We start from the raw sequence: 104,152 nt of genomic DNA, 5'->3' as shown, positions 1-104,152 counted from the left end.
TGGCGGGGGACCTGGAGGTGGACTGCTACCGTGCCCCCTGCTCCGAGAGCCAGGAGGAGCTGGCCCTGCAGCACTTCCTGAAGGAGAAGCTGCTGGCCGAGCTGGAGGAGAAGCTGCGTGTGTTCGAGAACATCGTTGCCGTCCTCAACAAGGAGGTGGAGGCCTCGCACCTGGCCCTGGCCGCCTCCCTCCACCAGAGCCAGCTGGACCGTGAGCACATCCTGAGCCTGGAGCAGAGGGTGAGCATGAGAGGCCCTCGGGGTCAGCTCAGGGAGGCCCCTGCCACCCATCACCAGAGCAGCAGGCCGGCCTCCCCCTAACATTCACAGAGCAGAGGCGCCCCGTCTCCTGGGCCCCAGGACCTTCCAGGCAGAGCCCGGGGTCAGAAGCCCCAGTCAAGGTCAACCCCGACCCCATCCAATGCTTCAGTTCCTTTGCGGGGCTGCTCCTGGGATAGGGTGCTCCCTCCGGCTCCGGGCAGCTCATTCTGTTGCTAGACACTTTTCACTAAGAGAAAGTTCTTCTTTCTACTAAGCTCATGTCTCTGTGTCTCCCCTGCACTGTTCCTAGCCCTTCCCCCTACCCTGGGTCCACAAAACAAGTTCAGCTTCAAGTCCCTTCAGAGATGGATAGTCAGTGACTATGTCCTAACCAGCCTTTCCTTCCTGAGGCCAAATGCCCAGGGTCTCTCCTGTCCTTCAGAGCCTACTGTTTCCTGTGGTCTTCATATGCATGGGCTCAGTCTCTAAAGGATCATATTTGCTTGGAGCCAATATAATGGTCCCAGGTCCCAAATATAGTGGTCCCAGGCCCCAGACTGACTCCAGATAATCCACCCATCTGTCTCCTCCTTTATTCCAGAGCTTATACTTTTCCTGTCATATCCAGTCACTATGCTAATGTTGCTTTTTATTTTGTAGCAACACTGCATCATTGTCTCTACTGAGGGAGGCCTGGATTTTAGTTTTGGCTCCACTACTAACTTGCAGAGTAGCTCTAAGCAAGTCACTTTCTCAGAACCTCAGCTTCCCCATCAGTAAATCAGGGGTTGAATTTTCCTTAAGGGCCCTCACTTCAATTCCTGGCTCCCTCACCTGAGGATAGTTTTGTTCTTTCAGATTTCGTTGGGCAATCGCACTAGCAAGGCTGGGCACTGCTTAGAGTGGCCAAACAAAGCCTTTATTTATGGAACTTGCCGCAGGGAAAAGGTACATCTCCTGAGGACCTTGTCTTCTCCCCAGCAAACTTCCTGGCTGCCCTTTTACAGGCTGGCCCCTGCCACATAGGAACACGGATGAAGTGAGCCTAGGCCCAGCTGGTCGGAAAGGCAGGCAGTCAGGCCTCCCAGACCACGGTCAGAGCCTTCTGAGAAAGTGGAGGAGAGGCCAGCTGAGCGAGGGCCAGGGGCGAAGGCCTCCCCAGGAGGGGCCAGGGGAGCTGCTTCCTGATGGATGACTAAGAGTCGGCCCCTCGCAAAGGAAGGGAAAGGGACTCCTGGCAGGAGACGTGCCAATGCAGATGTGTGTGCCCCGGGGGGTGGGGAGCAGGACAGCAGGTCAGGGGCATGTCCGCTCCACATCCCCATGCCGGGCTCCGGTGTCCCTGCCTGACTGGGCTTCCTGCAGGTGGTGGAGCTGCAGCAGACCCTGGCCCAGAAAGACCAGGCTCTGGGCAAGCTGGAGCAGAGCCTGCGCCTCATGGAGGAGGCCTCCTACGACGGCACCTTCCTGTGGAAGATCACCAACGTCGCCAGGCGGTGCCATGAGTCCGCGTGTGGCAGGACCATCAGCCTCTTCTCCCCAGGTAACAGGGCACAGTGACCAGGTGGGCAGGAGCCAGTGCTGAGACAGTCCACGGGGCCCAATAGGCCAGGGCCCAGGATCATGCTGGGACCAGGGACAGTGGGCATGCTGTGCCCTGACCTCTGGCCCTCAGCCACACACAGCAGTCAGTGGTTCTGAAAATAGGAATAAAAATCGTTAACCCGGAGGCTTTCTGTGTGAAAGAAAGGGCAACGTGAGCCACAGCCCGTGCAAATGAGGGGGATACTGTGGGACACCCCCCCCCACCGCCATGGAGAGCCCTGGTCTGCAATTAGACAAGGAGGGAACTGGGTCAGACCCGCTCGCGCTGGTGTCCGGTTGGTCTGACTGTGGGCAGCTCTTGCGGGTGGGTGGTGTGAGGGGAGCCATTCTTGCTCACTGCTGGGCCCTGGGTTTCCTTAACTCACTGACGTCTGTCGCTGTAACAGTACATGTCCTGTGCATGTAACGCTCCCATTCCTGTATACGTGGCTTCGGCCCCATCTGCACTGCACCGTGTGCTGGGGACTGGGCCACCACTGAGAACCTCCGTCACCTGGTGCCCGTTTCCTCGACATCATTCCGTAGTTGGACAAACTGAAGCCCAGGAAGGCTAGATCCCACCAAGGCTGTGCAGAAGCCAGATGTGGAGCGTGTGCTTCCCCCTCCCCACCCCACCCCCCGCCATGTCACTCCTGTGTGTCCAAGTGATCAGGGAGGGGCCAGGAAGGAGGAGGAGTCCCACCAGTCACCTGCGAAGCTGCTTCCCCCAGGAGACTGGGACAATGGCGAGGCAGCAGAGTGCTACCCCCCAGAGCAGGACCAGGTCCCAAAGCCGTTTCTTCTGCAGGGTGGACCTCTTCATGGGGTAGCCTCCTGCCCCCATGTGAGGCTAGACCTTTCCTCCTCCATCTTTCCACAGAGGGGACAAGCCAGCCTGCCTCTGGCTTCCTGCTCCACCAACACCCGGTGATGAGTCAGACCGTCAGCCCGCCCCTCCTCCACCACTTCCCGCCTGCCCCACACCCTGCCTCTGCCCAGGGAGGTGCCACCAAGCTGCCAGCTGTGGGAACTGGTTCCGATGGGATGGCCTTTAGAGCTGCCCAGAGCGAGAGCCCAGCCATTGGCCTAGGACAGCAGAAGGGACCAGTGTTGGGAGGTGGGGTCCTGCTCTGCCCCCAGCACCCAGTAGTCACGGCAGCCATTCTCCTTCGCGGGCTGGTCTCCTGGATCACACGCGGGCTGGTGAGAGCAGGGTTCTCCAAGAGGGTCCTAGAGCCAGAGCTTATTCTCTGGTATCCTTGGAGAGTTTATCAGAGTGCAGTTTCTCCGTCCTCACCAACACCACAGAGCCAGAGCTCAGGGCGGCCCTGCGTCTGTGATACAGAAGGCCAGCTGACAGCCATTAGGCTGCCCCACCTCGGGGAGCCCATCCCTCTTTGACTCGCTCATTGAGAAGGCGGCCGGGCTCCCAAGGAGCTTGCCTGGTTCTGAGCTGCTGACCCTGGGTGCACCTAACCGCAGTGCCCGGGTCTCCTCCTCTCCACCTCCGGGCTCTGCTGACCCCTGCTCTGCCTTGCAGCCTTCTACACTGCCAAGTATGGCTACAAGCTATGCCTGCGGCTGTACCTAAATGGGGACGGCACCGGGAAGAGGACCCACCTGTCACTCTTCATCGTGATCATGAGGGGGGAGTACGATGCTCTGCTGTCCTGGCCTTTTCGGAACAAGGTATGGGCCTGGGCGAATGTGGGGGGAAGGGCAGACGACCTGTTTAGCCATGAACTGGCCGAGTGACCTGGGCACGTCCCCCCCCCCCGCCCCGTGTTTCCAGTTCCCCCTATTTTAAAACAAGAAGCTGAGTTTGGATCTAGTCAAGGCTCCCTCCAGCTCCTGAGCCCAGCAGCTAAAATGTCCAGAACAGTGAGCTCCCCAAGGGCAGGCGTGAGCGAGTGGAATTCACAGGGTGGTCTGATAAGGAAAACGTCCAGGAGGAGGTGCTCTGAGGCTAGGACGGAGGTGGATTCGCCGCCACGGTTAAGATGACCAAAATCCAGAACACTGACACCACCACATGCAGGGGAGCCCATGCCATGCTGGTGGGAATACAGAATGGCGCGGCCACTTTGGAAGACACGATCCCCCCAGTCATGCTCCTCGGTGTCTGCCCAGGGGAGGTGAAAACATGTCCCGGATGTTCATAGCACCTTTATACCTTACTGCTGACACTTAGAAACAAGCAGGGCATCCTTCAGCAGGAGAACGGGCCAGTGCCTATCCAGACAACGAAGCATTGCTCCGTGTGCATGCGCTGTCCAGCCACGGAAGGACGTGGAAGCCTAAGTGTGTGTTGCTGTTCAAAGAAGCCAGTCTTGAAAAGCCAGTCGTACTGTCTGATCCCCACTGTGGGTCATGAAGACAGGAAAAAAGATCAGTGGTTTCCGGTCGGTAGGGGAGAAAAAGGAAGGAAGAGACAGAGCCCAGAGGATTTTTGAGGCCCACAAAACTATTCCATATGATACTGTGATGATGGACACACGTCCTCTACACTTCTCAAAACCCACAGAATGCACCACACCAAGAGTGAACCCTAATGTGAACCACGGGCTCTGGTGGCCAACAGGTGCTCGAGCAGGTTCATCTTTGGTAGCGGGTGCACCTCTCTGGGGCAGGGTCTTGATAGCAGGAGAGGTGCCAGTATAGTGCTGGGGATGAAAAATCTCTGCACTTTCCACTCAGTTTTGCTGGGAACTTAAAACTGCTCTAAATAATAGTCTATTAAAAATGTTTAGGGCTGGGATTGTGGCTCAGCGGTAGAGCACTCGCCTAGCATGGGCGGGACCCGGGTTCAATCCTCAGCACCACATAAAAATAAAGGCATTGTGTTGTATCCATCTTCACCTAAAAAAATAAATTTAAAAAAAAATGTTTAAAGGAGGGTCAGGAGAGGCTGGGTATCCCGGCAGGTGAACAGCAGCATCTAGTGAGGGGAGGTGTCAAGGCTGCAGAGCTCAGCTGAGGGAGGGAGCCAGCCAGGTGGGTCTGGGTACGGTCAGTAGGCAGTGGTTCCCAAAGCTACTTTGGACGCTTTTTAAAAACACCAGCACTGAGACTCGCTCCAGCAAGTGGTAAGTGCTGAGCATCAGGACGGTTAACCCGCCCCGAAGGGATTCTAACCTGCAGCCAAGGTAAAGAACTACTTCAGTAGGAGAAGCAGCTTCAGTTCCCGACAGACATTTCAGGGACATGTGCCAGGGAGAGGGGTTCATCTGCTTCTTAGGAGAGCACACATCTGCTCTGTGAATACCAGAATTTGGGTCAGTGTCACTGGGCTTTGGTTGACAGCCCTGTCTGTTCCTGCCTCTCTGCTTGGACCCAGAGGTTCCAGCTGTGGTTGATGAGTCAGAAGTTTCTGAGCCATAGGGCACATTTAGGATACTGAGTCCAGCCTCCTGCCCCACCTTCAGCCCCCAACGGCCCAGTAAACCTGACTGTGGCATTGGGACATCCTCCAGCCTGCCTGCTGGGTGGGACAGCTGATCCGAATCCTAGGACAACCCCTGAATCTCCCCAGAATACCAGGTGCTTCTGTTTACAGGGGTCATGCTGTACCCTGAGAGTGTCCTTACATGGTTTCTTTGACTCTAGTCAGACCCAGCTAAGTGTCCCTGGGGCCACACAGGCAACCGGCACAGACCCCCACCTGGGCCTCCAAGCCCCAAGGCTGCCCAGGCCTGATCTCTCACCTGTCCCTGCCCTGCAGGTCACCTTCATGCTGCTGGACCAGAACAACCGGGAACATGCCATTGACGCCTTCCGGCCTGACCTGAGCTCAGCGTCCTTCCAGCGGCCTCAGAGTGAAACCAACGTGGCCAGCGGCTGCCCGCTCTTCTTCCCCCTCAACAGGCTGCATTCGCCCAAGCACGCCTACGTGAAGGACGACACCATGTTCCTCAAGTGCATCGTGGAGACCAGTGCTTAGGGCAGGCGGGGCCCCTGAGGGAGGACCAGCTGAGACTGGGGGCCTGGCACCCACCACCCTGGGACACAGGATGATCCAAGACTGACATGATCTGTGCAGGACCGGCAGGTTCACCGTGGCCGCTGTCAGGATGGGCTGGGCCGTACAGGCAGAGGACTAAAGGAGGCGGGCGGGGTGCTCCCGTCCTTGCAGCCCGTGCAACACTGGTAGGCCCAGGAGCGGCTGCACCCTGAATGTTGATGTACCCCGAGGGGCGCCCAGTGAGCCTGAGCAGAGAAGCTTGCAGGATAGGAGGGTCTCTGCAGGGCCCCAGTGGAGAACTGGCCACATGCTGTCTCCCTGCTCAGGGCCAGAACAAGGACCAGGGGAAGGGGCAGGAGCCAAAGTGGGTTCAGTCTGTCCAGACCTGGACTGAAGCCCTCGTCACCAGAGGACCACGTGAGGGAAAGGGCATCAGCCTGGAGGCTGCATTTGCGGACCTTTAATGTTTCTTAGAACCAAGGAAGCCCCATTCCACACCTGCTGGCCCAGGGCAGCCGAGTGCCGCAGAGACTCCTGGGAACATTCAGGAGCCTCCCGCCCTTGGGTCCCTCCGTCACCTTCAATGCCACCAGGCTGGCTGAGCTGGCCCACACCTCCCCCTCCCCTGGGGCCTGGAAGCTCGGTTTCCCCTGTGAGCAGACACAGCCCCTGTGCCTGGTGTCTCCACCAGCCAGAGCCCCCCTTCCCTTCATAAGACCAGGTCACTGCAGGCCCCGGGGAGCAGCCGTTGAATGTGGAGAAGGGCAGGGGGCAGAGACCGCTTTCCACTTCCCCCGCCTGGAGGCCCTCACTATCCAAGTTACTCACTTCTCAGGTTTGACTAATCAGGACCGCTGGGCACCGGGCAGAGGTTGACCTTTTAAATGTGTATAACAACCAAAGAAAGAATGTTTTTTCAAATCTCTTTGAGGTTTTCATCCAGTATACGGTCGTGGTCATCCCAAGCCACACATGAGAAGGCCGTCACTGAGCTGGAGGTGGTACGGCCAGTTTTGCGGGTGGCATCAGAGGCCGCTGTGCCACAGGCACATGCCCCCTCGGCCTCAGTCTTCTCCTTTCTGTAATGGGGAGACCCTCCCCAGCCTGCCTCCCGTGGTGGGTTCTGTGATAATGCTCCAGGCAGGTGACACACAGGAGGGGCTGGAGAGAGGAGCCCCTGCAGCTTCCTGCCTGTCACAGTGGGTTGGTGGCCCTGGCTTGTCTTCTCGCCTCCCAGGGGCCCTGAGACTTCCCATGCCACTTAGGGCATCAGGTCAGGCCCTGACCCCTCACCCCTGCAGCCTCCCCGACGGCTTACTGGGGCTGCAGTTGACTTCAATCCTCAGGGCTTTGGGTTCTCATCTGTGAGATGGGTCATTTGCCTGCCTGTTTCCCCTAGCGCAGGGTCGGGGAGTCAAAAGACCTGACAAGAGCAATTTTAGGGGAGGAAAAGCGCATTTGGTGCTGTTGGTTTCAGAGGTCTCAGCTCCGTCCCTCTGCCCGAGGTGATGCAGAGCATCATGGTGGAGGAGAGCAGCTCAGGACATGGCAGCAGGAAGCAGAGAGAGACTACTCTGTTCACCAGGGACAAAATATATACGCCAAGGGCATGTCCCCAGTGCCCCACCTCCTCCATCCACACCCCCCCTGCCTAAGTGACCACCCAGTTAACCCATTCAGGTGGATTAACACACTGATTAGCTTAAGGCTCTCCTATCCCAATCCCTTCACCTCTGAATGCCTCACTGTTGTCTATCACATGAGCTTTGGGGGACCACCTCATAGCTGAGCCGAGGCACGGACATCCGGGACGGTAAGGTAAAAGCTCCTCTCTTGCTTGTCCTCCCTGGGGAGTTACCTGTCTGTCCCCATGCACATCTGGTGGGGGTGAGGGCAGCCTCATGGCCATCAGAGTGTTCAGTGTCCAGAGACTCCATCCTCTCTGCTATGGACTTGGCCAGTCACCTGCCATCTCTGGACTCCACTGTGGACGGTGGGCGGTGGCAGATGCAGGCCAGCTGCACTGACCTCGCCGGAGTCTGGGCACTGACTGCTGGACTGAGGGAGGCTTCTTGCCACTGGGAGTGTTGGTGGGGTCTTTGCTCTGCCGAGGCCCCTGCATCTTGGGGAGCTTAGGATCTGGCCCTGCCTGCCCTCACAGGGCCACTGGTCAACATCCTCACAGCCCATGGCTCTGTTCCTGGGGTCAGGATGTGCAGATCACTTGAGACCTTATCCCCAGCCTCAGCCTGGCGTCTGGTCGAGATTGAATGCGTTGGAGTCCAATAGATCCAACAGTCCAGTTCTGGTCCTGGCTCTGTTACTTAGCGTCCTCAGGCAAGTTATGTAATTTCTCTAGGCCTCAGTTCCCCATCTATAAAATGGTGCTAGTAACTTCCACCCTTTCAGGGGTGAGGAGTTGAAGTCAGGCAGTGCACGGCAAGAATTGGTAGAGGTAGCTTGGTGAGCTTTCTAAATGGCATCGACTGTTACTTCCACGGCCACTGTTACCAGTTCAACCCTTGGCCCTCAGCCCACTGATGGGAGCCAGAAATCAAGACCATAACACCCCCCTTCCCAATGGTCTGGCTCTGCCTCCCAATCCCTGCTGACCTCAGGCTGGTCCTTCCCCTTGCAGGGCCTTGGCCACCCGCCTAGATGTAAGAGGGTAGGAACCACAACCTCTTCACCCCAGGCCACAAGAAATGGCCCAGAGCCAGACATTCAGGAAGCAGTGACTAAGGGCTATTCCACAGGCTGGGCACCCAGTCCCTCAGAAGTTGATTCTGCAAAGCCCTGATCTGCAGCTGGCCAAGAGGGAGTAGATGCCCCACCCCTAGGCTGATGCTGCCTAATGGTGAGCTGGGTGGGCAATGTGCCCAGCGCTCCTTTTGGATTGCAGTCAGGTGTTTTCAAAGCCCGCGTGGCCCTGGACCCTGTCCTTCTGCCCAAGGTCTCTTTGCAGGTCAGCCTAGGATGGGGTGGAGCAGGAATGCAGGGTGGGGGTTGGGGGGAAGGAAGGACCTGACAGAGACAGAGCTCCCCTCCTGCTCCTGTCTGGCTTCTGCCCGTGGCTGGCACTGTTCATTAGTGTGGATGACACTTTGGCTCAGCAGTAGTCTGTCTGGGGGCACCTGTGGAGACTGTGAAGTGAGCACCCAGAATCTCAGGCCTGAGGGAGCCTGCAGAGAGTCTCTCACTCCAGCCACCTGCCCACTGGGAGCTGGGCACAGGGAAGGTGCACGAGGAGCTCAGGGGAGCCAGCACCAGGCCCCAGGCTCAGTCTTCTCCCAAGTCTCAAAAGGCTCTGGCCTGATCCTGTGCCCCCGTCAGACCACCTCACTGCCCCACAGGAAGAGCAGAGCTGGGGGAGGGCTGAGCTTTGGGCAGGACGTTTGCCAGGAGGGAAAGCCTGCTAGCTGCTGTCCCCAAGGCTTTCTAGAAGAAGGCAGAGGACCAAAAGGCTCTGTGGGCTTTGCAGGCACCTAAGGTTCTCCAACCTGTCCAGGGCACTGCAGGCCAGGCAGCCGGGGTGCAGTAGTTCTCGCCCCTAAAGGCAGATCAGCCTTGGCCACAGCTAAGCCATAGCTCCAGTGTCGGGTGTCTCTGTGACCCTTTTACACAGCGCTCCATTTCTGGCCCTGTTCGCCTTTTTGCCATGGGGCAGGGAGCCAAAGCTCAGAGAGGGCACGGGGAATGTGGCATGGTGGGACCGGCTGGACTGTCAACTCACTGGGAACCTCTGGCAAGCTCTTCTTTACTCTGGGCCTCAGTTTTCCCATCTGTAAAATGAAGCAGGTGAACCATATGGTCCCTGGGGCCCCTCCTTGAACTGAGGTCTTTTGCACGGGGCAGCAGCACCCCTAACCTGCCACTAGACCTCCTTTATAGATAAATAGGTACCTACACACTGGTGGCTCGATGCAGATTAGCCTAGGCAGGGAACACTCTCCCTGGAGCCTCCAGATGAAGCGCAGCCCTGCAACACCTTGACTTGGGCCCCATAAGTCTCATGTCAGATTTCTGACCTCTCGAACTATGAGAATAGATTGTTACAGGTTTAAGCCCTTAAGTTTGTGGTCCTGTTACAGCAGCCACGGAACACTGATGCCCATGGCGAACTGTGGCTACATCAAATTGAGATGGCGTAAGTCTAAAACACATAAAAGATTTGGAGAACTCCATAGAAAAGAGAATTTAACTTATTGCTTATTTTTTATATTGACATGCTGAAATGATAAAAATTTTGACAGATTAAATATATTATTGACATTAACTTCACCTGTTTTTTTTTTTTTTTAACTTGCCTTCTAGAAAACTTAGATTTACATCTGTAGCCACTGGACAGCCTTAAGGGTCTTTCTCATTGCCTCAGCCAGGAGGAGCAGTGTTCTGCAGCCAGCTCTGTTGGAGCTGGGGATAGGGACCTTCCCTAGGAAAGGAATCCCCCCATCCCTACACCCACTGCAGGTGAGGAGTCCTGCTCCCTACCCCCTCTCCTTCACTCCCATCTGCGTCTGGATCAGGCCATGTCCTTCCAAGATGTGACAGCTATTTTTAGTGCTCACAGCCTCAGCACAGCTGGTTTTGAAGCTTGCTGGATGTGCGCCAGCTCTGGGATTTCCATCTGCCTGCTAATGGGGGTCTTGAGAGAACCTGATTCCATGGCCTGGAGCCTTCCAGGGCCTGTGAGCAAGCTCCCAACACCCTGGCAGGTATAGATGATCTTAAGCCCCAGGTTTTCAGATGATAGAATCAAACCAGGAGGTGGCCAAGCTGGGCTTGGAAGCAAGGTGTTCTAGACTGAGGCTTCCTCCAACATTTCCCAGCGACTGGGGCTGTGGGTGCTGCCCACTTAACTCAGAATGATGACCAGTCTCACGTAGGCTTTCTAAGGGGGTGTTCTATGCCTTGGAAAGTATTCTTCATGTGTGCATGATGCTGGAGATTGAACCCAGGGCCTCGCACAAGCTAAGCATGCGCTCTGCCACCGAGCTACACCCCAGCCTTAGGAAAGCATTCTAAGTGGGACAAGAGCAAGCAATTGATTTGGTGGGTGGGTAGATGAGACTTGGCTTCAGGTTGTACAACCCAACATCTCCAGTTGAAGTGAGTCAGAATAATAAAACGGATCCATACAAACATAATAACTACCCAAAAGCCAGGGTTGCCTGGTTGTGGTTCAGAACCCGAGCCCTGGCACTGGGAAGACCTGGGTTCCCATTCCTGTCTCATCTCCAGCACTCCCTGGCTTGGCTCCTCTAAGCCTCTGTCTCCTCCACTCCACCACTGGCTTGACAGTGGTTAGAGGAGGAAATGAGATCTTGGACAGAAGCGCTTAGCACTGCATCTGTGCTAGAGAGTTCTCAGTAAATACGAGCTATCGTGGGGCCAAGGGTGCAATAAGTGCAAACCACTTGCCCAGCAAATGCAAGGCTCTGGGGTTGATCCCGGTACCACAGGAAAAATCAACTCACAAAACAACTCACGGGGGAGTTGCTGATATTAATGAATTTCACAGACAGAGAAACTGAGGCTGAAGGAAGTGAGGCCACTCTTCAAGGACACACGGCTGGGGAGTTTGGGGGTAACAACTTTAGGAACATGTAACCCCATACACCATGTGATTCACTCACCTACAGTGTGCATTCAGAGGCACAAGGTGTGTTCATAGAGTTCTACACCCAACGCCGCACAATCAATTTAGCTCCAGGGTATGCAGCCAACATTTCCAAATGAAGTGGGTCCAAATAATAAAAAAAGATTCATACAAACACAGAAACTAGATTAAAACCAGGATTGCCTCGTGGTTAAGACCCAAGTGCTAGTATCAGGAAGACCTGGCTTCCCATCCCTGACTCATCATTCAGAGCCAAATGATTTTATACCCAGAGAAACCCTGTACCCTTACCAGAACCCCCCACCCCCCACACACACAGCCCAGCCCCAGCCCCAGGCAACCACCAAGCTATTCTGTGGCTCTATAGATTTGCCTATTCTGCACATTCTTTCACTTTTCAGGATGTTCTCAAAGGTTCATCCATGCTGTGGTGTGTATCTGTACATGATTCCTTTTATTGCTGAATAAAATCCACTGGGGGATAGGCCACATTCACCCTTTCATTCATATATTCTTTATTTATTCAATTTGGCCATTCATGGACATATAGATTGCTTCCATCTCTTGCTTGATATAAATACTGCTACTGTGAATATCAGTGTTCAAGTTCACATGCACACCTGTGTTTTCAGTGCTCTTGGGCACGTACCTAGGAACGGAATTGTTGATTAGCTAGAAACTCCATGTTGAGCCCTTTGAGCTACTGCCACACTGCTCTCCAAGGCGGCTGCACCATTCCTTATTGCCACCACCGGTAGCCTGGGTTTGAAATTCAGTGCTACCCACTGGGTTAAAGTTCTCTCTCTTTTTCTCTTCCTGCCTCTCTCGCTCCCTCTTTCCCTGGTATGAGAAGGAGCTGTGAGCTGGGCATGGTGGTGCATGTCTATAAGCCCATCTACTTGGGAGGCTAAGACAGGAGAATCCCAAGTTCAAGGCCAGCCTCAGAAACTTAGTGAGACCCTATCTCAAAATAAAAAAATAAAATAAAAAGGACTGGGATTGAAGCTCTGTGGTAAAGCTCCGCTAGGTTTAATTCCCAGTACTATGCGCGAGTGCGCACACACACACACACACACACACACACACACACACGCACACACGAGCTGTAAGATGGGACACAAAGAAATGCTGATGTGAACCCTGCCTCCTGCTCCCTTAAAAGAAGGAAGGAGATGGACGTTCTGTTCATGTTTTTTAAGGGACAAATATGTGCAGAGGATTACATGTCTGTAGAGTGGGTACAGCTATGCCCCCTTATAGGGTTGGTACAGGATTTGATGAATTAATCCACATAAAGCACTTCAAACCTGCCTGACTCAGTGAACGCTTGCCAGATCTTAATCACTCTGTTACGCCCTTGGACCCTCCTAAGCACCCAGGCTCCTGAAGTAATGGAACATTTAAGCCAAATAAATGTGTTTGTTTGGTTCTTGGGGACAGAACCCAGGGCCTCACAGGCTAACGCCCTGCCCGAGCTGCACCCCCAGCCCTCAGGACGGTGGATGTGATAACACTGATCGTGAGTGGCACTGCCAGGCTCCCGTCCACAGCCCTGTTTTTAAAGCCTGGAAAGGGATGCCCAGAGAGCTGAGGGGACACGCTCAGAGTTAAGCTGTCACATCAAGAGGCTGTGAAAGAAATCCAGGTTCCCTGATTTAAAAGTGTGTCTTGCTGGGCCTGGGGTACACCTGGCTAGCCCCTTACTGACTCCTCCCTCAGGATGGTACCGCCCACTCCCAGACCAAGCCTGAGCCCCGATCCTGGTCCCCTCCTGGGCTCAAGCTGCCTCCCTCAGTCCCTTGTGCATCACGGTGGCCTGAGGAGATAGAACCTTCGTCCACATGATGGTTAATTTTGTGTGTCAGCTTTTGTAGATGCAATTAATGTTTGTAATTAGTCGACTTTCAGTAAAGGAGATTCCTGGTTGGTCTGGGTGGGCCTGATTCAGTTAGTTGACAGGCATTGTGAATGGAACTGAGGTTTCCCTAGAGAAGAAAGTCCCCTGTGGGCAGGGTGTCAGCTCCTGCCTGAGAGTACCCCCTTCCCTGCCGATGCCTGCCCTGGGTGTGTCCCAATGATCTGGCCAGGCCCCTCCATCACATCAATAAATCAATCCAATAGAGAGTGTGCAAGTCTTATTTGTAGTTTCAAACAAGATGCTGTTTTCAAAATTTCAGTTTATTTTTAAATGGACAAAATAGGGACTAATTTAAAATAAGGTAAAGCAAGGTACATTTCATGGGAAGTAAATGGTACTTCAACAAAGTCATCCAAATAATTACATACTAAAGTGCCATTGTATCTGTCACATAAAAGCAACACTGGAAATCACTGGCTCCTCTGTGAGGCCACGGTGCTCCCTTGAACTTGAAGCTCAGTGCCCTCTAAGAAGGTGGCAGGGAGAGTTTACTGGAGGTTTCTTTGCTTTGTTTCTCTAAGGGAACAGTTCCTGGCTTTGTGAGTCTTAGCGACCCTGGGATTCCAGGGAGGAAATCACCCAGGAGGCCAGGGTGGATTCCAGCTTGGGCAGGGGCCCCCTCCTTTTGGGACTTGCACACAAGGAGCCCTGGACCTGGAGTCCTTGGCCCTGGATTCAGATGCTGACCTGCTCCTTGGATCTGAGCCCCACTCTCATCTTGGGCAAGTTTGGAGAGAAAAGTCCCCACCCAGCAGGGCGCTAAGGGAGGCGATTTGGGTATGCCCTTGGGCCCTCCTAAGTATCCATGCCGGCAACTGTAGACATCAGATAAATGTGTTTGCTTGTTTGGTTCTTGGGGACAGAACCCAGGGCCTCACAGGCTGAGAGAGACCCAGAGAGCTGAGGGGACTCCTATAAGGAAAGTCCTGGCTTTGGGAGTGTTGACTGAGGCTGAGCCTCTGCCTGTGCCTGGTATGTTCAGGGGCAGAATCCCACTAACCCTTCCACCAGCAGGGCATCCATTCCGCCTTCACCCTTCGGGTCCTCCGGGGCCTCCCGCAGGCCCAGTGCTGCGCTCCTGGAGGGCTCAGCTGGTGAGGAGGTGGAATTGGGAGTGGACGGCACAGCGCATCTCCGCAGCCCAGCCGGGATAAGGGGCCCCGCAGGAGCTCCCTGCACCCAGCTGGGCCACCCCCGCCTCCCTGGGCCCGGGGCGTTGGGAAGCGCCTATCCTGTGCACCGGCCCTCAGTAGCTCCTCCACCAGCCCTCTGGGGACTGGGAAGTGACCTGGAGAGAAGGGGCCAGGTCACCCCGGGGTGGGGGTGGGGGCTGAATGCCTAGGATCCCGTTGTGATGCTGAAGAAAAGAAATGGAACATTTAAGCCTCCGTGGCAGGCAGGGCCCCACTCTCAGTTTCAGGTCTGGCCTCCCTAACCTTTGTGCATCTTCTGCCCTTTTCTTGGGATCTGTGACTGTGAACAGAATAGCATCAGGTGGTAACTGGTCCTCAATAGTCAGAGGAGTGACTGGCAGCACTTGCTCCTGGCACCAACCTGTGCCCAGGCGGGGATTCCCACTTTACCTCATTTCCCTTAAGGAATGCTCACTGCCACAAATAGTGGCCCCAGGCTCAAGCTGAAGTCCCCTCCAGTGCTGGGTGGTCCCGGAACTGGCTGTGCATCCATCACCCAAGCGCTGGGCCTTCCTCCGGGTTGTCTGATTAAAACCCAGGGGGGATAGAAATTTTCCATTTACCACAGATTTCCAGTTGCCGCTGATGCTCTGGTCGGGGATCATCCTTTGGGAACCAGCCCTCTTCTGAATGTATTTTGGCATCAGGCAGATCCTGAATTCACCGTAGACCACCACCCAGGCCGAGCTCTCTGGTGAGGGGCCTTCCCTTGAAGGATATTAGAAAGGTGCCTCCTCTGGTTTCCAGCTGGTTTCCTACCCTCCCAGTGCTCTGGCCCCCCAGCCCCAAAGAAATTGCTCCAGAAATATTCCTGGTCAAATTGATAGGAAAATAGTTTTTATTCAAAATCAGCTTTGAAGGAAGGAAGACAGAAGAAGCTCATATGTTTCAAAGATTCTTTCTCTGAAATTCCTGAAGTTGAGCAGAACTTTTTTAAAGAGGCAGTCAGGGAACCCAAAGCAGGGAGATATACCTGCGTAGATTCCCTCTGCCTGGGGTGGACAGGCCTGGGGGTGGCAATCTTGCTCCCAGTCTTGGTGCCTGTCAGGGTGTGGGGTGGCAGTCCCTTTAGCTTCTTCTCTCAGCAGAAGGAAGTTTCTCCCTTGAAAAGGGAGCTTCCAAATTGTCTGTCTCAAAGAAGTGACCCCCAGACGCCGCACTTAATCATTTCTGCCAGTTCCCCCTGTACCACGTGGCACACGCTTTCTGAAGTATAAGTGCATCGGTGAAGCCAGCTCTCTTCAAAATGAATTGTCCCACTTCAGGGCTGGGGAAGGGACAGGGAAGCTTGCCCAAAAAAAAAAAAAAAAAAAAAAAAAAAAAAAAAAAAAAACTGCCAGAGGCTTCCAGAAAAGGGAGTAGGTGGCAAGGTCCAGCAAGTTCAGTGGTGAGTCAGTCAAGAAGAGCCTTCACACTGGAGCTTGCTGGGGGGAGACTGAGAGTGACACTCTGTTCCGGCCACCTCCTGTCACTGCCATGTCCTGGGTGTGGTAAGCAGAGACCCGGGACAAGGAGTAGTGGGAACCAGGCTTTCTTGCAGGCTCCTACCAGTTTGAGCAGAGCTAGAGTGTCCTCCCTCGGGGGGCACACCTCACTTACTAGGTTATCAAATGGTGACATTCATATATCAAGGTGTACTTGGATTAAAATGGCCACAGCTGCCGCTTATGAAGCGCCTATTATAAACAGATGTAGAATCTCTTCCAAACTTCCCAACAACTCCCACTAAGTGGGCACTGAGACCACCCCCATTCTGTGGACAAGGAAACTGAGGCTAAGAAAAGTTAGACCATGTGGCTGGGGTCCGGGTCTCTAGGAAATGGCAGGGCTATTATCTCCCTATCTCTAAACTGCCAGGGAAAGCCACCATCGTCCTGCCCCTCATTTCCTGAACACCTGCTCTGTGCAAAGTCCCGGGTGGAACCGCAAAATGAATCATTCAAGTAGTCACTTATTGAATCATCTTTCTTCTTTTCTTTTCTTTTTTTTTGAGCACTTACTATTTTTATGGGTTTATTTATTTATAGCAAGACTTATTCCAGAAAGCACATAATTTCTTTAGTTGATCTACAAGAGAATAAAATTTTACAGGAGTGGCCATGTGACAAGAGACAAATGGAAAACAGAAGTTGGAAAGATCAGAAGAACCCAGGAAGGAGACAGGTATGCATAATGCATTCCCTATGGTCCTACATGTTATGGGGACAGGTCACAAACTGCTCTTTGAGCAGCTGAAACTTGATCCCATACAGTTGACAGTGTGCATAAACCACAGATGCACCAGTTGCCGAGGCAAAATAAAACTTTCAGAGGCCCTGACACCAAAGAGGTCTTTTTCTGGTGAGTTGGCATGAAGAGAACGCTGTTGAATGTAAAAAGTAATATCCCCAAACAGCTTTCTAATTGTAGGTGCAGCTCAAGTCTGGGGGCTATTTCCTGAGCCCCTCTCATGCTGGCCCACATCCCATAGAGGAAGGCTGCTCTGAGGAGAGGCTCTATGCCTGCCCTGCCTGAAACGAGCATGTCTCCTCAGCTAAGCCTCAGGACTATTCCTAGCCACACACTCGTAGCAAATGCTACTGCTAAATGCAGTTTGGCCTGGGTTTTCAATGATCCGAATGAGTTGTCAACTTGAAGCAGTGGGTTTTTTTTTTGTTGTTGTTGTTGTTTGTTTGTTTTTTAACGCACAAATAAAATACATATTTTTGTCAGTCTCTTAAAAAAAAAACGGAGGGGGGGTCCAAATTCTCAAAGGACAAGAATTAGCTGGAGCAGGCCATTTCCTCCCTCCATAGCTCCCTGAAGGTCCTTCTTTGCCTTCATGATCCCTACCTGGCTCTGCATGTCATAGGGAGTTGAGCTGGGGCACACCAGAGGGCATCAGAGTCACCAGTTCAGGTCCTATGTCATGGTCCTTGGATTTGGGTGTGTGTGTGGGGGGGGGGGGACGATACCACACAGGCCTCTTCCTTGCAGGTGACTGATATGAGTGGTCTCTCCTAAGGGGCACGGAGGGCCAGGTGGGCTTGCACACAATTATATCACCACCATGGACCCAGACAAATAGATGCATAGTTTTCTTGCAGCATGACTTTTGGTGAATACAATGAGGCTGGAGTTCAATGTCATGTTCCCCAACAGGTGGGTGCCCAGAGTGCAGCTCCTCTAAGCGGCTGGGACAGTCCTGAATCACATGCTATAAATCAGTGCCTTCCACCTGGCTGCACAAGAGAACCACTTGGGAGTCTCTGACGCCAGATGATCCCAGTGCACAACTGAATGTGGGGAGCAGGGCTTAACACTGAGCGTCCTCTTCAGGCCCAGGTCTAGTTTTGACTGTGGATGAGCAAGAACCCCCAGGGGAGGGGAGAGGTGCAGGCAGGTGGACCGTGGAGCTGTTAAAGAGTGATGAGCGGGAACATGGGGGCACTCTGGGGGCCCCAAGCAGGGACACCTAACCCACCTGTGAGACCCTGACCCCCCACCCCCAGAAGAGGCTTGGGCTGAGTTTAGGAATGATACCATCCAGCCACACAAAGAAAAGCAAATCCCAGCCAAGGCAAGAATACCGTCCAAGGCTCTGAGGCCCAGATAGAGGGGGCCGGGGGAGCCAGAGGCCGTCAGGCACAGCTGGGTCAAGGTGTGGGGGTGGGACGTATGAGAAGAGGCCACGGAGGCAGGAAAAGGCCCCATCACAAGGGCCTTTAGTGTGCCAAGCTAAGGAGACCGAACTTGACCTCAAAGCTAGGAAGACCACCCCCACCCCAGGGCTTTGGACCTAGGAGTCATAGGGATGAACAAACCCATGACGGGCAGGGGTTCCCCAGGAGGGCTTCCGGAAGGGGCCTGGGCTTGAGGTGACCCAGGGAGAAGTCAAGGAAAGTGGGGGTTCTGATCAGCCGCTTCAGTTAAAGCTGCGGAAACCCTCCCCCCACCCCATGCCCTTTGAAACAGTTTGAATCACAGGCGGCCTGCGCTGGAGATGGGTTTGTCTGTTATTTGAAAACTGTGGTTTCTCTTTAACAGATTCTGGGCCCCATCCTTTGACTAGGAACCAGGAAGGAATGAAGGCTGCACCCTCTTGCCCAGAGCTAATTACTGAAATGCAGCAGGGCCTCACGGGGTTCTCTGTCGTCACTGTCCCCTCCTCCAACCGTTCCTAATTTCTGACTGGTCAAAGTTTTCAGTACATTTTTACGGCCTCTCCAAAGCCAGCTGGAAGCTCTTTTTCCATAAACGCTCCCTGAGACAAGTAGCCAGGTTTCACATATTAAAATGAAAATGTCAAAGTTGCTAAGAAGGAAAAAAAAAAAGAAAAAAAGCTCACTGTGAGGCCTCAGCTCACCAAGCCAGGATCAGGGTCCAGGGGCTCCAGGGGCTTCTGCCCATCTGGTTGGGTTCTCTCTCTCTCTCTCTCTCTCTCTCTCTCTCTCTCTCTCTCTCTCTCTCTCTCTCTCTCTCTCTCTCTCTCTCTCTTCCTCTTTGTTCTGTTTAGTTTTTGCAAAAGCTGATGGTCAGGTTAAACCCATGATAATAATCACTTGTTTATTGATTCACTCAGAAAACGCCTCCTGGCTGCACACTGACTGGCTGCCAGGTCTTGAATGAGGCTATCTCAGGCACGATGGTCCCTCCTCTCGGCCCTCCAGGCTGAAAATACTTGATCATTTGCAGTGTTTTCATAGGCCAATATTTCCAGCTGTAGGTGCAGTTATTACCTCATTTTTCAGGAGAGGAAATTGAGGCCTTAGAGATTAGATATGTGGCCCAGAGGCCTGATGTGAAAGTGGTAGAACCTGACCTTGGGTCATCCAAGTCCGTATCTGAGGTTTTTCTTCTTTTCTTTTCTTGGTACTGGGGATTGAATCCAGGGATGCTTTGCCTCTGAGCCATATCCCAGCCCTGTTTATTTTTATTTAGAGACAGGGTCTTGCTGAGTTGCTTAGGGCCTCACTAAATTGCTGAGGCTGGCTTTGAACTTGTGATCCTCTGGCTTCAGCCTCCTCAGTTGCTGGGATTACAGGCATGCGCCACCATGCCTGGCCTCTTATTCCTCCTGAACACCATCTGTTATTAGTTTTTAAGTTGGGTCACAGCTCCAAGAGGTTTAACTATCACTTATAATCTGCCCAGCATCTAGGTCCACCTGAAATCTCTGGTTTCCCTTTTGCAGAATCCCCATTTTGAAGAAGGAAGAACTAGCACCCACCTTCACTATAAGAGCCTAGTGGATCCAGATGATTCCCCAGCATGTCTTCCTGCCTGGAGACTGGACAGGCATGTGTGAAACATGACCTCAGCCAACCAGACACGCATTCTAAGAGCTGATTCTTGAGTGAATAGTGAAGGGACCCTTGGAGAAGACCCTGGATCGGGTTGTGCCTGCAGCCTTCCTTTGGATGGAGTTCCTGAATCAACCTGGGGCTCTGCCCTTTGTCCAAGACTGTTCTCCAGCCTCTAGTGGGTCCTCGAATGGCTCCTCATGATCCTACAGTAAAATTCACCTCTTTGATCAAGATGGATGGAGATGCTGATGGCCAAGAATCTCGACAGACAGAAGGTCATCGCTCTCCATCCTGTTTACAGAGCTGGCAGCAAATAGCCACCTCCCAGGTGCTGGGGGCACTTGGGGATGCTGTGACATGTTGGCCGCTCTGTCTTGCCAAGGCCTGGGCACTGGAGCAGAGAGGCCTGGCGTGCAGACCGCGGTGTCCTGGAAGCCAGGCCGACTCTCCTCCTCCCGTCTTGTCCTGGGCTCCACACCTGGCGGTCCTTCCCGCTGCCCTCAGGTTTGCTCTCCTTGACACTCCATTCCCATCTGGGCCCTTCTGGCCTTTAGGGGCCTGTGTATAAAAGGAAATTTGATATAAAGGCCTTGGTTGGGACCTGCTGGGGGTGGGAGGGCTCTGATTAGAGACACCTGCGTGGGTGGCAGGAGATGCGCAGGAGGGACTTGAGCATCTGTCCTCGAGACTCTGAGAGAGGATATTTTAGTCAGTCTCCAGAGAAATAGAACCAACTGGACATATATGATTCATAAGACATATTTATTTTAAGGAATTGGCTCATGTGAGATCATGGGGAGTGGCAAGTCTGGAATTTGTGGGGCAGTCAAAAGGCTGGAAACTCAGGCAGGAATTAACAGTCTTGAAGCAGGATTTTTCTCCAGGAAGACCCAGTTTTTGCTCTTGAGGCCTTCAACTGATTGGTTGTGGCCCACCTATACCATGGCAGGTAATTTCCTTAAAGTCCGTTGATGGTCAATCTGAGCTACATCGTAAGATTCCTTCTCAGGGACACCCAGACTGCTATTTGATTCCAGGTGTTTGAAACCATAGCTCAGCCAAGTCAATGCAAAATATTGACCCACACTGAGAAGTTGGTCCAGATGATGGTTCCTGTGACGATCAGAAAATGTGGCTGCAGCCATGATGGACCAGCGGACATGGGGTCATGAGGAGGACCTGTCTCCAAAGTCATGCCAAGAGTGCATTGTGAAACCCTGGGGCTGGCGTGGAGGGGGTGGAGTACACGACTCCTGGTTTGAATCTGTGCTTCTCTTTGCTTTCCCTGTGACCTGCGCAGATAAAGCCTCTTGCAGATAAAGCCTGTCTCTTGCAGTCCCCCTCCCCCCATTTTTTTTTTTTTTTTTTTTTTGCCTATGACTTTGGTAGCTATTTTGGTTTGATGTCTATTCAAATGTTGCTTCCCCTACACACCCCCTTAGAGCCTCCCTGGCTCGCTGACTGCTCCAGATCCCCCGCCCTTATCTTCTAGCCACCACACATGCACCCTGGCCCTTTGAAGCCTCACAGTGGTCTGAACCCCATCTGGAATGAAGCTTCTACCCCCAGGGCGTCTTCACGCAAGCCGGGCTCCCTGCATGCAGCTCCAGCCCAGATGTTTCTTCCCTCTGCAGAGGGAGGCACACAGAACCTGAATTATGACCTTCAAAGAAGCGACTCTCAGGCAGGTGTATGGGTCGCAGCTAAACCTTGTGGAGCTATTGCCCCAACCTGGGCCCAAAACCTGGGAGTGGAACAGGCAAGGATAGAGAGGAGACCTCAGAGTTTCCTCTGAGAGCCACAAGAGGGAAGTTGATCTTTGAAGAGCCGTGGAATTCTGGCGACAGCGTCACAGCCTCTCCAAGAAGAAAGAGATCCTGAAGGGGACTTGGTGTTCCCTCTCACCCAGGAGGGATCTCCTCTGAAACTCATGAGAATGCGACGCGTCGCAGAACACTCAGCACAAGGGTTTTTAAATAAGTTTGGCAACAGAAAAACTCAGAGGAGATCTGACAGTCGACACACCACACAGCTCTGGCAGGAGAGAGACCGTGACCAAATTTTGTCTCATCCTCTGATTTCCTGCTTGACCTTGAAGAAGCCTCTTCTGTCTGTCCTCTAGACACCAGCTCCCCATCTGAAAACAAGGATTTGGGTGACCCTCGGAAGGTCCTCTTCAGGTGACCACTGACCCGAGTCTGGTGTCTTAACACTTCCCAGCTGTGTGACCTTGGCACATCCCTTAGCCCCCTTAGGCCTTGATTTCCTCATCTACAAAGTTAGGGGGTCATATCCCCTGTGTCGCTCAATCTGCAAAATTGCGGTGGGGGCAGGATGGGAAAGGAAAAAGCTATTCAGATCCAAAGTATGATTATAAAACAAAGTATCATCGCATGCCGTCTAGAATGTTTAAAGGACCTTTAAGACCAAACAGTGTTCACAGGGCCAGAGAGATGTGGTGGCTAGAGGCTAGGGAGTGAGACCACTGGGTTCTGGCTCAGTTCTGCCACATTTATCCATTTCCTCATCCGTAAAATGGGATCATAACAGCACATGTGGGACCCAGGGCGGTGCCTGGCATGTGGTTTGCTGGGGATGTCCACACCAGGGATCACCATAATCATCAGTAATGGCACGTGGGGGCCAGAGAGGACGTTGGGGTGAGCACTGGCTTTTGAACACTTAGGGCCCAAGTTCATTACCAGCTGAATCCTTTGAAAGACCATGTTGTGCCCACTCTTGTTTGTTCTCCCCCAATTATTTCTTGACCATTTGCACATATACCTTGCCTCCTTCTCTGGGGCCCGTTCTCCTGCATTAACCCTGCCTGCTTTATGTCCACCTTGGGGCTGGGAGCTTGGCCACCACAACTTGATTGATTCATGGACTGCTCGTCCAGAAAAGATCCCTTGTAAAATATTGGAGTTCATTAATAAAATGGCTCCTCTGTATTTTAATGTGGGGACAACTTGAAAGATATTTTCAACCCTCTCTGGAAGCATCTGCTATAAAAGAACATGAACGAATTACCCAATATCCTAGGTTAGAAATCTATCTATCATCTGTTTTTGTTACACCAACTAAAAGCTCTGATTGAATCTCTAGGTCAACCTAATTCATAAAATCAAGACACAAATTTACAATGCAATGTTTTGGCTGGTCAAATCTTGAGGTAAGACTCTTCATGAAGATTGGTCAGGAACTCATTTGTCCTAAACTTTATAGTGTCTTATTGAAGGTTACCCAGAAACCTTGAACTAAGTTCACAGGATCAAATAATTTTGTCATCGGGGCCACCTTAGAGGTCCTTGGGATGTGCTCAGAGCTGACACTCCTTGTCTGATCCCATCTCTTAACAGTGACCTATTGATGTGTCTGTCCCCAACCCCACACACCAGCTCCGGACCAGGAGGCTCTGGTGTTGGGGAGCTGGTTCTTCCGCAGCCTCGTGGCACACCCCAGCTCCCAGCAGAGTGCCTACCCGCAGGACAGTTCCCTAAATAGCTACTGAATGTAGAGAGTATGAATAAAGGACCACTTTTCTTTTTGAACAGGTGGAGAGACTGAAATTCGGAGAAGGGAAGGGACCTACCCTGGTTTCACCGCAAGGCGGTGGGGTGACCAAGAGGATGTCCTGGCCCCTGGTGAAGGTTCTCTACTAAACCTCTCGGGCTCCCACCCAGTATAGACACTTCTCTCATTTCCCCCAAAAGCCACAGGTACAGGTGTTTATGGTTTGACCACTATCACCAGAGCCACAGGCACTTCAGTAGGTCACAGTGTGACCCCATCAGCCCACTTTTAAAAAAAAATATTTATTTTTTAGTTTTAGGTGGAACAATATCTTTATTTTATTTCCATGTGGTGCCGAGAATCAAACCCAGTGCCTCACACATGCTAGGCAAGCATGCTACCACTTGAGCCACATCCCCAGCCCCTGCCCACTTTTTTAAACAGTGTTGACGATCAGGCTTTCTAATATAATTGGAAAAACTCTCAGCACCTGCATGCCAAGGACATTGTAAACTGAGCCCAAGTTCAGGCAATGAAACGCAGACCCTTCTAACTGTCACCTGTGCTGTAGTATTTCCAAAGACTGTACTCAATAATAAATTTTTCATGTTTGTGCAAAGCGTGTTCTTGCTTGGTAGAGCATTTTCATAGACGCTCAGATGCTTGAACAAATGCTTCCAAAACAACATTATGTTCTTTCAGAATAAGTTAGTGGCTGTACCGCTAAAATAGGTGAATTTATCATGTGTGAACTACACTTCAGTAAAGCTGATAGAGTGGACTACAGGGAGACCTTCCATGGGGTTCCCTGGCCTTTGTGTGGTCTCCTTTGACAGCTAGGTTTTGAGATACAGCTGAGGAGAGGTCAACAGGGTGTCCTGATACGCTGTTGAGTGTGACCCTGGGAAATCACTCCAGCACCCTGAGAATTGGCTCCCAGCACTCTGAGAATTGTGACAAGACTCAGGAGGGTCACCAATGCCAGACATGAGAGGACATTGTGACCCCTGTATCCAAAACATCCTCTGCACCACACTGTCATTGTCTCCCAGCTTCTCTCAACTTTAAGAAGACCAAACAGTTCAAACACACAGAAAATAGATGAAAAGTTGGAGAGTAGGGAAGGAAAAGGGTCAGGGGGAACAACTACGGACCAGCCACACACCTGGGTCAAATCTTTTTTTTTTAGTTTTCGGCGCACCCGGGCCGCACGCATGCCAGGCGAGCGTGCTACCGCTTGAGCCACATCCCCAGCCCCTGGGTCAAATCTTGACACTCTGTTCTATTTACTTCAGACCTCTCTTTTTCTCTCTCCTAAGGAATAAAACATTACAGATAACATTAGATTCTCTATGTGCTTCTTCCTCATCTCATTCCCATTCCTCCCTTCTAAACTTGGTGTCTTTCATTTCCCTTGCAAGTTTCAGTACTTCTACATGCTACCTGACTGTATCATAAAACACAGGCAACATAGTTGCACATGTTTAAAAAGACTTTTTTGAACCACACTGTACCTACTACAACTCGATGTTCCTTTTCCCCTAAGTGTATCTATGTTAAGGTTTGTAACCTTGGTTAAACAATATACCAGGAGCCTTAGTTTTGTTCCCAGTATATAATTCTATTGTATGAATTTATTCATCTGGACTGCCACTGATAAGACACCCAGTTTCTAAATTTTTACTGTTATATGCTGAGTGAAGCCATTCTGTTGTAGATGTGAGCATCTTCAACTTTTTTAGATGTTGCCAAAATGTTGTCTAAAGTCATTGTGCCAATTACATCTCCACCACAGGAGTATGAGGGTCCAGACGTCCCACATCCACCCCCATGCCCCCAAATTGACAAACTTTACTCTTTTCCAGTCTGATGGATGTGAAGTGGTGTAACATGGTTCTTTTCATTTGCATCTCTTACAAGATCAATGAGGTTGAACATCTTTTCTTATTTTTGGCTACTCAGGCCATTGAGACTTCCTCTTTTGTGAATTACCTGTTGGTGCCCTTCACCCAATTAAAAAAAAAAAAAGTTGGACATTTTGTCAGCTCATTAAACTTCCTCCACCTGGAATATCCACCTCCCTATTTCTACATCCTATCTTCTAAATGTCACCTCCATAAAATAACCTCTAAACGACCACAAATGACAATCTACCTTTCTTGTGGCATTGTAATTTCCTGTCTTGTAGTTGTAACAACTTCTCATTTTACAGACAGCTTTGTAGTTTACCAAAGCACCTGCTCCTTCATTATCCTATTTTAACTTTTATCTAGACAATGGCCCTGGGAGATGAGGTAGTATTGTTACCACCTTAGAACAGATAAGGAACCCGTGTCAACAAGGACTAAGTCTCCCAAGACCTTATACTGGCTCAGAAGCAGAGGCGGGCTCAGAGCTGAGACTCCCCCAGTTTCATGTTCGGGTCACTGCACACATCCCTTTTAATTATATACATGTGTTGATGCCACCTGCTTGTTCACTGACTCACTCATGAGACTGTGGGCCTCTTGTCTGCTGTTCCCTCGTAAGCCCCCAGCCCCTAGTTCTAGCTCCACACAGGGAGCATCAGTGAGTACAGAATTCTTGAGAAAGTACAATGTTCACCTTCTGTACACCCACGAGGTGCCCCCAGCTCTGCATGCATAAACTAACTTTCCCAACAACTCTGAAAACAGGTTTACCAGTTGAAGGGACAATCAGGGCTCCACAGCCAGTATAGGCGGAGCTGTTCTATGAACCTCAGAGGGACACACTTCCCCGACAGTCCTAGAGGCAGACCTGGCCAATTCAGAAGCTGATGGAAGTGTCCTACTTGAATCTTTAGTCCTGCCCCAGTTGGACACATGTTCTCTCTGTAGAATGTGGGTAACAAGCACATTCCTACGGGCCCCTTTGGGACTTGCAGACTTACTCTCCAGGACGGGAGACCCAGGCTTCAGCAGAAGGGAGGCAGGTTCTGTGTTGGCCCAAGGAGCCAGAATGGGGTAGTAAGACAGAAGGGCAGCAAGCCCCCCGGAGTGGAAAAAGTGAGGGAGTGCCCCAGAGGACTCGGGATGAAGAAGTGGGTGGGGGCGGAGGCGATAGGCCTGCAGGCTGTACTGACCACACCCCAAAGAGGCAGAGGACAAGGGTGAACATGAGCAGGGAAGGGGCTCTTCGGGGAAGGTGCTGTCCACCGGCCACACCCATGAAGGCGCACACTCCCCCAGCCTCCTGATGGTGTCTGCAGAATGTGATGGCAGCAGGTGAGATGGGCAAGGGGAGCTAATGGCGGGGATGCAGGTGAGGATTTGTTGCCCAGGGTTCTTTCCAGTCCTGCCCCTAAGAGTGAGTCTGGTTGGGGACATGTCTGACTTTTCCCCAGAGGACTGGGTCCTTATCTGTTGCAGCTTTGCCCATTGCCTCAATCTGCTGTCCCGAGACTGTGTTGTCTTTCATTGTGTGTCATTTTATTACAGGTCCCATTTGTGTATGCGGCATGTGCCATTGTATCTGTGATCGTGTCTGTGCACGTGTGTGCGCAGTTTGCTGTGTCTGCCTTCTCACTGTGCTGAGGCTGGGTGCCTGCTAGGCTTGCCTCACGTGCACGTTCTTCTGGGTCTAGGCTGGGCCCTGCACCTCTCCTGTGTGTCTGTGTCTATGCACCGAGTGTACAGTAATCCGCTTCACTGTGTGTGTCGTGTAAACGGTGAGCTGGCTGGGCTGTGCACTGCTGCGGGTCTGTCTGGGCGAATCTCTGGGCTGTAAAGTGCAAGGTGCTGGGCGACCGGTTCGGGTTGTTCTGGGGCTGAGCTCCACCCGGCGTCCGCGCTGCCTGCCGCGTGTCTCCTAAGCTGCGCGCCGGCTCTGAGCCCGGAGCGGTGTTTCCTGCACTGGGAGCCGGCTGCGCCCCGCGCGGCTCCTGGGGTGTGCGGCGGGTGACCCGCCTCCGCCGTGGGACCGAGTCCGGAGCGGGCTCTGCGCGTCTGCGCCCGCGCGGGCGGCGGCCCGGGGGCGGGGGCGGGGGCGGGCGGCGCTGCGGGGCCCCGCGGCCGCGGGCTCCAATAGCGAGGCCCGCGCGGCCACTGCTAATTACATAAGCGGGACGTCAATAATTCGCGGGAAAACGCGAAAAAGATGGCGCCCCGCGCCCGGGGGGCCCCTTCCTGAGCGCCCGGGCCCCTCCCTCCCCCGCCTCCCCTCCTCCCCGCGGCGCCCCCGCCCCGCCCCGCCCCCGCCGAGACCCCGACCCCGGCCCCACGGGCGGACACTCGGCCAGGCAGCCGCGGGCCGAGCGCAGCCGCCTCCGCCGCCGATGCGCCTGGTGGCCAGACTCCAAGTGGGACCGGCGGACACGCAGCCTCCCGGTAAGTTCGGGCAGCCGGCCCCGGCCGGGGACTCCCCGCGACTCGCTCCTCTCCCTGCCCACGTCCCTCTCTTTCCGAAACCTCTCTGAACTTTGGCGGGTCGAACGCCCTCAGGGGGTTGGAGTCCCGCGGAGCCGCGCAACTGGGGGATGGGATAGGGAGTGAGTGGAGCTCGCAGGGCAGCGGGAAGCCCATCCAGGTCTCGGAGCCGTGGGGGGCGTGGGTGACAGGTCGCTGTTCCTTGTCCCCAAACTTCTCCTTTCCTGTTAGTGAGGGTGGAGGGAGGACCGACAGGGCATTTGGGATTTTGCTCACGTCCGAAGTCAGGTTGCGGCGGGTGGGGACGGGGGAGGTTTGGCGTCGGAGCCAAGGAGGAGAGGAGCTCTCGCGCCCGAAGGGGGCACTTCTGCAAGTTTCCCCTCCTGAACACCCTTTTAAAAAAGCCAACGGCCGCCCTGGGAGAGGCCCCGGCGCATGAATCATCCTCGCTTCCTGCCCCCGCCCGGCCCCGCGCTCCGGGTGCCGCGGATTTGAACTGGACGCCGACGGGAACCCGCAAACAGGCATTTCTTTGCAGATGGGTTTGAATCAGCCAATCACAGACCGCGGGGGCCCACTCCGGGAGGATGGAGGCGGGGGTGGGGGCCGCCACCCGGGGGCCCCCGCCGGGTCGGGAGGGGGGCGCGGCCACCGGGCCAGCTCCCAAAGGCGCAGCGGGGAGGAAGTGTCAGTTTGTGAACCTGCTGCGGCCTGGCCCTGGCCGGCCACAAGCCAAGCTGGCGGGGACCTCGCAGCGCCCGGGGAGCCAGGTGGCAGGGAGAAGGCAGGGGTTCCGATGGCACCCTCGGCCCCGGTGCCTGTGTGCTCTGCCCTGAAAAAAAAAAAGAGGAACAGGCGCCGTGAATGGGGACGTGGCCACCCACCTCTGGGAAGCCAAGACCCCTGCAGTGCCCTTCCTGTCCCAGGGCTCCTCACATCACACACATGTATTTACTTTCACACACTTACGTGCACACTACAACGACATTATGGTACCAGTCTCACCGGAGTACATACACACACACACACACACACGCACATGGAAACTGGCACCGGACTCATCCTTGTCAGCCGAGAGTCATGACACCAGCTGCCTAGCAGTCGCAGGGGGAGGGGACCAGAGTAGGAGGTGCAGGGAACAGGCAAGGCTGTGTGTGGCTGTGGTGGGGAGTGTATGGAGGGGCATGGAGCCAGGGGAGGCTGGAGAGGGGAGGAGGGGGCAGTGAACACCAGTGAAGGCATTAGGGAGTCACAAGTTTTCTGGAAAAGTCTAGTGGAGAGGCAGGAAAGCAGGAGTGGGGACTCTTGGTGGTGCCATTGCCCATCCTGTGTGCCTAGCATAGGTGAGCCCCAGGCTCAGGTAACAGGTATCCAAAGGGTGATGAATGGCTCAAGAAAAGACCAGGCTTGAACTCAGACCAGGACAGAAGGATGGAAAAGAGAGCATAGATGCTAGAATTCATTGTGCCCAAAGTAGACCATGACCTGTGACAGTTCCTTGGTTTGGGGGCTTCTGGGTGGCCATGGTAGCACCATTAGCAGACAGAAAGAAGGCAAAGGGTAACAGCATGGTGATAGGCTGACACGGGGGTGACTTAACTCTTGGAGCGAAGGTACAACAAGGGTAAAAGCACTGGCAGGTTTAAATCTCACAGAATTGGTTTCCATTAAATCAGTCCATAATTGAGAACAGAAAAGCAGATTATAAGAGACATAGATGGCCAAGTCACAAGCGACCCATGAGTTTTCCTTCCTAGTTGTTTTCTCTGGATGGATCTCAAGGTAGACTTGGGAGGGGGTGTGTGTGAAAACTTCCCAGGTGCTCCCTTGGAAAAGGTCCTGGACCTGGAGAACATGGAGTACTTTTGCTTAAGGGATAATAAATGCCTTGCCTCCTAGGTCAGAGAGTGCAGGTCAGGCTCATTGGGGCTTTGCTCTGTGTTAATTGAGAGACTCATTTTCTTTTAAAACAGCATGGTATAGGCAAGTGAGCAGGACTTAGAATCAGCTCACTTGATTATAAACCAGAGTTCTGCCTCTGGCCATCACCCACTTCTTGTCACAATTCAGTTCCCTAACTGCAAAATGGGAGTAATAATGTCTCCCACCGTAGCTTCATCATGAGGATTCAGTGAGATCATAAACATGTCTGACACTTAAAGACTCCCCATACCAGACTCTTCCTTCCCCTGATGGGATTTGGGGAGCAGGGAAGCAAGAAGTAAAACTCAGTTCTCTCTGTTCCCCAGTGTCAGCAGAAGCTGATGGAAAATCGGGCTCTGGATCCAGGGACTCGGGATTCCTATGGTGCCACCAGCCACCTCCCCAACAAGGGCGCCCTGGCTAAGGCCAAGAACAACTTCAAAGACCTGATGTCCAAGCTGACAGAGGGCCAGTACGTGCTGTGCCGTTGGACAGATGGACTGTATTACCTCGGGAAGATCAAGAGGGTAGGCATCTCCTCTCTGGTCCCTATTCTCAGGCTTGGCATCTTTGCTGGTCCTCTGGCCTGACTTTCAGACCAGTGATGGAGGAACAGGAATTGCTGGCAAGTTCCCTTCTTGTCTCCCATGCCCAGAAGCTGAAAAGAGAAAGAGCCAGAGCCTGAGTTTGCAGGTACCTTCCTTGGAACAAACATCAGCCAGAACTTTAGAAAAGTGCTCTGAGTGCCTACAGAGCACACTGAACAAGGCTGGAGAGGAGCAGGGGTGACCCGCTGGCCTGTTCTGCCCTCAGTGTTCCTACCAAGTTGTCCCCCTGTCCCTGACTGTCCAGTTCCAGGGCCTCCAGGAGTTGCCACCCCCGCTCCTCTACTAGCCTAGCTCAGCTTTCTGAAGCCCAAGGAGACAGAAGTGGGAGGACGACTGGGCCCCGTCTGGCTGTCCCCCCAGCTCTTTCTCACATTGCTCCCCTCGTGCCTCAGGTCAGCAGTTCTAAGCAAAGCTGCCTTGTGACTTTCGAAGATAATTCCAAGTACTGGGTCCTGTGGAAGGACATACAGCATGGTGAGTATTCCTAAGATTTGGGGTACCCTCCCCTCCCCTGTTCTCCCTCCTCCAACACCATCAGTCCTTCCATCTCTTTTTCCTGGCATCTGCCCTGGTTCATGAACCCCCAAGCCCACCTGAGGTGATGATCAGATTACCAGTTGTGTGACATCTGTGTCCTCCCCTTGAGTGCTCATATTTATAAGGGAGACAAGGCAGATGGGGAAGTGGCTCACAGAGGTACCACGCAGGCTGGGACTAGATCTCAGGCATGTGTTTGTACTTTATCTCCTGCTTTTAAAGCTCTGGCTCTAGTGGACTAGGAATGAGGAGGAGGCCAAGCAATCAGAATTGTCACCTGTAGGTTTAATCAGTGCCCCAAATCTGCATGTGAAGAAAACTAGTGGAGGCAGCTCTAGCCCTGGGGCGAGGAGTCAGGAACCATGAAGAGCGCAGAGATGGGCCAGTCAGTGTGAAGGTGGACATGCCTGGGTGGAGCTGGGCCTCTTCCTGTCCCTGACTGCAGAGAGCTGACAGTGTCTTATGGAGATGGCAGATTAGGCATTCTGCTGCCATTCTCCCTTCCACATGACCCATGTCCGTGGTCAGTCACAACACTCAGATTTGGGGGAGGGGGCAGTACTGGTGATTGAACTCGGGGGCACTCAACCACTGAGCCACCTCCCCAGCCCTATTTTGTATTTTATTTAGAGACAGGGTCTCACTGAGTTGTTTAGCGCCTGGCTTTTGCTGAGGCTGACTTTGAACTCTTGATCTTCCTGCTTCAGCCTCCTGAGATGCTGGGATTACAGGCGTGGGCCACCATGCCCAGCTGCTTATAGATTTTTAACATGGAACTCCCATCAGCTACCACCCATCAGAGTTGTCGCAAGAGAAGAAATCTATTTGCTATTTATGCTTAAAAGGAGAATGGGGGGCAAAGGAGGTTTTGTTGGTCATATGGACTTTGAACCAAGTTCTAATTCTGCCATTACTAGATGCATAGCCTTGGGTTGTTAAGTCTGGTTTTCTTCATCTGAAAGAAGGAGAGTGAAGTCTTGGCTTCATAGGGTGGTCAGGAAGATTAAGTGAGATAGCCATGTAAAAAGCTATTGAGTCACAGGGAAGCAGTTTCAAAGAATATACGGTAACAAAGAATTTATAGTAACACTATAAAAGACGATTTAAATAGCCCTTTTCTGCAAGAAATTGTGGCCAAGACAGACTGAGACCTTTTCCCAGCCCCTCTTACCCTAGAATTACTATATAAAGATCCAAAGCCATGAAGATCTCCTCTCCTATTACCCTTTTACTGAAAGTGTAAGGAGTCAGCTAGAGAAGATGGTTAGTTTTAGCAGGGTTTGCATAGAAGGCTTACTGTGTGCCGGACACCATGGAGGTACCATCGTGCTCTCCTAGAACAGCTTGTCTCCCCAGCCGGAAGACTGTTCCTCCCAGGCAGAATGGTGGCCCCCTGGTGTTGCTGGACATGCTAAGCTATGATCCATCTCATTGCTTCATTAAGCCAGTGAGGACTTACTGAGACTCACTGTAGGTACCACACTCCTGGGGCATATTCAGGAAGAAACAGGTCCCTGCTTGACCATTTATTCAACAAACATGTCTTAAACACCTGTATGTATCCCATATGAGGTCCTGGGGATACCAAAATGAAATGACACCATTTCTACTATAACAAAAAAATGACACTGGGTGGTGGCACATGCCTATAATCCCATCAGCTCAGGAGACTGAGGCAGGAGGATCTCAGTTTCAAAGCCTCAACAACTTAATGAAGCTGTGAGCAACCTAGTAAGACCCTGTCTCAAAATAAAAAATAAAAGGTCTGGGAATGTGGCTCAGTAGTAAAAGGCTCCGGGTTCAATCCTGGTACAAAAATAAAACAAAACAAAACACCAAACCCTCAGATGATTGGAGAAATGAGACAGAAACACACATCAATATGTATTTAATGTATCCGTTCAAGCATTTCAGTTGTTAAAATGTAAAGAAAACAATAGAGAGGGAATCAATAGATGAAAAACAATTCTAAAATCCTATTAACTGGTCACCATGTATAAACTTTTTTGGATCTTGATTCAAAAGCAAAAAACAAATTGAGAATCATGACAACATTTTTTAAAAAACATTTTAGTTGTAAGAGGACAGAATACCTTTATTTTATTTATTTATGTGGTGCTGAGGATTGAACCCAGGACGTCAGATATGGTAGGCAAGCACTCTACCACTAAGCCACAACCCCAGCCCTGAGAATCATGACAACATTTTTATTGAGAGACAGTTGGGAATATGAACACTAACTGAATTTGTTGATATTAAGGCTCTGTGGCGATTTTTTTTGTTTTGTTTTGTTTTGTTTATGCTGGGAAGGACCTTATGCATGCTAGGCAAACCCAGGACCTTATGCATGCTAGGCAAACACTCTACCCCAGAGCTATGTCCCAACCCAGTAGTGACGATTTAAAAAAAAAAAAAAAAAAAGAAATCCTGATATTTCAGAGATACAACTGAAGTATTTATGGAAAAATGATTTGGTATCTGGATCTCAATTCAAAATAATGACAAGAGGGAGAAGTGGGTGGGAACCTAGTCAAAATAAGATTAGCTCTGAGTTCATGATTATTTATGAGAACATGGAGTTATAGTGTAACATACCATTATTATCCCATAATAATTTTTTTAAATGTTATTTAGCATAAAAATGTCAACCAAACAAGTTGAATTAGAAGAGAGCATGCTGTGGTCAAAAGAACAAAAGATTTGTTGAATAGCCATCAATTTGAATCCCACTTTTTATTAGCTTAGCAAGGAACTTAATCTCTTAAGCCTCAGTTTCCCCATCTTTAGAATGGGGTATTGGTAATACCCCATTGGACAGATGCAGTGGGGTGGCTTGGAGGCCTGGTGCTAGGTCCAGTGTGCACCAGAAAACCAGGACCTGGACTCTGATTTTAACTCTTCTAATTGCTGTGAGCCAGTTGTGACCTGGAAGGCCCTCTTTTTCAGCCGGTGTTCCAGGGGAGGAGCCCAAGTGTAACATCTGCCTGGGGAAGACCTCAGGACCCCTGAATGAGATCCTCATCTGTGGAAAGTGTGGCCTGGGTGAGTGGGGTGAGCAGGCATTAAAAAGCCCCCATCCTGTGAGTCTACCCCTGCATTGGCCTGACGGACACTCTTCCCCACTGCTGGGACCCCTGGTGGCTCCCTGTTTCTCTTGAGCTCCAGGATGAAAGGGGGCCAGTCTCTGTGAATGAGGGCCCAGGGAGGTGACCTTGGGGAGGTTGAGAAAATACAATGGAACATGCAGTTTGGTACCCACCTAGGTAGCGAGGAAGAGTGGGAAAGAACCGGTACAGGTGCTGAAGCCAGGCCTTGGTGCCTCCCCCTCTGGCCAGTGCTTTCTTTTTGTCCCCAGCCTGGATGCCAACTTGGCTGCCTGGGTGGGCATCACCAGCCAGCCCCCTAGCAGCTGGCAGGCAGAGCTCCCAGGGCTCTCCGCCACCTTCTCAGCCTTGCTGCCTTTGAGCTTCCTGGCCTTGAGCCACTGCTTTGTCCTGGGTACTCACTACCCCCTCCTCTGTCGTAGGTTACCACCAGCAGTGCCACATTCCCATAGCAGGCAGTGCTGACAGGCCCCTGCTCACACCCTGGTTCTGTCGACGCTGCATCTTTGCTTTGGCCGTTCGGGTGAGCCTCTGTCTTTGTCAGACCCTGCCTCTCCCTCCTTCAGTCCAGCAGCCCAGAGGACCCCTGGGCCCAGGCCGGACTCCCCATACCAGACTCTGAGCTCCAAGCAGAAGGACCCTACTTGGGCTTCAGAGATAGATGGTATCTCTGCCACTTAGGAGCTGTATGTCCTTGATCAAATTCCAGATCCTTACTGAGCCTCAGTTTCCCCAGTTGTAAAATAGACACGGTTTGGTGTTAGGAGTAGCAGGTCCCTGATAGATGATGCTTTGCTATTAAAAGAGAAAATCCCTGTAAATTCTTATGCTAATACATGTAGGTCATTATGACCTGTATTGTGCTTATTGCCTTTAATATTATTAATGAAGATCCTTCTGGGATAGAGATGGCTTGAGGATTGGTGAAGGAAAGTTCCTTGCCTTCCTGTCTTGGAACTTCTGAGGGTTCCCCCAAACCCTGGGCAGTATTTCCCTTGATAGTCGTGTAATGACGTGTGGCCCAACCAGTACAGCAGGTGAGTGGGGCCCTCGTCTTCCCCCAGAAAGGTGGCGCGTTGAAGAAGGGCGCCATCGCCAGGACGTTGCAGGCAGTGAAGATGGTGCTGTCCTACCAACCTGAGGAGCTCGAGTGGGACTCGCCACACCGCACCAATCAGCAGCAATGCTACTGCTACTGCGGCGGGCCCGGAGAGTAAGGCCACCGGGACAGGGCCGCCGGGGAGACGGCCGGCTGACTGCCGGCTGGGGCCTGACGGGGAGGGCTGGGAGTGTGAGCCTCGAGGGGCGGGGCTGCGGGCCCGAAGTGTCAGCCTCGGGCCGGGGCCTCAGGGGGCGGGGCTTCGGGAGGCGGGTCCGAAGTGTCAGCCTCGGGGGCGGGGCCTCCGGGGGCGGGGCCGTGGGAAGCGGGCCCAACTTGTCAGCCTCGGGGGCGGGGCCACGGGAGTCGGGGCCGAAGTGTCAGCCTCGGGCGCGGGGCCTCAGGGGGTGGGGCCGCGGGAGTCCGGGCCGAAGTGTCAGCCTCCGGCGCGGGGCCTCAGCGGGCGGGGCTTCGGGAGGTGGGCCCGTTGTGTCAGACTCGGGGGCGGGGCCGCAGGAGGAGGGCCCGAAGTGTCAGCCCCCGGAGTCCAACCCAGAGTGTCAGCCGCGGGGGCGGGGCCGCGGGGGCAGGCCCGGAGTGTGAGCCGCGCTGTGTGGGAGTGGGAGCGGGGTCCCCAGGGAGGCAGGATAGGTCGGGGTGCATTCTGCGACAGGGGTGAGTCAGGAGAGTCGCCAAGGGGCCTCCAGGAGCCCCTGAAGGTAAGGTTTCGGAGTGGGGTGCAAGGGGGCAGGACTTCAAGATGAGAACCTGAAGATTGGGCCTCTAGGTGGCGTCTGACACTTTCCGGCAGATGGGGGATCCGGGACGGGGGTGACAGGGGTGTTCGCTTGGAACCTGGAGGAAAGGAGGAAGTGTAAAAGAATAACTAAGAGCCTAGGCCTGATACTCGTTCAAGATCCTCCCCGGACGTCCAAATCCAGGCTCTGTCCCTGTGCAACCCCCAAGCTTCAGTTTGCTTACTGTTTTCACCATGTGGAAGTTGTGCACGATGTTAATTAGATAATTCCCGTAAAGGCATACACAGGTCTTGGTACTTGGCAAGCATTTTAAAAAAAGTGAGGTGGGCTGAAGTTGTGGCTCAGGGGTAGAGCGCTCGCCTAGCATGTTCAAGGCCCTGGGTTTGATCCTCAGCACCACATAAAAATAAATAAAGATATTGGGTCCAACTAAAAAATAAATATTAAAAAAAAGTGAGGTACTGGTGATGGTGCCATTACTGCATGGAAATTATGATTACTTATTCATCGTCAGAGCCAATGAAACAAGTGAGATACAAAGATTCTTTTCCCTAGAGAAGTGCAAGCAGAGCTGGCCTGATGCTAGGGATGGTGCAGAGGGCATTCTTGTCTTACTGTGCCAGTGTCTGATTGACTCTTCCTGGTTCCCCTTATAGCCATGGTTAGTTGATCCTGCTCCTTTGCACTGACTGCCCCAGGCATTGTGAAAGGAACCTCAGACTTAAGAGGTTGGGTTTCTGCCTCAGGAAACAGTCTGCAGGGCCCTCTGATGTCCTTAATCTCATACCCCATCCGATACAAGAACTAGAGGTCTGAAGACTGTGGTTAGAGCCCATTTGGGAACTCAGGCAAATCATTTGAACTACTTTAAAACTCTCTAAATGGCTTAGTTACCTTAATTACCTATAGATCCTGGGTTGTTGAGCAGCCTAACAATAGAAGATTGAGAAATGTTTACAGAAACCTTTATGGCTTTAAGGCAGTGTGTTTCAGTGTTTAATGGGTGATTGCTAAGGATGCATCTCCTGGAGGCTTCCCCAAAGATTGCAATGATCTGAAGTGGACCAAGGAACCTGCAGGTTATCCTGGACCACACCTGACAAAGTGCAGAATGTTGGCTGTTAAGGGAATATCTTTTTGGCCTTCATTCACAATCAGATACTAATTGTTGAATAGCCCTAATGCAGTAGTTACAGTACCAGGTGAGAAACAATAGGCCTGCCCCCATGTAGCTTTACAGGAACCATTATTCTTCCATGAGTTTCTCAGGATGTCTGTGATGTTTGGGGAACGAACACAGGCCAGAGGTGGGGGCTCTGATATGGCATGGCAGGAGGAACACGGGCTTTGACATTGAGGAAACCAGGATTTGAGTCACCATCTTCCATGTTCTGAGTGACCTTGAGCAAGCCATTTATCCTCTAACTCATCTGTAATATGGGGGCATATTCATCTCGGCCAGATGGTAAGGTCCAACGAAGTGGCATACGCCTGGCTCCCAGAACCTCCAGGCACAGTCTGAGTGCTTAGTTTCTGGGAGTTCCCTTCCTTCTCTTTGGGTGGAGGGCACAGCCGCTGTGCCTCATGCCTAATTGTGAACGTGGCTGACGGTGTTTCATCTTCCTCTCCAGATGGTATCTGCGGATGCTGCAGTGTTATCGATGCAGGCAGTGGTTCCACGAGGCCTGCACACAATGCCTCAATGAGCCTATGATGTTTGGAGACAGGTAAGTTAGTGCTATTTTGGTCCAGCTGGGCCTTCAGAGTGGCAGCTCCTTAGGATTGCCTGCTAGGCCCATACAGGGGGTCTATGATAGCATGTACCCATCCACAGGAGGCCACTCAGGGTAAAGGAGACACAGCTATGCTGTGCTGCATTTCTAATTGCCATGGAATTGTGAGCACTTCAGGCACATCTTTACCTTCCCTAAGCACCAGTCTCTTCAAGTGTCTGGGGAGGGAATGGTGACACAGTCCCTGCCCCAGTCCTGCCCAGAGAAGTTGTAGGAACCACCAAAAGAAATGGATGCCTTCTAAGCAATAGGGCTAAGCTAATGGAAGGTGCTACATGTCAAACCAGATATTATGTGTTTTTTGTGTCATTTGTCATTGTGTGTGTATTAGGGGAGGAGGGTAACCATGACAGTCCAGCATAGCTCAGGTCACTCTCTTATGAACCTCAAGGCACTCCAGGGCAGTGGTATTTGGGAAGGGGCCTGAACGTACAGGAGTATTCCTTGATCCTGTCCAGACTTGTCCTTAGCCCTCCAACCCCCCAGAGGCCACCTGTCCCAGGAATGAAAGTCTGACTATGAGGAGGCAGGTGGGGGGAGCTGGCCTAGGGTGGGATGTCAGAGCCCCACCCACCACAAATGCTTTCCCATATTCCTGAAGAATCTTCGTGAACCCACCACAGGTCCCCTTTCCACCCATCCACAGGTTCTACCTGTTCTTCTGCTCGGTGTGTAACCAGGGCCCAGAGTACATCGAGAGGCTGCCCCTGCGATGGTGAGAGGGTGGGGCTTGGTTCAAATTCACCCCTGCCAGCTCCTCCATTATCTCCTCCCTGGGGATTGCCCCGCCCCTTACCTGGCCCCACCCCTTGCCCTCTTGCTCAGGGTGGATGTGGTTCACCTGGCCCTCTACAACCTTGGGGTGCAGAGCAAGAAGAAGTACTTTGACTTTGAGGAGATTCTGGCTTTTGTCAACCACCACTGGGAGCTCCTGCAGCTTGGCAAGGTACTCAGGGCAGTGGGCTGTCAGAGTGGCAGAGACAGAGATGTCTCTATAGGGCTGTGCCTTGAGGACTAGGGTCTTGAGCTCTCACTTTGCATCCTGAGTCCAGGCCTCTGGTCTCTGATTTTGGCAGTGGGCATATGGGGACTCACCAACTCAGCCTCTGGGAGCTGGGGCCCTGGATCAAATCTGGCCAGAGCAGGTTCTCTGCTGAGGTGTCTGGCCCACTTCAGATTTCTTAGCTAAGATGAAAAGTAGAGTAGGCCTGTCCCTGCTCATGCTGTTCTGAACAGTGGGTCACCAGGGGCCTGGGCACCTCTGATCCATGAATTAGTTGAAATAACAAATGTAGACTTTAGAATGTCAGAGCTGGAGAACAGCCTGCCTAAGGTCAGCCACCTGAGCCAAGGCTGGGATCAGGACCTTCCTAGCCACTTCTGGAGTGGGGATGAGCCCCTTTGTCCCTAATGACACTCAGAATCCTTGCTACTACATGCAAGTGAGCCTGCTTCTTTACTGATTGCCCCAAGCTCTTCTTTGATGAGACAAGGATTTTTTTTTAATATTTTTTAGTTGTTAATGGACCTTTATTTCATTTATTTATATGCAGTGCTGAGAATCAAACCCAGTGCCTCAAGCATGCTAGGCAAGCACTGTACCACTGAGCCACAACCCCAGCCCCAATTTTTTTCTTAAGTAGCCTACATGCTTTGCAAAAAGAAAAAAGAAAAAAAAGAAAAAGAAAAAAAATTTTTTTTTGTACCAGGGATTGAATCCAGGGCTGCTTAACTACTGAGCCACATCCTCAGCCCCTGCAAAAAAATTTTTCACATGAAATCTTCATTTATAGTATTGGATAATTTATAAGATATACATATTATAAAGCCTTAAACTGTTTTTTTTTACTCTTTTTCCTGATTTACAAAAAAAAAATCATACTTATTACTGGTAGAAAATTTATAAGTTACCAAGAAACATAAGGAAGTGTACTTTTTAAAAAATCCACATTCGCATATCACACTACCCAGAAATAACTAGAAATAATGCATAGGTACATTTCCTTTGAGCCTCTCTTCTATGCTTGTTTTTTTATTTTTACGTGATTTGGATGATACAGTATGTATATATATAATTTATCTTTTTTCAGTTTGTCATAATTTAAATGCTTTCCCATATTCCTGAAGAATCTTCGTAAACATGTTTTTCTTTTTGTCATGAACATTTTTAATGGTGGCATTGGTTTCTACCATAGTTCACTGGTTTCCTTCCTGTTGGGCATGTGGTTTTTTTCCCTCCTCTCCACCATTAGAAACGTGCCATTGGGACCATTTTTGTAAGTGGAGTTTTATTTGAGTCCCGTGTCCTATCTGTACCATATATCCCCTGGGAGAGCATTACTGGGTCAAAGTATGTATCTTTTAAAGATCTTAATAGATTTAGGCCAGGAGTTTTTCTCTCCATTTTCCCCTGAGAGAGGGGAAAGGCTTGTCTGAGATTTCATGGATCAGTGTCCTCACCTGAAGGACTCAAAGGCATCAGGAAGGAGATGGACAGGCAGGGAACAGGGTGGGGCCTCCTAAGATGCCAGGTGCCTGAGTCTGACTGTCTCACTGGCCTGCTCCCCCAGCTCACCAGCACTCCTGTGACGGATCGAGGACCGCATCTCCTCAATGCTCTGAACAGTTACAAAAGCCGGTGCGTGCAGCGTGGGAGGGAGTACTGTGGGCCGCCCCAGCAGGTGGGATCTCAAGCTAAGGGCTCTTCCTACCTGTCTGGGTTTCCCTCTCCTTCTTAACCTATACCCTTCCCATCCTTCATGACCCAGGGAACAAAGGATCCTGGGACCTTCTTTTGCAAAGTTTCTCCTGAGCACCCAGCAGCCTTACTCAGTTTGGGACTGGGCGCAGCTCCATAGGGGGATGTGCTCCTGCTCTCTGAGAGTCCCCCCTGCCTGAGCCAGCTGGGGTTCTGGGTCCCTCAGTGAGGCATCAAGTCAGCATATTCCAGGTGTGTCATAACCTTCTAACCTGTCCCCAGCCAGTGTCTTCCCATTCTGAGTTGAGCACACATAGCTGGCCACCTTCACCACACAGGGGATGCCTGGGCTCCCCGTTCCAGCATTCAAGGACTCTTTTGATCAGGCCCTGCCTGCAAATCTTCTTCCACTGTCTCTTTGATTTTTTGCCTTGGTGCCAGCCCCACTGAGCCCTTGCTCCCCACCCAGGGTTTTTGCTCATCATCTTCCCTCAGCCTAGGATGCTCTTCCTTCCCTTCTATTCATTTGTTCCATCAGCAAGTATTTATCAGCTGCTGCTCTGTCAGGCCCTGTCTAGGTGCTGGGGGAAAAGACAAGTCCCTGCTTCTACAAAAGCTTCCAGATGCCTCTAGAAGGACTCACCTTCACATTCAATAGATTGGGACCCAGGCACAGTCTACTCCTCAGTACAAGGCCTTGTGCCTCCCAGTAGAGAGTCCCCAAGAACAGGCCTGGGTGTGAACTGCCTCTGCAGCTCAGGGCCACGCAGCCAGTGTTAGAAGGAAGGAAGTGCCTGGGGGTGCTTCCAGCTTCTGGGGGAGTTCAGATGACAGCATGGGTTGGAATCAGTGTCTTGACCATGGGAGTCCCACTGTGAGCTGAAGGTGGCCTTGCAGCTGGTGGAGGCAGAGAAGAAAAGGGAGAGGAACAGCAAGAAATCCCACATGTACTGGAGGAAGGATATGGAGGAGCCACAAGCCACATCCTCAGCTAGGACCCACTTAGTCCCTAGGGGCCACTCTGGATTTTAGGTCTGGGTCCAGAGAGGCAGACAACCTTGTTTAATGTCCACCAACACTCCCCAGGAGGATGGACTGAATCTGGGTCTTCTCCCCTGCCCATGCCCAGGTTCCTCTGCGGCAAAGAGATCAAGAAGAAGAAGTGCATCTTCCGCCTGCGCATCCGTGTCCCCCCCAACCCACCGGGGAAGCTGCTGCCTGACAAGGGTCTGGTGCCAAATGAAAACGGCGCCTCCTCTAGCTCCTCTGAGCTGCGTAAGAGAGGAAAGAGCAAGCCTGGGTCAGTGCTTGGGGACCTAGGGGTTAGGGCTGCAGCCCCAGTTGGTTTCTCTGCTCCCAGCTCCCAGGACAATGGGCCATGCCTGGGATCTGAGAGCATGGTGACATTTGTATAAACCAAGAGCCCCCACAGCTAGTCCAGCATAGGTTCCCCGAGAGAGCTAGTCAGTGGCTCCCAGGCTCCTTCTGCAGCCCCCTTATTGCCTCTCAGGAAAAGCCAGATCATAGGCCCCAGCCCTAAGGGGAAGAGAAGGGGAAATTGGGTGTGGACGGCGCCCTTGCCCTCTCGGCTGAGCTGAGCCCCCTCCTGAGTGTTGGGGGCAGGGTACCTGGACACACATGCCCAGAGAGGCACCTTTTCTTTTTCTACCCATGATAACCCTCCTGCATCTCCTGCCCCAAAGCAAGTGCACTCCTCCCCAGACTCCTTCTGAAGGTGCCGCCATCCACCCTCATTCAAGTCCATCCCTGCCCCAGCTACCGGCCCCTGCCCCTGTGCTCCTGAGGCTCCTTCCTCTGGGGCCCCCTCTGGCCCTCAGGCTCTGACTGAGCCACCCTCTCCCTTTTCTGTCTCCACAGTTTGTTGCCTCACGAATTCCAGCAGCAGAAAAGGCGAGTTTATAGAAGAAAAAGATCAAAGTTTTTGCTGGAAGATGCTATTCCCAGTGTTAGTTCCTTGTTTTCTCATCCTCCACTTTCACATGCAGGACCGCCACCAAATTAGGGATTCCTGTGCAGAAAATGAAGTCCCCCAAGCCCAGGGAACTCTCCCATGTCCCATTTCCTATTTAGCAAAACAAGGAAAAGTTAGGTGCTCCAGTACCTCTCCCTTGCCTCCCCAAGTTCTCCCAGGAACCCAGGGGCAGTAGTATCCTTGTCCCCTTTGTCAAGTGGGGAAACAAAGACAGGGTTGAGCAATAACTTTCCTGAGGTCACACATCAGCCTGGAACCAGGGCTCCAGGGCATTTGTTTTTCTTTGGCACCCTCACCGAAGCCCTCTCTGTGGGCAGTGATACTAACAATGCCTCATCTCCCCAGCACTTTACAGTTTACAGGCATTACTTAGTGCCTTTGATAGCCATTATTTAATTTTCTGGGCATCCTGACACCTTTTAAGAGGGAAACAGGGCAGGGTTTCTTGCCCCCATTTTGCAGTTGAGGTGACTAAGGCCAGAGGGGTCAGCATTATCCAGCTGGCTGGAGACAAAGCCAGGACTAGAATCAGGGTAACTTGGCTCTCTGGTCAGGACTTGGAATAAAGAGGAAGTGGCAGGCCTTACCCTAGGGAGGCCCAGCACTTGGCAGCTCTGGCTGGTGTGGCCCTCAGCTGGGGCAAAAGGTGCTTGGGGAAGGCGGATTTGATACCCGCTGACTGACCCATCCTCTCTTTTTCCTCTGTGTCCACAGAGTGACTTCACCTCGGCCTGGAGCACCAACCACCACCTGGCTAGCATATTTGACTTCACGCTGGATGAAATTCAGAGTTTAAAAAGGTATCAGTGAGGGGCCCAGCAGAAAGGTCTGCTCCGGAGGCTGGGACGGAAAAGGTGTGGAGGCTCCCTGCATCCGCACAGCCAGGCAGGAGGCTCTGGAAGGGGGAAGGGCAGAAAGTATTCTGAGGGAGGAGTGGGTACTTCTGAAACCCCAGGTTAAAGGGTCCCTGTGGCATGGGGCTGCCTGGAGGGCCTTTACCAGCTTTCAGCATGGCACCCCCATGGCACTGAGGCTGCCTCGCTGTGCCCCTCGCTCCCCAGCCTCTTCCTGCCCGCCACCTTACACCAATTTCTGTGGTTATCCCACACTGTGGTTTAACACCTCCTTGCCTTCACTCATGCTGCCCCCTCTGCCTGGGAGGCCCTTTGCCCTGCCCACCCCATCCCATCTGAAAACCCAGGACCTGGCTCCTTCCAAGGAGCCTACACAGATCCTCCCAGGCTGTGTTGGATACCTTTCTGTGTGTGCTTGGGTACACTCAAGGGGAGGGTCTACATCTTTTGTCATCTGATTTCCAAAATCACTAGAAGTCATTCAGTGTTTACCTAAAGCCATGGAGGAAAGAGTCGGGGATTGAGACAGGCTGAGCTCCAGACCCTGTTTACCAGTACTATGTGGCATCAGCTAAATTTCTTAACCTCTTTGAACCTCCTGATGTTTTCTTTCAACAAGATACTGAAAATGGAAACACTGACCTGTAAAGTCGCACAAGTGCCTCACGGTTCATTAAGTATCATTATCTGTGCTTCTGTCACATTTATTTATAAGCCTAGTGGAGGGGAAGGTGGTCAGGGAAGGCTCTCCTGCCTCCTGGACTTTGAAGGGGGATAGGCGGGAAATTGGCAGGTGTGGTGGTGGGAAGCTCAGCAATGGAAAGATGGGCCTCCACTGGGAATGAAGGATGCATGGCAGAGAGGCAGAGAAAAGCTGGAGAGATCCCAGGGGCCCCCAGGAGCCAGGTCAGCAGGACTTTGCTCGGCTGGACAATGGCAGGCTCACCCTTGCCCCTTCTCTCAGTGCCAGCTCAGGCCAGACCTTTTTCTCAGACGTGGACTCCACGGACGCTGCCAGCACCTCGGGCTCTGCATCTACCAGCCTCTCCTATGACTCCAGGTGAGCTCCCAGAGGTCAGCCCTGACCTCAAGCTTCACAAGAACCGTTGTTCTTCCCAGGCTGCCACCTCCCACTTCTACTTTTGTGGGGCTCAATTTGCATACCTGAGCCCCGGGCTGGAGGACCTGGCCTTCTGCAATTCTAAGAGTCTGGCCCTGGGACCCTCTAGTTCCGAGTCCCTGGGGTTCAGGTGGGATAAGGACAGGCATCCAGGATGCTGGGGCCACATCCCTTTGGAATGCTCTTCACCTGCTGCAGAACAATGTGACATCTCTGGCTGGCTGGTTCCAATCTGGGGTTGTCTTTTATTAGGGGTTCTTGGCCTCTGTGTGCTGTGATTTTGCAGGCCCGTGCTTCTCAGGCTGTGGGGTCCCTAACCCTGGTTTCTGGCTGAGTTCCAGGGCCTCTAAGGGAAGACCATGTGTAGGGAAGCCTGGTAGAGGGAGGATGGCATCCTGTGGACTGCAGGGTCTGGTGGAGGACAAATTCCAGGGGGCCCAAGCTGAAGGGCTGGCCTGCTTGGCAAGAGCCGGTGGTCAGCAGGGAGGGTGGTCTGCAAAGCAGAAGGATTTCTTCTGGACTCAGACTCCTTTATTTTAGGACATGTGAAGCCCTTGCAAAAGTAGAATTAAAAGCATAACGCTTGTAGACCTGTGTCCTGAAGTCTTAGTTTGCAGAAGTCTCTCATGTGTCTTTTTCTAATGTTGCCTCTGGTTTTTTGTTTGTTGGTTGGTTGGTTCTGGGGATGGAACCCAGGACCTCACACAAGCTAGGCAAGTGCTCTACCACTGAGCTACACCCAGCCCTATATTTTGTTTCTTCCTGTTTCTTTCGTTTTCACTAGTGCTTTGGGTCTTGGCTTCCATTTCTAAGCATCTGTGGATGTGAATCTGATCTTGTGTCCCTTCTCTAACACATCTGCCTGTGTAGTACAAGGTCTGTCCTTCAGTCCTTGACCCTGTCCTCATCCCTATTTGGCTCAGCTAGCTCCACATGTGTGCAGCGTACACAAGGCCTCTATGCTGCATGACCTCAGGGGGCACAGAGAACAGTTGTCTGTACTCTAGCAGTTCTGGTTCTGGCACCCAAAGAGCCCGGGCTTTAGAGCTGGACAGACCCAGGTTGGAACCCTGGCTCTGCCACTCCCCAGCTGGCTGCTTCTCCCCTGGAGCTTCAGTTTCCCTCTTATGGGGTTACTGTAAGGACCCGTGAGATAATCCATGCCCCGGGCCAGGCACAGTGCCTGGTTCCCAGGAGACTGCTGCGAGCAAGGGATTTGTCACGGTCATCCCATCTCATTCCCATCATCTTCCTCTCTCCACTCCTGCTGTAGACGGACAGTAGGCAGCCGCAAGAGGAAGCTGGCGGCCAAGGCATATATGCCGCTGCGGGCCAAGCGGCGGGCGGCTGAGCTGGGTGGACGCTGCCCCTCAGACAGCAGTGCGGAGGGGACTTTGGGCCCCGAGCGGCCAGACGAAGGCATCGATAGCCACACATTTGAGAGCATCAGTGAAGACGACTCATCCTTGTCACACCTCAAGTCATCTATCACCACCTACTTTGGAGCAGCAGGGCGGTTGGCCTGTGGGGAGAAGTACCAGGTGTTGGCTCGGAGGGTCACACCAGAGGGCAAGGTTCAGTACCTGGTGGAATGGGAAGGGACCACCCCTTACTGACTACCCCTCGGGGGCTGCAGGGAGCCCTGAAAACCAGAGGGACAGCCGAGGGCACAGGTTTCCCTGTTTCCTCCAGGCTGGGTGGGGGAGGAAGCAGCACAGTGGCAAGGGCCTGGAGAGGCCTTGCCCAGCTGCCCAGCAGGCCAACCTGAGCCTGCACCACTGCTGTGCCAGCTCTGCTCTGCTCTGCTCTTGGTCCATGGCCTCCCTAAGGTCCCACTGGCTCTTTTTTAGTGTCTTCACACTCCACACCCCTCACACTGTTTATTGGTTCTTCCTGAGTTTGTGTCCACCCCTATCCCACCCCCCACCCGGCTCTGTGACTCTAACTCCTGAGGCCCAAATCTTTCTGTCCCCATTACTTTGTCCCTTCACCTCTCACTGCTTTCTGGTGTGTGTTCACACATCCTCCATGTGCACATCTGTCCCTCCACTGGATATCCTTTACATCTGACCCATGGGGGCTGCTCCTCCCTAGGACCACATTGAGATCGGGAACCTCTGAAGGAGAACAGGCCAGCGGGGGCTTCTCTCCCCCGCCCCCTTTTCCTTCCACTTCTACCCCTGGAAAGGGGGTGGTGTGAAAGGACTCTGGGAAAGTCTGTGTGGCAGAGATGCTGGGATTCAGCACCTAGAGAGCAAAGAACCGGGTCTCCGCAGCAGAAGGCACTAGCCTCTGGGCCCCCTTATTAAGGCTGAGTGTGAAGGCTGCTGGCCTCAGTTCTGAAGGTCCAAGAAGTTTGTCTGTGCCAAGCCTCACACCACTTAGCTGCCACAGAGCTGGGCCTCGCCTTCCTAGAATGGAGACATCCACGAAAACCAGGGAGACTGGGGGAAGCAGTGGAAAGGGAGCCACCACCCACAGCCAAACCACACCCATGCTCTTGCCCAGAAGCTTCCATGTGTGTGCTTTTACACACCAGGCTCACACATCTCCCAGCATCCACACACAGCCACATGGCCTGTCGGGGCAGCCTGGCTCCTTCTTTTGGCTTCCTCTTTGTCCCTTCCAGGGGCACAGGCTGCAGGTGAATGTGAAGGTCCAGCTCCTGCCCACTTCCTCCAACATATGGACTAGCTTTGGCCCCATGAGGTCAAAGCACAGAAGGCTCCTACTCTCCCCCAGCTCCCCAGCCCTGCTCTAAAATTGATCGCCACTTTTGGAGTTAGGTCGGGATTTTTCAATGGCCTGTTTCATTAAGCCCCCTCAAAGGGATGTGTTTGTCATTTGGGCTTGAAATAGAATTCTTAGAACAGACATTCAGATTCAGCCCCACCTGGAGGGAAACCAAAATTGAGAGGGGGGCCAGGACCCCTCATTTTTGCTGCTTCCAGAGATATTAGAAACTGACTCACTTGATTGGAAATGGGAAGAAGTGCCTTGACTGATGGGGTTGGGCACCAGGTTGGGACCAGCCTTGGCTGGATTTGCAGGTCATCAGCTGGAAGGCGAAGATGGGAAGAATGAGGCAGCAGGCCCAAGGAGCCAGATTTCCCGAGATTATGCCAAACTCCTCCCCACCATGAGCACTCTGCCCTGGGATAGGCTAGATGGCCCTGCCTTAAACCTCAGCTCCTATAGTGCCTTTCAAAGGAACTTCACCTCAGCCCCTGCGCATAGCCTGCCCACTTCCCTCTCTTTCCCCTACATGGCCCAGGCAGGGACAAGCAGGTTCTGGGCCCAGTTCTTAGCCCCACAGCTGCTGCCACTGAGGCACCCAGGGAAGGGGAGTTGAGAAGCCAGCCCCAGCCCAGTAGGGGTGTGGGACCTGGGATTCAAACTGGCTTCCTGCCGGCCTCAGCACAGCAACCTCGAGGTCTGACTTCCAGGTTCTGAGAAAGCCAGGATGAGCAAGGCCTGTCCTTCCCACTTAGGCTGGGAGAGGCTCTGGGGCCTGAAGAGCAGGGCAAAAGAACCTTTCCCACTGGGAAGACAGCACAAGTGACCTAATGAGGTCACTGACCCTACACCCCAGCTTTTCATTCATACCACATAATAGCTGCATTACTGCCAACTCACCTTATAACCCTGTGCACCTTCTAAGAGATACATGGTTTTGAATTGCTGCTTTTAATAACATTTTGTTATATTAAATTTATAATTAATGTGTCTGGTTTACAATGTAAAAGTTCCCTTTGAGAATTATCTGTACTGAGTGGTGAACTGCCAGCTGCTGAACACAGAAGAACTGATTCTGGCTTCTGCAGTTGGCTTCCTGCAGCTTAGAGGAGGATGGCAGGACCCCATCCTGTGGCCACCTTACCACTCCCTATAACATTCAGTAATGTTCCCACCCTTATTGTCAGAGAAAATGTAGGGCCTTTTATCTGCTGAGTACATGACCCATAAGGATACAACCTAGCTGAAGGCTGCAGGTAAAAGATAAAACATGAACTTAGATATTGAACCTGCTAAAATGCCTAAGTGCAGACACTGCAAACATTGCTCAGCACACACAGGCATACACTTCTAGAAACTGAGTTCCAGAACCCAGCTCTGATGGTTTCAAACAGTAGCACTAGTCAGATTCCTTCCATTTTCTCACCCTTCAAATTCCAGCAATAATTGCCACAGCACCTGGCTCCCCAAGGTTGGGAAGGGACCCTTAACATATATGACAATATTATTTCAAAATAAATCTCTTTAGTATTGTTTAGACAGAGAAAAAATGTGAAGGTGTAGGGAGAAGGTTGGTTTCAGGGAGATGACACCCATAAATTCACCTGGTTCCAGGTGGAAGTGTGCCCTGTTAATCCTGAGCGGAGGGCTGCTTAGGTGTACTGATAACTCCTACCCTGTGTCTTTGGTACTGCTCCTTTGGCTTCCACCCTTTAGCTGTCCTAGAAATAAAGCCACAGTGGGAGCCAGGGGAGGGGGTGGTTTCTTCTGTGAGCAGCTATCTAGATGCACCTGAGACCTGTGGGCCTCTTGGGTTGGAGGGTACCTGCTTCTCTGTGGTCTAGGGCAGTGTTTCCCAATTCACAGCATTTACCTTTGGAATTCAGGAATGAGAGATTAGAATTTCTAGAAATTCCAAACCCCAAATGTTTTTAAGATACTTCACTCTTCATACTCCTCTCAGTATCTGACAAAATTTTGTCTAGTAGGCATATTAAGCTTAGTACTATTTACAAAGGACTAGCCTGTAGGGAAAATTAAATGCTGGAGCATCTGTTAGAAACTATCCAAATAATGTGACATTTGAATATCCTAGAAAGGTTAACAGCACTTAAAATCAATCACATGTCCAAATAACTAACTTAAGAATCTATTTTGCATCTAAAGTTTATTTTTTGGAGCACCACTCACAGGATTTGTATAATATATACTATGTGTACAAAATTATTTTATTTACAAGAAAAACTCCCTGATAGCAGCAGACAGGACCAGACATACACACTTCTAACATGGCAACAACCAAAAAGCAAGATCAACTAATTCGATGGCGACAGTTTCCCTCTCACAAGCCAGGCCTGGGCTCTCGCTTCAGCTCAGCATGTTAGTATTTCCTGCTCTTGTTTTTTGCTCAATTAAGGTGGATTCTTTCTTTCTTTCTTTCTTTTTTTTTTTTTTTTTTTAAAGAAAGAGTGAGAGAGAAAGAGAGAGAATTTTTAAAATATTTATTGTTTTTAGTTTTCGGCGGACACAACATCTTTGTTTGTATGTGGTGCTGAGGATCCAACCCGGGCTGCACGCATGCCAGGCGAGCGTGCTACCGCTTGAGCCACATCCCCAGCCCCAAGGTGTATTCTTTCAAATCAGTAATCTTTCCATACTAATAAGCTTTAGTATTCACAGGATAATTATGATACTTTCCCTCATTTCCTCAATTGATTTTTCTAGGGATTCTGGATTAAAAAAAAAAAAAAGCATGTTATCTAAGAAATTCTGGAAAGGAGTTCCCATACGGAGACTCTGGTCTAGGACCCAGCTCTGGCTTCTACAGCATCGTTCTGGGAGGGTGGTGTGGGATGGCAGCCACACCATGTAGACTGGAGTTACACAGACCCTAAACATCACTGGACACCTCTACCCCTTCATCTATGGAATGGGTCACGAGCCGCCAGATCTGTGGTAAGGAGTACACAGTGAAATACATGCCCAAAGGCCAGGCCAACTGGCTTCTATGTTTTAAGAACTAATAACTGCTGGGTGCGGTGGTGCATGCCTATGATCCAGCAACTTGGGGGACTGGGGCAAGAGGATCCCAAGCTCCAGGCAAGTCTCAGCAACTTAGTGAGACTGTCTCAAAAAATAAAAAGGGTTAGGGGTGTAGCTCAGTGGTAAAGTGCACCTGGGTTCAATCCCCAGTACCAAACCAAACAAAAATAACTCTTCCTTTAGAGCTGGCTACAGCAGGTTCTCTGAGCCTGTGACCTTCAAAGGGATCTATTCAGCCTCTTTCGATGTAAAGTAAAAGCTTTAAGTTTTGAATCAGAGATTGGGTTCACATGTAAGTGCTACTTTCTGATCTCAGATTTCATCTGCAAAATGAGGGTAACAAATAAGAACAACTGAAATATAGTATAAGAATATATATTATTTATATATTCTTATAAGATAATGTTAAGAAGCTAGGGCAGTACATAGTGGACAGAGCTGCTATTTAGTAAATGTCCCTCTCCCCTCCAGTGTACTACATAGTCAACTTTGGACACTGAGACAAAGGCAGGCTACCAAGCAAGTTTTCTGCAATATAATAACACAAAAGATGATTCAATAAAGACAACAGATAGAAAAATCTTCTTTGGAATTGTCCCACTTTAAGAAATTCAAAGAAAAGTTGAATTTTGCCAATTCAACAACTTAATAGTGAGTATGTACAGTAGAGAAAGCTTTGATCATTTAATTCCTTGGAACATCAGCCTCAGAAATATCTGCCAAACCCTGTGCAAGAGGTCAAGTAGATTTCAGTCGTGCCCCTGACCTCCAGCAACTCACAATCCTGCGATACAAGGCCAACTTTGATGCAGAAAGATAAAGGGAACACCAAGGCAGGATAGAGTCCTTACAGCTGGCAAGGCCTCAGAAAGGTCTTACAAAGGAGCAGTCACATGTCATAGGCATTGTCATAGGCATTTAGGCAGAGGGCATTCCAGACAGAGGGGACAGCATGAACACAGGAATAACATCAACAGCACAGTGAGCCATCTGTTAGCCAGAGTAGGAAAGGAGAGGTCAAGGGGGATGATGGAAAAGGTGAGTAAAGATTGTGAAGGGCTAGAAGGCCAGACCTAGAAATTGGACTTTATCCTAAAAGCAATAGAGTCAGTCCATTTGGGGTCCTCAGTACATTTTTAAGTAGGGTTTACTTTACACAAGATTTGCCTAAGTATCAGAAGCTGATCTGCTGTTAAAAAGAAAAGAAAAAATCAACAAGGGACATCATCATTAGCTCTATTCCTCTTTTCAGGCAGCCCCTGAAATTACCACTGGCATCCTCTGGACCTTTAGAAGTAAGCTAGAATAGGAGGGGGTCCAACACTCCCCAGAGGGTGTTATTCCATTTTTCTGTGCTTTTCTGTGTTTCTTTTAGGCATAAATTATTTTTGCAAATAGCCAGACCTAAAAGTCACCAAATTCCCTCAAAGCTCACTGAGGGGGTTTCCTGCAGCCTGTACAGGGCAGCAGTTGTGAGCACCTCTGCCACCTTTTGGGAGTCAAGAGCAAATGTACCCATTGCACAGGGGCACACAGCCACATCAAACGCAAACCTTGATGCTGAGAGCAGAAAACAGACAAGATGTGTGCTGAAGTCCTAAGCTGTGTGCAGTACCCACCAGGGCCCCCACACCAGCCACCAGAGACTATATTAGTCACTTCCACATGGTGCCATTCTGGAAACCCTGTCCCATGTGCTGTCTCCTTTGTGCTTGGGCATAAACTAATAAAACCTTGTTTAAGGGGCTGGGGTTGTGGCTCAGCAGTAGCGCACTTGCCTGGCATATGTGAGGCACTGGGTTTGATTCTCAGCACCACATATAAATAAATTAAAGGGCTACCAACAACTTAAACAATATTTTAAAAAAAAAGAAAGTGAAAACTACATGGTTCTTTGGAAATTTCTTTGTTCAATACAGAGTTAAGTATAGCTTCACTTTCATTAAAAAAAAAAAAAAACCAAACAAACAAAAAACTTGTTTCAGTGATGTTGCTTCCCTCATCAAGATTTGTATCTCAAATTGAGCTAAAGAACTTTGCAGTCTCAAAAAAAAAAAAAAAAAAAAAAGAACTTTGCAGTCTCTACAATGTCTTCATGGCTGGGCCTTTGAGATCCTCCCCATTTGATATCTGGAGGACTCTAGGGTAGAAGCAGCACAGCAGGTTTCAGAACGAGGGCCTGACACTACCCAGCTCACACACCCTCTTTCTAGGAGAGACCAGGATACCACATCTGTCTTTCAGTTCCCACCCAAACCACCCATGTTCTCCTCAGAATGGAGCTACTTTGTGACAGATTCATGAAGGAGGCTGGAGCCATCTCTCTGGAGCTCACCACCTAGGGCTCAGCATCCCCTGCTCTCTTCCACCAGAGACTCATGGAGCAGGCCCAGGAGAGTCCCAAACACAGCTGAGCAGTCATGGTTGTACTATGTGGAACTCAGCATACCACCCCTTTTCTGGATCTCCATGCAGTTCAGTTTTCTTGAGTAATCTATAAAATGGAGACTGGTTTAAAAGTAGTGATTTAAAATTTGTCAATAAGGAAAATTTTCAAAACACTCCAAATCTTACAAGGGAACTTACCCCAAAGTGAAGGCACAATTGCACTGGTAGGAGTATGGGTATGTGTGTGGGTTGGGGGGATGCCCTTACTACCAGTTTTATGCCCTTACTACCAGTCAGGAATCCAGGTTACTAAAGCTTTATACAGCAAAATATGAAAAATACTGGTCTAGAAGGTTCCCAGGTTTCTATTTCTATGCTTAGAACTTGTTATGATTTAGATATGAGGTATCCTCCAAAAGCTCATGTGTGAGACAGTGCAAGAAAGCTTAGAGGTGAAATATTGGGTTATGAGAGCCTTAACCTAATCAGTATATTAATCCACTTGAATGATTAACAACTGAGTTGTGACTAGAAGCGGGTAGGGTATAGTTGAAGGAGTTTATATTTTGTTCCTGGTGAGTGAGAGTCTCTCTCTGCTTCCTAGTGCTATGTCCTGAGCTGCCTTAATGTTCTACCTCACCTCAGGCCCAAGAGCAATGGAGTTGGTCATCTATGGACTGAGACCTCTGAAACTGTGAGTGCCAAATAAACTTTTCCTCCTCTAAAATTGTTCTTATAAGGTATTTTGATACAATGACAAAAAAGCTGACTGGAACAGAACCTCTTCACTGAGCAAGGCACAGAACCTTCTGATGTCTTCCACATTCAGCCTAGGAAGGAGTCAAAACTTACTGCAATCCATGAAGCAGTGTCTAAGCACTAATGTTCCCCTAGTCACACACATACTCCCAGACTCGCCTCTTCAAGACTCAGGAACAATAAAAATCTCTAACTAGGAGCAATAATCCTGCTGATCCCTGAAATTCCACCATTGTAATGCATCCTTTTGAACAAAGTACTTGAGTACTTTCCAGTTGCTCTAGAATGAGGCACATACTTCCAGTTGAACAAGGTCATTGGGTCCATTCTTCCACAGGAGAAGCTGGGGCATGATAATACCCTAGGCATTCAAGGTCACCCTAGGCACCCTAGGTCAGTCCAGTAACCAAAAACGACAAACCTCACTTTCACTGTTACTTTCCCTTGGCCTCTACACAGAACTATCCTCACCCTCCCACTCTCTGCCATCTTTAAACAAAGTAGTACTTCAAGACAAGGTCCACTGGGTTTTTACTGGTATGACTGGTCCATCCTTCTCCAGCCTTAGGAGCCTTGAACACCTTCAGCCCACAGAGCTGCTCCTCTTTGCTGACAGGAACTTGGAATTCACAGATGCTGGGAGGTAGAAAGAGGCCTGCTCTTACCCAGAGTTCAGCAGCTGAGGGATAGAGGCAGCCAGCAGCACGCACCAGAAGCTTCCCTACTCAGTCTTCCTCCATGCCCTCCTCAAGCCACTTTAAATAGTGCACATCTCCTTGGTCCATGGGAAGACTGAAGACCTCTGGGATTTCAAAAGGATGCACCAACCTTTGGAAAGAACGGAGAGCTCTGTGAATCAACCCATGTGATACGATCCGACTAGCCAGCCTCCTGAAAGGCCCTTTGAAATCTGCGACAGTCTACCTGGCTAGTGCCATAGCCCACCATTCCTGAGCCCATGTTTCTTAGCTGTCAACAAGCTAAGCTGGATCAGGTGGCTTTAGAGTCTCACAGACATGGTTCAAATTCTAAATTTCCTTACTAGCTGTAAGGACTATGGACAAGTCACTTCATTTTCTAGGGATAAAAATAATACCTATGTAATTAGATTGCTGGAGACTAAATAAGACAAGGTATATAAAGCACTTACCTAGTCCACCAACTGGCACTGCACACATTCTATTAGATGTTAGCCTCTGTTTTCATTAGTCTCCTATACACACTGTTCTAAATTCCCTCCCACAATTCCTCTGTATTCTTCCCCACATAGAAAGTTCTTCCTGCTCCTGCTGATCAATCAAAAGCCTTTCTCTCCCTCAAGGTCCAGCTCAACCACTAGCCTGTTCTAAGGGATCCTCACTGACCACTAGGCCACAGAAATCCCTCCCTTCTCTCCTGTTTGTTTCACCTGGCTCTTGTCACACAATACAAGTTCTCTTCACTTTCCGACTGAAGAAACATGAGAATTTGGTTTCAGTTTCCCATTTGTCAAACAGGATAATAATTCTCTATGTCCTTTCTGCTGCTGAAAGAATCAATTTAAAGTTCTCATGACGTAACTTGATTAACAAATCACAACATGGGTGTAGGTGCTTAAACATGTGGAGTAAGTTGGATAAATTTTATCCAGTTTCTGAGGATAATGAATTTTTTCATGGACATCTAGGTAACTGTTTTTATAAACAAACATAAAGAGGCCAAAGTGCATATTTTAATAAGCACTTTAGTAGTAAGAGCTGCTGATGACAAAGCATCATTTCATATGTATACCTCACATATTAATTCCAAAACACATGACTATGATCACTATTTCAAAGACAAGACAGCGGAGGCACAAAAAGTATTGATATTCTGCATGTACTTATGGTACAACTAGCCAGTGGGAAGCCACATTTCAACATTAGGAGGTTAAGTTCTGGAGTTCTCACTCTTAACCCTGAAGCTGTCCCTGATGCGTTAAGTTATTTCTTGACAGTGTAGGTTCTACCCAAGATGTCTTACTCCCTCAACTCTGTTGAGATGGTAACATAAGGGCCTTCTCTATAGCAACATTTGAGACTTAGCTATAGCCTTATAGCCACAGATTCCTAGTTCTCTAAAAAGTGAAGGGAAACAATTTTATCATCCGAATAGGTGGTTCACATCTTTGGCTGCACATTCGAGTCAACCTGGGGTGCTTTTTAACAGTACCATACTAGCTGGGTACAACAGCATGCACCTGTAGGACCAGTTGAGGCAGGAGGATCACTTGAGCCAGAAGTTCCAACACCAGCTTCGGCAACATAGCAAGACCCCGTCTCAAAACTAACAACAATAATAATATCATACTTTGTTCCCATCCTAAACAAATTTAAAGTGGTAGTTTGAAAAATACCACTGGTTTGGACTATGGGAATTCCTGGAGAATATTACTAAGATGTAGTTTGATTCAATAGGTCTGGGGTGACCATGAGATTCTGCATTTCTAGCAAGTGTCCAGTGATATCAATTCCAAAACTTATACTTTGAATGATATAGGGTTATACCACTGGTTCTAAAAGTGAGGTCCACTAACCTCTAGGGGTCTCCAAGACTCTTCCATGGGGTCTAAGAAGTCAAAACTATTTATATAATAACACTAATTTGTCATTCATCTTTTTACTATGTCAATGTTTGTGACAGTGGTGCAAAAGCAATGATGGGTAAAACTACCTGCATGTTTACATATATCAAGCAGTGGCACCAAACCACACTATCATTGTACTCTTCACACCTGCATTTTTAAAAAAAAATATTTATTTTTAAGTTTTAGGTTGACACAATATCTTTATTTTATATTTATGTGGTGCTGAGGATCGAACCCAGTGCCTCATGCATGCTAGGCATGCACTCTACCACTGAGCCACAACCCGAGCCCTCACACCCGCATTTTTAAAAAGTCAGACATTTTTGAAGTGGTAAAAATTACTTTTTTTGAATTATTTTTTGACCTCTGAATACATGTCTTTTTAATATTCTGAATGGCAAAACAGGAAGTACACATAGGCATTTCTGTTGTGTACCTAGGTTCAATAGTCATTGAAAACAATCTGAGTCACAAGCTAAACTAGACATGGTTTTTTGTGTTTTTTTTTTTTTGTACTGGGGATTGAACCCAGGGGCATTTAACTACTGAGCCACATCCCCAGCCCTTTTTTATTTTGAGACAGGGCATCGCGAAGTTGCCAAGTCTGGCTTTGAATTTGCAATCCTCCTGCCTCAGTTTCCTGAGCTGCTGGGATTTTAAGCATGTACCACCATGCCCAGCTAGACATGCTTTTTTTCTTTTTCTTTTTTTTGCATAACATTTTTGCTTTCAAACCTGAATAACTGTAATTTGTCTGTCATTTTTACAAACTATAACTGAAGTCTTGAGTATTAGGAAGACATTTCCTCAAATAGAAACAAAGTGAACCCAATACTCAAATGAAGACAATTTATATGACTTATTAACATTAATAAAATTATGTTCTAAGACAAAATTAGAATTTTGAAAAATTTGAATTCATTACTGTAAGCTTAAAATTGTCCCAATACTTAAAGGTGCTCCTTTTTTTTTTAATATTTATTTTTTAGTTGTACACAATACCTTTATTTTGTTTACTTATTTTTATGTGGTGCTGAGAATCAAACCCAGGGCCTCGCACATGCTAGGAAAGCACTCTACCGCTGAGCCACAACCCCAGCCCACTTAAAGCTGCTTCTTGAGGAGATCTAGCTATCTTACTAAACCAGATTTTGCAAAAATGTTAAAGGTTTTCACATGAGACTTTTTTTCTTTTTTAAATGCAGTCCTAGGGATCAAACCCAGGGCCTCAGGCATGCGGGCAACCTCTCTACCACTGAGCTACACCCCAGCCAGAAATGTTTTTTCTTGACACATGTTGACATCTGCCACCTCATTGTTTTCCCCAACTGGCTACATGAGGAACCACCCCAGGACAATTCTGTAGACACTTCTATATCTTTTCTCCTCCAAGTTCATCTTCAGTTCTTTTATTTTTCCCACTAGTTTTTGGCTTTGGAAACTATGATTGCTTTCTATAAAAATGCATGTATAGGACTAGGATGGGGGTGAAGTTCAGTGGTAGAGTGCTTGCCTAGCATGCAGGAGACCCTGGGTTCCAACTCTAGCACTAAAATAAATAGCACTATTTGTGTTAATATATAATGGTTTACTACTGTTATTTTTAATGACCTAAAACATTTTAAAAATTGCTCAGCTTTAATGTTTAAAACAGTTAACTTTTATTTTTTAAGAGAACAGACACAAAATTTATTAACATTCCGAAACATGAAAATCGAATACACCATGTCTGAAATTTAGAAGTGGAAGCTTCTAAACCTTTTCTCAGAGGGGGAAGGGAGATAGGCATGTGTATATATGATTATTAGGGAAATGAATGGACCCTGGAGACAGAAATTAGTTTGTAAAATGATGCTCTCAAAACAGTTAATTTTTTTTTATTAACCCACAACAAAGCTCTTTTTGGTCTAAGTAACTTTTAAAAGTGTGAAGGTTCTGAGACCAATATTTTGAGATCCACTGATTTAAACTATCTCATTCTAGCTCCCTATTTTATAGAAAATCTATGATTCAGAAAGAGACAGGGACTTGCTCAGAGTTATATGGGAGGTTGATGGCTAGGTTGCAGATTTCCTGCTTCTGAAGCTACTCATTTGGTCCCCAGAAGAAGAATTTGCCTGTCTGTCGTGAGAATGAGTGAAGAGATGTTAGTCTTACCTTATAAAGCCAGACAGCATGAGGACCTTGGAAGTTTTTGTCTTAATTAACTGTAAAGGAAGAAAAAAACCACTTCTTTAGGACTGAGCCCCAGCTTTGCCCTGCTCATTTACCTAGCCATTTAGCAGTTAGCATTCCTCCCAGGTCACCAGGTCATGTCAGGAGCTCACAAATGAACTTCATGCATCTGAAGTGAGCAAGACCTTCAGTCAATTGATTTATGTTAATTTTCACTGGAACCTGGGAAAAGGTCTTAGTCTTACTCATTCTCTTACCCAGACCACCTCTTCTCCTATCCTTACTTACCAATAAGACCTCAGTGGCTTCTTCTATTTCTCCCTTCCAAAAAAAACTAGAAAAGAAAGCAAAACCAAATTGTGAAGCTCATAAAAGGAGCCCAGGGAATTAAATGTCAAACCTGGCCAGAATAGGTGACTTACTAAGAAGGAAGCTAAAATCTTTCTAAGTCCATATCAAGAAGTCTAGAGTTGGTCAAAGCCCCACAAATCATCTAGTTCCATCATTCTAACACATGCATCTAGCAGCTTCCAGAACATTCCTGGAGGTGGGAGGTTCACCATCTCTTGAAGAAGTCCCTCAAACTTAAAGGTTTTCACATGAGACTTTTTTTTTTTTTCTTTTTTAAATGCAGTCCTAGGGATCAAACCCAGGGCTTCAGGCATGCGGGCAAGCTCTCTACCAGCCAGAAATGTTTTTTCTTGACACATGTTGACATCTGCCACCTCATTGTTTTCCCCAACTGATTACATGAGGAACCACCCCAGGACAATTCTGTAGATACTTCTATATCTTTTCTCCTCCAAGTTCATCTCCAGTTCTTTCTATGTTTATCCTATATTCATGGCTTCCAGTACCCTCCCCGACCCTTTGACTAGTGTTGCTATGATCACTGACTTTCAAAGCTGAGTGCCCATGAATGGATGAATGAAAAAATTCAGAAGGCTTCAGGAGAATTAAACCTTGTAAGATACACACACTTCTAGAAATGAAAAATAAAATCAGTGATGATGTTCAGAATAGAGTGTAAGAGCTGGGTACAGTGGCACACGCCTGTAATCCCAGCAGCTTGGGAGCTGAGGTAGGAGGATTGTGAGTTCAAAATCAGCCTCAGCAATTTAGTGAGACTCAGACATCACTTCATCACCTCCCTTATATAGAGACTCTGTCTCTATATAAAATATAAAAAAGGGCTGGGGTTGTGGCTTAGTGGATTCAATCCCTGGTACAAAAAAAAAAAAAAAAAAAAAAGGAGAGGAAAGAGAAGAAGAAAAGAGTTTAAGAACAGCATCATAGGGCTGGGATTGTGGCTCAGCGGTAGAGCGCTCACCTAGCACGGGTGGGGCCTGGGTTCGATCCTCAGCACCACATAAAAATAAAGGCATTGTGTTGTGTCCATATACACCTAAAAAAATAAATATTAAAAAAAAAGAACAGCATCATGGGAAAAGGGAGAGATTTAGCCTGAGATGTACATTGACCCAGGGTAAATCTAAGATGACCTAGGCCATGGGCCCTTCCCTGTCACAGCTTTGGTAAATATAAGAATTCTAAGCTGATATTCTATTCTGGTTACAAAATACTCATTTCCAGACTGGATGAATAGTGAATCACCTATAACATTTTTTTTTTTTAATGCTTAGAATTGAACCCAGGGCCTTGCACATGTAGGCAAATGCTCTACTACTGATCTACCTCCCTAACCCTTGTTCTGCTTTTTAAAGATTCAAAGGCCTGGGCCCACCCACTAACTGAACAGATCTAGTCTGGAGTTCAGGGAATTGACATTACAGCCAAATTTGGGAGCCACTGCCATAGATGATGTGAACAATAACAGAGTAACATTACTTTTTCCTTCTCTCTCTATAAACAGCATATTTTTGCTTTCCTTGGATGAGATAAACTACTTGATTGATCTCCTCTGAATATAAGTCAACTGTGAACCACTGACTAATTTAATACCTTTGAGTTATTCTTTGGTAATTCCCATTAGTTTAGTGCTCTTTCCACCAGCCAGGACCTGACCCTAAGACTCCCAATTCCCCTTTATTGGCCATAGCAAAACTCACAGTGAAGATGTCTTGGGCAAGATGTTCACAGAAGCAGCCAGTTTCTTATCTAGTATGCCCCTAAAGCAAAGAGAAAAGGTAGCATTCACTAGAGCAAGTCCCAGGATCTAAAGAGAAAGGATGGGAACAGGGGTTCTTGGGAATTACCTTGGAAATCTAAATCTAAGTAGAAAATAATTTAGGATGTCCCTCCCCTGCTTTGGTTTAGTCCCCAGATTTCATGTGTTAGAAATTTTATCCTGTTAACAGTATTTGTGAGGCTCTTGGGAATTAATAGCTGCGTGGAAATGTGGGGCTGAAGCTGCTGCAGGATCCACTAGGGCAATGCCTAGTAGAGCCACAGGGGTTGGACTGCCACAGAGACCCGGGATTATAGAGCTATATGGCGGGCAAGTAAGAGCTATCAGCTTACCCAAGTGAGCTGAAGCTGTACTGAGGTGGAGGCTGGGCTGCACAAGGCCTTGGGGGCATAACCCCTGTCCCAATATATCCAGGAAGGGGAACATGCAATTATGGAAGATGGTTCTAGGGCCTTTAGATTTAATGCTGTTCATCCTGTTGGGTTTTGGACCTCCATGGAGCTGGTGACTCCTTTCTTTTTGCCTGACTTTTCTGTTTAGAATGGGAACATCTGTCCTATGGCCTGTTTCACCACTGCGCTGTAGAAGTGTGTAGCTCCTTTGATTTTTCAGGCCACAGTAGATTAAATTTGCCTCAGGCATGCTTTCAGTCTCACCCGAATCTGATTCAGATGAGAAAATGCACTTTGGACTTTTGTATTATTTTTGGAACCAGTTAAAATTTGGGGGTTTATTGTATTTTGCATGTGAGGACATGGATATTGGTGGCTAGAGGCAGAAGTTATGGTTTCAGTGTGTCCCCAGAATTCCCTAAATCATGTTAGTGGATTTGGAGGTGGGGCTTTTAGGTGATTAGGATTACCTGAGGTCATGAGGATGGCACCACCATGAGGGCATAGGTGGCATTATAAGAAAAGGGAGAGAGACCAACCTAGCATACTTGCTCTGTATCACCATGTGATGTTCTCTGCCATATTATAAAGCAGGAAGTAGGCCCTCACTAGATATCAGCACCATACTCTTGGAGTTCCTAGCCTCCAGGACCTTAATCTAGATAAACCTTTATTGTTTATAAATGACCCAGCTTGTGGTATTCAGTTACTGCCACAGAAAACAGACTCAGACATCCCTTCATCACCTCCCTTCAGAACAGTCCATAAACAGCATGCATAGAACCTCTGAAGACAGAGCTGTTTCTATGTACTTTTCTGGGTGAGAAGTAAAAAAGCAGCTATGGGAAGGAAGTTTTAAGGAGAGGCCCAGTCTGTCTGGGGTCTGGGCAGTAATTAACATTGGACCTAAAGAAGATCCGAATTCCATTTCCAGCCCTGCTGTAAGATGGCTATGGGATCTTAAGTAAGTTCTTTCTTTCTGTCCCTCTCCTACTTTGGGGAAATAAGCAACCTGACCTGCTATACAACAAGACTGGTTTGGCCAGTGGTTTTCAACCTTTCCTATTCCCAATAATTTCTTTTATTATGCTACCTCTACCTTTAACCACCAAAGATAATCTAGCTGAGACACTAAATGCTTCTAACTGTATTATTTAGACACTAAATGCTTCTAATACCCATGTGACCACACAAAACTAATACAATTCCAAGCAAAAGCAAAAAGCAAAAAAAAAAAAAAAAAAAAAAAAAAAAAAAGCATCATGTTTTGGCAAATAGACCTTTTCATCTTTCTTTCTTTTTTTAAAGGAAACCAAGGGAACCTCACCTCTGTTCTCTGAAGTGCTTGGACCTAGCCAAACAAACCTTATCTGAGCCCTGCTCACTGATTCCTCTTTCCCTCAGCCGTTACCAAGAGAACTGACTTCTTTTCTTTTTCCTTGAGCCCCAAGCTGAAGAGTATTCTATTTAAGGCTCCATATTCACGTGACATTATCACCACTGTTACTCTCTTGGAAAATTATCAACTGTAAGAAGAGACCTGTCACACAAACTTGTTCAAGCAACTGCTGTGAGCCTTGTTCACTCAACCACTCACTGCGAAATTACATTTCATTGGTTCTCCCGGTGTTAAGCAAATGCAAGGAGCAAGTTACACACCCATGGAAGATAATCACATTGCCTCAGAAGCCCTTTCCCAAATATGAACTCCTCAGCAACTAATAATAGCAACCTGTCTTTAATATGGAGGGGTTTTATACAAAAAGTCCCTAAAGGGCTGGGTCTGTGGCTCAGTGGTACAGGGCTCGCCTAGCATGTGTGAGGCCCTGGGTTCGATCCTCCGAACCACTTAAAATAAATAAATAAATAAAATAAAAGTCCTATGTCAAACTACAACTAATATATATATATATATATATATATATATATATATATATATATATCCCTAGAGCATTATAAAAGAGAGTAGGGAAGAAGAGAGGCTGACTGAATTCAATTTTAAAACAGACACACAAACCCTCAAAACCAGTAGAGAACCACACATGGGGAGCTCAGGATTTAGGAAGCAGAAGGGAGAAGTGCAGAGGTCACACAGGGTAGTGGCTCAAAGAGCAGATACATGTTGGTCCTCATGACATTTTAAAAAATCTTGACATTGGCCAGGCGCAGTGGCACACGCCTGTAATCCCAGCAGCTTAGGAAGTTGAGATAAGATGATCGCAAGTTTCAAAGCCAGCCTCAGCAACTCAGTGAGCCCCTGTCTCTAAATAAAATACAAAATAGGGCTGGGGATGTGGCTCAGTGGTCAAGTGCCCCCGAGTTCAATCTTGGGTACCCCCCAAAAAAATCTTGGCTTTATTAACCAATATTTAATATAGAATGTATTTCACACCCCAAACAATACAGATTATCTAGCTTCTAGCAAAAAGAAAAAAGTGAATCTTCCAATATTGGGCCTGCAGGTCAAATTTAGCCACGCTAGAGCTGAGCAGCAGCTGCTCCCTTGAGGCATGAAATACTCTTCTCAGGTCAACACAGTTCCATTGCTCTTTCCTCCCAAAGCCTAGGAAGCACCATCATTATACACCAGCCCACTTCTCATTTACCTGATTACAGGCATTTTCTTTCTTTCTTTTATTTTTTTGTTTTTTTTTGGTACTAAGGATTGAACTCAGGGCACTTAACCATTGAGCCACATCCCCTGCCGCAGTATGGCTGGGCACAAAATCATGAGCCACCATACACCTTGTAAATTCAAACAGCAACTCTTTATTCCCGAACTCACACCGGCCCTCTACAAACACGTTCTAGGGAAATTCACGTTCTGCCCGCCAAATTCACATACTCCACCAGGCTTTGAATCCCAAATACTTTCTGAATCCCATGAGAACTCATCGGAACTCAAGGATCGGGCATGCCTGAGGCAGCAGGATGCGCCCTATTTCCAGCAGGGTACACCTTAAACCTGGAACCGCCCTAAACACAAGGAGCAGGATACTCCCTAAACCCAGATCCGCCCTGGTCCTTGAGCAAGGTCACCTCTCATGCAATGTCCTACTTGGCAATGGCCCTCAGCATCTCTCTCCTTCTGGTTAATAAAACAACAAGCAATGTGGCTTAAGGACCATGCCTGGTAGGTTGTCCAATTCAACATATGGTTCTTACCCGTCATGGGAAAAACTGACCTCTAGGCGTCAGCCTCCTGTCTTAGGTTGATACCACTGCAATTGGATCATACCAGTCACTGACTACCGGTCCAGCATACAGCCATACTTGTGGATAGGCCTATGCACCAGTGGGGGGGTGAGGTTCTTGCCTCACCTCTGTTGGCAACCAAATTTAGCCTTGGTGCCAGTGGGGGGGTGAGGTTCTTTGCCTCACCTCTGTTGGCCCCCAAATTTTAGACCATCACTAGCAGAAGGGAGGAGGATACAGAAATGCCACGACACCAAGCCAGTTGACGGCTCCTTTGGAAAAATTGTATCACTGGTGACACCATCAGCAAACATATGCCAGCACTACCACAATTAACATGGGGTGCGCTGGCAATCCCCAACCCATTTTTGCATTTTACTTAGAAATGGGATCACAATGAGTTGCTTAGGGCCTTGTTAAATTGCTGAGGCTGGCTTTGAACTCATGATCCTCTTGCCTCAGCCTCCCAAGCTGCTAGAATTACAGGCATGTGTCACTGTGCCTGGCTGCCTATAGGCATTTGATTGTTATTGTGACACTGGACTAGTTTTAGTCTACTATTAACTTCAAGAAGGCTGAGTTGTAAAGCAAGAAGAAAAGGAACACAGAGCCACGGCCATTACTTCTCAGCCTCACTAATTCTCTTCAACCTGTATCTATAAACAGAAGGGGGAAAATTCAGATATAATAAGCATTTTCTGAGCACCTACTATATTTACTGGGGTATGCACTGTTTATATTTCATCTCATTTAATGTTCACCACCACTCTGTGAGGCAGATGGCATAATGCTGTTTTATAATTTAGAAAACTGATGCTTCAAGAAGGGAATCAGATGTGACTTGGCTGTACATACTTGCCTACCATGCTCAAGGACCTGGGTTTGATGCCTAGCACTGCCAAAAAAAAGAAGAGGAAAAGGAGGAAGTGGAAGAAGAGACACAGCTCGGCCAAGATCACATACATAGTAAATGGCATATTCACATTGAAATCCTGGCCTAGTCCAGTATTCTTTCTAGTATGTAACAGCTGCTTCTAGAAAACAGCCAAATACTTGAAATGACCTCCTCCTCCTTACTTATGAACAAAGAGAGGTGGGTCAGCAATTTGGAGACTTAGATTACAAACCTGCAGGGTTCCACAACTCTCTTATCTTAACGCCTTCAGCAAACCACCTCTCTCTGGGCCTCAGATCCCTTTTATGCCCTCCTGCACCACTTGACATTTTTAGGCCCTGCAGCAGCATCAGTTGGGGGATCATTTGGCCATGCTCCTTGTATCACCCCAAGCAGACAGCTGTAGAGTTCATTGGACAGGCAGGTTTGTGAGAAGCAAGAGAAGGGCCCAAATTAGTCCCTCTAGAGCTTCTTAGAGCTTCCCAAGTCTTCTGGGGCAGCACCTTAGCCCATGCACTATACCTGGCAATGTCTCTAGCAATTTGCTCGTTGGGACAGTTGACAAAGACGATGGAGTGTGTGCCAGAGATATAGCTGCCGGTGATGGCTGAGTGAAGCTGTAGGCTAAGGGTCCTAAGCATGGGGTACATCAGAAAAGAAGTTGCCAGGATCTACACAGTGGAAAAGAAAAGCACAGGTCAGTGACTCCCATCTCCAGCAGACTAGAACCAAGGCTGATATCATTTTTTCATCCCCCAACCCCATCTGTAAAATAACCCCTGAAATCTACATTGAGTTTTCATATTTTCCTCTGCATATTTTAGATGAGAAAGAAAATGGAGGCTCACAATTCAAAAAACTTTTTCAAAATCATATAGCTTTAATTGGTGAAGCCAGGATTTGGACTCAAGCCTGGATGACTTCAAATCCTTTTTTATTGTGCAAAACTCCTACTGCTGGTGATACTAACGGGCATCCACTGAACTGCCATCATTATGTGAAGATTATTATGAATGATAAACTCTTAATCTATTGATTTTCAAGGAGTAATTTCACCTGCGTTCATTTGTATATGCATTAGGGAATGTCAGACAATCTAGTGCAAACAGTAGGCTTGTGAACAGATCAATTCTGAAACAATGTAACCTGGGCTGCTGTGCTGGGAGGACCAAGAGGAAAGCTGTGCTAGAAGGAGCAGGAAAAAGCTTTGAAGAGAAGGAATGAGGTAGGACTGAAAAGAAGAAGTCATCTGAGTTGGATCTGAAATAAGTAGGATTATAAGAGGGTGCTCTAAGCAAATGATAATATGTACATATTCAAGAGGTACAAGGGACAGATGAAATATCCAGTCTGTACCAGATTTGCATGGGATAGTAAGAGTAGATCAGAGAAAATGAGGTTGGCTAGAATTATACAGAAAAGGGTCAGGCCACAGAGTTGGGGGTTTGCACTCAGGTGACTGAGTGCTTTTAGAGGTTTTTAAAGTAAGACAATAATAATATGGCCAAGCCAAGTAGCATTATAAAAGGGCTGGGAATGGGGAATGATCAGAAGGCAGCCTACTTAGCCATTTTAGTAACCCAAGAAAAAGACATTGAGATCCTGAACTGGGGTTGGGATTGTGGCTCAGTGGTAGAGAGCTCGCCTAGCATGCACAGGGGCCCTGGGTTCAATCCTCAGCACCACATAAAAATAAATGAATGGAATAAAGGAATTGGATCCAACTACAATTAAAAAAATAAATATTAAAAAAAAATTCTGGACTAAGGTGGCACTGACCATGTGAGAGGAAAAGGCATTCAAGATATAACTTCTTTTTATTTTAATGACAAACATCCAAAATCGGGGGGAATAAAAAGAACTGGAGATCCCTTCTATTCCAGGATTCTCCGTTTGGTGGACATAATGGAGCTATTAACAGGGACAGAGGCAACTTGCAAGGAGTCAGGCAGGGACTCAGCAAGGCTGAACAAGAACTGCTTCTCCTGCTTCCCAGGCCAGGGATCCGGCTTTGCTCAAATGAACCTCTGTCCTCCCTTCTCATTTTACATTATCGCCTCTGTCCTAGCTCCTACTTGTTGGCAGGGCCTGAGTAGTGGTTTTATATCTTTAGCTGCAGTTTGACCTCAGGCCTTTTGGGTTGGGTTTTTCATTCCCTCCCACTATCTCCACAGTGCCTCAGTCTCATATTAGCTCTTTGAACCAAACCAAAAACCATGCAAGAAAAAAAGAACCAGGCTTTTCAAGGAAGCTTTTACTGTTATTTCTTTTTGACAACTCAATTGGACCATAGCAGGAAAAAATAGAAGGACTAGAGGGCAGGATTTAAATCCTAGTGCCAGTACAGATAGCTGTCTGTGGCCTGCCAAGTTTCTTCCTCTTCCTTCTATAATCCTGATGTAAAAACTGGAGATTATGACATTCATGCTGCGTAACTCAAGAGCTGATAGGGGTTCAAACAAGATGGGAAAAGCAATTTGTAATCACTAACTCAATAAAGGAAGGGCTGTGTTTAGTTCACCATTCTCCTCACCTCAGTTCCTGGCACACAGCAGGTTCTCAATAAATACTTGTGGATTAGTGAATTAGTAGCACACAAGTGAAATGCTGTTGCTAAGACTAAATAGCCTTGTGAAGAAGGCAAGGCTTCTGCGTCACCCACTATGAGCAGTGCTTTCAGAACACTGTATGGTATTCCAGCTACATGACTCTAAAGAAGCTTCCAGCACCACTCTAAAGAAAAGGAGTATTCAGCCAGGCATTGTGGGAGGCCTAGGCAAGTGGACTGCAAGTTCAAGTCCAGCCTGGGCCACTTATGAAGACCCTGTCTTTAAAAAAAAAAAAAAAAAGAAGAAGAAGAAAAGAAAAAAAAGACTGAGGAGGCAAAGTGCTCCTGGTGATCCCCAGTACCCCCAAATAAATAAATAACCAACCAAGAGGTAGATGGGCCCTCAGGTATTATCTAAGACAACCCTTAATTCAACAAATAAGAAAACCAAGGTAGAACATACAGAAACTCAGTGATAGACCAATTCTTGCCTCCAAGACTCCTGACTTCCATTCTGACTTTTATGCTTTGCAATAAGCAAGACTAAGAATGGATTCAGGGCATCCTTGAAGCTTTGTTTTATCCAGTGCTTCTCAACTCAGGGAGATTTTGCCCCTCTGTGTACATCTGGCAATGCTTAGAGACAATTCTGACTGTCATGACTAGGGAAGAGGTACCATTGTCATTTAGTGGGTGGAGACAAGGCTGCTGCTAAACCTCCTTCTGTTGTGCCATTCACAGAATACAATGAAATACAGAGTATTCCTACCACATTACTATCTGGGAACAGACTATATGCCTGAGAAATGTTTATGGGCCACATCAGTTAAATATCAGAAGTAAGAAAGGTCAGTTTGGACCCCAAAGTGGACTATAATATTTTAAAAAGTAACATGTTATGAGTGTGAAACCAGTGAAAAATATACATATCACAACATTCCCAAACAAAAACAGTTACTATCATAGGAAAAGAGTCACCATAAATTTTAACAAAAAGCCTTTTTATTATAAAGCCTTCATATTTATGTCCTTTACTATACACCTTTTCATATTGATGTCTTTTTAAATATACCTTATCTAATTTAACATTCTTGTAAAATATTTTATGTACCCTTTCAGTAATTTCCTATTGTATTCAATCTTTCTCCTTTTTTTGTCCTAGAATATGTACACAGCCTTTCAGAGGCTATGGTTGACTTTACAGCCTGTGACAGGCAGAAGGGGCCTCACTAATCACCAAAGCCAGTGGCACTAAACCTGTAATCCAAGGAATCTGTAAATACCCTGAAGTCAAATGCAATATTGAGCTTATCTATACATTTTCCTGGAGTACAAATCCAGAGCTTTCAAAAAAACAATTCAATGAGATTTACAGTCCCCAAAAGTTAAGAGCCACTGATTTGTGCCAATTTTGACAGATAAGGAAATAATGATCAGTGAATGGGAGCAATCACTCCCAAAAGTAAGGGGTAAGCTGGGCTAGAACCCAGGGCTTCTAACCCTCTCCTAGGCTTTTTCCCCATTCTCACTTCCAACATCAATTTTAAGATATTTCAGATGAGAAAACAGTCCCAGAAAAATTAGTCTATTATACAACAGGAAAAGGAAAGACTCTATCATGAAACACTTAAGTGGGACTTTATCAGCAGATACCCGTTGCCCTCCCCCACTCTAGCAAAGAAACAGCACACTCATCTGTCCCTAGAAGTCAGGAGTAAAGGTATGGTGGTAACCTTGAGAACCACAACACTATCTCCAAAGGATCTTACCTACCTGCCCCCAACTAAAACCCCAGGACCAGTCAAGAGAAATATGCCTTCTTCTCCTCCATCCTTCTCCTTCTGTCCCCAGGCTAAAGGTTTAAGGATGAGGGGGTTTCACCCTGTAGACTAAGGACTCACCAGAAAGCATATGAGGACAGAGGGCCGCGAGTAGCCTGGCAGAGGGCACCGTGATCCCAGCCTGTCCATGGCTTTGTTGGTAATTTAGCACAAGGCAGTGGCAGTGAATTACAGTCTCAGGCGGGGTGCTGGCTGGTGGGCGGGCACTGAGGGCCTTATCTGCCCTTTCCCCACAAGGCCTCTGGTCTGCACACTGCATGCCCCGCCCCAGCCAGGCTGGCCAAAGACACTGTAGGAAACTGGGAAAGGGAGGTTATTTTCACTGGGCACACCTCTCCCTTGAAACTTACAACCTAAGCACTCAGACCTATAACTCTTGCAAAAATATATGCTATTTTCTCTTTCCATTCCAACAAACAAAAAGGCATGTCCCCAGAAACATACAGATAAAGACATAAACTTTCAGAAACCACAGCACACAAACACTAAAACACATACACAAAACTCTTCTCTAAAGAGCTTCAAACTACCTATAAACAAGGGAAGCACAGAATGTAACTCTTACACAATGTGGCCCCCATACTGCCCCCTCCTCCGAGGAGCTCCCCTAATTCTCTTTGGCTTAGAATACTCTTGCCCACTTCTTCACTTCCTAATAAACTCATTCCTTTTCCCAGGCCAACTGCCCTGGGAGCCTTTCTCAGAGTTAATCTCAGTCCTCTTCTAAAGACACACTGCGCTTGTTTTGGAGAGTGGCACATAAAACCAGCAAGCCAAGGGCTGACTGTTGTCCCTTGGGAATGCAGAGTTCACTGCTACTACAGTTTCCAAATTTTTAATATGCCTTTTTATTATAATGCCTTCATATTTATGTCCTTTACTATACACCTTTTCATATGCTATTTTCTCTTTGCAGCTTTTCAATGTGAAATATCCCAGTTTTAAAATGATGGCAAGTTAGCACAGAGGAAAAGCTTTAGTGCACAGGTAAACTGTCTCAGGGAACCATTTTACATCTTAATTGTTCTGGTGGCAGTTACACAGGTATGAAAAAAATTCAACTGGACACTTCAACAGGTGAATTCTATTGTATGTAAATAGTTTCTTAGACAAAACAGGAAATACTGAAAAACAATTGAAAAAATTTTCAAAATGGAAGGAAAACAACAAAATCTTGTTTGCAGATTTGCAGTTCATAGCTTCCCTGTTTATTCTCATCACCTGTTCATCTGTCTCACTTGTTGAGACTACAATTTCCTTTTCTGGAGCTACTGGGAATTTAACCCAGGAGTACTTACCACTGAGCCACATGCCCAGCTCTTTTATTTATTTATTTTTATATTTATTTTTTAGTTGTCACAATACCTTTATTTCACTTATTTATTTTTATGTGGTGCTTAGGATCCAACCCAGGGTCTCGCATTTGCGAGGCGAGCGCTCTACCGCTGAGCCACAACCCAGCCACTCTTTATTTTTTGAGACAGGGTCTTGCTAACTTGCTGAGGCTGGCTTTGAACTTGAGATCCTCCTGTTTCAGCCTCCCAAACTGAGCCACTGGGATTACAGGTATGCGCCACCATGGCCTGGCTAAGACTACAAATTCTTTTATTTTTTTTAATACTAATACATTTATTTATCTTATTTTTTTAATTTATCTTATTTTTTTTTGTGGTGCTGAGGATCAAACAACTACAAATTCTTAAAGGCCTGATAGACTTATGAAAATGTCTGACAAAGTACTTAATCGTTTGTAATCCTAATCCTGTTGTTTACATTAGCTGTGCAGACTCAAGCAAGTTTCTTAACCTCTCTGGGTTTGAAGGGAGGTTTTTGATAAATGGAGGGCTAATAACTTCCTTCATATGTCTGGAGTGAGGATTAACAGATTAATGTTGAGTGCTTTATAAAATGTATGATCATGTCACCATTTCAAAAAGAAACAGTCTCATGTCAACCACCAACACCTGTTTGTAACTGAAAAATTTAACATATATGGTTAGAGGCTGAATGGTCCTAAGAAAACCTTTGTATTTTAAGCCCTCTAAAATAAACTGGGGCCATGATCTCTCATACTAATCATCCATAAGAATGGGTACTGTTAATGACCATTTACCTCAGATATTTCCCGAGTTGATGTCCCAAGTTTAGAACAGGACTCTATACAGAATTTCCACTCAATATCTGTTGAATGACTAAGTGTTACAGATGTGTCTGATGATTACAAAGATGATAGTAGTGATGAAGGTGATGTTGAGGTAATGAGAGAATGATAATAAGATGAAGTGTTATTTGGAAGAAGCAACCTCTGGATCCACTCTGTCCTTCAACTCAGACACCTCTACTCATTCCAAATTCAATTCCAAGGTTAGATTTTAGAACTCCAATTATAGCTTTGACAGTTTTTTCAGCTATTATCAAGTCTTAGTGCCACTGCCAGGAAGCTTTTTATTCTGTACCTTTTCTCTTTCCTTCTCCTCCTCCCTATGGAATTGATTCAGGCTGACTTTGAGTAAGACTCAGACTTCCCCTGCAACACAGATACTACACCCATCTCTATCATTTACTTCGTTTATTTCTCCCTTATCACTTCCTTTATTGTTTATTTCTTCCTTCAGTTCCTTTAAGTTTCTTTTGCACCTCTCTATAGACATAACAGCAATTTACTGTAATCTTTTTTGGGGGATTGCACTGGACCACTGAGCCACATCCCCAGCCCTTTTTTGTATTTTATTTAGAGACAGGGTCTCACTGAGTTGCTTAGTGCTTCGCTTTTGCTGGAGCTGGCTTTGAACTCACAATCCTCTTGCCTCAACCTCCCCAGCTGCTGGGATTACAGGCATGCACAATGGCAACCAGCTCTGAAATCTTTTTTAAATGTCAAACTTCAATCCAAGAAAGGATTTGTATCAACTGCAGAATCAATGAAATCTGAGGCATCATTTAAGACAGCAATTTCTTTAGCTGTATCTTTACCTCTAGTTGGGGACTGGTCTTCTTCATCATCTATGGATATAGACTCTAAATTATTCCCAAAGATTGGAACTTTAGTAATTCATTATTTTCACTTTCCTTTATATTGATGCAGACAGATTTTTTTTCAACTTCTTCATTAGCTCTGGGGAAACATGCATACGCATTCAAAGAACATCCTTCCAATCTTTCCACTAAGCCTTATTTAAAACGGCTGTTTTTATACCATTCATCACTTCTTTTACCACTACTTCAGTAATGTGGCAATGTTGTCATGTTTCTTTTAAAGTAAGCTTTTTGTCAATGCAGTCAGCAAGGTGGTCAAACATATGGTTGACGTAATACCTCAGTTATACCATGATTCAAGGGCTGGAGAAAGCTAGTGTCTTCCAAGGAAAGAAACCCAAAAACATCAAATAATGAGCAAATAATGAGTCCGGGTAATCAGGACTTTTTTCCACAACTGGCAACACTCTGAATTCAAGTTTTTTGTGCTTTTTTTTTTTTTTTCTGTTAAACACACTTAGGTTTCATGGATAATCTAATTATAAAAACCAATCCAAAAAGAAGGTATTGTAAAAAATCTTCTTCCAAAAGAAAAGTGGGATTAAGGTCTTTGTGAAGCAGCAATGTATTCATCATTTTGTCCCGGGAGACATTGACACACAAAATGAAGGAAATCCTGTCCTTAAGTTTCCTCTAAGCTTTCCAGATTATTGTCTATTTCCTTAAAAGTATGGGAAGGCATGCGTTTCCAAACTAGGCTCATCTCCTTGGTATTGAGGACCTGCTGAGGCACACTGCTTCTCTCTCTGATGAGTCGCTCCAATTGCTTGGACTGTTTGGGTGCCAACTCAGGATTTAACTGTTCTTCCTTCCCCATCAACTGTATATTTCACAGTATTTATTTTTAAACTTCTCAAACCATTCCTGGCTCGCAGGAAACATATCTGAACCGCCCTGACCACTGGTTTCCACCACATGCAATACAGATGCGTTCGGCCTGGGTGCAGAGGCCGTGGCAGTCAAGAGGCCGCCTTCTGTGCTCTGCCCCTCCTCTCAAATGGCTACCGAGGTCTCCATCTTCTTGGGGTCTACCTCACCGGAATCTTGGAGCAGTCGGGCAAAACACTCTCCATGCCGGCCCAAACAGCCCTCTTGTTTTTCTCCATCACGAGTACTGTTGACTCGGCGACACCAAAAAGGCGCCCCACGATCGTATTACTCACGCCTTCGTCCAGCTTCTCGAGAATTTTCATCTTGCCTTCCGAGGCAGAACCCTCCGCCTCCTCCAGACAGGCGTGTGGCCCAGGATCTAAGTTCCCCCAAGGCACAAAGCCGGGAGGCCTCCACAAAGGCGGCTCTTTCCAGTGCCAAAGGTCTGGTTTGAAGGCGGGGAGGCCATCTCCAGGCCGTCTGACTGCCGACAGGCCCTCATCCTCTCGGCTCCGCTGGCTGGGCATCCTATGAGGGTTCCATTCCGCCTGTCCACCAAGCTGCTGGGAAAAGCGGGAGGAGTAACTGAGTACAGTTCCTCGTGACGTCAGACCGAGGTGCTAGATCACTGGCAACCTGAGATGTTCCAGGAGTCTCGCGAGACTTGGCAGACCTAAAAGGAGCCTGCGTTCAACCCATCTCGCGAGGCTTGGAGAAGCGCCTCGGGAACCTGCTGGCCCGGCGGGCAGGAGCCGGCAAGATGGCGGCGCAGGCGCTGGCGCTGCTGAGGGAGGTGGCTCGGTTGGAAGCGCCCCTGGAGGAGCTGCGTGCGCTGCAATCGGTGATACAGGCGGTGCCGCTTAACGAGCTTCGAGAGCAAGCGGCGGAGCTGCGCCTGGGCCCGCTTTTCTCCCTGCTTAACGAAAACCATCGGTGAGAGAATCCCGGAGTGAGCACCCCCAAGTATGGAGATGGGTGGGTGGAGGCGAGGAGAGTGATTTTCCATGTTGGGGAAGCAGAAATTAGCCGAAATTGGAGAGAGGAAAGGATCTTGGGCTTGAAGGCGAAAGATGGGACTCAAGTCCAGCCCCTGGGTGTGTTTTCTCCAGTCATCTGGCCTCGTTCCCTTATCCATGAAGTAGGAATTGGAGGAAAAAAACAAGGACCTCCACCTACAAAAACTCCACAACCATGTGTACGAATTCTTGTCTTCTCTTAAAAAAGGATCCTGTCCAGGGCTGGGTTTGTGACTCAGCGGTAGAGCGCTTGCTTAACATGAGTGAGACATTGGGTTCGATCCTCAGCACCACATTTTTAAAATAAATAAATAAAATAGTTATGTCTAATTGCAACTAATATATAAAGGATCCTGATCTGGTAACCAACATTTTAATTTCACACACATTTTGAGTCATTTGTGTTATAGGATTTCAGGTATGTTTGCATAAAATGTGTTATATGTCCAGGGAATATTCATAACAGGTAGTGTGTAATAGCAGAAAACCCAGAAACAACCCAAATATTCATTAAAATGGAATATAAATTAATTATATGGTATTGCCATGTAACACTATGCAATTATTTAAAATATTATTTGTGGTGAAATTAAGTGCTAAGATTCTTGCTCTGCAACATGGAAGTCAGAGAAGATGGACTGTAGGTGTGGATATAGAAAGACCTCTCATAATAAGTCCAATGAGAAAAAAAATAGCAAAAGTTATTATCTCATTGTTTGTAATTTTAAAAAATAATTTAGACCCTACCACACACTTGCTTACCTTGTGTAACATGGGAATGTCAATAGTAGAGATACAATAGAAACTTCTAATATGGAAATAGACGTTAAAATATTAGAACTGCAACTTTTACTTTTGATTTAATACACATTTAATAGATGCCAATTGCAATTAAAACACGGATAATTTTAACATTGAAAGGAGTTTTAAGATGTGATACAGGATTTAAAAGTGATCTTTCTACTTGAAAAGTTAATGAACTGCTGGATCACTTTGGATGATTTCAGAGGGCTTTCTTGGCTTTGACTTAAGATTTCTCCTTTTATTAAGTCCATTAGTTTCCATTTTTCAGCTCTACCTGTGAAATAATCTCCTTTTTCTCTCTTCGAAGCTCATTCTCTCCCTCTTACTAGGTCTGTTGTAGATACAATAGGTCTATTAGTCTTGATCCTCATTACCTCCTGTTTTCTTTTCTAACTATTCCTTCCCAACTTGTAGGCACAGGTTGGAACTTCTCAGGTCAGCTCATATGTTTTCCATGGTTTCCCTTGCCTACAGTTTGAAATCATGATTTCTTAGTCTGATATTTGGATCCTTTCACAGTATATTTCCATCCTACTTTTCCAGTCTTACCTTTTTTTTCATTCCACTTACATTTCATCTGTTCCACCTACTGTGTGGCATTAATGTTCCTAGAGCATGACTTGCACTTTTCTAACTTAATTCATCCAATCCTTCTGACTGAAACACCGTCTCCTCTCTACAGATTTTGTCAGCTGTTTAAGGCCCAGCGAAAATGCCATCCTACCATCTGGATAATATATTTCCATCCTACTTTTCCAGTCTTATCTTTTTCTTTCATTCCACCTATATTTCATCTGTTCCATCTACCATGTGGCATTAATGTTCCTAGAGCATGACTTGCACTTTTCTAACTTAATTCATCAAATCCTTCTGACTGAAACACCGTCTCCTCTCTACAGATTCTGTCAGCTCCTTAAGGCCCAGCGAAAATGCCATCCTACCAGAAAGTCTCAGTTACTCAAGATATCCTAAAGGGCAACTTCATTTCTGTTAATGACACTTGATATAATTGTTTCTCCATGTATGTGTTTTTAGTTTGTAAGTATTTTTAAGGCAGAGGTCATATTTTGTTCATCTGTGGCTCAACATACAATACTGTATGTAAACCTGATACAAAGTGAGGTTAATAGAATTTAGAGAGGGCCCCTAGGCTAACTTCTTCATATTATAGATGAAGAGATTTTCAAAGATTATGCCACAAGTTGGCAATAGAGAAGCAGCGGAAACTGAAAAGACAGAGAGTTTAAGGAATAATGTCCATGGGGAAGACAGTCCTTGAATGATAGACTAGTATTTTAGGAAATAATTTTAATGGAAATTTTAAGACAAGTTCAGAACTGGTTACACAATAGATACCAATTTCAGTTTATGGGAATAATTCTTTTCTGGATAATATATTGGCAGTCTCCAAATACATTGCTATTATCCTGTTGCTGTATATTGGTTCAGGTTGTGTGATCTTGTAGATGTAAACCTTGAATCTTTTTGGTTTTTAATTTTTTAATTCTTTTTAGTTACACATGACAGAATGTATTTTGACATATGCACATGGAGTATAACTTCCCATTTTTGTGTTTGCACATGATGTGGAGTTATACTGGTTATATATTCAAATATAAACATAGGAAATTTATGTCTAATTCATTCTACTTTTTCCCATTCCCATCCTCCCTTCCCTTCCCCACTAAACCTAGAATCTTGACAGGTATTTTTGTGAGTGAAATTAAGTCCAAAGATCACTGCTTTATAAAATGGAAGTCAAACAAGACTGATTATAAGTTATTAACTCTTTGGTTTTGGGTACCAGAGGGCCCCATGTGACCTGAAATTGACACTCTATGCAGTTTAACTTAACACTGCTTTTTTAAAAATAGCTTTATTGAGGAATAATTTACATACAATGAACCTGCATATAATAAAATGTACAATTTGACAAGTTTTGATATAAAACTTGAAACCATCACCACAATCAAGATAGTGAAGATATCTTTCACTCCCAGAAGTTTCTTTACTCCCCTTGGTAATCTCTCCCCACCTCAGGCAGGCAACCACTGATCTACTTTCCATCATTATGAATGAGTTTGCTGGAATTTTGGTAATGTGGAAGGAAAGGTATTTTATTTACAGGAGTCGTGTAGTATGTAGTCTTTTTTTTTGTAATATTTATTTTTTAGTTTTTTAGGTGAACACAATATATTTTATTTTTATGTGGTGCGAGGATTAAACCCAGTGCCTCACACATGCTAGGCGAGCTTTCCACCACTGAGCCACAGCCCCGGCCCTAGTATGTAGTCTTGTTTGATATCTTTTTGCACAGTGTAATTATTTTGAGATTTATACATGTGGCATGAATGAGTAATTTATTCCTTTTTACTGGGAAGTAGTAGTCCACAATATGAGTGTACCCAAGTTGAGATTTCCATCCCTTGTTGATGAACATTGAGTTGTTTTTGGTTTGGGGATATTATAAATAACATTGCTGTGAACATTCATGTACAAGTCTTTGCCAGGAATGGAATGGTTGGATAGTGTGTAGAAGATATATATTTAACTTTTTAAGAAACTGCCAAATTGTTTTCCAAAGTGGTTATACCGTTTTATATTCCCATCCGCAGTGTAGGAGAGTAGATGATAGGCCTAAAAATAAAACCTGAAACTCTAAAAGTTCTACAAGAAAGTATATGAAAAAATTTTTGTGACCTTGAGTTTAATGGATTTCTTCAAGAAGATACCAGAAGAACAAATCGAGCCAGGCCCAGTGGCACACACCTGTAATCCCAGATACTCAAGAAGCTGAAGCGGGAGGATTGCAAATTCAAGGCCAATCTGGGCAATTTAGACCATGTCTCAAAAATTTAAAAAGGTAGTGCTCTCACCAACATGCTTGAGGCCCTTTTAATCCCTACTACTGCAGGTAGAGAAAAGAATAAATTGGAATTCATCAGAATTAAACATTTTGCTCTTCAAAGGTCACAGTTAAAGAGAATGAAAAGACAAGTCAATGGAGGAAATAAAAGGTCTTTGCAAAGACTATATCTGGTGAATGACACTCAGGATATATATAAAGCATTAAAAATTCAATAGCAATAGATGAAATACTCAAAAATTGGGCAAAATTAGGAAGAAGTATGGATGGCAAATATGCAAATGAAGAGTCATGTCATTATTAGTCATTAGGGAAATACAAGTTAAAACCACAGTGAGATTTTACTGTACATCTGCTAGATTGCTAAAGTAAAAAAAAAAAAAAGGATGAAAGGCCAAACAAAATGTGGCAGATAAATACAAAGGGGTATTTATGTGCAGCCTTTAAAAGGAAGGAATTTCTGACAGAAGAACTTTGAAGGACTTCTACTAAGTGAAATAATCGGACACAAAAGGACCAATCTTGTGTGATCCCATTTATGTGAAATCTCTAGAATACATAAATTTAGAGACACAGAAAGTAAGACTGTAGTTTCAAAGGACTGGGAGAAGAAAGGATGGAAAATGTTCCGTGGGTACAGTGTTTCAGGTTGGGAAGATAAAAAAAAATAATCCGGAGATGGATGATGGTGATAGTTGCAAAAACAATGTGTAATTATACTTACTGCCACAGAACTGTATGTTAGAAATTGTTAAAATGGTGAATTGTTGAATTTTATCTTATATGTAATCACAACTTATTTTTTTAATGAGATGGATTCTTGCTATATTGCCTAGGCTGACCTTGAACTCTTTCTGGGCTTAAGTGATCCTCCTATCTCAGCCTCCCAATTTGTCAGCAATTTTTTTTAAAGGAGAAGAAGCCCAAATCTAGAAGTAGTCACTCCCCATTTCTCCTGTATTCTTGTCCTTCAGGCAACCAGGAACCTATTTTCTGTTTCTATTGTTTTGTCTATTCTGAACATTTCATGTAAGTAGAAGCCTTTTACCACTGGGTGTAGTGGCACATGCACTCCCAATGGCTCAGAGGCTGAGGGAGGAGGATCTCAAGTTCAAAGCCAGGCTCAGCAAAACAAGGCACTAAGCAACTCAGTGATAACCTATCTTAGAGATAGGGTATTTTATTTAGAATAAAATACAAAAAGGGCTGGAGATGTGGCTCACGCCAAAAAAAAAAAAAAAAAAAAAAGCCTTTTGTGTCTGTTTTAGCATGTAATACTTGAAGGTTTGTTCATATTATAGCATTATGAGTACTTCCTTCCATTTTATTGGTAAATGGAATGTTGTATGGCTATACCACACTGTATTTATCCATTATCAGCGTTTGGGTTGTTTCTACTGCTTTGAGAATTAATATGTAGGTTTTCATCTAAGCATATTTTTAATTTTCTTAGCTATGAAAACATTATGCAAGGTAGAATCCCTAAGTTAAAGGAAGTGTATGTATTTTTAAGACTTTTGATTTGTATTCCTTAATTGTCATCTAGAAAAGTTATACTAGTTTAATTGTAGTCTCCTATTAGCAATATGTTAGCCCATTATTTGTATTGTTTATTAAAAGACAGAAAATTGATCTTGAAACAGGATCTTTTCCTTTTGTATCTTTCCCCCCTCTTCTATCTCCACTATTTCCCTGATCCACTTCTTTATCACCTCCCACATGAACTGCCTTCATGTTGAAAATTCTTTCTTTAATGCGGATGAAGGATTTTGGGGTTTTGTTTTGTTTTGTTTTGTTTTTCATTTCTAATCTCTTCTGCGGTGATTGAACCCAGGACCTTGTACATGCTAAGTACATGCTGTACAACTGAGCCACCCAGGCCCAGGGTGATTTCTGTAAGTTAGATTTCATTGTTACTTCTCTGTCAAAGCCATCTCATGACTTACCATTGCTTTTCTGGAAAAAGTCTGGATCTCTGAGAATCTGGCTTCTGTGCATCTCTCCAGTTTCATTTCTTGCTATTCATGTCACTCTTTTGCCTTCTCCACATCTGTTCCCTATTTTGACCCTAGTCATACTAAGCCCCATGTGGTTCCTTGAAAGTATAACAAGGTGTTTTCTTCCTCTGTTTCTCGTGTGCTTCTACTCCTTCTTTTTTTTTTTTTTTAATAGTTTTAGTCGTAGATGGACAGAATACCTTGATTTTATTTATTTATTTTATGTGGTGCTGGGGATCAAACCCAGCATCTCACATGTGCTAGGCAAGCGCTCTACTGCTGAGCCAAAACCGCAGTTCCATCTACTCCCTCTTCTTAGAGTACCTTTCTTCTAGATCATTCCTACTTTTTTTTTTTTTTTTAACTTAGTTCAGGTGTCACCCAACTGGGAAGCCTTCCTTATACTTTGTGTTCTTAAAGCTCCTATAGCTTCTAGTCCTAGGTTATGTCATTTATCTACCTGGATTGTAGTTGCCTTTTATTTTTCTGTATATTCCATTAGACTGAACTTCTTTAGACTAAATAATATATCGTAATCCTTGTTGTAGCCCCAAAACATGCAAAGCAGATAACAGGTACTTACTAAATGTTCAATGAGCAAATAGAAGTTGCTATTTTTAAAAAAAACGTATTTATGGCACAAATTAGTGAGCCAAGCTTCACTATTATTAGCCTGTTGCTTCCAATCTGGCAGGACATGAACTAATGAGATCTATGGTGTCTCCTTTAGGGAACAGACTACTTTGTGTGTATCCATTCTGGAGAGATTGCTTCAAGCTGTGGAACCAGTTCACGTGGCTAGGAACCTCAAGGTTGACCTACAAAGGGGACTTAATCACCCTGATGATTCTGTTAAAATTCTCACTCTGTCCCAGGTATGAAACTTTACTATATAAGAAGAACCAACATTAACCAACTTCTCTGGGGCAGGTTCTATGCTGGGTTTTAATCTCTCTGTATTCCTAGGGTATGTCTAGTCTATTCTGTTGTGCCTAATGAATTATAACCTGAGAAATAGAAGCTGAAGTAAAAAAGATTCACTTAGTACTATCTTAATCATTCACTCACCAAATAATGACTGAATTCCTTTGACATGCCAGGCATTGTGCCATGTGCTATTGGAGTTACCAACATAAATCTATCATGGGTTTTTGTTTGTTTGTTTTGGTTTTTTATAAGAGGCTTCTAGTCTAGAGAAAAAGATTCTTGGGTGTTTAAATAGCTGCTCTGCCTAACATTGTAGTGACATGAAATAAGTGCTATCCTAAAGGTCAATAAGCCAAAAAATTAAGACAGTAACTCTTACCATCTTGGTAACCAGAAAATCCTACTATGTGCATAAAGAGCTTCTGCTAAAGATTATGTTATTGAAATGTTAGGAATTAAGCAGTTGTCTAGTTAATACTCTACTGCTCTTCCTTTTCTTCTCTAAGGTGTTATTCAATAAAAAAGGGGAGATGGTATCAATTTATTCATTGACCATGTATGTGCCAGACACCACAGTAGGTACTTTGCCTATTTAGTCTCATTTAATCTTCAAAACTACCCTGGAATTAAGTGTCATTATTTCCACTTTACAAGTAAGATATTAGGCTCAAAAGTTATTTAATTTGTCCAAAGTCGGTGCAACTAAAAATTGATATGAGTTGTTTACATTCACTAACATATCAATACTCTGTACCCATGGTGTCTTGTTCGTTTTTTTCCTTTTCATTTAAAGGTGCTAAAGATGGTGGGGGCTGGGGTGGTGGCTCCAGTGGTAGAGCACTTGCCTAGCATGTGTGAGGCACTGGGTTTGATTTTCAGCACCACATATAAATAAATAAAATAAAGGTCTATTGACAACTAAAAAATATTTTTTTAAAAAAAAAAGGTGCTAAATATATTACTACACCATTTTAATAAATTTGGGTCATTATGAATTTTTAGTGACCTGTCCTATAGCTGTAACTTCTAAAATAATTGCACACTAAGGAAATTAGACTGTCATTTATTCACGTTACTATACCTTGAAAGAGTATTTCTGTTTTGTTTTTTTTTTTTTCCTCTCAGATTGGAAGAATTGTTGAAAATTCTGATGCTGTTACTGAGATTCTAAATAATGCTGATCTACTAAAACAAATTGTGTATTGCATTGGTGGAGAGAATCTATCTGTAGCTAAAGCGGTGAGTTTACTAGAACACATCAACTAACATGTAGAGACATTAGTGACTTAAAGTCAAAAAAGGCCTTATGAATTGAGAGGTGAAGGGTTAAAATTGATGATTGATGGAACTGAATTTATAGCCTCATGTAGCTGGTATCAGATAAATAAATGGTTATCAAATACATAATAGTGAACTCCTTTTCTGTGATACATATATTTACATTATTGGGTTTACATTGGGTTACTTGATCTTTTCCAGTTATTTACAAATAACAATAGCTAAAATGTAATGACTGCTCATTGGGCAAGTACGTTTTGTGCACTGATTTTCACATCAGTCTCAAGAAGTAGATATAAATATTTTGTATTTTTGTGACTTAAGAGATATTTTCTTTCCTTGTAAGGCTATCAAATCCCTGTCAAGAATATCACTAACTCAAGCTGGACTTGAGGCTTTATTTGAAAGCAATCTACTGGATGATTTGAAAAATGTAATGAAAACAAATGATATTGTTCGATACAGGGTGTATGAGGTAAGACTAAAAACTATGGGACATTTACAAAGCAAAATATAGTAAACTTGAAATGGAAGGCAAGATGGTTCATTTAATGTGTGTTTATTGGATATATAATCTGTGTTAGGCCCTATTCCAAGGTGCTAGGAATATAGGGATTAATTCCCAGCTGGTGTGTGGGAGAGTCATACAAAAAATGGTGTAGTATAATTACTCTATTAGAGGAGATAGCATTGAAACTGGTCTGAAATATTATCTCACTAGTAAAGGAGTACTTTTGGGAGGGCAGTACCAGGGATTGAATCCAGGGGCACTTAACCACTGAGCCATATCTCCAGCCCTTTTTTGTATTTTATTTAGAGAGGGTCTCACTGAGTTGCTTAGTGCCTTGCTAAATTGCTGAGGCTGGTTTTGAACTTGCAGTCCTCTTGTGTTAGCCACTCAAATCCCTGGGATTACAAGCCTGCACCACCAGGCCCAACAAAGGAGTAATTGACCTAAAGACACACTTAATAGGCTGCATACACAAAATGGAACCCTGTACAGTCTTAATTCCTTCTTTACAAAACTTTCTTACTTTACATGCCCTGATACCACACTACTCTGGTTTTCCTTTTACATCTCTATTTCTTCTTAATCTCCCAGTTCGTTATTCTCCAAGAACCTTTAATTGTTTGCATTCATGAAGGCAAAGTCTCAACCCCAGATTTTATTGTACCTGTACTCATTTCTAGGTTGTTGTTGGTGGGTTTTTTTTTTTTTTTTTCGATAACAGCCTCGCTTCGTTGCCCAGGTTAGCCTCAAACTCCTGGTTTCTAGGGATCATCCCACCTCAGTTTCTTAATTGCTGGGACTACAGCTTAGTTTGATTTATCTTGTGATTTCAGTTCCCACCTATGTGATGATGACTCAAATGTAAATTTCCATCCCAGGCCTTTCTTTTGAAGTAAGATCTTCACATCCAACTGCTCATTAACTGTTGCCCCAGTGGACATATTCCAGGCCCCTCATACTCATGCTCAAATTGAATCCTGATCTACCCCATGGCCATAGTAAAATACAGCAGTAACAAACTGGCCCTGCCACAAAGTTTACAGAGTTGTGTATTAGACCTTGAGTTCATTCTTATAAGGCCTTATATGTTGGTTTTACCTAAACTTGTGTATTTCTCTTCATTGGTATATCCCCACACCCTACCCTATGATAATTTACCACTGCAGCTTACCTCATCTGTTATTGTCATTCATCCCTCATCTATCTTACATGCCGTCAGAATGCTGTTTTTTAATTGACATGTAGTTGTATGTACTTATCATGTATAGCAAGATGTTTTGAAGTGTATATAAGAATAATCTTTTAGCCCATGCAGTGGTGCATGCCTGTAATCCCAGCAGCTCAGGAAGCTGAGACATAAGGATTTCGAGTTCAGAGCCAGCCTCAGCAACAGCAAGGAGCTAAGCAGCTTAGTGAAATCCTTTCTCTATATAAAATACAAAATAGGGCTGGGAATGCAGGTCAGTGGCTGAGTGCCCCTGGGTTCTCTGGTATACCCCACCAGCCAAAAAAAAAAAAAAAAAAAAGATCTTTTAAAAATTTATTTCTGTCACTTCTCAAAGTCTTCAGTGTCCTTTTTCTCTCAGTAAGCTCTCAGGACACACTTGTTAAATGAAGAAGTAACTGAATTGATGAACTATTTTTTTCCTTTGAGGTGCTGGGGATCAAACTCAGTTCTTCATACTGCCATGCAAGTGCTCTACCATTAAGCTACATTCCTAGCTCATGAATGAATGTTTTTTTTTTTTTTTTTTTAAAGAGGAGGGGGGGAGAGAGAGAGAGAGAGAATTTATTTATTTATTTTAGTTCTCGGCAGACACAACATCTTTGTTTGTATGTGGTGCTGAGGATTGAACCCGGGCCGTACGCATGCCAGGCGAGCACGCTACGGCTTGAGGCACATCCCCAGCCCTGAATGAATGTTTTAAATAATCTGCTTGTTTTTGCTAATTTAAGCTTTTATGCCAAGATTGATGATAAGGGGCTTCGGATACACACAGATATAATGGAATATTTTGGTGCCATACTGATTTCTTATGTGTTCAGTGAAGTTTTCCTAGAGACAAATTAATGGAGTTTTAAAAACTCAAATCATATAAAGTACCCAGTTCTGCATTTAATTTAAAATGAGACTTAATAGGCTTGTGGCTGTTTTGCCGTTTTTCCATTTTCTGTCTTTTTTTTTTTTTTCCAGCTAATTGTGGAGATTTCTTCTGTGTCATCAGAATCTTTAAACTACTGTACCACAAGTGGATTGGTAACCCAGCTACTGAGAGAGCTGACTGGTGAGGATGTGCTAGTCAGGTGTGTTCACTGACAGATCTTAAACAGAAAAATCCTCTTTTAGAGGGCCAAGAACCAGCCTTGGGACCTGTCATGATCTGTTCTATTAGAGCTTGTGTCTAGTCTGCAACCTCAAGACTTCTGTAAGCTAGATGTGGTGGTGCATGCCTATAATCCCAGTGTCTCGGGAGGCTGAGGCAGGAGGATCGTGAGTTCAAGACCAGTCTCAGCAACTCAGGGTGAAGCGCTATGCAATTCAGTGAGACCCTGTCTCTAAATAAAATACAAAAAAGGGCTGGGGATATGGCTCAGTGGTTGAGTGCCCCTGGGTTCATTTCCAGTACCAGAAAAAGGAGAAGAGGGGGCTGGCAAGTGGCTGAGTGGTTGACCATTTGCCTCACATGCGGGCTAGGGATGCGGGCTAGGGATGTGGCTCAGTGGTTAAAAACCTCTGGGTTCAATCCCTAGTACCAAAAAAAAAAAAAAAAAAATTATGTGAAAGTCACTCAAGTTACATTACAATAACATTAACATTGGAACTTAGCAAAGCCCTGCAAGACAATTCAGTTTTTTCAAGTGATTGTGTCCCCTGTTCCTGGGCAGGTATGCTCTTAAATAGTTGTAGTCACGTGGTGACTGCCATTTCGGATTACTTAACATTTTATCAGATATATTCATTGGCCTTGTTAAATAACAGCACTGACTTATAAAATATGGGCTTTTGAAAAGGAGATGGACTTGACCTTGCATACCTCTTTTCTACTTATCAGCTATTTGACCTTGGACAAATGATTGTAGCCTTTCTACACCTCAGTTTCTTCATCTTTCTGATGGAAAAATAACAACTCTAAAGAAGTAGTGAGGAGTAAATGAACTGACCATAGAAACCAGTAAAGTGACAGACATGGATCCCCAAATGAATGTTAATTCCAATCTTTTCTAGATCCCTGTTCTCCTTACTCTCTTAAGTTCCCTTTATTATCTGCCAAACGTCTCCTTATTGATATTCCAGTTTGCTATTATCCTCACTGTTGAGCAAGTATTTTGCTGTTACCATATTAGTACAGTTGTCATCTTTATGTGTGTAAGTTTTTATTGTCTTCTAACCAAATGACTTTTTTTTGTTTGCTTGTGGTGCTAGTGTTTGAAACCAGGACTTCTCACATACTAGGCAAGCTCTCAGCCACTGAACTACACCCTCAGTCCTAAAATCCAGATTCTGATGTCCTATGTGCTTTAAGTATAACTGAATTATTAAACCTATATGTATAAATCAGTCATTAGTTAAATTTAAAAGCACTTGTGTATTATCCTAACAAGAACATGGGAAAAAACCTTCAAATGATAGTCAGTTAACATACTTCAGCATCAACTATTAAAAATACTGTTTTAAAATGGGAGTTCATAACTCACTTGAAACTAATGTTTGAAATATGATATGTCAAGAGCTTTGTAAGGTTTTGAACAACCAGTAAAAAAAAAAAAAATACTGTTTTAGTTATTAGGAGTAATTTTTTCATGGTTGAAAATTAGATGATACCATAGAATTGTTAAGTTGTTAATATATGGTAATTACAGTATAATTATGTAAGGAAATATTCATGTTTTTTACAGATGCATACTGAAGTGTGTAGGGGTAAATGGCACGATAACTAGGATTATCTTTAAAATAGTTCAGCAAAAAATGGGAAAGAAAGATGAAGTAAGTAAAGCAAAATCTTGATAGTTATTAAATCAGGGTTATGAATGCATGGTAGTTTAATGTACTAATCACTTTACTTTTGTGTGTATTTGACATTTCAAAATAAAAGCTAAAAATCTCTTAGGAAACAACTGTGTTATAGTGGAAACAATAGTGGGCCTCAAGTCAAAAAGTCAAGATTTAAGTATAAATTCTATCTTGTAACAACAAGTGATATTCCAAATATGTCATTTTCACCTTGTAAGTGTTGTGTCCTTATCTAAGAAGAGTCAAGGGTATTAACCTTTCAGATTTGTTGAAAAGATTAAGATAACCTGTATGAAAATAGTTTTAAAAGCAGCCTATTCGTGTGCACAAACTCCTTGTTTTTGTTCTTTCTTTATAGAGCCACCTGTATAGAGATGGTGACATCTCTAGCATATACCCATCATGGACGACAATACCTTGCTCAAGAAGGAGTAATTGACCAGATTTCTAACATAATTGTTGGGGCAGATTCTGACCCTTTCTCTAGCTTCTATTTGCCAGGTAAGAAATAGTGGTGCCTGTGGAAGTGACAGTGCATGTTTTGCTTCTGAGTTATATTGGCTAGAAGAGGCCAGGAATTATTTTGCTTTGAGCCAGTTCCTTTTAGAGGATACTCATGGCCACCAAATTTAGCAGCATCATTATTCACAAGTAGGATTTATCCCAGAGATGCAAGGATGATTCAATATGCAAATCAATAAATGTTGTACAACAAATTAACAGATGAAGGATGCAAACTCATATGATTGTGCTTGTAGAAACAGAGAAGGCATTTTGACACATTCAACGTTCTTTCATAAATCTCTTATTAAAAGGTGTAGAAGGAGTAACCTACACAACAGTGAAAAGTTAAAAATTTTTCTCTTTGATCAGGAACAAGACAAGGGTTGGTACTACTTCTGCTTAACATAGTACTTGAAGTCCTAACTAGAGCAATTATGTAAAAGAAAAAAATAAAAGGTATCCAAATTTGAAAAGAAGACATTGATTTGCTGCTATATGTAGATCACACGTTCTTTTTTTTTTTTTAATATTTATTTTCTAGCTTTAGGTGGACACAATATCTTTATTTTATTTTTATGTGGTGCTGAGGATCAAACCCAGTGCCTCACGCATGCAGGCGAGCATGCTACTACTTGAGCCCTATCCCCAGCCCCACATGTTCTTATATATAGAATACAGACTCTGCCAAAAAAGCCTGAATGAATTTAGCAAAGTTGTAGAATACAATAGTAACATAGAAAATCAGTAGCATTTCCATACTCTAGCAACTATATGAAAAAGAAAATATCCTCATGGGATAGGGATGTAGCTTATTTGCAGAAAACTTCCTAGCATGCTTCAAGCTCTAGATTCAATCTCCAGTACAGAAAATAGAATAATTCCATTATGATAGTGTTCATAAAAATAAAACAAAGTTAGGAATGAATTTCATTAAGAAGATGAAAGATCTGCACTCTGAAAACTGTAAAATAACTAGTGAAGAAAATTAAAGACACAAATGGAGTGATGTCCCAGATATATGGATCAGAAAGAATGATATTGTTTCAATTTCTATACTATTACCCAGAGTGATTTACAGATTGGATATAATTTCTATCCAAATTCCAGTGGTGTTTTTCACAGAAGTAGGGGGATAAAATCCTAAAATTCATATAGAAATATAATGTAGCCAAAGTAGTTTAAAGCAATGCTTCTCTGACTTCAAAATATACTACAAAGCTATAAGAATCTAAACAATATGGTACTGCCATGAAACAGGCACATAGACAAGTGAGATAGAATCCAGAAATAAACCATGCATTTGTGGCCATTTGAGTTTCAACAAACATGCCAAGAACATTCAATGAGGAAAGGACAGCCCTCTCAATAAATGGTGTCAAGGCACCAGATGTATATAAGCAGAGAATGAAATTAGATTTGTATTTCACTCCATATGCAAAAATTAACCCATAGTGTTTTAAAGACTTAAATATTTAAGACTTGAAACTGGAACTGCCAAAACAAAAATAGGAGAAAACTCCATGACACTGTTCTAGACCAAGATTTTTTGAACATGACCCCTTAAAAGTACAAGCAACAAAAGCTAAAAGAGACAAATGGGATTGTATCAAACCAAAAGATTTTTGCATAGCCAAGGAAGCAACAGAATGAAAAGGCAGCCTATGGAATGGGAGAGATGTTTGTAAGCCATGTATCTGGTAAGGGGTGAGTATCCAAAATATATAAGGAATGCAAATGATTTAGTCCACCATGCGGCCAGCGCATTGGTTTCATTAATGAGGTTCTTGGCATAAAAGTTAACTAGCGAGATCGAAATAAAACACACAGACTCAGTTACCTTTTTCTATGACCAGGTCCGGGACGGCTCCCCTCTCTGGTTCCCACCTCGAACCACCCGTAGGGCAGCAAGGATTACTCAGGGCTAGCAGGAGAGAAAGAAAGTGAGCACACCAGGGAGTAGCCTTTTATTGGGGAACAAGAAATTTAGGGGAGAATTCCATCCAATGAAGGTTGAGGCGGGGCCGCACTCCAAGGTCAGGGTCAGTGATTGGCCCCCTGGGTCAGTGGTCAGTCACACCCCCACACGGACGGGCTCTCTCATCAGGAGAGGGCCGGGAAAGCTCCGACACAGATTAGCCAGAGCGCCTCAGACCCAAACCAGGAGTTGCCCAGTCACGTGTGAGAATGGCTCTCCACAATTTAGTAGCAAGGAAATGGTCCATAAACAACTAAAAAAATGTGTGTGTGTGTGTGTGTATATATATAATAATTTTTTTTAAATGCCTGTCAGGTATATGAAAAAATGTTCAACATTACTTATCATCAGGGAAATGCAAAATAGAACCACAGTGAGAAATCATCTCACACCTATTTAAGAGTGGCTTATATTAAAAAAGATGAAAGGTAGCAAGTGTTGACAAAGACAGGGAGCAGAGGAAACCCTTGCACACTGTTGGTGGGAATGCCAATTAGTATATGACCATAATGGAAAACAGTATGTGTCCTCAGAACACTAAAATGAGAACTAGAAGATGAACTGACAATCCTACTGGGGGGGCTGGGGATGTGGCTCAAGCGGTAGCGCGCTCGCCTGCCATGCGTGCGGCCCGGGTTCGATCCTCAGCACCACATACCAACAAAGATGTTGTGTCCGCCGAGAACTAAAAAATAAATATTAAAAAAAAAAAAAAAAAAAATCCTACTGGGTATGTATCCAAAGGATGTAAAGTCAATATGTGGAAGAGATACCTACATTCCCTTGTTCTTTGCAGCATTCACAATAGTCAAGATATGGGATCAACCTAAGTGATTGCCAGTAGATAACAGATAAAGAAAATATGAGGTTATAAATATAGCTCTGTGATAAGAGCACTTGCTTAGCATGCAGGAGACCCTGGTTTTGATCCCCACATCACAGAACAAAATAAAGATAGACTACTCTTTAACCTTAAAAAGAAAGAATCCTGTTAGTTTCAGCAACATGGATAGAGAACATTATCTTAAGTGGGAAAAGCAAGGCATAAAAAGATAATACCACATAATCTCAACAGTACACGAACTAAAGGAGTCAAATTTACAGAAGTAGAGAATAGAATTGTGATTACAGGGGTTGGTGAGGCAGGGTTGGATAGATAACAAATTGCAAAAGATACAGATTTCAGAACTGGGGTTGTGGCTGAGTAGTAGAGTGCTTGCCTGGCATGTGCAAGGCACTGGGTTCAACTTTCAGTACCACATAAAAATAAATAAAGTGTACAATTTGATATTTAAAAAAAATACCAATTTCAGGAGAAATATGGATTAGTTGATAACAATGTATCATGTTCTTTAAAATCATTAAGAATATATTTTAAATTTTTCACCATAAAAAGGGTATTAGATGTTAATTTGTTCAATTTAGTCATTCTGTAATGTATGTGTAATTCAAAATATGTTCACTTAATGCATAATACAATTTGTTAATTCAAAAAGTTAATTTTAAAAAATGATACCCACAGTCCCTTAGTAGGTAGAATCCATTGCTCTGAGAGCCATGCATGCACTGTTGACTGCTTTTCTTGAAATATTAGTGCTTTTTAAAGCATGAAGGTTATTTTCTTTAGAAGCTCAATTAAAAGAAATGTAAATAAAAATAATAATACTAACATTTACAGTATATATCACAGATTGATCACATCTGTGAGTTGGAATCTGTATGATACAGGATCTGCTCTAGCCATTCTGTTTTAGGGCTTGATTAATTAATCCTAAGCACTCCCCAGAAGTTGGGGATTTACTGCTTCCTTATGTAACCTACCTTATTTTATTGAGCATGTACGTTTAAAAGTGTCTTCCCAATAATGACTCTGACCTTGCCTTACTCCAAATTGTATCCATTTGTCCTTGTTCTTCTTCCTCTGCACCATTGGTACCCTGAGGTTTCTAATCTCTCAGGACCACATATCACCAGTCATTTGGATATCTGAATGGTCTCAGGTTTCCAGGCAACTCTATAGTTTTTCTCTTTCTGGCCTGTAGTTTATTACTGTTCCTTTGAAAACAGAGCCCACAATTTGTACTGTTTAACTCTTTTATTAAGATGTATTTTTCTAAATATCTTTAGGATTTGTGAAATTTTTTGGAAACCTGGCTGTCATGGATAGTCCTCAACAGATCTGTGAGCGTTATCCTGTCTTTGTGGAAAAGGTGTTTGAAATGACAGAAAGTCAGGACCCCACCATGATTGGCGTAGCTGTAGACACAATTGGAATCTTGGGATCCAATGTTGAAGGCAAACAGGTTTTACAGAAAACAGGTTGGTATAACTTGTCTTGACTTTCTTTAGTTGTGGCTTATTTTTCATAATGGTGCAATAACTCAAGTTCTTTTGCATTGTAGAAACTACTTTTGTTGGTAGTGGTCTTCACCATGACTATGGACTCATCTCTCAAAGTCTCATAATTTAAAGTCTAAAATTCTTTTATTTCTTACTTCTCAATGTTCAGTGTTCTACCAACCAATTAGGACCAAATACTCTTTCCTGTATGTCTTCTTTGAATAGTATTCATGATACAAAGACCACACTAACAGCTTTTTTTTTTAATAATTTTATTTTATTTATGTATTTATTTTTTTTACTATGGCACTGAGGATTGAACCCAGTGCCTCACACGTATTAGTCAGGTACTCTACTACTGAGCCACAACCCCATCCATTAACATTAGGTTTTTGAATTTCACTTACCTCACTTCTCTGGGCCTTATTTATAAAAAAGGCATAACAATTGACTTATCAGGATTGTTGTGAATATTTAATGAATTTTATTTGTAATGTCAGGAAACAAATACTTATAAGCTTTTATGTTAAGGAAAATACTTTTATGACACATCCGTGATTATCTTAACAGCACAACAAATTCTTCACAAAAAATAAAATATGCAACACTGTTATGAAAACCCTTTTGAAGTATATATTGAACATTAATATGCCGTATGTATTGCAGCTAATATCCCTGCTGCATGTACTTGTCTAAGTGCTTGTACCTATGACATATAATCCTTTTACAGTCCTGCAAAGAACATACCATTGTCATTCTCATTTTACAGATAAGGTAGCTGAAACTCAGAGAAGTTAAGAAAATTTTCTAAGATCATACAGACTGGGGCAGCTGCTACTCAAATCCAGGTCCTTTGATTCCAATCCTATACACTTTGCCTTATATGTGCTACATTGCATATAATTGTGTGCTTTAGATCTGTCATTTGGTTTCTGACTAGATGCCTATTTTTATGTGATTTAGGTTGGTAGGGGTCATAATGTATGAAAGTATACTTCATATTCATTAGGATGCTATCAATTTTTTTTTAATTACAAAATTATAAAGTAACAGATGTTAGGATATGGCGAAGGCACAATCCTGTTTACTGATGGGAGTGTAAAATGTTGCAACCCCTGTGGAAAATAATATGCAAGTTCCACAAAAAAATGAACCAAGTACTATATGGTCCAGAATTTTACTTCTAAGTATATTCTAACAAGTATTGAAAACAAGGACCTAAACAGATTTGTATACCTATGTTCATGGCAGTATTGTTATAGCCCAAACTAGTAGAAGCAACCCAATAGTCATTGATGGATAAATGGGCAAACAAAATGTTAATATGTCTGCAGTGGAATCTTACTCAGCTTTATTAAAGTATGTGACGTGTCACAGCACAAAGGAAGTGGGAAGACATTATGCTAATGAAATAGGCCAGGCATGGAAAGCAGATACTGTCTGTAAGATTCTGCTTAGATGAGGTACATAGAATAGTCAAATTCTTAGAAACAAAGAAGAATAGTGTTTATCAGGGGATGAGAGTAGGGAGGAATGGGAATTATTGCTAATATGCACAGAATTATAGCTGAATTGTTGAAAAGTTCTGCAACAATATGAATGTACTTGTAATGACAATGAAATGTATAGTTAAAATGGTAAATTTTAAGTTTTGTATACTTTACCATATTAAAAAAAAATTCGAAATCTCATTGTTATCTTCAAAGGAACTCGCTTTGAACGCTTGCTCATGAGGATTGGACATCAAGCAAAAAATGCCTCCACAGAGCTAAAAATCAGATGTTTGGAAGCAGTTTCATCTCTTCTATATTTACCAGTAAGTGGACTGGGAAATTAATGAAGGACAGTGTCATATGTTTGGGAGAGTAAATCTATCTATATAAGTCAACATAACATTAGTTAATGTAAACACTGACTAAGTAAATGTTGTCTGTCTCACTTCTAGTAAAAGAAGAGAACCTTCATAATATGACTAGTAACATTTTTAGTTAAAGTGGAATCATACAATATCAGAAGTAAATAGGCCATAGATATTGGTGAATCCTATCCATCAAAAACTGGGAAGATGGGGCTGGGGTTGTGGCTCAGCAGGAGAGCCCTCACCTTACATGTGCAAGACCCTGGGTTCGACCCTCAGTATAAAAATAAATAAGTGAAATAAAGGTATTGTGTCCAACTACAACTTAAAAGTAAATAAATAAACAAATAAACAAACTGGGAAGAATCTGGGCTGGATTTGAAGACGAATGCTTCAGACTAAGCTAAGAACACACAACAAATTAATGAATGTCTAAACCCAGGTTTTCTGGCTTTGAAATGCGTGGTTTTCTCCAGATATAGTAATCTTGTGAAATTTTCCTTTTCTGTCCTGTAGCCGGAGCAGCAGACTGATGATCTCCTGAGGATGACAGAATCATGGTTTTCCTCTTTATCCCGTGACTCACTGGACCTCTTTCGTGGTATCAGTAATCAACCCTTCCCTGAACTACACTGTGCTGCCTTAAAAGTGTTCACGGTAGGTATTTTCTTCTCCATCTGTCCTTCTGGAACTGCTCATTTGACCCACGATTACCTAGAATTCATTTCCTGTGCCTTGCCCTGTGGATGCACAGTGTAGAGCACAGGTTCTGCTCTCTGCTGCTTCAGAGACCAAAGAGGAAGATATTAACAGTAAAAGGTATTAGCTTCTAGGGATGTGGCTCCATGGTGGAGTGCTTGTCTGGCATGTATGAGGCCCTGGGGGGTTCAATCCCCTTCACCCCCAAAACAAAAATGTGCTAGGTTCTGTTTGAAGTTTGAACAGGGTGCTATGAGATCACAGAATTAATTCCAAATTCCTTATCTACCATACTCAATTGACTCAGCCCTCAGCTTCTTCCTGAGCCTTATTTTCTGACATTCTTCTTTTGGCACTTAATGCTCTAGGGATGCCGACCTGCTTATTTCAAATCTCTGTATTTTGCTGTGCTTTCTGTATCCGACACTCTTCCCTAACTTTGCTTGTTATCCTCTTATTTATTTAAGACCTAGTTCAGGTTATCTTTTTAGCACAGTTTGCCCAAACTGATGATTAACTCAGTGTTAAATTTTAAATACATTTTTAAAAATTTAACCAAATTTTAAACAAAACGTTAATGTTGGCTTTCATACATTGCGTTTATTCATTCATTCAGTGTGAGGGGTACAACACTAAATAAAATAGATTAAAAGTTTCTTGGAACTGAAGTTGTGGCTCAGTGCTCTACCATATGTGAGGCCCTGGGTTCGATTCTCAGCACCACATATAAATAAACAAAATAAAGATCCATCAACATCTAAAAAAAAAAAAAAGTTTCTTGAAGCTTTTTGTCTGTTGAGGGAGCCAGGCAGTAAAAAAAAAGTTTCTTGTAATTGTAAAGGTACTTATTACCTGTCTCTGCATACTTAATCTCTTCCCTCATTAAGCAGTTTGTGAAGAGAAGGACCATATCTGATTTGTCTTTGTAATCCCAGCACTTGCCATGGTGCCTGGGTTCATAGAAATGTAGTCATGTCTTTGGTAATCCTATCATAATGGGATTCACACAGCATACTAGGCCTAAACTAGGATGGGATTGGAGAAGGAAGGCTTCCTGAGGATGTGTTTTGTGATCTGAGTCTTGAAAGACACAGATATTCCTATCATCTTCAAGAACATCTGCTTTTAAAGACCACTTCACCCTTATAATCACTGTATGAGAAGGGCATTTGGCTTCTCCATTGGTATCTCATTATCAGTTTATTTTGATTTTGCTATTCTACCTTATCCTCCTCTACTTAGTTTGCCATGACTGTAAAGAGATAATTTTTTAAATTTTCTCTTTGGGATAGCTATTTAAGTGAACTTTTCATCCTTAGTTATTGTTATCTAGGTCAATATTTCTTAAAATATTAACTTTAGGGATCTTGTTGAAATGTAGATGCATGGTAGTTCTGAGATGGAGCTTAAGAGCCTGAATTTCTAGTAAGCTCCAGGTTGTGCTAATGCTGCTGGTCTGTAGAATAAGTTTGAAAGAAAGAAACTATAAGCTTGATACTTGTTCTTCACTAAAATGTAATGGTGAGGTTTTAATAAACATAAAAGTTGCTTATTTAAAATTTGGAAAATACTGAGAAGTACAGATTTTTCAAATCAAATGAAGTTGTTTGTTGTATTTCAATCTAGTTTTAGTATGTATGTATGTATGTATGTATGTATGTATGTATGTACGTATTTTGGTTGAAGTATTTCGAATAGTCATACCTTACTACCTCTGCCCAATCTCATTCCCCTTCTTCCCTGGATGTAATCACGATCACAAATTCAGGATTTCCAGGCCCATATGTCATTTCATATTTCTACTACATGTTGCCTATATAAACAAAATACATTATAGTGTTTTATATATTCTTAAATTTTGTAAATGGTATCACACTAGTCATATCATTCTACAGTTTGCTTTTTCTCTTTAATATGTTATATCAGTGATCTGGGCACAGTGGTGCATGCCTGTAATCCCAGCTACTTGGGAGGCTAAGGCAGTGGAATCACAAGTTCAGGGTCAGCCTAGGCAACTAAAGTGAAAAATAAAAGGGGCTGAGGATGCAACTCAGTGATACCGCATCCCTGGGTTCAATCCCTAGTACCAAAAAAAAAAAAAAAAAGTGCCTCTATGTGTGTGTGTATTTACATTTTAAAAGAGGAAATTAGAAGTCAGTGTTTCATTACAAATCCACAATGTATCATTCTCCAAATGAAGCATCATTCCAAAGCATCTGTTACAAGTGGTACTATAATAAACATTCTCAAAAATATTTTGGGTATGTGTATGAAAGTTTTTAAGGTAGTCTTCTAAGTTTGCTTTTGTTTTTCCACTGTTGTAATCATGCCTTGTGAATAACTGGGATCTGCTTTTGTCATGTAACACATCAACCCATGTCTTTTTGCCTATTCTTTGTAAACAGTCTTAGTGTTTTCTTTTATTTCTACATAAATTACTTAATCATTCCTCCATTATTACACATTTATATTGTAACTTTCACACTGTGATGAACATCTTTGTATACTAAGCTTTCAGGTATTTAGAATTGGTTTCTTACATTTGTTTATCAGGAGGTAATTTACTTTGGAGGAAAAGGTAATTTTTGAAATTTTCTTATTAGTACATTGTAGACATATAGTATAATAGTGGTGTTTGTTTTGCAGTATTCATAAGAATGTGTAACATAATTTGCTTCATTTTAATCTTCAAATCTGAAAGGTAACATTTTAAAGGTTCATCCTACCACACTTCTTCCTAAATAATACTACTCCATCCCATTAACACACTTAATTTTTCAAGGCCCAGAGAAAGGTATTTTTTTCTGTCTTCTATTTCAGGCCATTGCAAACCAACCCTGGGCTCAGAAACTTATGTTTAACAGTCCAGGTTTTGTAGAATATCTGGTGGACCGGTCTGTGGAGCATGATAAAGCTTCCAAGGATGCCAAATATGAACTGGTGAAAGCACTTGCCAATTCCAAGACAGTTGCAGAAATCTTTGGGAACCCAAATTATTTGAGACTGAGAACTTACCTGAGTGAAGGTCCATACTATGTGAAACCTGTGGCTACAACAGCTGTAGAAGGAGCTGATTGATTTCTTCAAGAGTCTAATACAGAGGACCATGTTTCAACTAGAACTTCTAAGGCATTTGACTCCATCTGTATTTTCCAAAACAGAGTCCCCCAACCTGCTCCAGCAGAACTATCATGAAGTATCTAATGGAACTTTATTGCCAACGTTATGTTTCTACATTGAAGTACAATATGGAACAGGAATTTGGAATACATTAAGAGCAAGCAAAGGTGGTCATAAAAGAATGAGTGTTTTTCAGATTCCCGAAACTGCTTTAATCTTTGCAGTAAGACAAAATTTTGTTCTTTCAGAAAGTTTCCATGGATGTAGTCATGGTCTTATTTAAAAATCTGCTTCAAATAAAATGAAACCAAATTGTGACTTCTCTTCACCTTTTTAAGAATTTTTTTGGGGGGCTGGAGATGTGGCTCAGCGGTGGTGCGCTCGCCTGGCATGCGTGTGGCCCGGGTTCGATCCTCAGCACCACATACCAACAAAGATGTTGTGTCCGCCGAGAACTAAAAAATAAATATTAAAATTTCTCTCTCTCTGTCTCTCCTCTCTCACTCTCTCTTTAAAAAATAAAAAAAAAATTTAAAAAAAAAGAAATTTTTTTTTAATTTTTGTTTATAATTTTTCTTCTTTTGATTCTTCTTTTAAAGTCTGGGATATTTCTTTGAAAAATAAGTAGTTTGGAATTCTCAAATTATGATCTGTCTAAATATTTTTACTGAGATCTCTTGACTTTTTTTGTTATTCCTTTGAAAACTGACAAAGTAGATCTCTAAAAATATGTGGTATTCTGTTGATGCTTTTTGCTATTTATCAGTGAATTTTGTCCTGTTTTGGTTATGGGGAAGGGAGAGTGATATTTAAATAATACAGTTCTCTTAACTGCAATTGGTTATTGGTGGGTCATCATTGTTAAGGGACTTTTTGCTGTTAATTTTTCATATTCGTCAAGTCAATCTTGAGTTGATCAGAAAGGGAAACTGACTTCTAACCACCAGATCAGGAAGAATATGAGTAAATTAGGATGCCATCTCGTTAAATTACAAAGGGCAGTCTTTCTTTTCAGTGATGGAAATTATACCTACCTGTTTTACAGTATCTTCTAAACAAAACACTCTGCATGTCAGTTCACCTGTCCAGAGGTTTCGGCATGAGTTTTTTGTCAGAGTAACAGCTTCGGAGTGGAGAGATGTGTTTATATTCTAGATCATGATGAAGTTGGTAAACCATCCTTGCTCTATTACAGAATGATTCTCAGTGAGTGACTAGAATCCTCTGGTTCCAGATTAATAATCTCCTTCACCATCTCTGGTATAAGTTTTCTTTTTCTGTGTTTTCAAACTGCCTATTTCTACTGTTAGTATCACTAATTAGACTCTAGCCAGGTCTTTCCTGGCCTGAAATATTGTCTTTAAAGTGAATTTTGCTTTGTCTCATTCATGTTGTTTATTTGTTCCTCATTTTTTCATTGTAAAATATGCATAATAAATATATGTATATGACCTGCTAAATAAAGTTTACTATCAGCCATTTTAAAGTGTACAGTTTAGTGATATTAAAAATCTGCAAAATGTTTTACAATCATCACCACCATCCATCTCCAGAATTCTTATTTTAAGACAGTATCTTGCTAAATTGTTCAGGCTGGCCTAGAACTTGTGATTCTCTTCCCTTAGTCTCCCAGGTCACTGGGAATACAGGCATGGGCTTCCTCTTTTTATCTTATAAAACTTAATACTGTATACCCATTAAATAGAACTCCCCACTTTCTGTTTCCTCCCAGCCTCTGGTAACACATTCTAATTTACGATGACCCCCATACCCATTGCTGGGGCTTAAACCCAAGACCTTGCACTTGATGATGTTAATAATTTAATATCAGAGTTCAGGAAGATGCCCTCACCTATGTATGGCCAACATAATGACATACTCATTCTGATTTTGTACCTATAGCTTTATTTTAAGGTTATTATTTTGCAGTTAATAAACACTGGTTGTGTGTGTGTGTGTGTGTGTGTGTGTGTGCGCGCGCGCGCACTCACAGCTTTTCACAAAATGCCCAGAGAGAGCAAGGGTGGGGAGCTAGAAATTTAAAAAATAAAGGAATAGGCCATCTGCATTAGCCATTCAGCAGGAGCCATTGTGTTCCCGGTGTATTGCTCCTTATTGGACACCTGCATCTCTTGCTACTGGGTACCCAACAGCTTTTTCTGCCAGAGAACCCTAGAGAGGGAGACAAAGCTGTACATTCCTCACTGCACCCTCAGAAGTTGTCTGTACTGTTGAGCTGCTTTGGGGAAAGAGCTGCCATGTCTCCAAACCCTTCATAGACCCTGATGCCAGAGATGCAATCCCTCTTAAAATATCTGTACTACATCCTCAAGCTTTGTGGGTGCATTCAGATAGCCTGTATCTCAGATATCACAGCTACCAGCAAAGAGCTAGTTTGCACTCTAGGCTGCTAAGACAATTCATTGCATGTAACCATACTCCAGATCCTAGTCTGAAGCTTCAAGGACCTAAACTGCTACTGGAAAACAGGAGCCACTGCACCTCTATCCCTGAGGTTCTGCAATTGTTGCACCATGCTCAACATGGTAGTGCATTGTTCCCCAGCAAAGTTCCTGCGGCTATCCCATACCTTGGTAACAAGCTGCCTAGGAAACACTCCATCTACCCATCCCAGTTGCTGCTGCATCCTGCCTTTGGCTACTTGGAGCACAGGCCCATCAGAACAGCTGAGACCCCAGCTCTTGAGCCCATGTGGTGTCCTATCCCTCAAGGAATGGACAGACCCAGTGGAAAAGCTACATTCAAGCTAGTGAAGCGGCCATGACCCCTCAGTGCCTCATCCAATCTGTTGCCCTGACCCCAGGGAAATGGATCTTTGGCCCATGGGAACAACCACAACCTTGATGCTTGAAGTAGCATAGCACCCATCCTCGCACAATACCCCCAAAGGAAAACATGACCTTGGCTGATCTGTGTCCCCACCCTCAGGACTGAATAGCCACAGCATCCACCTCTAAGGGTCTGGACCTACCCTTCAGAGTCCATGCTGCTAAGGCACCTCACTGTCACAGGGAGTGAAGGCAATGTTGCATTCCTTCCCATCTCAAAGAGCAAGCCACAACTGTGCTTCACCATTCCTGGTACATCACTGCCATTACATGGAGCTTCACAGAGCCTGTGCCACTGCTGTGTCCCATAGTCACCACTATATAGTAAGCTTTGTTCTGGTGCTCAAGTTTCCACTGTGCCCTATTGGCTTTGGAACCCAAATTGCAGATGTGCCCTGCTCCTCAAGGTCTGAGCCTCTGTAGCACTCCTTCCTGCCTGAAGCCATGCCAGTGCTGGGTCCTGACCCCAGCATCAGAGTCACAGTTATGTCCTTAAGCTACTGGAACGTTCCTCAGAGTCACAGTCTTGGCTCTGTGGGAGAATTGCATCCACTCATGCCTTAAAGAGTGAGCCTGTGTCCATATCACAGCAGTCTCAGTAGATCAACAAGACACTGAACCCTGGACCTGAGCTCCACAGCCACTTCAAGCACCTAAGGCCTGGAACAGTGCTGCCTTAGCTAAGTGTGCATCTTATCAGGTTCATCACAAAGGCAGAGTCCTTCGGCTAAGTCTCTTTCCATTGTGGAAAAACCTTGCCACCAAAGTTGTCACAAAATTCTGGACCCTAGGCTGCTGGGGCTTTCACATCATTGGAGACATTGATTAAAAAGTTGCACCAAGGCTACACTATTCCAGAGCACACACACCACCCAACAAACTCCCTGGGACCCAACTGCAGCTGAAATTCATTCCCTATGAAAGCCACTCTAAAACTGGAAGAAACAACTGTTGGGGCTGGGGATGTGGCTCAAGCGGTAGCGCGCTTGCCTGGCATGCGTGCGACCCGGGTTCGATCCTCAGCACCACATACCAACAACGATGTTGTGTCCGCTGAGAACTAAAAAATAAATATTAAAAAATTTCTCTCTCTCTCCTCTCTCACTCTCTCTTTAAAAAAAAAAAAAAAAAGAAACAACTGTTTCACCAGATGTGCAGAAGTCATTACAGGAACACAAGCAACATGAAAGGAAAGAAGCATGACATTTTTATAGCAGTGTAAGCAGACTAAGATCCATCCTGTTTTCAAAGGAATAAAATAACTGACCCCAAAGGAATGGAATTTATGAATTGCCTGATAAATCAAAATAATGATTTTGAGGTAACTCAGCAAGGTACAAGAGAATACAGAAACAATTCAATGAAATCAAGAAAACAATTAATGATATGGATGAGACATTTGACAGAGATACATATCATTTTAAAAAATCTTTGAGGGCTGAGCCACTTGCCTGGCATGCGTGAGGCCCTGGGTTTGATCCTCAGCGTCACATACAAATTAATAAATTAAATAAAAGATCCCTTGACAATTAAAAAATATTTTTAAAAAAACTTTGAGCTGAAGAACTCAATGAATGAAATAAAATATTCAATTGAAACTTCAACAGCAGACTAGATCAAGCAGAAAAAAAAAAAAAAAGAATTTACCAACCTGAAGATAGGTCTTTGGAAATGTCAGGGGTAAAGAAAAAACAATGAGAAAAGAATGAAGAAATTATTCTATACTTCTTATAGCACACCAATAAGAGAACAAATTTTCACATTATGAGATTGTCAGAGGGAAGAGAAATGGAGAAAAGCACAGAAAACTTACTTAACAAAAAAAGAAACTGTAGAAGTTTTCTCAGGTCTTAGAAGAGATATGGATGTCTAGAAAAAGAAGGAAACTGTCAACCCAAAGATAAGTTACCTGAAAATACACAATCAGAGGAAGAGAAAAAGATCAGAGGAAAATGAAAGATAATGAAGATAGTTTATGGAATTTAAAGGACAGCAACCTAGGAACAAATATTTGAAATACAAGTGGTCCTAAAGGTGATGAGAGAGATAAAGGGCAAATTAGAAATAGTAGCAGAAAACTTTCAAATCTGGGGGAATATGTAAAATCCAGGTATTGGAATATTCTAGATCACTGATCAAATTCAACCCAAACGAGAATACACTGGGACATATTATAATCAAATTGTCAAAAATCAAAAACAAAAAGAGAGGATTCTGAAGACAGCCAAGACCCATCTTCAGGTTCAGAAATTCTTCTGCTTGATCTAGTCTGCTATTGAAGCTCTCATATAAGAGAGTTCCAATAAGGCTGGCAAAGGGCTACAAAAACCTTATAGACCAGGAGAAAATAGGATGGTATCTTAGCCTGTTTACGCTGCTATAACAACATATCTGAGACTGGATACAAATTGATTTTCACCAGAAATTTATTTCTGATAATTCTGGAGGCTAGAAGGCCAAGATCATGACACAAGTGTGTTCAGTCTGTGAGTACTGCTCTCTGCTTCCAAGATGGCACTGTGTTGCTGCATCCTTGCATGGAAGAGGACAAAAGGACAGGAAGCACCTTCATCCCATTTACGGGGGAGGTGTTCTCTTGACCAACCTACCTCCTAAATGGGCCACCTTTCAATACTGGTTGCATTGGAGATTAAGTTTCTGCATGAATTTTGGAGAGGAGACAAACATTCAAAACAAACTTCAGATAAAAACTGAGGGAAAATAGATATATGAGGTTGATGATATGCCAATTACCCTGATTTGATCATTGACTCTTATAAAAATATCCCACTGTATCTTATTAATACATACATTTATGTGTCAATTAAAATAAATATAGCAAGGTGCATTGGCTCACACTCACACCTGTGATCCCAGCTTCTTGGGAGGCTGAGTTAGAATAACTGCACATTTGAGGCCAGCCTGAGCAACTCATGGAGATTCTATCTCAAAATAAAATATAAAAAGGGCAGGGGGTATTGGTAAATGTTGGAGTGTTTGTCTAGTACATGCAAGGTCCTGATTCAATCCCCAGCACCTCAAAATAAGTAAATAAAAAAAATTTTTTAAAGAGAGAGTGATAGAGGGAGAGAGAGAGAGAGAGAGATTTTTTAAATATTTATTTTTTAGTTATTGGTGGACACAACATCGTTGTTTGTATGTGGTGCTGAGGATCGAACCCAGGCCGCACGCACGCCAGACGAGCACGCTACCGCTTGAGCCACATCCCCAGCCCCTAAATAAAAAAATTTTAAAACTGGCAATTTGTTACCATCAGACCTGCCTTACAAGAAATGCTAAAGGAAGTTCTTCAAGCTGGAAGAAAAGAATGCTAACTAGTAACAGAAAAACATAGTGTAAAGCTCACTAGTAATAGTATATACACAGCCAAATTCAGAATACCCAAATACCAAAATGGTGGTATGTGAATCAGTTATTTTTTTAATATTTATTTTTTAGTTGTCTTTGGACACAATACCTTTATTTTATTTTTATGTGGTGCTGAGGATTGAACCCAGGGCTTTGCACGGGCTAGGCACCCACTCTACCACTGAGCCACAACCCTAGCCCTGCAAATCATTTATATCTTTAGTAAGAAGGTTAAAAGACAAAATATTAAAATAATAACATATATAGTAATTTAAGAGATATGCAAAGATATAAATTGACATCAAACACCAATGTGTCTAGGGAGTGAAATAAAAATGTAGTGTTATACAAGCAACATTAAGTTATTTTCATCTTAAAATAGCCTTTTATAACTCAAGATGTTTCAAGTAAGCCTCATGGTAATCACAAAGTAAAAACCTGTAGTAGAAACACAAAATATGAAAAATAAAGAACCAAAGCATGTCATTAAATAAAGTAATACAAAGGAAGATGGAAAAAGAGACAGAAATGAACAAAGGATCTACCAAACAGCCAGAAAATAAACAATAGGCAGGAGCAAGTCCTTATGTATTAATAATTACATTGATTATAAATGGAATAAATTCCCTAATCAAAAGACATGAAGTGGGAACTGGGGTTGTGGCTCAGTAGTAGAGTGCTTGCCTTACGCATGTGATGCCCTGGGTTCGATCCTTAGCAACATGTAAAAATAAATAAACAATAAAGATATTGTGTCCATCTATAAATAAAAAAAATAAAAAGACATGAAGTGGCTACAGTTTTTTTTAAAACCCAACAATATGCTTCCTATAAAAGATTCTGTTTAGTCCATTTTCTCTTGTCATAACAAAATACTTGAGACTGGGTAATTTATAAAGAAATGAGGTTTATTTAGCTCACCATTCTCTAGGCTGTGAAGTTTAAGATCAGATGTCTGTATCTGATGAGGTCTCGTGTGGTATAACAACATGGCAAGAAGAAAAAGCAGAAGGGTAAGCCAACATGTATAGAAGACAGAAAGAGGGTCTGAGTTCCCAGAATAGCTGTTTCCTATTTAAAAAAAATTATTGCACTGATGAGAGGTCTGTCCACATAACACAAACACCTCCCACCACACCCCACCTCCCAACAGTGCCTCAGTGAGAAATTAAGCCTCAACATAAATTTTG

The 104,152-nt window shown here is 45.3% G+C and overlaps 4 protein-coding genes across 13 annotated transcripts in view; 3 read left to right on the top strand and 1 right to left on the bottom strand.

Moving 5' to 3' along the window:
• Nucleotides 1-6,749, top strand: part of Traf1 (TNF receptor associated factor 1) — a 21,197-nt gene extending 14,448 nt beyond the window's left edge. For all 7 annotated transcript variants that reach the window (XM_026408639.2, XM_026408640.2, XM_026408645.2 and 4 more), the window contains 4 exons: nucleotides 1-239; nucleotides 1,626-1,803; nucleotides 3,385-3,533; nucleotides 5,566-6,749. The exon at nucleotides 1-239 is cut by the window's left edge and continues 172 nt beyond it. In XM_026408639.2, the coding sequence (XP_026264424.1) occupies nucleotides 1-239; nucleotides 1,626-1,803; nucleotides 3,385-3,533; nucleotides 5,566-5,784 (785 nt within the window). In that variant the 3' untranslated portion in view covers nucleotides 5,785-6,749. The remainder of the gene's footprint in view (nucleotides 240-1,625; nucleotides 1,804-3,384; nucleotides 3,534-5,565) is intronic.
• Nucleotides 6,750-27,595: 20,846 nt separating this feature from the next.
• On the top strand, nucleotides 27,596-45,826 carry Phf19 (PHD finger protein 19). Its single transcript, XM_026408636.2, has 15 exons — nucleotides 27,596-27,680; nucleotides 29,969-30,169; nucleotides 30,643-30,724; nucleotides 33,734-33,829; nucleotides 34,314-34,414; nucleotides 34,956-35,104; nucleotides 37,380-37,475; nucleotides 38,188-38,256; nucleotides 38,367-38,487; nucleotides 40,112-40,179; nucleotides 41,369-41,539; nucleotides 42,118-42,205; nucleotides 42,947-43,032; nucleotides 44,051-44,146; nucleotides 45,480-45,826. Exons 2-15 carry the CDS (start codon nucleotides 29,984-29,986, stop codon nucleotides 45,820-45,822), a joined length of 1,752 nt encoding a protein of 583 aa, XP_026264421.1. The 5' UTR covers nucleotides 27,596-27,680; nucleotides 29,969-29,983; the 3' UTR covers nucleotides 45,823-45,826.
• On the bottom strand, nucleotides 36,732-69,127 carry LOC113196643 (protein CutA homolog). 4 transcript variants are annotated; one of them, XR_003302577.2, is made up of 8 exons: nucleotides 68,992-69,127; nucleotides 65,065-65,213; nucleotides 59,981-60,040; nucleotides 58,200-58,245; nucleotides 57,894-57,943; nucleotides 40,883-41,136; nucleotides 39,248-39,296; nucleotides 36,732-37,456 (listed from the first exon to the last, which is right to left on the bottom strand). XR_003302577.2 is itself a non-coding variant. In XM_026408647.2 (6 exons), exons 1-6 carry the CDS (start codon nucleotides 69,058-69,060, stop codon nucleotides 53,857-53,859), a joined length of 477 nt encoding a protein of 158 aa, XP_026264432.1. In that variant the 5' UTR covers nucleotides 69,061-69,127; the 3' UTR covers nucleotides 53,129-53,856. The 4 variants fall into 4 exon arrangements, 1 of the variants encoding a protein (XP_026264432.1); XR_003302581.2 differs by lacking the exons at nucleotides 39,248-39,296; nucleotides 40,883-41,136 and adding an exon at nucleotides 53,797-53,959; XR_013343446.1 differs by lacking the exon at nucleotides 59,981-60,040.
• Nucleotides 69,128-73,559: 4,432 nt separating this feature from the next.
• Nucleotides 73,560-98,223, top strand: Psmd5 (proteasome 26S subunit, non-ATPase 5). Its single transcript, XM_026408631.2, has 10 exons — nucleotides 73,560-73,770; nucleotides 80,251-80,395; nucleotides 81,573-81,686; nucleotides 82,072-82,200; nucleotides 84,431-84,540; nucleotides 86,607-86,749; nucleotides 90,855-91,046; nucleotides 92,774-92,883; nucleotides 93,442-93,582; nucleotides 96,445-98,223. Exons 1-10 carry the CDS (start codon nucleotides 73,598-73,600, stop codon nucleotides 96,700-96,702), a joined length of 1,515 nt encoding a protein of 504 aa, XP_026264416.1. The 5' UTR covers nucleotides 73,560-73,597; the 3' UTR covers nucleotides 96,703-98,223.
• The last annotated feature ends 5,929 nt before the right edge of the window (nucleotides 98,224-104,152 follow it).

The sequence above is a fragment of the Urocitellus parryii genome, chromosome 4 (assembly GCF_045843805.1).
Source record: "Urocitellus parryii isolate mUroPar1 chromosome 4, mUroPar1.hap1, whole genome shotgun sequence".
NCBI lineage: Eukaryota > Metazoa > Chordata > Mammalia > Rodentia > Sciuridae > Urocitellus > Urocitellus parryii.
This window is presented reverse-complemented; position numbering and strand designations above follow the sequence as displayed.

Excerpts from the sequence above, each read along its gene's own strand:
- Psmd5 (XM_026408631.2), top strand. The coding sequence starts at position 73,598 with ATGGCGGCGCAGGCGCTGGCGCTGCTGAGGGAGGTGGCTCGGTTGGAA. Across the intron at positions 82,201-84,430 it reads TTCGATACAGGGTGTATGAG|CTAATTGTGGAGATTTCTTC; the intron begins GTAAGACTAAAA and ends TTTTTTTTCCAG. Across the intron at positions 93,583-96,444 it reads CTGCCTTAAAAGTGTTCACG|GCCATTGCAAACCAACCCTG; the intron begins GTAGGTATTTTC and ends CTTCTATTTCAG.
- Phf19 (XM_026408636.2), top strand. The coding sequence starts at position 29,984 with ATGGAAAATCGGGCTCTGGATCCAGGGACTCGGGATTCCTATGGTGCC. Across the intron at positions 42,206-42,946 it reads TGGAAGATGCTATTCCCAGT|AGTGACTTCACCTCGGCCTG; the intron begins GTTAGTTCCTTG and ends CTGTGTCCACAG. Across the intron at positions 43,033-44,050 it reads GAAATTCAGAGTTTAAAAAG|TGCCAGCTCAGGCCAGACCT; the intron begins GTATCAGTGAGG and ends CCCTTCTCTCAG.
- LOC113196643 (XM_026408647.2), bottom strand. The coding sequence starts at position 69,060 with ATGGACAGGCTGGGATCACGGTGCCCTCTGCCAGGCTACTCGCGGCCC. Across the intron at positions 57,944-58,199 it reads AAGCCACTGAGGTCTTATTG|TTAATTAAGACAAAAACTTC; the intron begins GTAAGTAAGGAT and ends CTTCCTTTACAG. Across the intron at positions 53,960-57,893 it reads ATGCTGTCTGGCTTTATAAG|GTTGGTGCATCCTTTTGAAA; the intron begins GTAAGACTAACA and ends TTCTTTCCAAAG.